At 30.0% G+C, this 121,896-nt stretch overlaps 5 protein-coding genes and 1 long non-coding RNA gene across 8 annotated transcripts; 5 read left to right on the forward strand and 1 right to left on the reverse strand.

Annotated features, from left to right (window-relative positions):
- Positions 1 to 19,419: 19,419 nt before the first annotated feature.
- LOC132941102 (myotubularin-related protein 9) lies at positions 19,420 to 22,977 on the forward strand. Of its 3 annotated transcripts, none has more exons than XM_061008985.1 (8): positions 19,420 to 19,625; positions 19,745 to 19,908; positions 20,190 to 20,337; positions 20,419 to 20,558; positions 20,965 to 21,090; positions 21,466 to 21,956; positions 22,027 to 22,444; positions 22,614 to 22,977. In XM_061008985.1, exons 2-8 carry the CDS (start codon positions 19,762 to 19,764, stop codon positions 22,773 to 22,775), a joined length of 1,632 nt encoding a protein of 543 aa, XP_060864968.1. In that variant the 5' UTR covers positions 19,420 to 19,625; positions 19,745 to 19,761; the 3' UTR covers positions 22,776 to 22,977. The 3 variants fall into 3 exon arrangements, with proteins under 3 accessions (XP_060864968.1, XP_060864967.1, XP_060864969.1); XM_061008984.1 differs by having other exon boundaries at positions 19,748 to 19,908; XM_061008986.1 differs by lacking the exon at positions 19,420 to 19,625 and having other exon boundaries at positions 19,784 to 19,921.
- Positions 22,978 to 24,097: 1,120 nt separating this feature from the next.
- Positions 24,098 to 28,533, reverse strand: LOC132941103 (very-long-chain (3R)-3-hydroxyacyl-CoA dehydratase hpo-8-like). Its single transcript, XM_061008987.1, has 5 exons — positions 28,079 to 28,533; positions 27,878 to 27,995; positions 26,172 to 26,398; positions 25,922 to 26,100; positions 24,098 to 24,347 (listed from the first exon to the last, which is right to left on the reverse strand). Exons 1-5 carry the CDS (start codon positions 28,165 to 28,167, stop codon positions 24,256 to 24,258), a joined length of 705 nt encoding a protein of 234 aa, XP_060864970.1. The 5' UTR covers positions 28,168 to 28,533; the 3' UTR covers positions 24,098 to 24,255.
- An 11,786-nt stretch (positions 28,534 to 40,319) lies between these two features.
- LOC132940770 (uncharacterized) lies at positions 40,320 to 53,832 on the forward strand. Its single transcript, XM_061008509.1, has 6 exons — positions 40,320 to 40,634; positions 44,006 to 44,137; positions 48,316 to 48,523; positions 48,597 to 49,339; positions 49,414 to 49,744; positions 49,809 to 53,832. The coding sequence occupies exons 4-6, from the start codon at positions 48,616 to 48,618 to the stop codon at positions 49,888 to 49,890; spliced, it is 1,137 nt and encodes a 378-aa protein (XP_060864492.1). The 5' UTR covers positions 40,320 to 40,634; positions 44,006 to 44,137; positions 48,316 to 48,523; positions 48,597 to 48,615; the 3' UTR covers positions 49,891 to 53,832.
- Positions 53,833 to 62,119: 8,287 nt separating this feature from the next.
- LOC132941778 (leucine zipper putative tumor suppressor 2 homolog) lies at positions 62,120 to 108,435 on the forward strand. The gene is made up of 8 exons (XM_061009946.1): positions 62,120 to 62,403; positions 90,447 to 90,614; positions 103,693 to 103,813; positions 105,918 to 106,113; positions 106,178 to 106,499; positions 106,599 to 106,772; positions 107,323 to 107,538; positions 107,746 to 108,435. The coding sequence occupies exons 2-8, from the start codon at positions 90,474 to 90,476 to the stop codon at positions 108,154 to 108,156; spliced, it is 1,581 nt and encodes a 526-aa protein (XP_060865929.1). The 5' UTR covers positions 62,120 to 62,403; positions 90,447 to 90,473; the 3' UTR covers positions 108,157 to 108,435.
- Positions 108,436 to 109,618: 1,183 nt separating this feature from the next.
- On the forward strand, positions 109,619 to 110,612 carry LOC132942083 (uncharacterized). Its single transcript, XR_009664225.1, has 2 exons — positions 109,619 to 109,940; positions 110,051 to 110,612. It is a non-coding gene; the product is annotated as an uncharacterized LOC132942083 (long non-coding RNA).
- Positions 110,613 to 117,418: 6,806 nt separating this feature from the next.
- LOC132940765 (probable tyrosyl-DNA phosphodiesterase) lies at positions 117,419 to 121,654 on the forward strand. The gene is made up of 9 exons (XM_061008503.1): positions 117,419 to 118,249; positions 118,561 to 118,663; positions 119,513 to 119,641; positions 119,714 to 119,809; positions 119,862 to 120,029; positions 120,091 to 120,352; positions 120,410 to 120,525; positions 120,608 to 120,821; positions 120,891 to 121,654. Exons 1-9 carry the CDS (start codon positions 117,628 to 117,630, stop codon positions 121,017 to 121,019), a joined length of 1,839 nt encoding a protein of 612 aa, XP_060864486.1. The 5' UTR covers positions 117,419 to 117,627; the 3' UTR covers positions 121,020 to 121,654.
- The last annotated feature ends 242 nt before the right edge of the window (positions 121,655 to 121,896 follow it).

A 121,896-nucleotide genomic window follows, 5' to 3' on the forward strand; every position in this document is an offset into this window, starting at 1 on the left:
ATAAAAAAGATACAACACCATTTTAACATTGACAATAGCTGCTGATAAAATAATGATGGATTTTTTTAATGATTTGGCATTGCCATTACACAAGCACAATTTATCCTTGTTTATATAACGTAAAACAAACAACAATAATATAATCATCCCGCGATTCATCTTTCATGATATTTAGTATCGTAGAATTATTCAACAGAATAAACTAAAATCAACCTATAAAATTATGTGTTTTACTTTTTTTTTTTACTTTATAGATATAGCTGATATAATATAGGCTATGCTATTCATTTATATCGAAGTTTCCCCCTAGGTAACAATCTAAATCTATATTATGCTTTTAACGTTAATATTTTTGTAATACGCTTTGAACCCGTAGTATATAAACTATAAGGTGTAATTAAGTCCCCGCCCAAACGAAGGTGAAACCCAACAACATAATGGGGCTTTGGAATTTTTTTTTTGTCTTAAAGCTTTCCATCAACGACACGCAAACCACATACATCGTTATGTTGCATCGACAATGCTTATTGTTTTACTGTTTCTAAAAGCACTGCACACATACATACTATATATTATATTACACGTAACAAACATTCTAAGGTTATTGGTATTGTGTTAGATTTTTTTCTAGAAAAATTCTCATTTGGAATCTCGTTTACCCCGCACCGAACAAAAACTGTGAAGTTCTATACATTTTATAGAAAAATCATTGTGTTTGTGTGTGTCTTGGTGCAGAATAACAGGTCCATATAGACAACAGGTCTAAAGCGCATAAGTTCGTATTCTTTTTGCAATTATATAATTAATAAATAAGTAATTAACACACAAAACATAACGATCGGACAACTAGCCGCTATTCGCTAATATATATATCGCTATAATATTTTGTCATTTCTTTTACACGTATATTGACAATCATGTTTACAATGATATAACCTCTGGTATAAGCCGTCACTGTAAACGTCAGAACACTGTACATGCAGACACGCAGTCGTTCGAGTTTACGCTAGTACGGTATACGGTACCTATACGATATATTTAATATATGCCGCGGTAGTCACTGTGTCCAACACGTTCTTCCGTAATATTATATTATATATTTATATCTGCACTATAATAAACGTAATATATTTCATACAATATATTACATGTTTATAATACTCATATAGACATATAGTGATCGAACAAACTAAATAATGTTGAAATATTCTGCGCAGTTGTTTGTTTATGTTTAGTTTTGATTTTTCTTGTTCGCCTGCATCGATCGCGTTTAATGTGGTACAAATTATTGTACACTTAATATAATATAATATAAATATACAATAATACAATATTATACACATAATAATATAATATAAATATACAATATTATAATATTATATATTATATAATAAACAACAGCTACCGAATTTAATAGGAGTGGGACGGGAGTTGGAGAGATTGACTCTCCGCGAACCATTTAGAGTCCCCTAGTCTATAAGTTGATCGTTTCAATTTGTATTTTTGTTTTCAATATTGTGATTGTCGTAACATTAATAAAATGGTGTGTACGGTTGATCCACGTCACACAGTGAGAGGGGGGAAGGGGAGCGACTGAGTGAGGGAGAAGCATCCCGCTTTCTAGTGATTTATGTAATTATGTATTTATGTACAAGATAATATAATAACATAATGTCATAATGTATACACGATAAATACAAATAAATAATAACATAACATAAAATATTAAAGTAATACAAAGTTTAGGTACTACAAATGCTATAGTAAATCAGCAAGACATAATTTTGAACTTTGGGATGTTCAAAAACTTCGTTGTTGTCTTTTTTCCGTCTTAGATTCAAATATAAGTAATATATATACGTACTACTTATACCTATGTATATCGACATCGTGACTGACACACAATCTGCGTGTAATATAAATTCGTCTCTGCGTGTATTACATCTGTATAATATATTATACACAGTGCGGAGCAACGTAACAGACGTAAGACCGACCACCGGGTACCGGAATGACCCACTTTTCGCGGTCAGAGCGAGAGCAAAATGTCCGTCGTGACCGGGTTTTATGTGTTTTGCAAACGGGTCAAAAGAGCCACGGCGAACAAAATGCCAATGATAATATTATATTATAATATAATATATTATAGTAACACTAATAATTATACGGTAAGCCGGGGTGAATCGTGTATAGTATATTACTAGCGGAACGGACGAAACGTACCTAAGTGTAGGTAGCCATTTATATGCCTATTTTATAAAAATGACACTTTTTTACTGTAAATCTATATAAGGGAGCACGTATAACTCTACGCGGAATTGCGGAAAATCATTCACGGGGAAGCGTGAAAAGTGAAAATGTGGATTTCACTCCACCATAAAAAGCTTCTTCAGGTATAGGTTGCAGCGGCGTATAATAGAACTAATAATAGTATTTGTATTATTATGAGTGTGTGTGAGCGGTGCGTACTTTAACAACAATTATTTTACGACGACGAAAAATATGTTGTTGCGCCGGTCGGCCGTGTGTGCGGTTTTATTTGTCCCTATATAAATGATGCGCGCATCGCCGGCCGGCCGGCCGGCGATGGCCGCTCAGCTGACACGCGTAAACACAACTTTCAGCACGTTCGGAGGCGGTGGTGGTGAACGGCCGGGCGCGAGGGGAGTCTGCGGTGACCTCGGTACCGTGTTTACATTGGTTGACCCACTTTGGCATCGACTCGGCGCGCGCACAACGCACACACCGACTCGCGCGCACGCGCTTTCCGCAGGTACGCCAGCCCGCGCGCTAACACGCCACCCAGCCCATCAGCCGGCCGGTCGCCGTGCCGCTAGCGAAAAACAGTGGCTGCGACGGCGATTCGCACGGTGAAAACATTTTGCGGCGCGTGCGTCGGCGACACGATAATTATCGTATATTATTGTGGTACGCTGCCGCTTAAAGTGCCGTGACGTAACCGACTTGAACGACGACGACCACGACGACGCTCGGTACCACCAGCGAAAGTTTTTTTCCATCATTTCGCTTACTGCGTAATATTTTTAGCGTCCCTACACCGCCGCCCCGTGACCCTTTCGCCGCCGCAGCCGCTTGTTCAGCGCACGGCTGCCATCGCGTTTCGCCAACGTCCGCACGCGCTAGCTCACGAACGCACTCGAGTTGGATCAACGTTGTCGCATACGTTTCACACGAATGGGCCACACCGCGCCGCGTACAAACAAACGCGTATTTTTGTTGTTTGTTTACGCGGATCGCGACGCCCTACGTTCCGACCAGTATTAATAATAACTCAGTAGCTCACACGACAATAATAATATTATTGCTGTTGATATTACTTGTTGTTATTATTTATAATATTATAATATTGTATTCGTATGTAACTTCACGCCGTGAACGTATGAAATAATATTCTGATACAATGTATACTTTTCGACCAACTTGGTCACATCCTTTAATATAATATGTATGTATATATTATAATTTGTAATATTATTTAAGCACCGTGTTATTATTTATTTAATAATAACACGTGTCCGACCTATGTATAGGTATAGTAGGTTCAATATGCAATTATATTGTAATAGGTACCCAATACAAGCAATAGGTGCATAATTATAGTACCACCTATGGTTTTATACGATGCATATTATGTGTTGAACGGCACCTATAATTATAATTTGCGTTCGATGTTTAATTTGTTTTTTGACCGGATTTATTGCAAGTAGGTACTTGCTATTTACCTACATACACGCTCCGTTTACGTTTAATGTTTATATGCAGTAGCGGCACACACCCCTAAGACCAAATTAATCTGCAACTAATTTTCAACATGTTATATTTCGTCATTAGTCAAATGTAGGTACCTTATAACAGTACATAATAGCTTATAACTTAAAAGTATTGACGTTGTACTTTTATAACGAAATAACCACCTTATTCGGCAATTTCGTTGTAGGTGTGCCCGATGGCTAGCGTATATAGATGTAAAAGTATAGGTACCTAATATAGTATATATACTCAACAATTTCGGATGATGTAAATATCAAACAATTTATTTTACTCAAAACTTAGAAGAAATTATTTTCACTCATCAAGTATCATGTAAACTTACGTTCAGAGTCCGGAATTGTAAACATTTCGTTTCAAACACGTTTATGTTATGTTCATTCTAATTCATTTTCATACATTTTTCCACATTAAAAAAGAATTAAACATTTATAAAAGGACCTAATTATATTAAATATTATAATGAATATATTGTTTTCAAACAAAATTTAAATTCACTTTTAAATATTAATAGGTCATAATATTATATTATTATATATTGTGTTAACAAAAAAACAAGAGGTATTTTTTTTACTTAGTATTTTAAGCCCGTTTAAGGTATTAATATAAAAAAAATGCATAAAACTATATGACGTTTATTGTGGCAAATATTATATAAAAACCATAACCATTATATGCACTCTTAAAACAATAAATTAATCTAAAGTATCACAACATCCCATTTAATTGTTACAGGTATTTTGTACTTTTGGATCCTTTTCAATTCCCTAATCTGAAAATAGCTGGGAGTTCGTAAGTCGAAGAAGTAAAAAATAAGTAAAAACAACTTAAAATTATACATGCGAGAAACTTCGTCACTCTCGTGGCCGATGAGGAAGTATTGAAATTTAAAAGTGCAGGGAATGTGCAAGATATTTTATAAAATCAGATTTAAAAAAAAAGGTGGGTAAGTGGATGTCACTCTGCTGTACAGTAGGTTACAAGTGGGTCACTGTAATGGATGGTGTTAAATTTGAATTCAATGATATAATATCATTGTATAAGAAAACGATTCTGAGCGAAAACGGTCAATCAGCCTATGATATTACCAAGTATATTTGATGATATTATTGTGAATTTTCTCAAAAACAGATTTTGCGTAAAAATTCCCGTTTTTCCTTAATTTTTCTTTTGTTTTTCATGTCGCTTTTGAAAACTACTGGGAAATTTATCTTAAAAGGTGATGACAAACACAAAAATAAAATAAAAAAAAAACACACACCATTGTAAAATCAATACATTCATCGCTTCGCTCAGAATCTAAAATGTTTATATGTAAAAAGATAGGTACTTTTTTAAATTAATAATAATTTAAATATTTAATATAATATTAGTTTTTAATCTCAAAAAGTAATTTTCAAATTTCCACATAAAAAAAATACTCGTTGGCGTGCATATATTTATACATTATACTGTCTTAGTGAAAATGTCAAGTTCAATAATGTTATGACAAATGTCGATATACGATATTTACCAGTTATTGGAATTGTATAATATATGTATCAATACGTTATTACGTTAATACGTTAATATATACCTTACTCGTTCAGTCATTCGCCATTGAACGTTTTCACACAAATCAAGCACATTTTAATACAAAAGCAATTAATAAATAATAATATTATTACTTAGTAGGTACCTATTTTCTCCCGGTCATATAATAATAATTATAATCTTTAACATAGTTTTGACTCGTTGTGCAATTACATAATAATATAATAGTATAATACAGTAGGAACCTACACCTATACATTATATAATAATTACTTTTAAAATAATTCGATTGTTCAAGATCAATCCCACTGGGGTTGTTGTTACAGGTATTTTTATTGAGTAGGTATTGTTCTTTTAGCTGATTGCAGTATTGCACTGTAAATGTAAAAACTATTATAATTACTTTATTTGTACACAGTCAATAGTTAAAATGTACATTACACATTTATACATGTAAACTGATTATATATTACCCAACACAATTTTGTACTTTTGTACCTACTTGGCTACTTATGCTATAAGACTATATTGGCTATTAGATCGTTATTACTTATTATAGGTATTCACTTAATGTATATATTCTACATTTCTACATATACGATTTAAGTACATTTAATTGTTATCATATATTATAATATTATAATAATATATTAATATCTAGGCAATTTAATGTATATCATCTAAATTAATAAAAATAACAAACTATATGTAGATAGGTATGTAATGATATGTCGTTAAAGGCAATAAGGTATTGCTAATGGTATAGTATTGAGTAGATAATATGTAACTGTTCATTATATTTAAAGGTACATTATATTGACGGGTCAATGAAGACGCTGTATTTTCGTTAGTCGTTTTTGCATTATAGTTCACTATATAATATATAAGTAGGTATAGTAGGTATGTATTAGATATTACAAACAATATTAAATTTACTTATTTTAATTCTTATAAGAGGATATTGTACCCACCATTGTTGTATATGCGTCTACGATAATAACATAACAAATGTCACGTGAAGAATCCATGTAACTATGTCTTTTTAAATGTATTACAGTAATAAATAGTGATTGACCTATTATCAAATTTAAAATTACCTAGGAATATTATCTAGGGCATATCGTAGGCTTTTAATTTTAAAGTGAGTGTTATAATAACGTAAAATATTACAGTTTTTAAATGCTCAAAACTCGCTTAAAAATTTAAATATCAATGACAATTAACAGTTTACGATATATCAACTTTTTAGACTACGAGACGTCCACTTATCATGTCTTAAATTTTTAAATAAGCAATTTTAACAAATGTTTCTATTGCATTAAAAATTTAACAATTACGTATAATTTTATATTATTTAAATACAAAGAATTATGTTCAGTTGGTACTATATATTGTGTTTATATCTGTAATCTACCTATAAGTCATCGGAATAATGTTTCAAATATTTCATACACTTCATCTTTTTAATTATATTTTATTACTTAAATTTTAAGTTTTTAACTTTCTTAATGTAAATATTTATTTTTTAATTTATAAGATATTTACAAAAATTAATTGAATCAATTGAAATTATATTTTTATATAAATACCAGAGTTTGGGACCCCTGGCTTTTTATCGGGCGTCTTTTTACCGAGATTTATATTCTAATTACCAAGAATTCATCAACTACTTTCTGTTTACCGCATGAAGGACTCAAAAACAAAATTTATTGAAAAAAAGGGGGAAAATCATCATATCTGATGTACAGCGTGTGCGACTCATCATTGATAAGCCACTGAAATGTGTGTGTTAAATTTTAATTCAATAATGCCTCATCCCATGTACGAAAAAGACTATGGGTCTGTCAGCCTATATTGATAAGTAGGTAAATTACATGATATATTTTAGATTCCGAGCGAAGCAATAATATACTTGATTATAGAATGAGAATACATTTTTTTTGTATGTATCTTAACTGTCAACCTATATGACCAGTAAAAATGCTCTAATTTTTAACTTCACTATCCTTTCTGTTTGGAATCTGAATCTATAAAGGTAGTTGGGGGGGGGGGGGGGGGGGGGTGAATAGTGAAAATTTCCTGTAATATTAATAATTTAAAATTTAAAATAAATATTAAAGAAAAATTGAGATTTGTATGCAAACCCAAGCTTTGAAAAAAAATATTTTTTTATATTATTGTATAGGTAACTAAAAAATGAATAACCATATATAATTGAAATTTTTATCAATTATTTATAATAGCATTTTCTATACACTTTTTAGCTATTTATAGACATACCTATAGACATTTTATTTTTCAGTTTCTTCTATAAAATACAAATAAAAAAAACTTGAGCCTATGTACATCTTTAATACTTTTAAATGACTATAATAACAACTTAAGAGGAACCACTTATATTAAATTTTCAGATCTTATATCCGGTCCACAAAGGACAAAACCAAACATATAATCTCAACTTTTCCTAACACATGCATGGACAAAATCTAAATTATTTTTAAAAACAGAAGCAAATCAAAAACTATACTCTGTATTGACCCGGCATTAGGAACCTTTGTATGCATTTTTAACTACAAAATAATTTGCAAAATTTCGCGATCTCGATAAAATTCGTGATTTTTTATTTCAGGAGTTGTATTATAAATATTTAATTTATCAATGCTAAGAACTAAGAATCTAAGAACTCAAAATCATCAGATCATCAGATAAATCATTGAGGTGCGTTACCTAAGCATGGTAGTGCACCATAAAGTGATCATTTTCTCCAAAACTGGGTTTAGTATAACCGATTCATATAACTTACATGATATAACCGATCGTAATCACATACTTGAAATTCGTAACCAAATTCAGTTCACGGGAATACCGCTTTTCTAATGCGGGTGTCATGGTAACGTATTAAAGAAGCTGTAGGGTATATAGTGTCGTTGCGGGGTGTATATTGATTCCACCGATTTAGTAATTATTAGTATATCGACTCCGCGCAGCAACTGTTTATAATATCTACAAATTATCGATTCCACCGGATACTCATCATATAATGTACTTATATTGATCCCATTGAGTCTAAATAGGTTTAAATATACAAAAACTTTTAAAAATAAAACAAAAAAAACTAAAAATAGAAATTTTATTTTTATTAGTTTGTAACTATGTAGAAAATTATTTTCAAAAACGTTAATAGTATTTGAAATAATGAGTCATTACTCATTGATCATTCATAATAAAAAAAAATCACTCTGTTAACTTATTAATATTAATCGTCGAAAAGTTTTTAATTTACTGTATGTTTAAAAAAAATTAAGACTTAGTATAAAATTAATAGCCAGTGGAACAAATATCGATATGTATAGATGTTATAAACAGTAGCTTGGGACTAGGGTAATCACAATAGACAGCGAAATCAATATAAACCTTTTTCAAAAGCAGGTAGTTTTGGCGGATCAATCTAAATATTTTTCCAGTGCAAGTAGTTTCGGCGGAATTAATAAAAAAACCCCCCATATAGTGGTACGCACCTCAAACATTTTGTTTATTATTTTATGCTATTGGTGACGTTTTAAAGTCGCATAAATCTAATATGTATTCGCTATATACTACTCGTATATTGTAATAACCTCTCCACAGATTCACTATAATATAGTGCCTACTATCAGTGGCGGATTTTCAAAATTTTTCTGGGGATACTAATCAAATTATTTATAAAAATATGTTGCCAATGTATAGTCGTTATAGGTACCACTTTAAAATGTTTAGTGCAATGTACAACTTATATTCGAGTATTCAACGTACCTAACTGTTATTGAGCAGAAACTTATAAGGTAATTCACGAAAGGTACATACATTTATAAACATTACTTATAGTCGTTTATATATTATATTGCAGCAAAGCAGCCACTGGCCATGATAAAACAAATTTTGGTAAATTCAAGGATTTTTAAATTCACATTCGAATGTAAATTACAAAATGCATTTATTGTACATTTGTACGTGTATGACTAGGCCAAATAACTTTTAACTGGGTCATTACCGCCTTATTATCAGCGGTGTTAAGCTCTCGTGAGTCGTGGAGACAGTCAGAACTTGACAGCGGTGCACCTAAAACAATATTCTTTATTCAAGAAATTTTTTGTCTGCGAGCGTTTTACCAAATTATCTGTATATTATTCATAATTCATAAACAATACCTAGTAGCAGTAATAACCTTTAATTATAGTATAAAACATGATTGTATCTACGTGTTATAATGGAGTAATGGAGTGAGAGCCTATTATATACCTACCTATATATTACAGTTTTAAAAACTGTGAACCATAATGGTTTATTGACTTGAAAAAGTTAAGTGCGATTTCAGTAGAAAATTAGTGTATAATTTTATTGAAAAATAATATGCATTATATATTTATGTGCCGTATTATACCTACCGATGTTACTATTTTATAATTGAGCTAGATTATAATAATAAATAATTATAAATTATAATTGATATATTATAGCAAAACGTGTATTATGCTTTATGCAATTCAAATACCAAGTATAATAATTATTATATTTTGTATTATATCTTAAAAAATTGAACTATTTTGTCTCTGCAACTATCCACCTACCTGGCAAGCTTAATTTTTAATAGTTGCGAATAAAATAAACGTTTATTAATATATTATACATAAGGAGGTGATGAGAGGTATAAAGACAAATTAAAATAATAATAACATTATTATATTATATTAATAGATAATTGTTTATAATTTATAACATTATCTGAAAATCAAATTTTAATGATAGTCATAAAAATTTTAAATTATTTTGTATACTAATTACTTACTTATAGTTAAAAATGCATAACATTTAAATATTTTAATACCAAAGACTTGAAAATGTAATACAAGATTCCTCATAACTTCATAAGTTTTTCTTATTGGGAAAAAGAAACCATTTGAGCATATAAAGCCACAAGTTTATTATGAGAGATTTTTATGAAGTTAATAAATTTCGACGAAATTGTATATTATTTACACGTAAATTAACGATTTTACATCAAACGATTATTTTAAAAGACATTAATCGTTGAAACTTTAAACTTTTTGCAATAACGTATATTATTATATTTTCTAGACACAATGCAATCTTCAAAATATTTAAACTTATTTAAAGTTATTTTTACCATGAATCCATTTCTACACCATTCTACAGTATGTCAGTTATTGAGTTATATATGCAGTGCAGTTGCAGATCTAGGATTTTTTTATGGTGGGTGCAATGTTGATAATAAAGTTCCTAGGTACTTATCAAAAACAACTTAGGGATAAAAACAAATTCAACCTATTTTTTGGTAATAGTCTACAATTAATACGTTTAGGTAGTTCTATTTGATATCTGAAAAAACGTTCAATATTTAGAACGATGTGTGCTTCAGAGTTCAGCTCTCAAGTATCCCCCTAAATCCACTATTGTATTGAGTGTATATCATGAACCTACATAACAATAATATATATATGATATAATAATATAACTTTTTACTGTAGTACTAATAAAGAAATAATTCATTGTAGTATAAATAAATTATATATATAGATACTTACCATGGAATAGATATATACTTAGTTGCATATATATTATATAGACTATATATTTTGACACTCTTACCATTCAAAACCATACATAATGATTCATTATTATATTACAATTCAACCCATCCATTATAGTGGCCTACTCATTGATGAGGTATAGCTATAATTATAACTTGCTATACTGTAACAGAGTGAGTCCTCGGTTTTTAAAAATTATTATTTAATAAACATTGAATAATAACTCGGAACCTGCCGCGGCTGTTGGGCGTTGGCTCAGGGTACATAATTGAGAATTTAGATCTAATTATCGTTGAAGTTATTATTACTATTAAATTGTTAAACGGGAAACACTGATAACGTGAAAAATTTCATTTGACGACGCTCTTCAAACTTCAACAATGTAATAAAACAATTTTTCAATGTACACTCAAACTTTTTTATATTTTAGCAACCCTTCTTGTTGCAAACTGCAAGTAGTAATGTCCTATTTCAGCATTTCAAAAGATTAAAAGCATATTTGCTAAACACTACGATTTACGATTTCATGAATGAAAATAAATTGAATGGTTTGGCAATGATTTATGATATGAATATATACACAGACCCCGATGGCATCTTAAATAAATTAGTGAACAAAACAAGAAAATTGCAATTAATATAATTTAAATTATTTTTTAATTTTTAATATAATTAATAAAGTTCACCATAATTAAAAATTAGCTTTAACTCGTACACTTAAAGTTAAAAACCCGTTGATAAATCCTCGCTACGCCATCGATTGTATATTGCAGTCATTGTTTTACTTATTATATACACACCACAAGTACTGCACAACGTACACATTTTTGTTATAAAAACGAGTGTACAATAATAATTATTATTGTAAATGACATATTAGGTTTCCAAAAACAAATAGGTCAATGTCTCGGCTCGTATTCCATTTTTACGGTTAAATGGTGTTTCGTTTCCACACACGTAGCGCGTGTGCCTATATATGCCTCTCACGCTGTGGCGTCCGTAGGCGTGAACTTGCCGAGCAATAATAATAATTGTTGGTTTCGTCTTCATCGTCGTATTGGAATTTCGCCTGTAAATGTATTCAATTAGATTTGTGTTTTATTCAATTTTTCCCTTAGGTATTTCCACACGAGTAAATGTAATATATATTTAAAAGAAATAATATTTTGTACTTTTGAACTACGTACGCATCACGTTTGCGCATGCTTCTTACATAATATAGTAAGTCTGAAAATGTTATTGGAACCGTATTATAATTTATAAATACAATGTATAATATTATTATATTATAATGCAATTTCAAACTTGGTGGGAGACGCATTGTATAGTTCATGTAGGTATATTTTATTATTATATAATATATGTATAGTATATAGGAACCTATATACTAGCAACTACCTACACGAAAAGTGAAAAATGTCACCAACTAGGTATTACGACCACTTATCACTGATCAGTGATCACCAAATCGGGCGGCCCCCTTTTCGGCCAAAATGTACCCTTCTCTTTTCGGCCAAAACTTACCGTTCTCTTTTCGGCCAGCACCTACAGTTTTCTTTAAAATTTACAATTATAACAACTGAACTTAACAATTTTTATATTTAATTAAATACGATAGAATCCAAAAAAGTGATTTTTTTTAACATTATTACCTACAACTGTAAAAAAACTGAAAAAAATAAAAAAATAAAACAATTGGCAATAAACTGTTATAACATATTATTATTACAATTGATTATATTATATATTTATATTAGTATTTATAATCAATGTTATTACTTACATTAATCGAATAGAAATTAATATAGTCATATAATACATATAGGTAATAAGAATAAGTATATATAATAATAATTATAATAGTAAAATATAACCAACTATGAACGAAATTAAACTTACATTGAAGAGTAAATGTAATAAAAATAGTAACATTTTTTGAACAAAAATTAATTGTTAGTTTATTTGACTAAGTTAATAATATGTTAAACCATTTTATTGCCAATTGTTTTATTTTATTATTTTTTCACTCAACTGTAGGTAAGAATGTTTATCAAAAAATCACATTTTTGGATTCAATCATATTTAATTAAATATAAAAATTGTTAAGTTTAGTTGGTATAATTGTAAAAGGAACTTTATGTTTTGGCCGAAAAGGGAATGGTAAGTTTTGGCCGAAAAGTTACACTGGCCGAAAAGGGAAGGGTACATTTTGGCCGAAAACGGTGACACCCACCAAATCTAACCGTAATATATAAATCAAATCCTCATTCCTCACCCATCTCTGTAATTTAGCATATTGTTTGTACAGTACTACAGTAGTATGATTTCCGATTACTTATTATATTATATATGAATGAGTGTAAAATATTGGTACCTATGTGTTATTCTTACTTTAATTTTTTACTGTCTTGAACCAATAATCTATATAGATAATATTATGAGAATAATCATAGTCAAATCCTAAATCCTAATGTCGATGTCGTATTTACATAAGTACAAAGTACCTACCTACGATTTTGTGTTGTCTACCTATATATACCCGCAACAATATAATGTGACAGCAACATATATGGGCAAATTATGTAGAGATCAGTGTGTCAAACCGACGCAAAAGTCATATACATATAATATATCGCGGGCGTTCTATTTTAAAAGGCACCGCCAACTGCCAAGTCACTTTTTCTGAAATGTACAGTAGAGCAAAATCAAAGTTAAATTTTAAATTGAATTTTTAATTGGCTACAGAGTAGATATAACTGTTTATTTAATCAATGTTAAGTTACACAAATAACGAAATTAAAAATATTTTATACATTGTATAATACATTATTTAAATTATTTATTATTATTTTTTTTATCTAAATGCTTTGCCTTATAGCTGCATTTAATATTATATTTTCTTGTTATCCTTTCATCGACTCAAAGTTTGGCAGAGATAATTTCTTTTTCAGGTTTCTGGTAAGATTGTATGTGTCGGTCGTCCTATTTCTTTTTTAGCATTTATTTTCCCTTCCATTATGTTTAAAATAAATAATTGGAACACAAATAGTTTGTTAAATAAGTGTTGTTGTTCTTGTTCCTATCATTTTAATGATCAATCTTCGCTCTTGTACTCTTGCAGTCTTGCACTATGTTTAACATTTGCACTTCTTGATTTGATTTCCTTTCTGTCCTGCTTATCTGATTTTTGAACCTAGGGTTAGATTCAAAGACTCACTTCCGTACAGTGTTATGCTCCAAAAGAAAGTTTTAATAAATAATTGCCTGGTTCTAAACTTCTAAATTATAAGTGTTTGCTCGTTAAGTAGGTTTTGTTTCTTGAAAAAGTCTTGCTTATAGCCAAAGTTATTATTCTTTTTATTTCTGTATAGTATATAATTTACATATTTATGTTGTATAGCGTTATATAATTATTATCTAGTTAGCATTATAGACAAATTACCCTCTATATAATGATGATAACTCTTCACAAATAGGCTACACAGTACATTTTGTCACGAAATATGGTAAAAAAGAGGTCCGACACGGTGGATTCTCTTACAAGGGTTATAAACAGGGGACTCGAGTTCAAACCACGGTTTCGATGTACAGATTTTTTGCATTGTTTTTTTTTTCTTAATTTACTTTTATATTTTTCTTCTTTATCTATACATACGTATGTTTGGTTTTTTTAGTAATCGGATTTTACTACCTACGGTTAGGTTAGGTTAGGATTTTATATTAATTGATTGTATAACTTTGATACTTTAGAGTTAAACTATACACTTACGTGCGCACGACGGTGGGCCCGAGATCTACCGAAGGTAAATTACATATTTGATAATTTACTACTCGCATAATCACAAAAACCTAGCAATAGCAACGTATTGCCGTGTCATCTAGTTTATCTATAAAATAAGTGTTTCTTTAAGGTATAATCCCTGCACGGTAACGATACTTGATACAGTGAGCTGCGATTATAGTGAGCCGTGTGGTTTAAAATTTAAAATACTATATATTAATTTGTTCAGAACATTTAGGTGGATCGCGTTCGATGAAAAATATTTTGGACTGTTTGTTTATATACATGGGTTTATGAGATTTTGATTTTGAACGCGTGTAGGTACTTAGGTACTAAACTAACTGAACCATTTCTTGACGTATATTATCTATATTGTCTATTGCTGAAATGTCATCTTCCCGTTAAACCTCGTAAAGATTTACACGCATTGCCGACGCTTTCGAGTTTCGAGCTTTAGTTCTATAGTAAAAAAATTATAATAATGAATATAAACCGGTATATATTCCGAAATAGGTCAATCAGTAAACGCGCTTGCGCTATAGTTCGTAGTAACTACTAACCGACAATCGCACAAAAGTAATGTCATGGCTTTTTCATTTTCGTTAGTCGTATTATATTGAATTTCGCGTGTAATATACATTTTATACATACACACAAGCTCGTGCAAGGTACTCTCGTTATACCTACAAAATATATTATTATTATCATTATTATAATGAGTTTGACCGGAAACGTTTTGCGAGTGCAGGCTCAGTACGTAGTTAAGTTAAGTAGTCATATGGTGTATAATATATATAGTGTACCTATATTATATAGGTAGGTCGTGTTATAGGTAATAGGTACCTTATAAGTTATAACTAACTATACCTAATCGAAACATTGGAATCGTGCTGCAGCAGCGTTTAATATATATACCTACAGGATTCATCATCATCTATAATCACGATGTTTGCAATATCGTCATCCCATCGATAACTCTTGCATTTCTCTTAATCGATATTTTTTAACTATTCGATTATGCGCAGTGGCATATGTACTATGTATACAGTTACCATTACAATTTGAGTGGCCTTAGGTAATTTATAAATTGCAAGGCACTGAAAATTAATCAAAAATAACCAATCTAATTTCCCGACATCGCAAATACACATAATACATATCATCACAAAACGTAACGGTGCGTCGATGCAAATAGCATTTGAGACTTGGTGAGCTTAGGTCCTGCCACCCTGGTGAATAATTGTTGTAAGCCCAGTCCCCAAATAACGGGTCACTAATGTTTTGAGGGAGAGAGAGTTATGCCACGAAGTCCAAGCCCCACTTTGTGTAGATATGTATGGCCAAAAGTAAATCTATATAGATAATATAGGTATCTACTATATAATTGTATTTTGCATTATCTTATTTTTGTAGAATTAAGTCCAATAAGCACGTATTTTAGAGAAATGTAAATAATTTAATTATTTATATAATTATAATTAGTACCTACTTCATAAGTTTAAACTATAAACTTTCACTATTTTTCTATCTTAATCTGTTCCATTTTAAAATTAACGGCTTTTAATATTATAAAATTACTTATTTTTACTTTTTTATCATTAATTAATTTTTAAATATCACAATTCACAACATATTTAATATGTATTAGTTAAAAATATCAAATAACACTTTAGTTTTAAATATTCAAATAATATAAATTTATCATCTTAAAATAAACAAATAAATTCCTAGACCATAAAAATGTTGAACTTATTTATTGTCTGATAGTAATGGAATAATATTTCTGAATATATAATATTATATTATTCATGATTTTGCTTGCTCATTTTTCCAGACCTTGGAAAATTTATTTAACTGGAATAAAAGTTAATACAGATATCATTACTATTTGTATACCTATGCGGCTATGCCCTCTCATAAAAATTCCTGTGATGGTGGAGAATGATGAGTTTATAAAACCAACTTTTATTGTATTCGCCAACGTGTCCCGTCCGGACGATAACGGCAGCGTCATCTATATTCTACTGCCACGTTTTGAACTATTTAACACTCTAAGATATACTTACGATTTTTTTTAAATATTCAAATTTCTGATTCCATGAAAACGACTATAGGTTTACGCAGATATTAGTTAGGTTAGGTCATTTCAATAATTTTACAATAATTTTTAAATCAATATATTTTACACATTTTTTCAGATTGTCTTCAAGTACCCATTGCTTATTGTTTAACGCAAATACGCGACATTTCACATTTAATAAGTTTAATTTTTATATCTTTGGTCATAGAACGTACAGTTTAACAATAAAATAATCTTCATAATTACCTACTCAAAAAATAAACAATTTATATAGTTTCCCCTAATTTTTTCAAACTTTTATGTCCGAAATTTATTTTTTTACAAACTTAACTTTTCCTTTTTCGTTTCATTTCGCTTAAAAATTGACAATATATTATGCCATTTTTAAAAACTTCAAACAATTTCTGGGGAGTAAATATAGTACGGTCCATACTATTTTTCTAATTTGTTTTATAAAATAATTAAAATTATCATCTACATTTAATTATATATATTACGATGAATTGTCATCAATAGTTATACTGCTTAAAGTCTGGTAACAAAAGTATTACCTATATAAATATTTTTGTTATGCGTGGAGAACGTATATTCGCTATCTGGTAACTTTGGTAAGCAAACTTCGGTAACGATTGACCCGCTTTAATTATTATACCATTAATTTTAAATGCTAATATCTAGGTATTTAAAATAAATGATAATACTAATTAAAATACCAGACAGTGAAAAAACAGTTTAGGTATATCAACATAACTGGCCTAATAATAGCCATAACATTACCTAACTGGGTAAAAAACTATACATAGGAGCAAAAACATTTGTTCACCAAAATCGAAACCATTAACCTAACCTAACCATTTAATTGTTCGTTTTTACACACAAGTCTTTTACTCGTTGTATGGCATAGAAACAAAATAATTGTTATGTAATATTATGTTCATAAAAAAATGCTACACTGCTACCTATGACTGGTTTGAAAAAAAAAAATTATGATAATTCCTGTTCCTGTAAACATACCTAATTTAAGAAATAATATTATATGCAAGGTGGATTAATAAAAATCCATCTTCATTATTGCCTATTGGGTTATTTTTGTAACCTGGAAAATGCGAAAGTGTGGACAATACATCAACTTTAGATCATATATATCGTATATGCTCGAAGACTTCAGCATATTATAAAACAAGAGAAACGAGCAATAAATGTACTATAATTGTACTCCGTGCAATGATTCGAGGAAAAAATGTTATCTAATAAATATATATTAATTGCATTTTTTCCTTATCGTAGAAGATTTAAAGTATTAAATATAACAATATAATAATATAATATTTAAACTTTGAAGTATAATAAATCCATTGATTTTTTATTGCTTACAAACGTGGAGATAGTAAATAATTTTTGAGTATCAACGTATAGGCATAACACGGTGTAAAACATAGGTAAACTACGGCTATTGAGGGGGGTGCAAATTTCCCCTTTGCACCCCTGGATCCGCCACTGTAAATATATATCTTAATACCACAACCGCAAAATTTGTTAACTATTTACTGGTAATTAACGGATGGACGGACAGACTCGACGATATTAATATTATGTTCTGGTACTCTGGGCGTAGATCCGTTATCTACTGTGGAAAACATAATAATATGAATAATAAATCGTTGTTCAAACTTTGGAAAGTAATTTCTTAAAAACGTTCGCTAAATTATACAGATTAGATAACTAATGAATACTTAAATTAAAATACAAATTTTTGGAGGGGCTAATTCCCTTCAAGCTCCCCGCCCCAAATGCACTTTGGTCAAGGTTAATAAATAAATAATGAATCGATTGTCCTTTACCTACTACCTACGTAACTAACGAAGATTTGCTATTTACAAAAAGTAACCTAACCTTTTGTAGTGGCACATTGGCACATGCCGCACACATAGACCTATTAACTAGTTTATAGGTCTATGGCCGCACATATCCTCGTGAGCAGACGGGACTTGCCCCCTCAAAATAATTTGGAGGTAGTTTGGTGTGTTTATGGTGGACTGGTTTACTGGTATAAGTTATGTTAATGTTATATACTTATATAATTAATTCATAAAGTAATAAAGAAACATGTTGGGAATTTAAGATGAATAGATGATTAATGATGGATGGTGCTTATGGTGGGTGGGTGGGTCGTGGATGCCAGTGGGTAAATTAAAAATAATATTTGGCTTCACTTTTCATAACATGTGTGAAATATAGATATTATTATAAAATATAATGTACCTAATTTTTGTTACGTTAAAATAATTTTTGAATAATTGAATTGATTCAGAGAATCGGTTCAATTTAATGAACTTAATAGTGAATAGTGATCACATGAATTAATTCACTTAGATACAAAACTGAATTGAAACTTGAAGTTTAAAGTACAAATACTTCTAAACTTCTATTGTTCTATGATAAGAGAGTAGAGAACGGGCACTGGCAATCAATGTCTATATAGCCGTCCAGACCGTCCAGTTGAGGAATTAAAAATACAGTGCCCGGTAACCAGACCACAGAATTTGACCAGACCCTGGTTGCTGATATCATAGATAATAGACATTATTTGGTTGATAATCTATGGCTGATATCGCCAATGTCTGGTGATAAAACGGATTGGATGTTCAATATCGATGATAACAGTTATGCCTGGTGCCTGTGGAAAAAAGGGCGAAATCAAATCATTAAAAACACTTGTAGAGCTTGTAGAATTTCGAACAATATGCATTAGAACAAAAAATATTAACGTTACCCACCTACACCAATAGTTTTAATGGCTTTTATGTGATCGTTTACAATAAAAGTCTGCCTCAGATAGCATTACGGAAAGCAGGTAACAACAACAATCATAATAATGCTAAAAAACCAAAAAAAAAAAGAAGTCATTCAACAATTTATTTGATAGTGATTTTGTGAAAAGCACACGGTTATTTAAAATCTTTGTTTGATCAGCAGGAAATGATCTTAAAATGGAGTTTGCTGACAAAATTAGAATACCGAAGTTGAACGGCGTGACTATGAGAGGTCCACACTTATCCAACACTAGTACTGGAACACTAGTCATTACTGGTCATCATTTAATATTTTCATCAAGATCTGAGGACGTTGAACTATGGGTAAATAATCAAAGTTGGTTCAATATTTTAATTTCAATTAGTAAAAATAAGTATGTTAGAAAATTTATAATTTCCAATATTTCCTAATTTTACATTTTCAGTTCTTATAGTTGTATTAGTTGTAATTGTTTACTTTACATTAAGTGAGTGTTAACAATTTTTTATAAATATTATTGAAAATAAAAAAACATCATATTATAATAAGTAATAACTATTTTTGATTTAATGACAACTAGTGTTTTAGTTGAAAAAATTACAATATTTATTCTAATATTTTTTAGATTTTGAACCGTAATATTGACATTGTGGAGAAAAAACTAAATACAATTACTTTAAAGTGTAAGGACTTTAGAATTATTGTTTTTGATATGCCGTATATTGAACAAGCTACCTCTGTTGCTGCTTCTATTGAATCACTCATAATGACAGGTTGATAAAATAACAAAATATGATCCTACAACATTAATACAAATTGGTAATTTTTTTTTAAATGTTTTGTGCAATTGTTAGATGAAGCAGATTACCTACACCATATGTTTTCAAATAAAAGTAATGAATATCGTTCACTGTTTGATGTGCAATCTCAATGTGAAAAACTAGTTGCTGGTGATTCGATGTGGAGAATATCTCAAGTCAATAAATCTTATAGGGTATGTTTTTTTATTATAAATACTGTTTTATTTGTCATAAAAATACAATTTATTAACTGACATGGTCATGTAATATGAGTAAAAGATAAGATTTTATCTTAATAAGCTTGTTGACTGTGGTTGTTCATGGGTTCATTATTAATCATTAGTATGATGAGGATTGGCCATGTAATCACAGAATTTTATATTTTGCACATGCCATTTTAGTGTAAAATTTATATAAACAATTTCAAAACTGATGGTAAAATAGGTACTTAATAATTAAGTTTCTTACCATTAATATTATATAAAAACTATTTAATGTAGAATTTAAAATATTTTTAAAAATTAAATTCATGTACTGCATTTAAATCCTAGCCCTACTCATAAGTAATACATTTTTAAACACAAATTGATAATTTTTTAGGTTTGTGGTACCTACCCAGAATTGACTGTTGTTCCATCTAATGTTGATGATACGATGTTGATTGCTTCTGCTAAGTTTAGGCAAAATGGACGATTTCCAGTTTTGAGCTATCGTCATGAAAAAGGCGTAAGTTTTTTATGCTATATATTTTATATCAAAAACTTCAAAGTTTAGAATCCAATCATACTCTAACTACAACATATCATCTCTATCCACATTTTTCTAACCTTTGTTCTCTCCCCTAAAATACTTGACGGATCATGGTCAGTAGATAATACAAAAAAACCGAACTCTTTCAAAATTATCTAACCAGTTTTCAAACCCCACAATTGCTAGCGCGTTGTAAAACAATTTAACAACATCAGATTATTTAGATAACTTTTTGCTGCCTCCATACCAAATGACTACCTACAAAAACAATTTCACCAACAAAAAAATATTTTTAATATAATATTAATGTTAACTGTCTAAAAAAACTAAACAAATTTATATAATTTATAGAGTGTGTTAATGAGAAGCAGTCAGCCTTTAGTTGGTTCAAGTTCTAAACGTTGTAAACAAGATGAACGTGTTATAAACTCTGTACTTGGTCCTGGAAAGAGAGGGTATATTATTGATACCCGCAGTGTTGCTAATGCTACAAATGCTAAAGCTCGTGGAGGTGGATTTGAAATGGAAGCTCACTATCCTCAGTGGAGACGAGTAAATTCAGCTCTTGAACGCCATAATGTTTTATTGGACAGCTTGTCAAAAATAGTTGAAGCTTGTAATGATACAACATGTACTATAGAGCGATGGCTTAACAAATTAAATGGTAGTGAATGGTTGTCCCACGTCAAAGATACATTAAATGCAGCTTGTTTAGTTGCACAATGTTTAAATAAAGAGCGAGCTTCAGTATTGGTACATGGATCAGAGAGCACAGATGCGACATTGGTTTTAATATCATTAACTCAATTGATATTAAATCCAGAATGTCGAACAATTGTAGGGTAAGAATTTGTAATATTATTTTAATACAAATTATTTGTATTGTATAATAATTTTGAAAAACATTTTTAGATTTGAATCACTAATTGAGAGAGAATGGCTTCAAGCTGGACACCCATTCGAAACTCGCCATAAAAGTGGTTGTTATAATGCAGCTCGTTCAAAAGTATCTTCGTCATCTTCATCAAAAGTTTTCCATCATGGATCAGGCGCCACTTTTTTATTATTTCTAGACTGTACATGGCAAATACACAATCAATTTCCATGCTGTTTTGAGTTTTCAACAAATTTTTTATCATTACTAGTTGATCATTCATACTGTTCAGATTTTAGTACATTTTATGGTAATTGTGAATCTGATCGAAAAAATAATCAATATGGAAAACCAAATTTATGGTCGCACTTTGATCAAAAAATTGATGAAATTATTAATCCTCTATACCTACATACAAATAATGTGATTTGGCCTTCTGTTGCTCCATTTAGTATAGTAAGTATATTTTTATTTAATGCCATATTATTGTTGATCATAATTTGCAAAATATTACTTTTGATAATTACTTCTTTTAATTTATAGTTTACTTTTGTTACAATAAGTATTTTAGATTAAAACTATGTTAAAATTGTATTGTAACTGTGCATTCAAACCAAATTTTTAGGAATTGTGGCGAGATATGTACTTAAGATGGTCTATTGATCAAACACATCAAAAGAAGTATAAAAAATCAATTGATGATTTAATAAAGCGGAACAAGGAATTAAAAGTCTTAGCTACAAAATTACGCAACGAGACTCAAGATTCTGGTAACAAATCTACATAATTAATTAAATATATTGTCTATATTATTCATACAGGTATCAAACGATTATTTAATGATATGTTATTCTTTTTTTATGCCATTTAATTTGTAAATCAACTGTAGAAACTATATAATATATCCATAACTATGTATATTATTATTTATTTCCATTGAAACTATATTGTACCAATTTGCCTGAAAATAAATAACTTGATAACCTACATTAGTGTTAAAGAACAAAGGTCACAATTTTTATATTTACAGTCAAATAATAGATTGGTAACATTAATTTCTATTTTAAAATATTTTTTTTTTTTGTATTTAGTACAAATTGCTTACGATTACTTATAACAACAAAAAATGTTTGTCTACGTTTATCACAATTATCTTTCTATTTTAGGTATTCAAATTATAATTTACTTTTTCTTTGATTTTGCTATAACTAAATTTTAAGCTTTTTTGATATATTAATTACAGATAGCTAGACGACTAATTCGTAATAATTGTTATATATTTAATAAAGGTGCATATTATAAAAATGTAATTAAAAAAATTGTATACCTTTATTAATTAAAACATTATAATTATCAGTAATAAAATATAATACTTACGTTCAATCATTAGTTATACAGGATAAAAAATACAGATCTAAGTGGCCTAGTGTTGGACGAGTATTGATTTTTAATTTCGAGTCGAGTTTTAAATATGGATACTCGACAAATGTCAAATGTTAAAAAAATTTAAACTTAACAAATGCTGAGTATGAGACAAATTTGAGTACTCAACAAATGCCAAGTATTCAAAAAAAGGGTCGAGTACTTTGAATTGCTTGAGTAGGTATTTTAAATTGTACTAGAAATAGATTTCCCAAAAATTTCCTTTCACACAAACCTTCCCTTGACAATTACTAACGTAAACCAAATTTAAACTATCAAGTATCACCTTCCTGGTATTCTTATCGGAAATATTTGTATACATAATACTCTTACTTCTAATAGGGTTAATTCACTCTTATATTAAACATACCAGAGTTAAATTAGATTATTCAGAGGGTACAATTTGCTGTTATGAATTTGTAAGATGTGGGTGTAACTTCCTTTTAAACATTTGTACTAATTAATGTAGCCAACATATTTTAAAAATAACTTAACATTATAATTATTTTATTTGTTGAACTACATTACAGTTGCATTCTTTTAAGAAAGTAATGCAATATTGTTTATAGTTATTATAATATAATTCATGTATATTTTATAATAAGTAATTATTAAAATTGTATATTTTATATTCTTCTTAAAAAGAATTAAATATTATAGGAACACAAAAAATAATGTCATCACACCTAAATAATGAATAATGTTTTATTATTTGTAATAATTAAATTATATAATATTATATAATTTATAACACAGTCTATAAAAAAATTGGCAAAGACACGGCAACAATTTACAAAAAATAACATAATACCCAGAACCCAGTTGTATAATATACAAATAATTAATCATTGAACTTTTTTTTGTATTTTTTTTGTTTCTGGGCTTCCAAGTGTTTTCTTCCTTTGGTATACCATATGCATGTACATTTGAGGGAACACTAAAAAAAATTTTTTAAATCACTCATAAATTATTAATTTTAAATTACTGGATGTTAACATAATATAAATTATTTTTAAACCGTGTTTATTAAATACTGGTCATTGGTGCCAAATAAAATTAAAACTGTGGCAGTTCAAATAGTTTGATTGACCCACCCCTTCAAATATCTGAGAAATGGGCTTTACTAATTAATAATTATGTATAAGTAACTGAGAAACTACTTAAAGCAATCAAGTCAGTGGGATTATGTATAAACGAAAATAAAACTAAGTATATGATGATGTCGAGGAACATCAGAAAGCAAACAATCATTTTTGTTAGCAATATGAAATTTGAAGTGGTGTATAACTCCTCTTAATACTTAGGAGTAAATGTCATTAATAAGAATAATATGTACCAAGAAGCGTATGATAGAATTACGAGTGGGAACAGGTGTTATTATATAATATATATATTTTTGATGTCCATAAGAGTAGTTTTGATTTTAGAAGTTTCATTTCCGTATGCATAGTCAATTTATGTGACGATCAAAACTATACTCCTTTACAAAAGAGAATAAACCGGTCAACGACCAATTTACATCTGGCGGTCATCCCACCAATTTCCCATTGTTAGCGTGATCACATGGTTCTCGACATGCGCGAAAGCAGTATATTCTCTTTTTAAAAGGATTATACTCTCATGTACATTAAAAACATGCCTTTATCATAGCTACTTGGCGCCCAATAATAATATAAGCATGCGAGAAGTGGTCTTTGACAAAAGGAGATGAGAGAAAGCCAATGATATTTGAGAGAATAATACTCCGGAAAATCTATGGGCTACGATTCAACCAAGTAACAAAGACATATGAAAGAAAAAGAAACGAGGAATTACAGAAATTGTACTACAGACAAAATATCTTAGCATTTATTAGGAATAAACATCTAGTGGTTCTGACACACTTAGAGATTAGATGAGCAACTAATAAATAAAAGTACTTGTTGGAAATATAAACAAAACAAGACCTCTAGGAAGACCCAGAACATAGTGGATCGATGTAAAAACCAGCAGTTTGAAAGAGTTAGACCAGAATCTGACCTTTGTGTTGACTTACAACAAGAGATATAGATGGCGAGACCTATCAAAGACAGAAATGTTCCGGTAAGCTGATAAGATGAAGAATTTAATGAAATTCCTGTGTTTAATAAAATTATTGCAGAAATATAAGGTAGTTTAATCCATTATTTTACCATCTGGCACCGTCCGCCAAATTTTTAAGGCAATTCTATTTAAGCTACCAGAGGTACAGATTCGGCGCTTCTTATATGGAAACAATATGTAGACGGCTTAACCCACCAGGATACCTAATAATTCCTGGTGACCTGACCTATTATCATAATCACTTTCCCTTTCAAAATGTCATAAAAGGTAACTTTCAAGTTACTCGGGGAAAAAATATAGCCTGGACAAACATTTTCTGGCTTGAAATTTTTACTTGGCCATCCTTGTCAATTTTTATTTACTAAGATTAATTTGTTTGGATAGGAAATAACATTTTAATGAAGATTCTTTATAGAGTAATGAACTTACATGGTATATAAATCAGCATAACCATTGCAATTGCAGACCATAGACTAAATGAAATATTTAATTTATTAGGCATTTCGATACTCCACATTTTGGTTCTTCCAACATATCCTAATGACGTCCAGTATACTAATAATTCTCCAGTAACACCAACTGGATACAGAACATAGAAGAAAGTATACCTGAAAAATTACATTATCAATGTACAATTCTTTAATAAACCCATTAATAAGACCAACATAATAAATACTACCTTGCCCAAATGATTAGGTAAGGTATATAACCAATAATATTGAAACCATAGTATGAGTATCTGGTGATTTCTGCAAAGCACCAAGCAGTTAAAGCCAATGGTAAACCTGGTGAGTCTGATGTCTCTGGTATAAATGCAATAGCAGCAACAATGGCTACACGAGACAGAACTTGTTGAATAGTAACTGCCAAATTAGATTTCACCAAACCAGTAGCTACATTGAATATCTATATTAATATAATATCCATATTAATAATAATTAAAATACAATTAAACAAACAAAACTTAAAGAAAACCTATAAAATAGTTAATCTTTTAACTTTTACACTAGAATTTTTGATTGAAAATATTATCAAATAGATAACAAGTATTTGGTTAGTAAAAGTGTGATTAATCAGTTTCCTTGTCAAGAGTAAAATATTTAATTTTGTTAGTTACTACTTACTACTTACAAGTAAGATATTCAAATTGATCAATAAATTACTATTTTAGGAACTACAGAACTACAATATTCTCGACTAAAAATATTTGATAGTAAGTGTTACTTAAGAAAAATTATATACCTATTATATGAATATGAATATTTATACCTATAAACAAAACAAAACCACTAGATGAAGGATTGCATATTTTGATATTGTACATTTATACTATTGCTAGAGAGTATTTCTATCTCCAATAATATCAGTGATTTATGATTAATATAATTAAATATTAAAATATATTTCTTAAAATAATATTTGGCTTGAGTACTACTGAATACAACAACAAAAACCTGTTGTTAAATAGTTTTTACATTTTACATGCAATATCAGCAGAGTATCTATCTATGTATAAATGATTTAGTATATGAAAATTAAAACTTGTTATAGACCAACAAGGAACTGTTGACCTTGTATGTGACCTAAAATAGTGAATATTATGAATAATAACTTACAAACCCAATGTCGCTCACTTAATATCAAACAATTTTACACTTACTACATTTATTAATATTTATTCATCACTTCATCAGCAAAATATATATTTAACAACTTAAAATTAATATCTAATCCTTGTATTTGATAATTTTAAATGTAATAATAAATCAAGTTAAGAATATTTATTTTCTACTCATACCTAGACAAAAGCAAAGTATATTAATTTAAAAATAATATTATATGCTGATTAACAATAATATGACATTATACCTGCATGTGTTGTATCCGTCATACAAATGCACAACATAGCAAAAACTGTTTTTGCGCAGGACAACTATGCTCTCTCTAAATTTATAGTACAATTAGAAAAATTCCACAACGCATAAGGGAGAACTTGATCTGTGTCGTAGCGTTGTTATTATTTGGTATATTAATACAATTAAAGTTATCAGTTTGAGAACATTAGGTTTTTTTCGTTTTTTTCGTTTCATTATTAGAAATTATTGGTAAGTGTTACCAAAAAAAAAAAAAACGCTACGACACAGATAAAGTTCTTCCTTATTTGTTGAGGAATTAAGGTAATTCTACTATAAATACAGAGTGAGACAAGTTGTCCCACGCAAAACCGTTATCGCTATTTTGTACATTTGTAAGACGGATACAAAGCGTACGAGTGTAGCGTCCTCTTAAAACAAAAAAAACTTCTTATAAAAATTACCTCATTATTTTTCTTAAACTAAAATTACAATTTATTTTTCATTTCAGTTAAAAAATGTATGTACCAACCTCAATGAACGCAGCGTTTTGGAAAATTCCAACTGTATACTTTACAACATCCCACAATGATTGAGATTTGGGTGGGTTCACATAGAAATTAACGATTTGAAATAACAAATAACTCCATCTGAAAAAAAAAGTAAAAACCATTAAACTATAGTATTCTGTTGCTCAAGCAAGAAAAATATTTGTTTGACAGTAATATATTACCCCAAAATTTGAATGAAATTATATGTGAACAAATACGAATTTACTACCAGACTAGGTTTTTTGTTCGTTTTTCCTTTGGTCACCGCCATTATGTAACACGGTATTATGTTTTAAGAAAATAACAATTTTTTTGTAAATAAAAATAACAAGACTAGGTAGTAATTAAGTAAATTTTAAAACTAGTCAAATTTGACAACCACGTTACGTATGAGATCAACGCAGTGTCGATTGATTTGTCATTACAACGTAGACGGACAAAAATTGACAACTGTACAAAACTACGAGCGTGGAGCCGGAGCGTAGAGCAAATAAGGAATTAAGGCATTAAGCGCACTGTCGAACTAAACGATTATCGCTACGCTACTATCACTGAGTACATTTCAGTGGAAAATCAAGTCATAATAATATTATCTTTCCCAAGGTGGATAAGTATATTTAATCTATTCTGTATTTCTGTGGTATATCTACCTTGATCAATCCCAAATACCTGATATACGATTTACGAACATCCGAGACACGAGTCAGACGAGTTGGCATCGACGTGTTTGAGTGTTACCCCCCCTGAGTCAACTTTAACGCGGTACAAGACCTAAGGTACGTCCGCAAACAGATGAGCGACCTCATGTGGTGACATCACGCAACAAGTTCGGTAAGTAATGTCGTGAACATAGACCTATAAACGGTAGCGTATCCAGGATTATGTCGGCGGGGGGTTAACACCTGTTTATTTAGCTGCCTACTGCCTACTGCCACTGCCTATTTAGCTATTAATAACTATAATAAATTATGTTTTATAACCATACGTCTCATAAAGTTCTAACTATGTTTTTATAGCTTTATAGGTAGGTACCTAGTTTATATGTAGGTATGGTATGTATCAGGTATCTACTATCTACCTGGACTTCCTTAGATCATATGAGTGGTATCTACAGACTACAGGCAGTCTACACTCTACAGCTAGGTATCTTCTATCTAGTACCTAAAACTAATTTTTTTTAAGGAGGAAACTGGAAATTGGAAATAATGTTTTTTTATTGAACACCTGTGAATTACAATTTACGACTTCTTAGGAGATACGTGGGGACAGGGGAGAACAATATGATGAAACTTTGGCTTTTATTCAATATAGGTATTACGGACTACAGTACCATGCGGTTGTCGGGCAAAATGCCACAATCTGCATAGAACAATAATACAACTGCTGTATGCCTGTAGCCTGTATCGCTGTATGTTTGTTCAGAAATTATTCTCAGTAATAATATAATAGTAAAACAGTTTTATTTTGAGGTTTCATTGAAATTGCCTGTACTAGACTCGCGGAGAAACGAATATGCACTGTCTAAAAAAAAAAAACTGTAACAGTAAAAAAAAATAATTAAAAATATTTTAGTACGTCATTCTTGACGTAGAGAACCTAGGTACTAAAATCTTATGTGTGTAAGAATGAAATGAATAGCAAACAATATACAACTGGTTTATAAGTTATAACTTACAACCACGATTTAAGATATATAGTATATCTTAAATCATGCTTACAACTATAATAATATAATAACCGAATACTTAATCTATGTTTTTTTAATCAAGGCTGACTACTGACTGGTATTATTACTCTACATTTTTTTTTATTATGCAAGACTGGCTGGTAAATGTTATGTGGTAAACCTGAAGTTATATAATTATATCAATTTGTATTTTTGATTCTTAGCGGGGCAATGAATGTTTTAACATCACAGTGATGTGTGTTTTTTAATTTTGTCATCTCCTTTTAAAGAAGTAAAACTACTTTAATCTTCAACTTCAATATATTTTTTGTCATGCCTGTGCCGAAAGTTTGGTTTTCGATAGCGGTTGAAGCGTTGGAAAGCGTCCTTTTTCCGTCCAGCGGGTGTTAAAATGGAAATCCCCAAAAGTGCTGGGCGTACATATCACGCACGTATCCCCTGCACAACCGTCAACCAGACACTGATATGTATACCACGGTCCTTACAAAACATAAACTTTTGATTAGGTACATCTTATATTCATATTATAACCTCGTGACGTTAAAAATAAATAAAACCAAATCATTTCTCTCATGAAATATTGTTGTCGTATAATTATATTATAGTCTAGTTGTTACATAGATCCCTGTATTACCTTGATCGTGATCGATGAATGCTGCAGAGGCGTGACAAAAAATAATATGTGGGGCTCGTGCGAGAAGGCAATATCAGTCTTGGGCGAAATGCGGCCCGAGCCGCACACGTCGCCTGCAACTGAAATAGCTCACTTTCCGCCCTTGCCACACAATATACTTTAATGCATTAATGTAACAATGTATAAAGCTAATACCCATGTCACCAAAGCTACAAAATGATCAATAAAAAAAAAAAAAATAATATATTTTTTTTAAAAATATTTTTTAAGCTCTTCCTTATTAGGAACATTTTTTAAATTGTACAACTAAAATATTTGACATTGCTTATTATTAAAATAATATATGTATCAACAATACATTAATATAAAAATTGTAAAAAAAAAATGTTAAACGCCTAATTTAAAAAAAAAACAGGAAACTCCACTGATAACGAAATCTCTATGAAGATACCAAACTACTATAATAGTATTATATAGCATTATAGGCGTATAGCTCGTTATTATAAGAGATCTGTGGTTGGGTAAAACAATAAGCACAATTACCTTGTATGGTTGTATGTTTTTACAAAAATAACGATAGTTTATTTTTGTAATATAAAATAATATGTAAAAATGTATAAAAAAAAATCCATGCAAATTGTCTAGTTAAAACCCCTTTAAAGCGGGTGAATGATAATCTGATTACCAGGAGTATAAGCTAAATTGCCTAAGCATAATCCCTTAAAAATGTGCAAATTTCGGAACACCTCAAAAAAATCTATGGATTTCTTTTACCAGTCTAACCCATTAACCACAATTCCTTCGTTTCAATCAGAGTAACTAAAAATCAAAAACTTTAGGTATAAGTGTGTTATGAATTGGTATTATTAAACATAGGAAATAAGGAAGGATGTAATAGTTAGTAAACACTAAACAATTAAGAAATGTAGTATTTATAAAATAAGTAGAATTACGAAACTAGTTGATTATTGTAAATTAATATAAACAGGTACAATACCGAAACTGCAAGTAAGCACTTTTTATATAGGAGGGATTGTCCTAGGTAAATTTAGATATAAGGGACATGAAGATGGTAAGATAAGGAGTGGAGAATGGACAGTGCGATTGTCTGTATAATATGAAAACTCAATAAACTTTATAATTGAAAAGACGTGTGTTTGTTACTTTATTTAATAAATGTATATATAAACTCTACAAGTACGAGGCTACGGTCAACCGACTTGTAACAAGTGTATTACGAGTAGTTTAGTAATGGCCATTATTATACAATGACTAAATTATGAAATTATTGTCCGCTCTCTCCAAATCATTACAAGCACATATTATTATAATTACAACCTAATACAAATTAAGTTCATAGGTAATACACTGTTAAAAAATGGTTCTGTAACCTAAAAAAAATAAATTCAATAAAATCAGTTAGGTACATGTAATAATTATAAATGCAAGGAACTTCATGATTATTACTAATGGTATACACTTACATACTAATTTATTAGTCTTATCCATCATAATATGACGCATCGACCATAGTATATATTATTATAGTTACTATAGTAAATATTATTAATTGTTGAGTATTTATATTTATTGTTATCAGTGAAACCATTAAAACACATATTTGTAAATTATTTTATTATACTTTTATAATAATGTTAGTCCGAACTCGGAGTGGTATTTATAATAATGCTATTAAATGGAATATATTAAGTATATTAAAAATTATTTAAAATGTCTACTATAGGTATTATATTATTATTTGAATAAAAAGTTCATATATATGAAATTTGAGTTGAGAAAAGATAAATTATGGGTCATCATTAACACTTACATACTTTAATTTTTAAAATGTATTTTATATACCTACTAGCTGATCCCGTGCACTTCGTTGCCCGTTAAATGTATCAACTCTATATGACTCAATCTTTGTTCAATTCGTTATTTAATATTCGGTGTATGGTGTTCAAAATGTATCTTAACTTTTCCGTTGCCCGGAATAAAAATTCTGATTCGCAGCAGTACATTATCAGGTAAGAAATCTACCTGCGGTAGATCGAGGACCCCGCTGTGCTGTTTACGCTTACTGTTTGCTTGTACGTAAGTGTATGATTTAACTCTAAAGTATCAAAGTTATACCAAGTTAGTCGTTTTTACTTAATTTCATCTATGATGGATTAATATAATCAATTTATACAAAATCCTATCCTAACCTAACCGTACTAAAATCCGATGAATAAAAAAAACAAAATTAACCCTTTGTAAATTAACCTATCTTCTTCCCAGAGGTCTAATCTACCCACAAACATTAATTTATATACATATCTAACTATATAAATACAGAGACTATAACTATACAGACTAAACTCTAGAACTACTTATCAGATCTCCTTGTATATTATATTATATATATGTATATATTGACAAAAAATAATAATACAAATCAACAAACATGCCCGATTAACCAATAGCAACCTAAAATTTTCTTTCATATAAACCTTCTCGGTGAAATACTCTTTCATTTAAAAAAAAATCAAGAAGATCTGATAAGTAGTTCTAGAGTTCAGCCTGTACAGAGATTTTAATTTCACGTTTTTATAGTTTGATATTATATTATATTGTAATTTATATTTAAAAAGTAAAGCAAATAGTTTTTATTTTTAAAATTATTATTATTATTATTTAAAACCCATGGCAACCATTTATAAACAAAAATTTCCATCGGAAATCTCAAAAAGGAATAACCGTAAGGACTTGAAATGCATACATATATATTTAATCGAAATTATATAATTTTCAAAGATTTTCGTTCTTTTTGAGTTATTATATTAAATTATGGTAATTTGAAATGTTCTATTTTTTTTAGATTTTATCGACTACGTTGATAAAATTGTTTATTTTTAAATTCAAATAGCTTATTAAATATTTCATATTATTATCTTTAATTTGCATAACGTTTCTAAAATTAAAATGTAAACTAGAATTGGTAATCAAATAAATATAATTAGTAGGTAGGTTGTAAGTATTAAAATTTAAAATTACGTTTTTGAGGAATATCCAAATATAACTTATCTCCTTGATTTTTTTTTAAATTGGCCCATACCAAAAACCATACATTTCTATACAAGCTTTAGAGCATTTGATTTTTTACTGATTTTTCCTCAAAAAATATCAGTTATTTTGTAATAAGTTTATAACCCAACAACTTAATATTGTAGACTTTAGTTTGAAGCTTATTGCTAATAAAATTTATATTTATCATTATTAGGTATATTATAATATTAAAAATACATTTTATTGTGGATAGGTAGGTAATAATGATAATTATATAAATTGTATTAGCGATACCTAAGCTTCAAAGTCTCTACTATAATACGTTATACACTTATATACGTTTATGGATTATAATCTTATATTATTATAAGTTTATAACAAATACACAATACAACTTTTCAAAATCCTTAAACTAATTTTAAGGTATTTATACCACGAATTGACGAACCTATTCACACTATTCTATAGTACGTCGCCACGACGAATTGTTTTGACTTAAAACGAATGGGAAAAACAGACATAATATTATCCTACCACTCTGACCTCGGCGATACTGATACGTACAAAATTCTACACCAAAGAGCACCACTTGCCGAAGTGACGTCTCTACGTATGTCACTTTAGTCACTACGTCGTTCCGTCAGATTCTGATATCTGTGACGACGCCAGAACAACAGAGATGTCGTCACGTGGGGAGATAAAAATAATATCGTCCACAAGTAGGTTAATCAAACGGGACAAGCACAAATCGAGTGCAACTGCGTACTGTACATTATAATTGTATAATAATAAAATAATTATTTATGCTTAAATGCAGTTAATAATAATCCTGTGATATGCGAAAATAAATTACTTACTATACTCACGCGCAGTAGTAAGATCCTATATTATATAAGTATACTAACGTACTACGTCATCCATCAGCATCACGGCGTAATAATAAAATAATAGAATACGTCGACGTTTTGGATTATTATTGTTATTTGTTATTACTATTAGATATTTTACAGTTATATACTTATTACTTATATATCTAGTGATTACTGATTAGTGATTACCATTGATAACAAATACTGGAATACTATAATAAGTAGTATTTATTATCAAAGTTTTATTTTTATTACTTTTTGATTAGCAACGTTTGTTGATAATTATTATTGTCATTAATCGTAACCACGATAGTATATAGATCATTATTTTGTCATGATTAGGTACCAGCTATACAATATTTTCATTTAGGTCATTTTTAGTTTTTATACTCCCGGATTTTAAAAATAGCAGTATTAGCCATTAGGTAGACATTGTAAATACCTAGCCAGTCACATATGAATATGCTGGCATGCTGGCCGGAATCATTTAACAATTTAACGTACCTACTTATCTATTTAATATTATTGTTCAGAAAGAATTTGTTTACGATGTTTTAAATAACAATTATGGTGGCGGTGGCGGTGAATTGCTGCAGGGCATATTTCACCGCTCACCGCAGTGGTAAAGCCAAGACAATCTGACAATAGAATTTAACGCCACCGCCACCGCTGCAGCGTGTGGGGTCCTTTGTCCTTAAGGTGTGAATTATTATAATTTATACTATTTTTTTGATTATTAGGGAAGGTGAGCGCTTACAAAATGTTTTTATATTTATTATTTTTTTTTTTTTTACTAGGTTTTAGTCGGTGACTATGTTTCCATGTTATAATGTTATTTATTGTATATTATAGAATCTGATGTATGTAGGATATAAGGTACACGATGACAGTAGTATACAATTAATGCTATAATTTTTAAACATTACTGTATTACACTATTGTATCCAATGTTGATTATCAAACTGATGTTTTCCCTGTAGCAGTGCCACATTTAAGGAGAGGCACTTGCTACAACTGCCCTGGGCACCAACATTTTGTCGTCGGAAACTTTTTCCCTTATGAATTATTAAAACTTTTAACATTTAAACTATTGCAAATGTACTAATTTTTAACTACAAATGTACATGTACAGACAATTTTTGTTTTTTCCGACGCTTTTTAAAAGGTAATTTTTGATTTTTATCCATCAAAACTCAAAAGTACCTACCTTCTAGATCCAATTTGTTATCAAAGTTGGAAATCAAAAAATTATTTCGACTAATTATTGTGTTTATTATGTAAATATGTAATGGTATTAAATATTAAATTTGAATTCAATGATAAAATATCATTGTATACGAAAAACGATTCTGAGCGGGGACAGCTTGTCGGTCTAGGATATTTTATATTATAATTATATTGTTATTACTTATTATTAATACAGTATCCGGTAAGTTGAATTAATATTATAAAATTACGACAAAATAACTAAAATTGTTATTCTTGATTATTTAATATATGATTTTGTCCTACTACTTACTTTCAACCTTGTTTTAAATTTTCAATCATTAGCTAATAGCTTTAAAAGTTGAACATTTTATACATTTTTAACAACAAAATAATTTGTAAATTTTCAATTTGATAAATTGTGTCAAAATTTGAACTTTAAATGCTTAAAACAATTGTTACTTCCTATGTATTTTTAATATTTTTCAACTGCCATTATAACAATATATTAAGAGACTTGTATTTTCGAGCTTTTTGACTCGACAAATACATTTTTTTTGACATTTAAAAAAAAAACTAAAAAAATTGAAAACTGAAAATAACCGTAAACAGGTCAAAACAAGTCAACATATTTTTAAAACTGTATGGTATATATAAAATGCTGATATAAACATTCAGTGAAAATTTCATGTATCTACGGTCATTTTTTTTAAAGTTACACCAAAACCGATTTTGTCGAAAATTCCCGTTTTTCCTTAACTTGTTTTCTGTTTTCCCGGTGCTTTTGAAAACTACTAGGAAATTTAGATTCTGAGCGGAGCGATGAATGTATGGTTTTTACAATGATGTGTGTTACTTTTTTTGTGTATATGTACACCACAGGGTCTCAAACTTATTTAATCCACCGGCCACTTTAATAGGAACTATAATTTTTTAAAGCCCCCCAACATTTTTTAAGCTTACCATTTGTTATCTATAGTGCATCTACAAACAGTACCTATAGTTTTTGTAATTATTGTTGCATTTAAATACGCCATACCCATATCATATATCTGAGTTCAAACTTCCATATTTAATGAGAATAATACAAATATACCTAATTTTATATTAATTACTAATATAGATATTGATACTTATTAATCAGAAAAAATTTACTAGTATATCATGGCATCAAGAACGAGACAAATGCAATTACCTGTAGGTATAGGGAATATAATATAATGTAGGTACTCGATGCTGGCTGGTTTTGTATTTTCTGGCGAAAAATTAGATAGCTCCAAGAGAATATTATAATGAATAAAATTAAAAGGACGCTACACGGACACACGGTCATTTGTTGTCTTCATCTTACAAGTGCATAACATAGTAAATTTACGCTCAGGAGAATGCGTTTAGCTCCGTTAGTTTAAAAATAAGAATGAATCGACCTATTATGAAACTTGATGGTAAGTATATTATCTGTGTTTGTATGTGGTTGTTCTACGATTGTTCAATTTTGTAGCAAGTTATGCGTTTATAATATAGCGTAAATTAAAAATGCTCATAACTCACTTAAAACTGAATGATCGTAAAAAACCTACATAGTTTCATTGTAGGTCGATTCACTCAATTTTTTAAACTAACATGATCTGTTGAGCATAAATTTACTAGCGCATTTGTAAGAAGGAGACAACAAATATCTGTGTATACCGTACTAGTGTCCAGGCGTCCTCTTAACAGAAGGTTATAATAATAATTAAAATATATAATGATATTATACATTTATTTATTTATTTATTCTTTGATACAATTAACGCCTTAATACCCAATAGGTAATAATATTTCAATATAAATTAGTCACCCCCTAAATGTTCCAGAAAATTGGCCAAGGGTATACTTGCCCCCTTCCTAAATACGTGCCTGGGGAAGCCATTAAGCCAAGACAAGTGACAATCACTGCGTCGCACGAAAAATATCTCCTGGTTCCTATATTTACAGTGATTGCCTACATACAGGCTACAATAACAAGAAACATCTACCTACCTAATCTATTTTTGGCCCTACACGGCTACACGTGTATATATTCATTATTCATACAACGAACGTGGCTGCCGGCTGCTATAATTACTATAATTACTACGTCTTAGTTAAAGCTTGTCTATTGTTTAAGTAGTAAGTGTTATAGTGTTAAGGTCAACTGTTTAGTATCTTACTGACTTCAGACTTACTCTCATGAGTCATGAGTCTCTAGTCATGATAATCAGGGACGGCCTGGGAGAAAAATTCAGGTCGGGAAAATATACTACCTAGGCCACATTTGACCTATCTAAACCTACGTCACAATTAGGTGGGTTGTTGTGAGGGGGCATTTATCATTTCTTATATTATCTATAACCTTTTAGTTTGCCTATATTATAATATGTAAGAGGATCATAAAAAAAAAAAACATTAATCAGTATCGACATTTTAGTGTGGCTCTACCTCCTATTAATTTCAAATGCCAGGATACGCCTATCTTTATTAATTCTTTTAAAAACATTTTAAAAAAAATTCAATTAACAATTTATCAAATGCAATACTATGCTTGAAGCTTTTATAACAGTTCATAATTTATATTCTTAAGTGGACACCATATACCCAAATTTGTCGTCAACGAAATTTAAAGGTAGGAATATTATCTGTGTTCGTATGTTGGGTTTTTTTACGATAATTCAATTTTTTAAGCGAGTTATGAATATTTTAAATTTGAGCTATTTTATATACCCAATATTATCTAGATAATCTAGAAAATTGAATCATCGTAAGAATCCAACATACGAACAAAAGATAATGTGCTTACCATTAAGTTTCATAAAACCTATATCGATTGACTCTAAATTTTAAAGTTTAAAATGTAGCTGCTGAGCATACATTTGCTGATAATTGTTACGCGCTTGTAAGACGGAGGCAACAAATGCGGGGGTAGTGACCAACTCTTAATACAAACCAAAAAGAATATACATTATTAAGCTTATACTAACCTGTATAAAGTTGTATCGGACTAAAAATGCGCGAAGTAGTCACAGAATTGATGTCTCTCGGATGAAGCAAACGCAATATTAATAATGCGGTTATGCGTCCCTATTTTAAACCAATCTTATCTTACCAATCTTAAATGAGCAATTGTAGTTATTATACTTATTAATTATTAGCAAAGCCTTACTTAGGAATTTTGGGGCCCGAGGCTTATTTTTTGATGGGGTCCCTTAACTTAAAATATAAATTCAACATTTTTTTTGTTGCTATTTTGTTTTTTTATATTCAATTTATAATTTAAGATTATAAATAAATTATACCGTCATTTTATTATTCATTGTTGACTGATATAAATAAATCGCGTACCTATAACTATATTACAGTAATATATAGGCCCTAATTGTGTCGGGGCACGGGGCTGCCCTAAGTAGGGCTCTGGTTATTAGTAATACATTTTTGTAATACGCGCGTTTGTATAAACTATAAATAAATACTAATTATTTCAAATAATAATTTAATACAGACGTCATGCCAATGGCAAGGCCCAATAGGCCAGGCAACCGGGAACTTCCCGATATTCCGGTGGGCTTGAATGCTTGATGACAATTGACAAATAAAATTTTATTTATCATGCTTACTATCTTGTACAAACGTATTGGTACAGTTGGTCTGTGGGTCAGTAGTTGATGTAGCAGGGGCGTATATAGGATTTTCTTGAGGAGGGGGATATCAAAATTTTTTAGTGTTGATGCAACCTTTTGTTAGTTACTCCATGTAAGGCTAACAATAAAAACAATAATGGGGGGACGAGGTGGCCGAGTGGTCTAACGCGACGGATTCAGCACAGCCGGTCCGAGTTCGATCCTCGACCACTGGGCGGCATTTTTCTCCGTGCAAGTCACGGTGTCCGGAGAACAAGTGCCACCATCCCCCCACCCCGGGGCACGGCAGAAACCTACGGGTGCCCCATTAGAAATTCTGCCAAAACACAACACACACGTGTACCAACCTACCCAATATAAAACCTACCAAACCTACCCAATATAAAACCTACAGTGCCCTCCCCACACCCAATGGCCTATGTTGCCGCGGGTTACCCAATAAAAAAAAAAAAAAAAAAAACAATAATATTGATTTTAATTTTACTCTGTTTTATTAATTTATAAAATAAACTCTAGTTTTCTGTTTTTTAAGCACAACTCATCAATTACTTCATCTGTTGTAATTTCGACCTCTCTGTGTCAAGAAAGCATAGCCAACCCATTAAGTCTAGTCTATAATCACAAAACACATACATTTTTTAATATTTATTTTAAAATTTACGAATTCCTTATCGTTTTCTGTCCGCTGTCGCAATTAGTTTCGTGTTCTACGTATATAACAGTATAATAGGTTAGGTACTAGCGGGTTTTACCCGACTTCTCTCGAATATAGTCCTATTTTAATTTTGTTGTTATTGTTGGGTAATATCACTCGCAGCCCACAGGATAACAAAATTATAAAATATAAATAGCAACAGTACTGCAGCTTAAACTTTATACCTAAACTAAAAAAAAAAGGTCAAGGGAGGGGATCTATCCCCCATATCCCCCCCCATAAATACGTCACTGTGATGTAGACTTGTTACTTATAGTCATAGTCACTCTCTGACTCTCAAATTTTAATGCTCATAAATTAAAGAATATGGTTGTAGTGTAGTTGTACACGGTAGTACGGTACTACGGTAGTACGGTACACCTAAATCTGTATATTATTATCATGTTATAGTGTTATTATACATTTATACATCATATTACATAGGTACTGCGCAGTAGACGTATTCGCGTTTTTTTCCTATTCGATTTCGCGCGCGTGCATCGCTGACGACACGGATTTCCCTTCGATGTTTGGACGGTTGGCTGCATTGTCGTATTGGTCGGCGGGGGCCGAGGACCGAACCTCCGTTCGCCCCCCTGTCCATCCAAATCGTTGCGCGCATTCACCGCGCACGCCGACAACAACACTGCGGCCTCGTCCTTCAGTGGGCCCGTCCGTAACATTCTGGGTCGTCGTTTCGACTGGAAATTTTTTTTTTAAACGCGTTTTTTTTTCCCCATTAACTTTTTTCCGGTCGTCAATCGTCGGCGCTGGACTTTTACACATTTCCGTCGTCCGTCGCGCTTCGCGTTCCCCGGACAGACAGGCGTGCGTGACCAGCCCCACGGCGGCAGCAAATCTCGTCTCGGGGGCCGGACAAATACACGGAAGGACCTGCAGCTGTACTACGTCGTCGTCACCGTCGCACCGTCACGTTCTAGGTGAGTTTCCCGACGACCGATTGTTATTATAACGATAGGTATATTGATAATCGCTCAAACGGACAACGGTGATCCGCGATAGGGGCTGCCGCCGTAAAATGTTCATGAGGAATGTCGAAGGCGTGCATTATCGACGGTGTCGTGATAGCGGCGTCCGACGGTCGAGCGCGCGCATCTCGATGCCGCCGCGGGCTCAATATGGCCACCACCTGCATTGCGCGCGATGGGTTCGCGCCATTTTAACAGCCCCGCTGTCGCTGCCTTCGTTAATCGGTTTTGGGAACCTCTCGACTTTCAAACGCATTTGATCTAAGGTTGGGGTCTGTAGCAAAACTCACTAGTCGACTCTGACCAAACGAACCGAGCTAATAACTCTCAAACAAACATAGATAAGATTTTTGAGACCCACTCGACTGTCGACTTTTTTAAGTCTACAAACCCGTATTTAGGCGTTTGCTTTCTGTGCTCTCGCCAATAGGACTAAATCTTAAGAAAAGTCTTATTTAATTGTTTTCTTTATTTACTATACCTATTGAAAATTATAAATATGAAAACTGTATTTTAAATATTTTCTTTTTAAAAATTGATTTCTACCTAAACTAATAATCATAAATAGTGATAAATCCCATTTTAAGACTTTAGGCTATGTCTAACTATTAATCAGATGTGTATTATCTAGATTTCATTCAATTTTTTTTGTATTTAAGTAGAAAGTATTATTAGTGTCCTATCTGCAAATAATTTAGCTTTCTGGTGTTTTACCTTCAAATATTTAGATTGTATTTTGTTGATACATTTTTTTGTGATTTTTCTTAGTTGTTTGTCAACTTTTAAAGGGATCTACTGACAACAAACTTAATTTTTCATTTATGGTACCTACTGTTTCTTGTGTAAAACTCAATTCAAATATAATTATAGACCTTGAATTATCTCTTAATATTGAATTTAAAAAAAATTAATTTTATATCAATTACCTACCTACCTAGTAAATATTATTTTATTTATTTTTATACGCCAACCCGCTTTTACTAAAGAGTGAAAAGATAGATAATATAATACCCGATATAATATAATATTAACAATAATATACAATATAACTAAGTAATAATTTAAGTATAACAGTGATACTACTAATACCTTATCATTCAAGTATGGAATATTAATCGCTATTTGTTTCTATTAAATCAAACAGATACAATTATTCAAAATTGTAATGAATTTTTATTTAACATTTTTCTATAATAATGGTTTGAAGTAACTAGTTATAAAACCCTGTAAAAACTCCAACAAAAAACCCAACAAACAAAAAATTAACAAACTTTAAACTGCATATTTATTTTTATTACTTTTTAGTAACATTAAAAAACAAAAATATGTAAGCTAAAACATTAAATATTATAATTTTACATTTCTTAATTATAATTAATTTTAAACTCATAACAATAAACAATACAAATTAAGTAATATTAATAAAACAACTTATAAGCATTTTTTAATGTTTACTGGTCAATCCTAATAAACAAATTAACTGTATAATATTATATATGTAGGCACATCAAAACTTTTTATATTTCTTTATAAGTTTCTTAAATTTAATATTTACCTATAACTTATAGGTAATAAGTTACCTATATTTAATTTGAAATAAGCGATAAGTTTTAGGTATATGTTTAAAGTTTTAATGTTTATGGAACTGCCCTAATAAAAAAGTGTCAGGAATCTACGTTTTTTGAACCCTGTATAAATAACAAGCAACTGATGATAAGTTAATGTACCTATTATATAATAAGGTACCTACTTGATGTAATGTACCTAATTACTTAATTAAATATTAATAACAAGTTCACATTTTTTAAAGTACTCAATTAATATTTTATTGTACTGTGTGTAATTAAAATTAAATTACACTAATAATATAGGACACATTTTGGCATCTGTTATTTTATTATTCCAAAGTCTCAAATAGTTTTGTTATCTAATCTTAATATTACTGACATTGTGTTAAAAATATGGTATGTCTAGTGTTGGTTATGATTATAGTAATTATATAAAGTTCTTTTATGAGTTCTAAATGTTCTTGTTTTTGAATAATACTGAATACATTGTCTAAAAAGTTAAATTAAAATGTCAAACTGATCAAATGTTAACTGATAATACATAATATTAGGTACCTAATTATTAAATTACATAAATTATACAAAACAAGATTATTGCTTAGAGTTGCACTTTATTTGTTATTGTTTAGTTTCTTAGGTACCTATAATTAATTTGAATATTATCTGAATTGTATCCAGAAATTTATTAACAATATTGCTCATTTTAAAATAGTTGACATATTTGTTATTAAGTACCTAGGTACCTACAATTAAACAAATTATTTTTATGAGTAGAAAATTGGAATGGGTTAGGTATATTATTTTATTTATTCTATAGTTGTTAATTTATTTTTTAGTGAGTATAGTAATTTAATGAATATCTACTTTTATTTATTGAGGGGTTTTTAGTGTAGGTACTTACTATTACAGTATTACCTATAAACGGGATTATATCCTTAGTAATTATATTCTTAGTAAAGGCCATAAAATTGTTAAAAATAGGTAGTTATATTAATATATTAATATTGGTTTACTTTTAACGTGTGTAGATTTCAGCTTATACCTATTTTAAAAAACTCATATAAATAGTATTCGTGTCTACTGGTTTCGGCAAACAGAATAATTTAAAATTTAAATAATAAGATGGTATATACAGTGTTGATCTGACTCCTGATTAACCCTCTTACAAAACTATTTTAAATTTGACATTGTATTTTATATTGACGATTTGTTCAATTTATTTAATATTGTAGTACTTACAGGCTCAGTGAGCTAGAATGCTTAAATAGGTACCACATTACTGTTGTTACTTTTTGGAATTTTCTTTACTATTATTTCTTTTTAAAATTCAATTGTATTGTTTAAATATTATATTTGAATATAAGAGATCAAACAAATTATAAATTTTAGTGCTTAATTATTTTTTTTTTCTAATCACCTACCTAATATTTGTTGAAAACTTAACTTCATACTATTATTTATACATTTATAATTAATAATCGATTATTTCAATATTAGATTAATTGATAAATGCATAGGTCTATTTATAATCTGAGTTTAATATTAAAGCTTAAGTCTAACATTGCCATTTTAAGATTTAAAGATAACTGCATATTAACAAATTACAAAACAGAAAGTAGCTCTTTAATAACTAAACAAAACAACAAATTAAACCTAGGTTTAAATATATTTCTTATATCTATATTTTCTTACTGGTATATATTATATATGTGTTAATTTATCTTGTTAGTAAAACTGTTTTATTATTATTTTTAGTATTCATAACAAGCCTCCTGAATGTTAATTCAATAGGGAAACACAGAAGCGATTGAGAAAAAATGAATTCCAATATACTTTACTATTAAACGCTGTTCGCTGCATGCAGCGACAACAACAGAATTGTAAAACGTAAGTACCTTAAACCTATTAATCTGTCTAGTACCCGGTCTAGTCTATTATTATCTATGTAAAATCAACTTTCAACATGGATGCCAAAAAAAATGTTCAATTCTTATGAACTAAACAGATAAAATTATTGATTTAGGTAGGTAATGTGTGTAGTATTTAAATATTTTACACATCAAAAAATATCAGTTGTTAATATAAAAAATATCAGGTATCATTTTAAAGAATATATGTACTTATATATGTGGACATTTATATTTGCAACCAGCTTTAAAGAGTTCTAAAAACACACTTGCGCAAATACGTTTTGTGGTATGGTTTTGGCATGCGTGTATGCTATCTGGCATTAATTTTGATTGCACTAAGTTTAAACATATACTTGGTATTAATGTTTTCATTAAATTAAGCATTGTCCTTATTAATATAGCATTAAAATTTGAACTCTGTATTTAAATTAAACTATTATGGTTACTATCTTATTTCTGATATTTTTCATTGTTGTACTAAATTTAGATCAATAATATTATTATTTTTTTTAAATATAACTCAAATTTAAAATGTATGAAGAGTTAATATTTACTAGGTAGTTACTATTTTATTACAAGTAAAAAAAAAATCATCCCAAATTATGACATTATGTCTTGTTCTTATGAATAAATTACCTATAAACATCAAGGTTGTATTTAGGTTTGTTCACCCTTCTAGAAAATCATAGAAGTTGCATACCCTATTTAGATTACATTTGTTAACATTATGTTTTTCTTTACTTTTTAAAGCAAATGCTCATTTTTAGTCCATCTATTGAAAATGTAACCAGCTAAAATACAGTTTGGACAACAATACATTTATAGGAATATAACTTAAGTTGTAGACCTACTAGACCTTACTTACTTAACTTTAAGCTAAATATTATTACAACAGAAACATAAAAAATTTCTTCTTACAATAGTGGATAAATACATTTGAGTTTAAGAAGTAATGATTTAGCCAAGAGTCACTAATGGATGGCTACTTTAATCATACCTTTCATGTTATATACTACTCTTATCATATAAAGTTATTGTGCTAATTTGTACAGATTGTTTATGTCAAATAAAAATGTTAAAAAAGAAGTACCCATCTTAGAGTAGCTAATGAGCAATTGTATATGTTTTGTCATGTTCATAGGTGTGAATGGGACTAGCATATGCTGCCCCTGTACCTGTTCTCTGGCTGACATGGCTGCCAATTATTTATTTATGGGCCTCTCTATAGTTATATTTTCACTAACTAATGATAACATTTTGTTAGTGCATTGTTATGCTTAGGCTCGTGCTTAGGTAATTGAATCAATTATGAGTAAATATGTAACAAAAATCAAGTAGTATTTATTTTTAGGATCTGTTCATCGTATTCAATGAAACTTTTTTCATACAAATAACCAATATAATTTTAGTTTTGATGGCTAAAATAAAATAAGTGGGAATATAGACCTGGTTTTGATAAAGAAATTGGCCAGATTAATCTCCTACTGTTCCTGAAACCGGAGTTTGCCCATACTATAGTCATATTATTAGTTCAGAAATGTGCACTCCTGTTAGAATTATCCTTTTGCCCAACTGGGTAAATATTTATGACAAATATTTATAGGGTGTTTCATTTTTACTACTACATACATTTTTTATTTAGGTGGTTTTAAAAATAAAATCAGTGGCGTAACTAGAATATTTTCAAGAAGGTAGGGGTAGAACTACAAATCTATTATTATCGTAGTATATATAAAAAAAAATATTTATAATAGTGCAAAACCCAATGACATTGAATCCAAAATCTGAGAAATCCCACCAATCGTTGTTATACAATTACTGTTTTAAAAATTTGTTTGAAAAAATTGTTTTTATTATTTTTTAATTAATTTGATTTGGATGCGCCACTGAAAAATATCATATGTAACACAGAATTAAATAACTGGTCAGATCTTGTTTATTATAAAAAAAAAAGTTGTGTGGATCACAGGACCCCCGGCAGAAGCTTCTTCTAAAGAGAAATAACATTTTTTTTCTACTATATAATCTACAATCTACTATAAAATATCATAACATTTTCACTTAGGGGAGAGTGGGTCAGATTTGAATGAAAATAAAATATTTTTTTTTAAGTTAATTTGAACTGTAGTTCTGTTAGATTCTCATATTATTTTAACATCATACTGTACTTATTTAAACCGTATATTATCAAATCATAATTATTACATAACAAAATCTACTAAAAATAAAATATAAAATAACAGTATTTCTGGTAAAAGTATAGGTACTGGTAAAGTTACTTATCTTCCTGCTTGTAAATAATGAAAATAACAAATTAAATTAATAAGTCTTTAAATCAGTCCATAATGAGTCTTTTAAATGTAACAATGTAACCCCCCCACTATGGGATATACTATTGTACCCCACAGTGCAGGTTTTAATATATTTATCAATAACTGTACAATATACATAAACATTACATTCAATAGTATTTCATTTGAAAGAATACAATATTTTATATTTAGTATGTATTGGATACTTACTGAATGTAATCTTTATTTTTTTTTTAAATCTCTAAATAAATGGTTAGTAAAATAATAAATAAAAGTTCAAATACAGATTTTTATTTTTTGTTTTAAATATTGATACAGATAGCTGATAAACATATTACTTATTGGGTACAGTATGACAAACCGTCTGTATTTTACTTGAACCTAATTGTTCACTAAAACGAGTACGAAAGAACCATTTTAAATGAACAAAATAGGAAATATAATAACTAATAATATATTTGTGACAGTACTTTTAATCAAATGAGTTGAAATTACAAAACACAGAAACTAAAGAATAAAGATGCAAAATAAATAACAAATTATTCTTATCAACAATTGTTTGTCAAAATATTGAAGGAGTTTATTAAACCATTTTTATTTCACGTCTTTGGTATTCCCTAGTTAGCTCTGTGTCTCTATTTTTTTTTCGTTGACCCCCAGCGCCCAGGTGGCCCATAAGAAGCGTACCTTTAAAAATTTCAAGCTATAGATACCTAAATCTATGTTTACTTATTGAGATCATTTAAATAAAAATATCTAAATCAACAATAAATAAAAAGTAGGTCAGCGCATTTCGGTGGTGGAAGTTTGTCCATCGTCCCTTCGGGCCTCAGACAGGATAGTATAATTTTACTGTATTCGATAAAAAACGATTCTGAGCGGACGAGGAAATCATTTTTATTTAATTTTATTCGTTTCTATGGTGATAAACAAAGCGTTTTAAGAACAGCTTAAGAATGGTTTATATAAATAGGTAATTTATATAACTATAATTATAATTTATAGTTAGGAAATATCATAAAAATAAAAAAAAATATAAAATAAAAGTAAAGGCTCATAAGTTGCTCAAATGTTTTGAAAATTTTACCATGTCTAGGTATAGATAATATAAATAAACAACCCAAATTTCAAGTTTTTACGAATGTTTTTAACCGAATTACAACAAAAAAAACTCCCAAATTTAAAATGTCTATAAATAGCTCAAAAATGGCAAACATTTTCCAAACTTTAAACCGTAAGGAACAAAATCCAAAATACAACAAAAAATATCTCTTGTCATTTTTTATTTGAAGCAATATTTCTGGTAGAAAACGTCGTCTGCATTTATTTAATATTATAAAATCGTGAAATCTTACGTTTTTTCTCCTTTAACCGCTTTTATTTCGAGTAGCGTTTTGAAAATCGAAAAATGACCTCTTTAAAGTATCAGCTCAAAAACATCACCTTTCAGAAAAGATGCTATACTTGATACTTTTGAGCAAGTTTAGAGGGAGAAAAAGTGTTTACAGAATAAAAAAGAAATAAACTTCATTGTTATATTTTAATTTTTATGAAATAAATTGTTATTGATTTAAAATTTAGTATTAGATATAAGTAAATAGAATCTAACTGTATATGATAAAATTTATTTTATTGACATTTCCTAGAAGATTTCCACATAACAGAATTAAAGAATTGTTAAATATTAATATAAATGTTCAGCAATACTATTTGTTTAAGAATAGTAACTATTTTATTTTTTTAACTACTATTCTTGTACCTATATTTTATTACTTAACTTATTATTATTATAAATTATGTAAGATACATAACACATTCATTACTGATTTTGTTTTTTTTTCAGCCAAAGAAAACCAAAAATGCTCCACTAAGCATCTATCCCCTCTTAAAGAAGATGGGATATTCAACTACATACTCATCAGCTCAATAAATAACCTTTTTGGCTGTTTTGTACTTTTTTTTTATTTAGTTAACTTGCAACTTAAATTTTTTAATTCATACTCAATACATTTTAAATTAAAATCATTTTATTTGAAATCTGAAATTACAAGGTAAATTAATTTAAATATAATTTTTGATAAATTGTCATTAGTTTTTTAATAATACATGATTTTGTTTTTTCAGTCATAAAAACATCAAAAGTATGTCCCACAGTCATTTTTTAACCAAAGAAAACTTTCCCAGCTTTTGTAAGAAGTTGTCCGAACTGGAGTGGACAATGGATTCAACATGTACGGAAAAACCTGAATCTTCATCTCCTGCCTATTCTTTTTTGCCAACGGCCCGAAATGTACCCAAAAGTGATTATCATCCTAAAGAATCTTACCAACGTTTTTTAATTGATTCTAATGAAGACAACACTTTAATTGAAAAATATCTGAAACAAGAATGTGACACTTATAAGTTGTTTGGCGGTCCACCAATTAATCCGTTATTTACTGATGAAGGACGTGGTTCTAGTATTGAAGATTCTCCAAAATCATTTTCATATTTTTCAAAAACGAATTGCTCTTACATGGATAAAAGTATTTGGGCACAAGATTCTGGTAACGATAGCTGGCCTGATGCTTTTTTGCCATTGGATATTAAAGAAGAAACCACATGGAAAGAATTGAATACTGAAATAAAAAAGGAGCCAATGTCATGGGCAGTTATACAGCGTCCAGCCAAAGAAGATAAATTCAAACCCATTAATCAATTGGTTGATGCTGGTGCAGCAATTTTTCCAGATGGCTCACAATTTGAAATTGATCTATCATATGAAGCATTTGACGCTGTTGAAGTTGAAGGGAAATTATACATTGGTAAAGATGAATTTAGGCGTACAGATGATGGATTGTTGTATAAAGTCTGTAATCAAGATAAAGGTAAACTATTGTTTTATTCTTAGTAAGTAGTAAATACAAATATTCTTTATTATAAAATATTTTTTTGAATTTAGGTACTCAAACGGACAGTTGGGATGATGATGAAAATGTTTTAGTAACACGTACTGCTAGACGACATTACCATTTTCCGATATTCCAGAATTGGCACACATCTCAATCAGGCGATAACCAAGATCTGCTTAGTGATTTTTTTAATCCACAGCGTGCACGTGAAGTCAGAGGTGACATGGATGATAGACCTCAAATGGTAGATATGCTTCGCAACATTATGGGTATGCAACATATATGGGATAAGCCAACTATGTGCAATGAAATTGATGCTTATCCAGAACAAAACTTGTACATACCAACAACATGCAACGAATTGGCTGCTACCTACACAATGTAAGGTTTAATAATTATATTCCAAATGTCCAAATTATCTAAAAAATATTGGTTTTATTATTAGATTGCAGTCAGATAGTGGTTCAGAAAGTTCAGATGATATAGACAATAACTGTGGTACACTATTCCGTAATTCGCGAACTTAAAAAAGGCATAATTAATTTTGGAACTTGCAAGATTAAATCAACACTGTAATATTTTGTTTTGCCGTGCACCGTTTGTGTTTTTTGTCAAGACATGTTAGACTCATTAAGGTTAGGTTATACATATTTTTTCTTTGGGACAAAAAACTATAATATTTTACATTTGTATGATCTATAACATATAGTTTTGGTCGATAAGTTATTTGTTTAAAATTGTATTTAAAAACAAAATAAAAAAAAGAACAAAACGTCAAAAACCCTTAAAAAAAAAAAAATATTTATATATTAAAAATAAACATACAATAATATATATTTATATCTTATGGATAGACCTAAGGCTCTAAAATATTACCATATGGGTTATTTTCTTAGGTTAAAGAAATTATCCCATTTAAATAATTTGCTTTGATTAATGATGTATTTCTTTTTAATGTGTTCAAAACTGTCAAGACATTTTAAGAATTTATCATTTTACTAGCCCAATGGTAGCAATATTTTGTAATTAATCAATTTTATTTTGAAGTAAAACGATAATAAAAAATATTAAAATGGAGAACTACCCGAAAGTTGAATCTAACAAGATATCAAGAGTTAGGTTAGGTGTCTATGAGCAAAGTACATACTCTATTCAAAAGTGAGGAACTGGACAAATTTCTCTGGATTTTTTTTATGTGAGAATATTTTGATGAATTCAAGTATTTTAAAATTACTTGACCTTTAAAGTTTTATATCTTTGGTCTAAAGGATACCTAAAATTTTAAATTTATAAATATTGTGGGTCACATTAAACTTTAAAAAAATTTATTTATTCTTGGAATTCATAACTAATCACCATTCATATAAAAATAATTTTTATTTTGAATCTGTAAATCCTAGTCATAAGTTTGTCCAGTTCAGTTAGAAGATATCAAAAAGACGGGTCCTAATTTTTTTTAAATATGGCACCCGAAAATTATTTGACATTCGTATATATATATACACACACACTTATATATACATATGTATATATATGTATTTTTTTTAGTTTAAAGGGAAGTAAAAGTTATTTTTTCTAATAAAACAGTCCGAAAACCGTTTTCGGCCCTGATTTTTAATAAAAAAGCGCCTAGAGTTTTATGTTAACACTAACCATTTTTTTTAAATTATTATTTTTGTTTATTACACACAGTTAACCAAAGTGCCTTTTAGAAACATGTATAAAATTTGAATTTTTCATTTTGTGGAGGGGGTTAATGACTGAATCAATCGCTCTTTTGTTTATCGGTTATTATAAAACTGAATTAAAGCCGATAAATACACGAATAAAATATTTATCAAAAGATGCGCACCCCTTTTTAATTATTATTTATGTATGTGTTAAAATTCATATACACTAAGACCCACATAATATACATAAATACATTTTTTTATTGCTTTTATATGTGTGTATATGTATATATACACATATATATATGTATAATTTTTTTTTACAAGGCCGAAGGAATATTGTTTTTGTGCATTTGTTTTGTTAAAGTTGTTATTTATTTAAAAATGTTTGTAATACATTTCGCAAGGGATGGAGCACAAAATTATAAGAAAATTTGCTTATGTTATTTTATATTCTACCTTGATTGTCTTGACAGTTTAGAACAAATACTATGTTAATCAAGTTTGAAAGAATCTATATAATATTTAAAAAAAGTACTTAAGAGGTCGTAAGATCTTTTTAGGTAATTAGTATTTACTAACTTATATATATATATATATAAATATAATATATATTATTATATATACACACAAAATGTAGGTTCATATTTTAGTATGTGAATTTACAGTTTTTATTTCAAAAAGAATTAAGTGAAATTTTGTTAGGGCATTAAAAAGAAATAGCATAGTTTTTTTTTTAAATTTTACTTTTAAACTGCAAGTATCTATTGAATTATTTCACTTGAATGGCACAGTTCAAGTATTCAACAGTTAGGAGCTACATAAATTATAATTTAAAAACTAACATTTATACTTTTTTTTTTCAAATAATGATGTACTCCCCTCCCACCAGTATCTCAAAAGCCTGGGTTCTTTTAGGCAGTTCAGGTGAAAACACCGTTATTATGTTAATATATTATTAACGTCTTATACTGCATTGTAAAATGTAATTAAAAGATTTAACTTTGCTGTCCAAATTGAAAATAATAACATTTTCATTATTTATATTCTTATTTTAATTTGTAAAAAATTTGAATTTTATAAATAAATGGTATTTGATTCATATGAGGAATACTATTCTATGCAATTTTCAGTTCAACATTTTTTTACTCATCAGTGAATATAACTATTTTAACATTGTTCCAAAGTTGGATGTAACATTTTATATCAATACGAAATTTAAAAATGCATTATATCCAACAAAAAAATAAATAGTTATTCAGGTGTTTCAATAAACAATATTAAAATATGTACTCATAATTTAAAAATCCATAGGTTTGACATTTTTATTTAATATCTAAAATTTATGTTTTATATAATTATAACAATATTTAATTTTTAGAAGGTTAAAAAAATGTAGAGAAAAAAATATATCCTTTTATTTGAATATTTTGCGTTAATTTTTTTTTAATTTAAGTTTTTTTTTTTTTAAAAAAAACAATTATTGTAATTACTAATAAGTATACAATCGATATTATTCTAGTAGATAAAATCTTAAATTCATTTATTAAAATAATTTGTTTTTATTTTTAGTTGTTGTTTAATAATAAATGTTATCATATTGTAGAATATTTATCACTTGACAAATCTTGTCAAAAAAAGCTTTCATACCAGTTCTTATGATAAAAATATAAAATACATTTTTATTCCAATAAAATAATTTTTAAATATCTAGAATACTGCAAAGAAAAATAACTTTCCAAAAAATGTAATCTTGTTTGGTCCCTCTACAATTTACTACCTTTTACAATTACCATAACTAAACTATAACTTAAAAATATTTTCTATAAAGAATAAAACAAATATTATAGTTTTAATTGACATCATATTTTATTATAACTGAAATATTATACTATGATAATGAATATTATATAATCGTTATAATATAAATTTGATATATTATCCTCTATAAATTATCTAGTCCAAAACATAAAATTATAATTGTATGTTTTAATTTAATTTCATAAAAAAAAAAAAATAATTGTAACTAATTTAATATAATCTCCCCAATTTTAATATTATGATATCATGATGTACAGTTAAATTACAAAACTTGAAAGAGGTTTTAATATTTAAATCAAACAATTTATTTTTAATTTTAGAATATAAAATTGTATTGTATCTAACAACCTAATTCTTGAATAAAGTATAGTTTATATACATAATATATTCATACATAATCAAGTGTAATCGTTCCTTGTGCACTTGAATTGATTTGTAATCTACTATGTCTTTGCCTGTTTATTTGATTTTCATCCAGGATTTTTTTCATGATAAAGTAATATTTCCTTTTCATTATATAAAATTTGCTACCAATTTAAAGTAAGAATATTATATTATATTATAAAAATCATATTTTTGGTGAATTAGATACATTTTTGTTTTCAAGTGTGTATTTGATAGGCATAAATATGGTTTTTTTTTTTTTATCGATCATGGAATATTAATATTTAAAAAAAAATTGATTATTACAATTTTGATTTTTAGATAATATGAGTAAATAATGATATAATTGGTTTTTAGTAATCTAAGAAATTTTAATTTTACACTCGATATTTAATATTTATTTTTAATTGTTCAAAGAAAATATTATTAATATAACTATTGCATGTATAAAACATTTAATATAATATATTGTACTCTATATTATGTATAATGTTAGTTGGTTGGACAATGGATATGAGACAAATGAAAATGTTCGTCAAAATATTTATGCGGTGTAAACAGAAAATTGATTTAATAAAGTAACTATGAACGGAGTATTATTATTTATGTTAATATTACATCAGTAGACCCTCTAACCCCTGAGTTCAGTTTGTGAGCCAACAAGGTTTTATGGATAAAAAGTGGATATGATTAATATCATTATGATATGTACAACATGTTATTTCTTCAATGGGGGTCTATTATTTTGTTGTTCAAGCGAGCACTTCAAATGTAATAAAGTGTAAACGGATCTGCTTGAAATCTTTCTTTTGTGTCTTGATACCTATAAAATTAAAGATTTGTATACATCTCAGGTGGGTAAGTAGGTAACATAATATGCTAAGTTAATGAAAGCAGTAGACTGTAACACCTCTACCTCGTTATTTTGAATAAAACGGCTGGTAATATTTATTCTTAAGACAGCGCTTACACCCTCATGCGTTCCCTTTATCTTACAAACGCATAACAGCAAATTGTACGCTCAGCAGATCACATTTAGCTCTGTTAGTTTAAAAATTAGAGTGAATTGACTTATAAAATTAAAGGTAAGGTTATTATCTAGCGAATCTCGGGTTAGGTACAAATTTTAATTTTAAAGCAAGTTATGAGTATTTAAAATGCTCAAACAATTTACAATTTTAAAATACTTATAACTTGCTTTAAAATTAAAATTTGTAGACGACATATGCACATTCACACATTGGGGGGGGGGGGGGCAATCCGGGGCCCATGCCCCGAGCGCTAATCATACAGGGGCGCAAATTTTAAATTTTACTCATAAAGCATATAGCATATTAATCAATAATCATAGGTGCAACTAGACATTTGAACAAGGGGGTGCTTATCTCTAGGTACTTTGTGACTCAATGGGACCTAACAGCATTATTTGCATATATTTTAACAAGTAAACAACCACTAAAACAAAACAAAAACCGTAATTCCGGGCCCACACAGGACAATCTAAATTATATTTAAAAAAACAGAAACAACAAAAATCATACTTGGTGTTACTACAATGTTATATAATAATAATTGTAATTCGATAAATGATCAACTTTTCATTTCAAATTTTTAAACGATTTTTTATGGGGTCGTAAGACCCAAGCACCCCCTTAGTTGCGCCCATGGCGTTAATATTATGTTGTGCCCCGTGTTACATAATTTGTAGATCTGGTACTGCACATTCTACTCCTTATCCTTCGGAGAATACGAAGCTCGTCCAACAATAGTCTATATTTATATTATAATTATTATATTATTATCACTATAGGTAAGTTCGGTTAGTTTTATTTTTTTCGATACAGAATAGGCTAAGAATCCATTGGCTATTGCGATATCCATGTGGATGTAGAAGAAGTGTTGGTCGTTGGATGAAATGGCTCTAAATAATATAAAAATGAAATATAAGAGAATTTAAAAATTTAAAACTGTTCGACAAGTACCAAATGCCATGTGAAAAACCATGACAATTTAAGTAAAATTATAGCCTATATAAGTGCACAATTGCATAAATGTAATATAACGAATAACGTTTCCCGGGGGCTAGGGAGACTGCTGGACTGTTCTTTGATGTGTCGATTTCAGATTCTGAGCGGAGCGATGAATGTATTGATTTTACAAAGTGTTTTTTTTTTAAATTTTTTAATTTTTGTGTGTCATCACGGTTTGGGGCAGTAAAACTGCTTCAATTTTCTTCAACAGTATCTTGTTCGATTGGGAAAGTGAATCAAGTTGGTGCATTCGGGAAGTCAAATTTTAAAATTCTCAATAGTTTTCAAAAGCGCCGGGAAAAACAACATGACAATTAAGGAAAAACGGGAATTTTTACGCAAAATCGGTTATTGACAAAATCGATTTGGGTTTTTGGTGTAACATTAAAATAAATGAACGTATACCTAATCATGAAATTTTCAATGGTTGTTTATATTTGCACTTTTTATACACGATAAAATTTTAATAATATTTTGTATTGTTTAGGAACATTTTCAGTTTCCAATTTTATTATTCTTTTTTTCTATGGATGTCAATAAAACTATTTGTTTGGTAAAAAAGCTTGAAAATTTAATACAAGGCTCCTACTATATTGTTACAATGATATTTGAAAATTATTTAAAATCATAAGTCATAGTTTTTTTTTTTTAATAAGCATTTAAAGTTCAAATTTTGACAAAACACGGAAAAATCATGAAAATTAGCAAATTATTTTAAGTTGAAAATTCATAAAAAATTTTCTTTTCAAATCTAAGGTTTGAAAAAAACCTTGTAATACTAGATTATTCATAAGTTTATCTACCTATATCAAAAAGAAAAATGTTATTTGTTGAGTAAAAAAGCGTGAAAATGTAATGCAAGGCTCCTGATATATTGTTACAATAGCAGTTGAAAAATATTTAAAATACATAGGCACAATTTTTTTTATAAGCATTTAAAGTTCGAATTTTGACAAATTTTAATAATTATTTTGTAGTTAAAAATGTATAAAATGTTCAACTTTTATAGCTAAGGATTGAACATTTAAAACAAGGTTCCACGTAAATAGGTAAATATATAAATTACTTTATTCACAATAATGGTTGTACTGAGAGAGGTTTATGATAAAAAACCTATCTTTTTTTAGTTGGATGGCGGTGGGGTAGGGATAAATGTTTCAATCACTCGCCATAAACCTGATCAAATCACGCCACTGACGTAGATTTCAAATGTTACGTGGGCGTAATATCCTACGTTAAATACAATTATAGTGTTAAGTTCACGTATAGGTATGTCTTGTATGAATTGTTGCTGTTCGATTTGGAAAAAATAAATGAATGATTATATAATATACCCACCTTCTTATATTTTTGCTATCAGTGGCGGATTTAGGTTTTTATTTCAGTGATTTCTATATTATGCTATACAGTAACGCTCCTTAGGTACTTATTATGAACGACTGTGGGGTAAAAACAATTTTTACCTATTCTGTGGTACTGTGGTAATACAATCTACAAATTAATACGTTTACTTATACGTGATAGCTAATAGGTATAGGTAATTGATATCTAAGCAATTTATCATAAAAAAAGTTCAATATGCAGGGTGGATTTACAGGGGGGGGGTCCAGGCCCCTCCCTAAACATTGATATATACATATATAATTGATTAATTTTATAAAAATAAAAATAAGCCAGTGGGTGCTTCAGATCCCAAACATCACTCCCCTCTAAATCCGCCACTTTTTGCTCCTAGGAATGGAAGTGTGAAACGTACGTACTACATACCTATATTGTATAAATATATATTATACAACATAGATATCTATACTAAATGCTAGTACAGACTTACACTGTACAGTAATTACTAATTAGTAGTAAATTAATAACTAATGGGGAATGGCTAATAAATAATAATTATTTAATATTTACTATTTAGTCAATAATAATTATCATAAGCAAATAATCGTATTTTATGCTTTGTTCTCGTGTAGTGTCCAAAGAATCGTCGCATATAGGTACCAACTTTTAAATCCTAAATCATGCGTCTCACGTCTTTAGTGCCGCGATCTCTTGTTCCATCGATTGTAAGTAAAACGTGTCTCTTTAAAGACCCGTATAAAACATACGATTATGTTAATTTAATATAAGAAAAAAAAACCTAATATATCCTGTTTCCTTTTCACGATTCCTGAGTAGGAGTGCTACCGTGGTAATTATACCGGATGCAATAAAATGAGCTTATTATTCCCGTATAACAATAGATCTCTAATTTTCTTATAGGTTGTCCGGGTTTCCTAATCGATTTGCCACGATTTAGCCACCTGCAGCACGGGTCGTTGATCTAAATGATGACAACATAATATATTATATTATATTCAAACTATATCCATCGTTTAACGTGTATAGTTATCAGGAAACAGAAAGGAAACGAATTAATGAATAGCACTTTAAATTAGTGTAACGTACGTGGCCGGTGATAGAGGGGTGCATTGTGGGGGGAGGGTGACACCAACCCCTTAAAATCGGTAACTAGATTGTCAAGTTGGCAATTTAAAGATTTTATTCCAAGTCAGCAACCATAATAATTTCTACGTTTTTTTTAAAATTGTTTTATTATTATTGCTGTATAGGTATGGTATATGATTCTCGTAGTATTACTAAATCTATTATCATTAGTTATAAATATTATAATATTATAATATGTATTAATATATTATGTACTATCATAATTGTGTAAACGAAGTAAAACATAACAAGGAACATAACAAGGAATATAAATCAGCATTCGGCGTATAGAGAATTTTATTACACAATGCTTTGGCCAAGTTCGGTCGGCATGCGCCATTCTCCCGTGATTGAGCATTTTGCATTTTATGTTTATATATTTGGCATTTTCTATACAATATAAAATTTTCAAAATATTTTGTCTCACGTTGAGCTATTTATAGGCATATGCAATTTTCGCTCGGTTAAAAAACTTGAAAATGAAATAATAGTATTGTACTATAGAGAACAATCAACCATAAAATTGTTGCTAAAAAACGAAAATCCTATTAGATACTGATACCAGTTTTAGGGGAAATCTTCGATCAAAACAGTTATTTATATATGTTAATACATCCAAGAAACGCATCTATTATACATTAATTGTAATTTATATTTACATTAATAACTATTAACCTAAGAATAACGATGATCTTGGTTTTTAGAACAAAGCTCACCGAATTAAAATATACCGCCAAATGTCAATCAAAGTATTATAGGCGGTTTGTATACTTTGTATTCAACACTTCAACAGAATGCGTTGTTATACGGCGTAACGCATAGGCAATATAGGTACATCGCTGTAGGGTTTTCATGAATTAATGCTGCATTTATAGTTTTGTGTTATAATATGTACTATTATAATCAGTAGAAATATGGTTTATACATTTTTTTACAAATATATTTAAAAAAAAAAAAAACAATTTAGAATATAAGATCAAATACTTATGAATACAATTAAAATGATTACTTGTATGATTTCGAATCATGATTTACTTTCTTAATTCTGGAATTATTTTTGATGTAGGTAAACACTGGTACTAATCTTATCGATGTTTGATTTAGTTGTCTTTCAAGCATTCGTAGTTTCTGTCTCTAGTTTTTGTGTTTACATGAAAATTATTTCTCGAATTAAGGGGATTCGATACCATGATTTTCTGTTTTTGTCTAACACACGCGCGACATAGTATTTTAGACGTGTTTTTTACCAAACATTCCAATTGATCTATTGAAGCGATAAGAAATCTGAAAATAGATTTGAATTTGTCGTCAAGTCTACTTGAAATCAATTTTTCCACATGTTTGATATTATCCCCCAAATTCCTAATAATGTCATATTAAAAATAAGTATTTAAAAATTGTCGTATTTTAATTTTTGGAGAAGTTAAAATCAAAAATTCAAAAATGTGGTAAAGTCGATTTCAAGTAGACTTGACAACAAATTCAAACCTGTTTTTAGAATTCTTATCGCTTCATTAGATAAATTGGTATGTATGGCAGGAACCAGTCTAAACCCCTATGCCACATGTGTGTTAGACAAAAATAGAAAATCACTGTATCAAATCCCCTTAAGAAGTGAAAAAATATCAACTGAAGCAAAACGGATTGCGATTGAATTATAGATTAATTTTAACCCGTGTGAAGACGGGTATCACAGCTACCTAGTTTATTATAATTTATAACAAATAGTCACTACTCACTTGTAATAACCATAAGAGCTGCTAATATATTAAATTAAAATAAAATAAAAGGTTGGCAAGGGGTGTCGCTCTACTGTACACTCTAGGTTACAAGTGGGTCACTGTAATGTCCGTAAACAGCTCAATACAAGTAACAATGTTTTCAAAATGTTAATATAAACATTCAGTCAACATTTCATGCATCTACGCCGTATTCTACGGTTATTTGTTTTAGAGTTACACAAAAACCAAAATCAATTTTGTCAAAAACCGATTTTGCGTAAAAATTCTCGTTTTTCCTAAATTTTTTTTTAGTTTTTCCCGGCGCTTTTCAAAACTACTGGAACATTTTTACTTTTGACATTAAAATTTAAAATTAAGGAGAAACTGTATTTTTTATACAAAACCAGCATTTGATATTTTGACAATATCAATGTTGTTTTGGGTGTTACTCTTAGAGCTTAAGCTTAAACATTTTATTCAATATATCTATCGGTTATAATATGGAAGTGTCAAGTGACATTGTTACAACTAACAACCACTTTTCGCGCCTATAGTAGTGAGCAGTGCGACGACATTCCAGCCAAACGAGTCATGTACGACGCGTAAACTTGAGAGTTTATTATGTACATAAGTACATTTCTCCAACCCCACTCATTTTAAATATTTAGTACTTGATTCAAATGAATTTGAATGATCGTTTTCGAAATTTGTTCAGCATCGGTTTACCAGGAAAATTCAATTTTCTAAATGAGAGAAGGCAAATTTTTTGCTTGCGAGTATTTAGCGTAAAATTTGCATTCATTTGCATAGAAAAGTTGGCAAAAAAGTTGTTTTTTGCGTGGGTGTGGCTGGACAAGCGTTCCCCCAAAGAAATGAGACTATATTGTTCAATAAGTATAAAAACTATAAAGTTATTGTATTTTATACTAGGAGTTTGTTTTTTTGCATTTGAAATTCATCCATGTAAGTGGCGGTGAACATATAGCCATATAGAACACATGCGTACCAAAGATGTTGGTCAATAATTTAACGGCACGCAAAAATATTTCTTTTTAATGTTTACATTTTGCGTTTTATGAAAAATATTAGTTAAAAAAAACTATATTACTTATTAATAATACGTGGTTATTCAAAATTAATCATCCGATGCTTTTAATTTGGCTCCATAGGTCACCTGATCTTATGCCATATGACTACTTCTTTTGAGGATATGTTATAGATACTGAGTACTGTGTACGTTGTACCGTGTACCACCATTACCATCGAACCCAGACGAGTTAAACAATTAGCGGAGTTAATTACAACGGATATGCATAGAATGAATTTGGGATCCAACTAGATTTTTTTCATGTGACCAATGGAAGCCACATAGTAGGTACACCATTAAATAAATTTGAAATATTGTACTTTTGTTTAATGTATCATATATATATTACTCTAAATCTAAAAACTAAAAAAATACAAGCATTTTATAATGGATGAATCATTTTGAATAACCTATTGTACGCATAAAGTATACACATTAGTATAGTTACTAATTAAAAATTGTTCAAAAATTGAAACTCACTTACTCACGTAATAAACACTATAAATAATAAGTACAGATTGTATAGGATTTTATAATTATTGTAAAATCTTCAAATAAATTTGTTTTCAATTTTTTAGCAAAGTTTCTGAAATGAAATAAACCAAAAATGTACCCTACCCTTTTCAGCCAAAACAAAAAGTTTAATAATAATTAATTCTATAAACTTTAGGTTTTTATATTATACTTATAAAAAAATATTAAAAAAATATTATAGTTGTATAAAAAATATATTTAAATAAATAATATTAATAATAATAATTATAATAATATAAAATTGATCTCAATAATTATTAAATACTAGACCGGAGGGCTTTATTTTTTTTATTAATTAACCCGTGGCAATTTAGGCCTTTGGGTAGTTTTTAACTGTGTGGAAGGGTACTGTAGGTTTGAACACGTTTACACAGTTTGGCAGATTTTTTTAGTGGGTACCCTCTCCAGACACCGTGACTTGCCCGAAGAAAAATGTCGCCCGTGGCCAAGGTTTTGAACAGGCGTCGGTGCGCGTCACAACCGACGCCTCAGTCCGCCTGGCCACTCCGTCTCTTGGAGGGCTTTATTAAATATAATAGAAATTTGTTTAATGTGTATAATATGTTCAATAATAAAATAATATATAGTTTTGAAAATTAATTACATGTATACATAATACATTACATTAAATACCTATGTAAAATATATAAATAAATAATAATAACAATAATTATAATATTATATGTATATAACTGTTGGCAAATTCTAACTTTTAATAATTTAAATATAATTTTATTTTTTAATATATTATATCTTTATAACCGAGTTTCCTATCCCATGATTGTAAATATAATAGGATAGGATATCATATTGATATTATGGTAGTGTAATAATAATATTATGAATACGATACGGTTTGTGAGTTGTTTTGTTTATGTCGAGGACAATAATTTGCGGCGGCAGTGACCCACACGAGAAAAACAGCTGTTGACTGGGAGGAACGCACGCGCCAGCGCGCGTGCGCATCAGTCGAACCGGTCACCCCGCGCAAAGTGCCGTCACCAAAGATCACCTCGGGCGCACGGACCGCAGTAGTGGCGCAGTTAGTCGAGTACGGGGTACTCAAATAGTCGACGGTTGGCCGCCACCAGCGACGTTATCGAATCGGTTTTTCGCGCGTGTACTCTCGATTCCGCCACCCCCGCAATTGGCTCGCATACTATAGTACGGTCATTTTATTCGATTTCCTAATCGTAAATTTTCTTCCGCTGTTTGTCTTTTCAACTTACGAAACCACGAGTGACGAGTACGAGAATCGTAGTCGTACACTTATCGGCAGGGATTAGTAGTTAATAATATTATTCAAGTAAGTAAAATTATGTATACGTTTGGTATTATTATTGTTGTGAATTATATTTTTCGATGTTGAACATTACAAGCTCTACATATCAGAGGAAATCTAATCGATCCCTCAAAAATCTCTATTTTTGGTTTTCTAACGGTTTTCTTTTAGCTCTGTTCATTATCATATCGATTGACCAATCTACTATAATACTTCTACAGTATAATACAGTATGTTAAAATGTTATGTATATCTTCTAGTAGATCTTATGTACCTACTTAATACTTATTCTAGTATAAATGTATAATATTATGGGTTACCCGAGAGAGCCACTTTTGGAAGACTAGCACGCGTGTGGTACAAGCTGGTTTCATATATTTTTACGGGGAACTGACTTGTGTTATCGAGGAAAAACGGGCACCCGCTTAAGATCCGGGTAAACGATTGTAAGCATGCCAAGACACCGGGATTTATGTGCGATTAACATTTTCTCCAATGGCAATAAAAATAATTTAAACACGTGCATTAAATATATATATATTATTTTTAATGTACGACTACTTGAGCCTATAATAAATATTATATTTCCCTACGATCGATTATTCGAATTTAAAAGGATTTCGGTGTGTAGTACCTACGCCTGTTTTAAAATCAAATTCAATTCGGATTTATGCGTTTCTCACAAATAATTTATATTATTTTCGTTTATTAAATATTTTAGACATATTTATCATGTTTAAAACGTTCCCTTTAACCTCCACTAAACACCCTAAAAAATAATAATCTTATATCCGACTGTTTTTAATAGTAACTTAAAATCAATGATGAAATTATTTTTAATTTCAATATTCAATAATATAGTCAATGTCTTACTAACTTAAAATATAACATTAAGTTGAAAATTATATGATACAAATGGTCATTAATATTGACAGTCAATATTTAAATATACTTTATCCATATAAATATAAATATATAACAATATATTTCTGTAGTTAAAACAAATATTCATTAAATTTACAAAACCTCGGAAATATCAATAAATTCTTAAGTTCATTTAAATATTTCAAAAATTCTAATTTATTATAGGTATCTATATTATATCAATCAATTTACAAATAATTTACTTTCATCATCATAAATCCATCATATTATACATCAATAGATCATGATTTATATTTTATAATTTACATTAATATGTATTGGCAATTAGAGTTGAATTATTTGTATATGAAAGATACACACAATATTGAAACATTTTAAATGTTCTATTTAAAAATTCTCAATATTTGCTTGTTTATACATAATATACCTATGTAATTTATATATTAATAATTTACTGTATAGTTCTACCGTATATATTATTTTTTTTCTTCCACTTCAGTAGTTACTAGTTACGTATAGGTACAGAAATGTGGATCTAACCGAAATTCCGGAATCTAATTTACCAAATTGGAAACGAGTCGATTATAATTTCAAGATTTATGTAAAAATGAAACAATTTGAACCTTCTCGTTATTGTCATTGATTCGAATAACTGGTTTCGAAATTTAAAACTATTAACGGTGATCGATTATGGTTAATATTCGCGGTCGGGTATAAATTGTCCAATTCTGAATTCAGAAATACGAGATGATATAGCTTGTTATAACTTACAAGTACTATTATGTAATATATTGATCTCGGCGTGTTAAATAAATAATTGTTCCGGTATTCCATCAACAGTCATCACTATGTCCGTGTTAAGCGTTGTCAGGTGATTATTTTTATTACTGTCGGACACTAATAATCGTGTATACGGCCTTAGATTAGTGATTGGTTTGGCCGATTCGGCTAGTGGATGGTTTGTGATTCGATTTTTAATAAGATGTAGAGCGGAAACTCTATGGGTATATTAATCCATTTGCGGAGAACCCACCGCTGGGTGGGTCATTGATAATGTTCTTAAGGCATGTCTAGAAACTCAATAAGATATAATTTTATTATAATAAAATCTGGCGCGTGCGCGTGTGTGCGTGTGTATGTGTGTGTGTGTGTACGTGTGTGTGTGTATAGTTATAAAGGATTATCCCCTTGTAGATGTCCTATCAAGTGGGGGAAAGCGCGCGTGTACTGGGTCATACTTGTACTTTTGGGTGACCGGTTTTGCCGGCAACATTAACATAATGGAGAAATGAAATGAACGGAATTGTGCAGTCCCGATGGAATGACATTTGGCTGCTGAAAATACTGGTTTGCAAACGAGGCACCGGTCCTCCCCGTTTTGGAAGTCCGGCGGACACATTAACGTGTATATAACACATATAAAACGGCCGCATAAAAAAATATGTATTTTTTTTATAAATTTGTATATTCCAGTAGGACGTCCAGTAGAAACAAACACATAAACATATACTTACAGTTTGACCTTTCGAGGTCACCGTCTTCTAATCACATAAGACACGCATCGGAGATTCGAGGGTAGTCAAGATATAGTTATTTAAAAATGTGTATTTCCGCAAAGGCTCTTATTTCTCGCTACTGTTGACATCGCAACCAATAACTTATATATGCGCCACTGTGTAAAAAACTAAAATATGACAAATATATTATTATGTCAGCTGTCAATTGTATTATAATATTATTACGTGTTGATTGTTAAGATGGGGTTTGTAATCTGTAGTAGGTAGTAGGTACATTGACACATTGTACAATTGTCTATGTACAGGAAGAATGTTACTTGGTTTTTGGAACAGTAAACTGATTATTGTCGACCAAATATCCGTGATATATCTTGATTATTAAAATATTCTAGATTAAAACATTCGTATTATTATAATTTGAAAACCAACAATTTAACTTTAATTGCCAATATGGTATTAGGTATTCGTTCGTTTTTTAGTTTTCTGTATAGCATTGTGGTGTTTATGTGTGGATGGAATATTGTGTGGGGTGTGATGATATGTAGCCGCTGTATAGGATGTTTCCAGTGAACCTCGTCATTGAGTAAGTCACTGTAATGGATGTGTTAAATTTGAATTCAATGATAAATCATTCAATCATTGTATACGAAAAATAATTCTGAGCGGAGACGGTTAGCTTATATTAATATTTCTAAAAATAATTTATTGTATATTTATATTGTTATTACTACGTCTTATTATCAATTTAATTTTCTGTTAGTCTTAGTAACAGAAGGTAGGTGGAACTAGTTTTTACCAAAAACGAATTTCACATATCCCATTTACTACTATTATTGTTTTAGTTATTATCACTAGTTACAATTCAGTTCCGTAGAACGGTGTGGATAGGTTATAGGTTCATGGTACAAATAACTTAAAATTAACCTTACATTTTTAAAAATTAAATTATGCATATAATATGGTAAATAATAATATACGTTATGGCAAAGAGTTTCAATTTCTTACAGATATTATTTTTTAAATTACAATAAAATATCTAAAAATTCACAGATTGGTAAGATTGTGTAAAAAAAATTGTGCATACCAGTGTATTTCAGATATTATCAACTAGTAAATTACAAAATTATATTAATACCTGACTTTCTAATACTTTTTTTGGTTGATTATACCTATTTACGTTCTTATATAGTAATTTATTCGATTAATTTCTGTGGATACCTAGGTACCTAACCTATGTCCTATATTCAAAAATATTAAATTGTTATTGAAAATGTTCTAATTGCTGTACACGTTTTTCATATCAATGATGAAAAATTATGTAGAACACCTCCGTCTCATTGATTACGTTTTTTTTGGATTTACATTATCCCCAGAAGGCCAAGCAGCCCACCAGTGTCGTGACTAGCCCGCGCGTTTTTAATTATTCCTGAACTTGATCAAACACACCGACATACACGGCATCTTTGACGGGTCTAACAGCCGTTGTTGCAAAAGTAAAACTCGTTTGACGTATCTACTGTATTATAATTCAACACGTATAGAATACTCGACATGAATAATTTTCACTCTGATAACAACATCGCGAGATATAGATAACAATACCCGTTATTATTGTCTATTTACATGACGGTTCTTCGATCTACAGACCACAGCGCATAAAATATTATCATCATCTTATATTATTCTTTATTATAATTTATAACAGTTACACTAAACATTGATGTTGAAATATGATTTGTTTATGAAAGAAATGTTTATGGGCTATTACATCACGACTCACGAGCTTTTATTCTCAATTTATAGTGTATATAACCTATAGGTATATAACTCAGCATGCTGCTATTGCTATATAATATGGTTTAAATATCTTAATATGTTTTTTTTGTATTTAAAATATCCTGTTAATACCTAGTACAATTGTATAATATATTGACCACTATATTTAACGGACACTCGTGTGTCATTTACATTATAAAGTGTGCATTCGTCCACCACAAATTATATAGACTATACAGATATTATGCCCGATAGTTAATAAAAAACAACGTAAACATATTTATCAGGTTAGATATTTTGAAATTGTCTCCATAGAGAGGTCTAGTCTATTGGGAGGTGTCTATAAATAAATGTCACGATGCTGATTTAATTTCAGTAGTTCAGCCGATTAAATAATATAAAACATATTTTAGATTTTAACACGTTTTTATTCTATACTTGAAAATGAGTTTGACTTTGCGTAAAAAAATTGGTTATTTTCTGCACGCGCTTTACATATGACTCCTATAGGAGTATATATATATATGTCCACGGGACCGTATCTTTTATGACCGCGTCCATCACACTTTGATGGTGCCGTTCAAGGACTCCGGGGAACAAGTTGATTCACACACCTTATACAGGGTGTTTCACCATGTTTATCCTTGCAAATAACTAATTTCGTTATCTTTTGTGTATTTAAAACAATTAAGGTATCCATAGATGTTTTTGTATACAAATTATTAATTTGCTTTCTAATTTATTTATTATCGTTATGCTCAAGAATTTACTATTCATTTATAACTCTAAAATAGTTTATAATAGATTAATACTTAATAGAAATTATAAATTTTAGTTATTTCAGGAAAACAAAGCTTGAAATTGAATATCTATTACAATATTTTAAACTAAACAAAAATGTATTAATTTTTTTAGTTTTTCTAATAACTTTAATGACCTTAGTCGAAAAACGTATTTTTCGTAGACTAACATTGGGACTGGTGAGACATACATGGGTATAGCGATTTCTACATTGGTACCACCTCGAATTGTCCGGTCCGTTGCGGTTTGTCGGTTTGCTGGCATCGAACCTTGACTATAATACCCCCTAGAAAACGTGTGAAATATCCACGCTGTGTCGCTGTGCCACTTAGTTAAATGACGAATACAAATGTCGTCAGGCGTCAGGCGTGACAACCCTAACTATACACTCTACAGCTGTGGTGAACCAAATTTATCTTTTTCGACAAGTCGTATATCTGTAATCTATAGAAGTCTGTATATATGAATATTTTATCAAGTTTTCATTTTCCCCGCACGGCCGTATGAGAGTGAGTTGGGTGATTATATAATAATATAATACATTTAATATATATATATATTTATCCTGACAGATTTATACAAGTAAATATTAAAACATAAAAATTATTATCTGAACATAATTATTGTAATTTACATACGGGGGATAAAATATTCGAGCACGAAGATCCTATATATAATGTCGGGTCCTGCATCGTATATGTTTTAATTATAGTATTACGGTGAACACAACAGCCACGCATTCACGCGTATAAATTTGGTTCGTATTCGAATTTTCGGACGATCGGTCACTACCCCAATATATTTGCTGCAATATGTTTATCGTGTAGTCTTGCTTGGCACCTAGACTCATCCAATGCATATATATTATACAAGTAAAATAATTCTTACGGTATACCTACCTGACCAATAAAATAACTTTTGTTCTAGTCTAAATTTTTTTACTTGTAACCTACTGTACAGAAGAGCGACATCCACTTACCCGCTTTTTATTTTTAATACTGAAGATAAAAATTTTTAATTATATTATTTAAAAAATATATATAGGTAATATCATTAGTAAATTTGTAAATCTAGTTTTAAAAAAAATTTTGATTGTAAAAACTTTTATTTAAGTCATCATCATGTCCTTAGTACCTACCTATTAGTTTATTTTTTACCATTTTTTGAAATCTCATTATTTTTGTTAAGTAAATTTGATTCAATCGCAAAAAACACTTCGAACTCAAAAAGTATAAACATTTTTTTAAAAATATTTTAGGAGAATTTTTAAATAAATATCTATACCAGTTAAAATCCAAATATTATTTTAAATGTTATTACTTTTAAATTTAATGAATTTACTTCTAAAATTTGACAATTTGATTTAAATTTGTTGATTTCTAGTATTAAAAACAAAAATAAAAAATGTTATATTATACGTGTAGGGTATGAGTAAATAAATTATATAAAAAAAAAATTATAAAATATTGATTTAACAAAAGTTATTTAATTTTAAGGTCTTCCTGTTACACCCTGTATACCTATACAATTTATATACATAAATATTTTAATACATAATAGTTTTGATATTTTCTAGTGACTGTGTTATACTGTTATTATTACGTCTTGTCACATAACTTATCTATAGAGTGAACACGCGTGGTTTTTGCAGATTAAATCCAGCGCGGCGCGGCGTTGCGCAAAAGCGCGCAAAGCAATATAGTAATTGCGACACGACCAGAGAAAGTGCACGTGTGCTCTGTTGGCAGGCTGATTTATTATAATTGATATATCTGTTGCGATACAATATGTGTCGCACACAATGTGTCCCGTTATAAATGGACTAAATTACAATATAAAAAATTTTAGGACAACGTGAAATGTCTTCGTGTATAATGTATGTATCTATAGGTAGGTACGCGGTCGTATCGTGTAATTTATTTAGAATAAATTGGACGCTCTAAACAAAAGACAACGACCGTGAAGCGCGCGGATGTTAAAGTGTTATTGGCGTATTGCATTGACTATTCGAGTAATAGCAACTGTTTTCGAACATACTGTCCATCACTATAATATTGATAGATAATATATTAGCAGACGACAGTATCTAAAATAAATATAATAATACTAATAGTATAATGATATTTTGGACGCGACCTATGTACAGTCTATACTCTATAATATGATGCGTTATTACTTGTTAGGTCATGTTCATAAATAACAAGCGCCTTCAGAAGACGTATTTTAAGGTCAATGGACGACGACGAGGCGTCCTATTCAATGTCAAGTGCATATATTTAATATGCATATTATATGTGTGTCTCTGTTGATAAGTGAACAAAAACAAAAAATGAAAGTGTAGTTTAAATCATTGAATTTTTTTTATTCTTAATACTCAAAAGTTCTAGTGCAAAATTTTAAATTTGGACGAGTTTTTTTTTAAATCATTGCTTTTGTAGCGATATTTAAACTTGCAATTTAATACACCCGTTATATACAGAAATTTAGTGGTTGCGCGTAAACGTCAATATGGTTCTATATTGTTTTTAATTAATATAAAATGTGTATAAAATTATTAATTAATATACAATTTATAAAGAGTTACTTTTGTAATTATTTCTCGTTATTGTTTTATTAAAATGTTTTATCTCTAAAACATATCAGGCTGACCAATGGTTTGTGAATATTGCAGACTGCAGTAGATTCTTAACTATTAACGATATTTCCTTAATATAATAACATATAATATAGGTACAACCCACCTACCTATTTGGTACTTGTTTTTAAGGTTCCATACGGTAAAACGGGACCTATTACTAAGGGTCCGTCTGTCACCAGGCTGTATCTCATGAACAATGAAAGTCAAAAAGTTGAAATTTTCACAGATTATGTATTTCTGTTGCCGCTATAACAACAAATACTAAAAATCCTAGAATATATAATATAAGCAGTGTTGCCAACATATTTATAGCTAATGATGGTACGGAACCCTTCGTGCGCGAGTCCAACTCGCACTTGGCCGATTTTTTTTTGTTATTTTTGAGGAATAATTTCAGAAAAAAGTATGAGCTGCAGTCTGTAGAGTTATTTGGTACTTATAGAGTTCAACAAAAATATCGAATTAATCACCTTGTAATAAAATCGTAGTTTGCATTATCTCATCTGTTTTACTATTGTACATAAGTAGATACCTCATAAAACGTGTACAATGGTGTAACTTTTTTTGTATTTGTTTTATTGGATAAATTGTACATATTATACGAGTACATTGACGGTATTATAAATAAATGATGTATAGGTACATAATAAATAGTAATATAAAACATTTTACGAAAAGAAAATTGGCTAAGAAAAAATTCAGGCACCATTATTCGTTTGTTTGAAGCACAAACATGTTTACTGCGTTGATCTATATACAGATGGAAAACATTTGCGCGCTATCGCTGTGTGTTCAGAGATTTCAAAAATGCTTTATTATAGAATATTATATGCTCCGCTTGAAAATCCCGCGCGGGCCACCTATATAATTTGAATAATAAATTTACAAGGCAGTCCCACGGCCACATAATATGGCTCGCGGGACCATGGTGTTGTAGGTTTTTTCTTTTTTAAAACTAATTTAACGACTTCGTTATTCGCTTTCTAGACCCATTTTTGAGTATTCCTAGTTAATAGTTAATCTATACAAATATACATACTTTATTATATTATATATTATACAATATCATAGTAAATATTAATTGTCGTCGTCCATGTGTATTTGTAGTCACAGAATAATAGCGTGGTGTACGGTGTACTTTTATCATAAGTCATTTACTATAAATATAATATAATATATAATATTATGTATATATAGTACACACGTACTCTATTATTTTAATTTTTTATCCCACACACACTGCACACACACGATGTCGATAGCAGCTGAGGTCGTCGATACTATACATATTCTCAGCGGGAGATACTGCGATAGCATTATACAAGTAAACCTGCGCGTACAAACATCCCTTACGTCACACACAACGCAGTACGACACACCAAATATTCGTCGTGTATGCTATGTATACTGTATAGTGTATACTAAACACACTACGTTTGGTGCCCTCCCGTCGAGTGTCGAGCATATAGACCGTCTCTCGACGATAAAAATTAATTACGACACACACGATCCGAATAGGCTAATGCAGCCACCAGGACAAGAGAGCATAATAATAATATATGTTTGCCTCGAAGAGGTCATGATACCACGCGTGTGTGTGTATAATGTCGAGGCAACAGTTATTTTTTCATTTTTTTCCGTTTCCATCTCTCTCGGCAACGACGACGCTAGGCGGTGTCCACAGACACACACACAGATACATGCACAAGAAGAGTATGTAGGATTTGTGTGCGAGATAAGGATAGGTACTTGCGGATTACTCAACTGCGCGGGGTCCAGTCACGATTTTTAAGTATTAAAAACAGCACGTAGCACGAACGTGAGAGAGAAAGCAACTTTGGTTGTATTATAATATACATCAGTATATCTATAATAGAGGTGCATGAGGCGGCGTCGGTGGCGTATATACGAAAAACTACAGCCGACGATATATATGGGTCAAATGCGCCCCGCAGGATAATAACCCAGATCACAACGCATCGAGGATGTCACTTTGAGTCTATCGTACATAATATATAATTATATTATTGTAGGTAATACATAATCGGAGTCCGGAGATTGATATATATGTCACTATTGTCACACTGTTGTTAGTTTCTATATAATAAGAATTTAGTCGATGCAGGTTGCACGGCTTTAGAAGCACTAAACTATGCTTAGTTCGAATTTGTTTAAAATAAATACATAAAAATTGATAAAAAATATAATACACTGGAATATGTTATCGACCTATTATGAAACTTAATGGTAAGAATATTATCTGTGTTTTGTTGGAAGTTTTTTTACGATAATTCAGTATAAGTTTTGCGTGTATAATAAATGTAAATTAAAAATGCTCATAACTCACTTAAAAACTGAATTATCGTAAAAAACTTCTAACAAAACACAGGTAATGTTCTTGCCGTCAAGTTTCATAATAGGTCGATTCACTCTAATTTTTAAGCTAACGGCATAAAACTTGAATTTTTGAGCGTAAATTTGTTATGTTTCTTGTTTTTAAGACGGAGACAACACATGCGGGTGTGGCGTCCTCTTAATTATGCACGGATTATTGTTATTGTTCTTTCTGAATATCTATCCATGGGCATTGCAAAGTTCAAACACCGAACACAAAATTAAAAATCTTCAATCGAACTTTTCGTATTGATCTCGATCTTTTTTTGTTGTTGTTGAGTTTGAGTACCTATGCCCTATAATACTCTCATATTCACATATACTTCATTGTTAATGGTGTGCACATACCATAATTGTTACTACTCAGCGACCGGTAAGATTTTGCGAGGGAAAGAGACTAAAACCAACTATGCATATATTATAAATATTGTACATGTCATATAATATTATTGATAATAATAATATATTCCCCATGGCGAAGGACCGATTTTCACTTTTCATCATTTGTAACGTATAAATAATGATACGATTTTTATTTCATTCAATTTTAAAAACATTATTTGCTGGTAGTGGCTATTTTTTAATTTAAAATTATATAGTGCTATAATTTTTGATAATCGCTCTGTGGTTGACCAATGATGTGGTGCTGACCCAGCTTTCACCGATAATGTCCGACTAAAAACGACCACAAACTGTGTGGTTTTTGTCTTTTTTTTCTGTCTCGACACTTTCGTAACTTCCATAAAAATATTAATCCAACATATTGCACCGATATTCGGTCTGTTTCATCGTCTTCACTCCAACTTTGTAGCAGCTTAATAGTGACGATTGAAAAAACACCAAAACAGTACCTATATATAAATTTAGTCGACTGTAGCCTGTAGGTAGTTTTATCATGATATATATATGCATATGTATCGTCAACAGTAACTATTTTTCGTAAAGTATTTGAATTTTTCATTAGCTCGGAATAGTATAATTTGACGATACCTCTTATCGGAACTCTATATAATATAACCACACACTATATAATATACTATGTACAATATACGTACACATACGCGTATATAATATTTTATATACATAAATAAATACACCTGTATACGGTCGCGTGTCACCGGGAGTCATACGATACTGAACTACGGAGAAAGCGGAAAACGCATAATATATAACGCCCGAGTTTATGTGTGATAGGCGCCAAAGTGTTATTCATTATCTCCGCCGATATCTGATTTTGCAGAGAAAAAAAAACTCGTATCCGGTACATAAAATAACCTCGGCGCGGGATAAAACGCGTGCAGTTGAATATTATATTCCTCTCACCCGCGCGATTGTTAGATAACTTTTTAATATCGGTACCATTGGTATATACACGCATAGTATAATATAAAAGTTACATGCCGTCCCCCTGACTATTTTACATTATATACAATTTAATATGTATATTCACTGAAGCATTTATAAATATTTTTATAGTTTATTTTGTGGAATCGATGAAATTTTGCAACTACCTTATCGCGGATATCGTGACTACCGAAGTCGCAGTTAGCCCCGGGCAGTGCACCACACATAATATAATAATAATAATATAATATACACACTACTATCGTATACAATAAAAATTATACGCATTTATAAAGTATAAACACGAATATACGCGTAATGTGTATATGTAATTATTATATTACATTATTACCTATATGGCTATATAAACATACATATTAAACGTACCTATCGAATGTTATTATTTCTACAATAACCCTCCCGCAAAACGTGCGATAAATTCCCAAACGTGTAATTTTATTTAAGCCGACGATAAACGGCTTCTCGTCGATAACATAAGAGTTTTTTTTTAGTACCTAATAAAGATGTCGAAATTATACACAGTACAGGTTAAGCAGTCCGAAAAATGATTTTATCAAAATGAGTGAATACCAGTTACCACTCACTCTACTTATATGCGTACAGTGACTTCTACTATATGGATTATCCTTTTTTACCGAGTACAGGTAGGTACAATTAAGTATTCGTTTTTGTGTTATTGTTTATAACATTTTAGCATACTTGGAGGATTTGTCGGTCATAAATCAACGTAGGTAGACTATAAAGTATATTTATATTTATATAATATATATGGCATGTTAGGTTTTTTAAAACCAACCCGTTTCTGTTGAATATATCATCAAAAATAGTCAGAAACGATTTTCGTCTGAGCGATTTTTTATCCGTTTTTATTTCTAATGAAATCCGTTGCTTTATGGTGTTTAGTACATCGAATTGGCAGACACAACAAACGAGCGGAAGGTAATTTCTGGGACTATTTAGGAGTTTACGACGTTCATTATACATTTATACGTACCTATATAAATCCGTATTTGGGGTCTGTATGACTATACGAAAGAAGATTAATTTTTAACCATTGAATTCTATAATGGCTTCGTTGTAATGATTATAGTATAGGCGGAGTACGCGTACCTATATATCTAAATATAATACACATATTATTATATTATAATATGACGTATATAATGTATAACAATTGAAAACCGTATATTATATGAGTACCTAATGCGTTTGTTGGAAGTATCCACAATCTATTTAACTATATGTTGTAATAATATAAATAAAAAATTTCTCGACGAATTCCGACGTTTACGTTTAAATTATATTTACCCGCTATATAAATTATATTATGCTTGTAAATAGGATTTTTAGATATTGGCATCATAAATACAAAAAAATTTTGTAGCGAATTTGACTAATATTCTGATTACCTATTGATAATATTCCATATTCAAGTACCCACCTATATTACAATATCTATACATGTTATTTATTATTTAATAATTATTTGAATCGAGGAGTTATTTTTTTTTTCAAATTATCCATATTCACTTGTTTTTTAGTGTGGTAAGTAATTCTAAGTATCGTATTTCAGTATACTGAACGGTGCCAAAAGGAAAACAAGGCCACACCTACAGAATTCAACATAAATATTTAATATATATATAAATAATATAACCAATATACATATTATATAGGTTTTAATTTCGGATAACTGTAAAACTTAAAAATTCAGTTTATATCAAGTTTTTATTTAACCATCATGATGTATCCCATTAATAAATGTGTTGGAAATCGCTCACACTTAATTTATTATCGTTTCCTTAGGTAGGAATATGATTATAGTAGGTCGGTATACCCACAATGCCTGAGCATAATATTTTAATGGCATTAGTTAAGTTAGTGATGCCGCCTTAGATCCTATCATCATAGCCAGATATTAAAAATCCATCTCCCTATATTATAGAAACGTATACATTATACCATATCAGCTACATTCGTACATTAACGTTCACTTAACTTTTTAAGCAACGTATTTAAACGTTGATAAGTTTTGTTTGTTTTTCAATTTACTTAAATTAACTGTAGCGTAGTTTAAACAAAATCTTCACACCAAAAAACGTCGTTTAAAAAAAAAACCGGGTTGTCGCTTCACTGTATAGTTATTATAATGGAGGTGTCGAGTGCATCTAATCATCATTGAGTAGGCCACTATAATGGATGTGTTAAAAACTTAAAGTATACATATCTTTATATAATATTATTGTTAACAATTTATTTTTCTATTATAGTAATACTGTATGTTGAACTAGTTTTAGTCAAAAACAATTCACATAGCTTATATCATAGAACTGACTTAGGGTTCTTATTGATGTTATAAAGTATACGGCAAACATGCATAAAAAAAAATCATCATTGTAAAACTAATACATCCATTGCTCGGTATCTAAAAATACAATACTAATACGATTTTCTCTTTTTGCACGACTGTATATTGTATACATCAACGCGCTGCTTATATTCCGACAATCCGACACTTATATATATCTCACCTAACCAACTATATAAGAATTCTCACTGTTTTTCGTCTCGTACAGCATATACTTTGTATCGGCGTTATTACTTATTATTATATTATTTAACCGTATCGTATGCCCACACAGCTATACACATTATAATGTGTTTGTGCAGTGGTTGAACTTCCGTCATCGTGGTCGACGCATGTTTCCGTCGACACGACGACGACAATATATATTATAATCTTTGCCGTACATACGCTACAACCATTGTGTATAATATATACGCTTGTGTTTTTTAATTGACCGAACGTGACTTCCTCGACGTTTCGGACACGGGTCGTGCGTGCCACCGTCGTTGGGCAGCCCATGACAGCAAAAAAAAAATATATATATATGTATAATGTATATTTATAGCAATAGCAGCTGCTGCTATTGCTGTTGCTATGTTGTAGCTGCTCCTGCGCGGAGAGAAAAACGTGCGTAGATGTTTGTTTGTTTTTTAGCGCAGCGACCGCGATGTCGGTAAGTTGATTTTAAATCGTATTTAGCTGTATACGCATTGCTAAATACTTAAGCACATACATATAACAGGTACAGGGTGATCCGTGAAAAACGGCCTGTGCGTTATTAAAAAATGTATATAGGTAACCTACATAATATAACATTATATTGAATATGGCCCCCATATAAGTATATAAAGGCGTGTGTGTGTGTGAGCGCGCGCGTGCCCACATAAAGTCATATTATTCAAGAAACGAATGTCTTTGTTTTTTTTTTTTTTTTTGTTAAAAAATAATTAATTTCAAAAGTCAAAACCAGTCACACCTAGTACTATACGAACTGCAGCCGGAATAAAGTAAATAGTATATCCATTATCCAGTGACCAGTTTAATTAAACATTTTGACTTAGATACTTTTAAATCAAATTGATAGGCCATTTGACCGGTTTTGAAATTCAATTTATTCGATTGCATAATTTACCTACAAATAGATGCGTATTGATAAAATAATCCATATTCTGCTTGGTAGGAACTCCGAAATGACCTATTATTGTATATTAACATTGGTTTGTAATATTGATGTATAACTTAGGCTTATTCTTGATTGGAAAAGGTTTTCGGAACCATCATATGTTTCAAGAAATATTATGGTTATATCATATATTATACGTTTAAAAATAGACTATATTGTACGGATATTTATTATGTTAGCAGATAAGCTATAAAAAAGTAGAAGTATAAAATAAGAATTATCAATGAATAATTTAAATTGTCAAAAGTGTTAAGAGTTTCAAAAGGTTTTGAACGACTTTTGTCTGTTTGCGCACGCATTTTATTACTCGATGAAAAATCAAGTCATTGAATTTTTTATATGAACCAACTCGCTTGGGCGTGCAATGACAACACAACAATTAAAATCGGTTTTGATCGGTTGATTGTATATATACCTATTAATAACAATGAAACGCGGCCAAGTGATAATGTCAATTTATCACTGTTAATTTTTTTACGTTTTCTCTAACGGGAGATATCTTTACGATGGAACGCATCATTATCAAAAATAACAGTCATCTTGTAAATATATTTTAATTGACAATATTTTTTGGATCATTACCGGCTGTTTAGTACTGGATGAGGTTTGGTATGTATTGGTCTAAAGTCTAAACTGTGGTCAGTTAAATTATTTGAAAGAAAAAACATTATGATATTATATAGGTACCTATTTAATATTCAGAATATTTTATCGCTGAATAACCCAATATATATATATTATATTCCATACCGAGAGGCAAGAATCATACAAAAAGCAAAGTTTAATTTTTTTGTATTTAGCATTCATAATATATTTTAGTACCTAGGTTTATTCGATAATGTAGGAATTGTGACATCAATATATTTGGTATAAATAAACAATAAACAATAAACTATAGAAATTATAAATAATAAATTATTATACTGACTTTATTCACTACTGCAGGGTACTGTGTATTATACATTTATACGAAGGTGTTGGTGCGTATATAAATCAATAAAATTGCCATAATTATACCTTACAGGATTTCACTTATCATGATTTGTCAAAAATAGAAATAAATCTAAAAATCTCTTTTTTAAATTATATTTTTTATCGCGCTTCGATGAATACTTTTTGTATTTGTATTTTATTTTTGCTTGTCGTGGTGCAAATAAATAATTATAATTTAATAGATTTACAACTGGTTTATATTTCCACGTTCGGAATATTATAATACATATTATATGTATAGGTATTGGGTCTGGGTGTACCATGTTTATACACATTTTATATATTAAGTATACTGTATACGCATGGTCAGACAGTATTGTTGTGTAAATATGACTTTATTCGATCGCTCTGGATAATTGATCTTACGTATATATAATTAATTCGAGCAATTACGAGAATTTATTGTTAATTTAAACGCCGAGACCTATAGCGCCTTAAAATTCAGTACAGGCGTTTGAGTTGTATCTAATTACACGTCATAGAGTTTTATAAATCAATCTTAATCTTAATTGAATAAAAATAAATCGTCGAAAGTCATCTTATATGATAATCAGATAATATATATCAATCAAATGTCGTAAGTGTAAGTCATAGTTATGACCATAATAGGTAAATATATAATATATAAATCGGCTCAGGTACCAGATATGAAGTCCCGTATTATTAATTCAAATAAATAATAATTTCGTTAGTTTTGGGTGCAATGTATGATGTAGGTACCTACCAAGTATTAACCAGCTCGTACGTGTATCAACGTAAAGCTATCTGTGGAGGTGCGGTGGCGGCGGGAGAACAGCTTCCGTTATCGGCGGAAAACGGGGTCGGCCGGTAAATCTCTCACGCGGCGGCGCACACCAAAGGAGAAATGCGCTTATACGACTCGATAATAATAATAATAATAATAATAATAATAATAATAATATAATATTATGTGAATAATATACACACGTATACTTGACCGAATGATGACCCTCATCCATCTCACTTAGCCGCGTATTATTATTATTATCATTATTATTGTAATCGCCACTTATGCCGCAGTGGTCCGCGCAGTACCTTATACCTACATATATAGACCCGTCTACGTATATATTATAAATATAATATGTGTGTGTATTATTGGCCACCGCGTACCGGCAGCCGCGTATCGCAAACACTCGTGGCGAATAGGTATAGGCACTGAATTATCTCCTGTTCATATATTATAATAATACAATATGTGTGTATGCGAATGTGATTATAATACGATCGGTCGCCGTACAAGTTCATATTATATTGTATTATATATTAATATATTACTATATATGCATTTCTGCGGCCTGGTGCTAAAACCGGTCGGTCACTCGGGATGCGCGATCATCTCTCCTGCTGCGAACACATATATACACTCTCATATCTTTGCCTATATACGTATATCTTGTGTTACTCGCACTTTGCCGAGTCCACTCGACCGTCCGAGAATGTATTATATAGATATAAATGTATAATATTATATATTATGTCGGGTCCACACAGAGTCTGGTTTTTGTTGTGTTTCTGTTTTAAAAAAAACAATTTAGATAGTCCCGTCCATGTTGGAAAAAGTCGAGTTTATGTTTTGTTTTGTTTTCTTGTCCAGCGTGGTAGTGTATACCCGGCATTATATCGTAAGTACTTATATGTTATAATATGTGTACCAGGTACCTACTAAAAATCCGTTTGAGCGCTGCTGCTGTTCGTTTAATATATTTTACTATACTGTTGTAATAGCGATATTTAACTTTAAGTTTGATGATAGATCAATGTATTCTAATTTAACAACACAAGATGGGATCTGCTGGACGCAAATATCTTATGTTGCACGTGGATCAAAAAGAGGGAATACAAAAAATGTGCCGACATCCTCTACCCACTACCCTCTATCTATTACCATTTACCAAGATGGTATACAAAAATTCAACGAATTATAAAATAGCTTAATCGACTCCGCTGCGCAGCGACGAACTTTGTAACATATTAGAAGGCATGAACCAAGTGAAACAGGAAGAGGAAGACTGAGAACAAGTTATGTAAGACAGATAATGAATGATGCAGATTGCATGTGCTTACATATCTTGACAATTTTCAAGAATCCTGCAAACAATACTGGAGTACATTATGGAGAATTTATTTTGTTGTTCGACAAAACCTGTGGTATATAACAAAAATAAACAGTTCTATACTCTGTACGACTGTACTCGTGTGTATACATTATTATAACACAGTATACATTACATAGTTATTATACGGACGGATGAGATATTCTGCATCGTACTAAATAATAATAATAATAATAATATATATTATGCAATCCATAGGTACGAATGCTGCAGGACTTATTATTAAAAGTTAATCTGATTCCCACAAATTCGTTTGTTTTCAAATTACCGTTCAAGGTTATAATAACGTAGGACAATCTCAAGCATGACGTTATAGGTACGCGTATTAAATAATTTATGTATGCCTACTGCAGGTAAATTATATTATATCGGTGAGAAAATGAATTCGCTCTATGATGTCAAGACGTGCATTTTTCGTACGTTATCGACATGGCTTAAGTCACAGGTTATGCAGATTGTGCAGCAATTATACATGAATAATTATTTATATAGGTAAAAATAAACGCTCACAGTCCACACGGCAGTAATGTCTTGTCCCATCGGGGGATCCCCTAAACGTTAAGTTTATTGAAAAGAATTTCTAAATATGCGGTTAGCCACAACGTAGTACGTATGCGGTACCGCATCCATATCAACATTGATCTTGTATAGTGGGTATTAGACGGGTTTCTAGAACCAACTATATCATAATAAATACATTTAGTGTACTAAAGTAATAAAATAACGTAATAATGTAAAGGTATGAGCGCGTGTGTTGCCACGTTGGTATATAATATAATATAATAATCCAGGACGCCCGGACAAGTAAGTGTAACGATCGAAAGATATTTCATTGTACAAAAATAAAGATGTGCGCACGGCAGAGAACACACCTTCCAATTCCGAACCGGTGTCGTCAATATATTATAAAAACAAGATTATAATGCATAATATAATATAATCAATCAATTAATAATTTCTCGTTCACGCGTTTACTGCCATATATTATTATTACTTATTAATGGCTATTATAACAATATCATGATCGTACCTACGATGTTATTACTATTATTATTATTTATAAATTATAACGTTATTATGTAGGCAAGTGGAACTGTTACGTGGCGGTATTCTCTTTATTGTGTGTATTTTTTTTTAAATGTACCTACGTTTTAATTTTCGGGTTTGTATTTTTTTCTTGTAAATCGTACGAGGGGCAACCGCCGTGTAGATTTGATGACCGGGAAGGGTTCTCCCTCGTTGGTGTACAGTTTAACGACGTCCAAATACGGAAGGTTGGAATATTATATTATAATATACGTACCACGACGGAATCGTATGTAAAGGACTGCCGCCGAGTGTTGTTCTCTTGAGGTTTTATATGGACGACGACCGACGACGGTCGTATTATTATTAATACGACCCTCGAACCCATAACATTTCTTCTACATAATACAGCGTTGGAAATGTTAAGAGCAGACCGAACGGATTTTATTATATTTTTTAGTTTCGTTTATACCCCCCAGGCCCCACCCATCCCATCAATAACCCGAACAATGGTTCATGTCGTAATAATACTTATATATGTTATGTTCAGCAGATTAAAAGCAATAAATCGGTGGTGAAATTATTATAATAATAAATAATAATATATATATAATATATTGGTCACGGTCACGAAGTGCAGTTCGAGCTATTACGGTGCGATTTAATTTAAATCGTGTCAGGGGTTAAAAAATACGTTACAATGTTACATTGTAAAGCGCTCCGCATAGTATAGATAAGTAATATTTTCATTGTAAATATGCATAGGTAAACCCTTTCACTCACATTGATATTGTCGTAAGAGTCTTAATTAATACAACTTTTTACGATGATTATTATATAATATAAAGTATAATGTTATGTTCCAGCGTTACAACAACAGGAATAATTAATTTATAAGCCTATAGCCTATAGCCTATATAGTTTTATACCCAACATAATATTTTATAAACACTTATTTTTTCGATATACGTTTAAGTATTATATTGTAATCTATATTATACTGTATTAATGTACAGGTTAGGTTAGGTACCTGTAAAAAAAAAGGGTAGGTATAAACATTTAACATAATAAATTACGTTACGTCGTTACTAGTTTATTGCCTAAATAAATCCTTATAAATTCGTGTTACGACGTCGAATAGAGATCGTGTATGAAATATTTGTAAGCTTGAGTGCGGATGGGATATACCTACGTGCTGGCTACGTATTTTTTTTTTAATCAAGGGCCTACACAATAATAATTACCATTTAATTTACCTTGAGGTTAGAGTTCCCATATTCAAAATTAAATTATAGCTACGACTGTGTAATTCATAATATGTATGTTTTTGTGAACAGCGTACGCGTAGGTACCGCACGTATTATCGTGTTTTCTTATTTAATTACAGCGTGTAATTTTATACGTAAACACGCACCATACGTAAAAATAGCCAAACAATATTCGATTGGAGAATAATGTAAAATTCGCGATTTACAACTATCCATTATTTCTACTGAAAATAATCAATGATATTATGTAGTTTATAACGATTAAATTGAATTAGTTTTGTGCTATAATCATAATTTTTATAAACATAATTCATAGAAAATAAGTAAACTATAACTTTTGTAGCATCGACGTTTACCATGTGAACTAATTAATGAACACAGTTTATATTAAACGATATAGCATTCCTTTTCTTAGCATTCATACTAATAATCATATACTATAGCCTATAGGTACCATAATGTCGTATAATATGCGCTCTATTGACCTCCTTTATCAGTCCCTGCTCTTGCGGCATGAGCGACCTTCGGTAAGCGCAGTCATCCGGTATTGTAGACATGTACTCACACACAAACACATACCCTTGCACATACACAGAGATACACATAGCATTAAAATGATTAAATACAAAGGATATACTTCCCGTTTAGGTAGTTTATTGTGCGTTCCGGGGAAATATGAGACGATGGGAAAATAATGGTCGTTGCTATGTATTTAAGTGTTTTTCTCATCGTTTTTACATGAAAGGGATTTTGGGTACATGGAAGATGGAGGATGTCACGCCACCCTCTTCGGCTGGAACGGATTTTCACACGACCATTACGACGTGTACTACAACTGCAGCGTATATGTAGGCACACCGCGAAGATAATATTTGTGCGAGTTTCGGATTTCCACACCCTGCTGATGGATGTGGACACGCCCGCGCGTGTGTCAATTTGTAACGGTAAAAATACTTAGACACCTGTATATACGTCAATGTACCTATATAATATTATATACGATATAATAGAATATTATATTGGTATTTGATAGTCGTATCTATCTGTGTGAAAACAATATTATGAATAAGAAAAACGCCTCTGGTCAGTGGTCGGTATATCATATATTATAATAGGCTATTAATTGGCCGCACGTTCGCTGTGCCGAATTTATATATGTAGTTTTGTTATTATTTTCGGATTTTTTTTTACCAGTCCGCGATGTGGGCCGCCCGATTTATTACGACAATTCGGATTTGTTGTTTTCGGTCGGCGGCAGCTGCAGCCTAAATTAATAATTATATTTATTATGCGTGCGCGCGCGGTCCGCAGGGTTGCTGCCATGTGTGCGGTCTCGACGGGCGAGAGCGCGGAAAAACTGGTTTGTGTGTGGAAACAGAATCTGTGGTGGACCTATTGGAAACGGAATCGGTGAGTGAGTGCGTGTGTGTGTGTGAGTAGAGGAACGAGACCCGATTGGTATACGCGATATATATATATATATATATATACATATTACATATATAATACTCGTGGAATATATCGTATATAATATAATGTATAAACGACGCTTCGAACGAAAACACATAAATCCTTTCGGACGACGACGGCGACGCGTTTTTTATTTTAGTTTTGTATATAATATAATATAATACGCATCCTCGAGACGCGGGACGACCGAGGACGTTCGAGACCCTCGCACAGACAGATTCTCTTTTTCACACACACGCAGATTTGCCGGTTATGTGTGAGTATAATAACACGGATGAGGGTATCAATCGTTCTCATTGCACTGAGGTTGTGTATTGTTGAATCATATATTCATAAAATATGAGCAGCTGGCAGCTGCAGGTCACGGGGCGAGTATATATTTATAATGTCTTATTGATTTTCGATTTTTCGCACGCTCAAGAAAAATACCTATATGTTTTATACAATATACTCGATAATGCTCTATTTTAATATTTTTTACAAATGTCGTGTATGCAGGAAAAATAATGATACTAGTAACGACTAGCAACACATCATCATATTTATGTACCTACTACAATCGGCATTTCAGTACTCGGTCAAAATAAAATAACGATTAAATAGTATATGAATGGTGAATACAGTGAATATGTTGCATACTCTGTAGCATTCATTGGTAAACATAATATAGTCATAATAGTAGATCGAAAATGTTTTACAGTTTACTGTAGTGATTTGGCGAAGGACTCGTCTGACCGTATATAACATGTATATATTTTTAACACATTTCTGTGTGCGACGACTACTGTGGCAAACGTGTGTAGCAAGCCTGTGTACTATATACACGTGTATATTATACATAATACGTTTCGATAGCACACGTTGGCGATGGCTCAGTCGATTATGATATTTGTGATCTGAGTTGAACGGTAAATCGTCTTCTATACGTGTGCGGTACGGAGGAGTCATCACGGACGCCAAAGTTTTACGACATTATATATAAATATATAAAACATATTATTATTATGCCAAGACGACCGGTTAATGAAAAACGGGAAATTTATGTACGACAGAATTATGTATGTATAATAATTATTAATAACATCGTTATTCGTTGTCACCTATATCATTAATTTCTATCATATCTATTTATGTTTATATATTAATTTCCTATCATTAATCCACGATACTGCTGGTAAATATATTCGTATATTTCCTCGTCGTAATTTTACGGTTTTAATGATCGCTTTCGACTGATTTCAATATATAGGTAAACATAAACCACGGGTTTGCGTGCCTGCTCTGAAGATTACGACGTACCATGGTCAGCTGCAGGTTTATTATTGTGTTTATTATACACGCAACGGTTGTGGCTTTTGTTTTCTTTCATCCGATCAGTTTTCTACTTTCAGTAGATACGGTAAATATTTGGAAAGTTTTTCCTTTTAATATTGTGTATAATAATAGGTGCTCACTAAAATAAACGCATGCGTATAATGGCAAATCTGAACGACTGAACGAGTATTTTGGTAACCTTGACACTGGTAACCGCACGCCATATAGTGGTAGTGGAGACTTTAACATCAAAAAAAAAAAACGATTTAAATGACGTCACATCAAATTAGCCGTGAAATTAGCGTAGAGGTTATACCCACTCAAGAGACCGGTTATATTATATATGTGTAATTGTGTACAAACGCGCCGTCTATTAGTCTGGAAAGTCGTTAAAACCGACTACACTTTACTCTATACCTACATCTTTAACTAGGGATGTGTTACAGAAGCGTCGTATGTGTATAATATATTATGTGCACACGCACTAATCGATGTAGACGTGTGGCTGTGTGAGTGTCGAAACTCTTGCGGTCTAATTTTGGCCCTAAACTTGTCCCCTTCAAATTTTGAAATAATTTGGTGAGCACTGAGCACTATACTATATATACCGTATAACCACATGTTTAACGAACCTGTTATTATAGTATGTATTATAGAAGTATACATAGCATATATGCGGCATGTGCGAGACTAACACATTTTCTAACATTAACGTGACAGCAATGTACCAACTCATCGTGTCATATGTGTTTTATGGTCAAAAATCCCCAAAACATTATTTTTAAATATTGTTTTCTCCAAATATAAGTCGATGACAACTATACTTGACAACGTAATCATCATTGTTCTACACTTAAAAATTAAGCGCGTAATTATAGTAGAGGGAATACAATAAAAAGTATATTATACCTATTACCTACTTATACTTTTTCTTGTTTACGATGATATTCTAATGGTGTATATAATACTCACCGTGTATTGTACAACTACGTAGTATACGTTAAAGACCCGGTACTCAATAGTACTTAATATACATTACTACTAATACTACACCATGAAATATGATATGCTTAGATAATTATAGATGTATAATATAATACAGCGTAGTTATACTTATTACTATGCTGTGTTTAAGATGGTAATTTTAAAATAGAACATTTTTACAAGTATATTAATAAGGTTATTCATTGGTAACATAATATACGGGGTATAAAATAGTGGGCCTCTATTCATTTGAACAAGTGGATACGTTTTAAATACCCAGGAGTCAAAATAAATATAGGCACAAAAAAACACCCGCTATGGAAATTCAGTTAAGAATAAGTACTGAAAACAAATCATATTTGACCATGAACACGATATACAGCTGAGTCAGTTCATCTAGGCTACTTTCCAAAGCTAAAAAAGAAAAACTGTATAGGTACTTGCTATTTGCCACTGATAGTAATGTATGCAATATGCATGTAAGACATGGGTCACAACACAGGAAGAAGAATTGAAATTACTTACCTTCGAAAGAGAAGTTTTGCAGAAAATGCACGGACCTGTTCAAAATCAAATTAGGAGAGACGAATGGTGACGACGACGATGATCTAGAAAGGTTGTACAGCAATCCAAATATTAGACTGTTCGTAAAAGAAAATGGTTAGAGTGTGCTGAGCCACTGGTGGCTACGTTTGGCAGGCTGAGGAAAATCTTATATGAAACTTCCTGATCAGAAACCGAACAAGAGAAAGACCTTGCTAGCGGTGCAGGTTAGACAGAGTGAAGAATAGGATATCTCAAATATCGACGAGTCAATACAAATTAATCATGCAATGGACCGGGATATAGATGGTTAATTTTTATGGAAGTGCGCAAAAGGCTTCAATGGTCTGTATGGCAATAAAATAATAATAATATGAAGCATGTATTTTATATAATACGCATGTATATAGAGGAACACATCACACATGTACTGTTTTGTATTTTGTATACCATTAAGACACATGACGTGTCTTATTAAATAATAATACTTATTTTAGTTATTGGAACTTCTATTTTTTCCCTGTCGTCAGTGGCGGCTGATGGAACAACTAGAATTTAATGTACATAGCATATTATGCTTAAACGTATTATATAACCGAATATAATTTATATTTTAATAATATATAATTTCTGTCTCGGTGCTCGGAAGTTCGAATCATATTTCGTTGGCAATCTTCTATTTATTTTCTATTTTACACGTGGCTCCGAATCTCCGATGATGATGGAGGTTAGGTAATGACTGTGACAGTGTGACTTCCAGTGATGAATGGACAAACATGCATGGTATATTATATAGATGACTTATTGTAGAAAAGTTATGATGGCTAAATAAATATATGGCAGTAAAAGTGTATATTAGGTTTACGCAGCGTACAATAAAATCATACACGGACCGCAAGCGTGTTCGGCCCGTTATAGAAAAAAAATATAGAAAAAAAACTGTTATCTATTTGTACGAAAAATAAATATATCAAATCTATGTGTATAATACATGCTTTTACCTATAGTTATTGTCACTAATGAAAACGTCATTTCTGCGTGCCCAGTGGTAATATAATGGGACGGGAAACAAATAAATAAAGAAAGAAAACGATTATTGACGTCGTAGAATTCTTTTCGCCTACCTACCCATTTAAATCATTATTATACACAATATATATATATATATATATATACTTGGACCGCTGCGAGCGTAATATGCGCGCACAATACATAGTTGCAGTATATATTATATGTATAGGTCGTACCCATATTATTATAACAGTACGTGGTTACCTCGCGTGTGGTACTGTGGTATATTATATTATAGTATATTTATTATATATTACAGACTATACAGTCTATGGGTCTATAAAACAACGACGACGGTCCGCTTTCTCGGCAAAATATATGCGCAAACAAAAAACACATGGTGTAGTGCTACAGTGTATCGTGTATTCGCGTATGCGTGTGTTTGTATACATGGTATATACTATAATATACTGTATATAGTGCACCTATATAATATGCGCGTTGTTATTATTATTAAATATACCTCAAACGAAACAACGTGGATTTTAACTCGTTGAACGATATAACCGAAAAAAATAATTTAATAATTCTAACGGTTCCAGAGCGATATTATATATATACGTCCATCAACTTGCGCGCGCGCCTTATACGTACAATGGCGCGAAATCGAATTAATCATAATTTAATATCTCCTCTCACCTTATCGGCCTCGGGGAAAATGCGTTCCAATCGATCCACATAATGTCCATCTCAACATGTGTGTGCACCTAACCACCGATCTTTTTACCGTATTCATATAAATATAATAATATAATATATTAGTATAGGTACTGCAGTAACCACTGCCTACTGCTATTACATTTAGGTATATAGGTATGTAATGTATTTTATATTATTTAATATTTACATCAATATATTATATATAATACTCTTGTGGCTTAGCGCGACGCATTGGCTGAAATCAATCACGCAACGTGATTGAGAGTAAGTAACGGCCGCTGCTACTAGTTCCCGGATGGGTGACCACCCGGGTCCATAGTGGAAAAAACCTTGCCACACATTCACGTGTTGCCAACCAACCGTACCAACCATACAATTCCAACCCTTCCAACCGTAACTCTTACAGTATAGCTAATGGCCATAGTTGTCGGGCTCCGTAGGTATACCGTGTCCATACTCTTATATTTTAAACCACTATTTATTGACATCAAATATTGAAATTTTTGTTCATTATTTTACACTCAAGTCTAGATTCTATATCACTTTTTTCTAGCTGATATCGCGAAGACACATTATAATTTAGTTGGGAAATAAAGTGTACCTATAATTTGTTTCAATTAGCAAAATTGTGCGTATAGTAATATTGTTTTATGATTAGATTGCAGCTAACAATTTTAATAATAGATTCGTGCTATCTTCGATGACTCTACCGACGCCTGACTGTGTGCAATAGTTCTTATATATATATATATATACAAACAAAGCAAAATTTAAATAGAAATATTATAATTTATAATATAAACTACAGGTACCTATTAATTTATACTTATGAAAAATCGATACAGAAATTACTAATTTATCATTTTTAACTTAAAAAACTCAATAATTGCAATTTCTTATAAATAATTAATTTGCTTAATTATTCAACAACTGATTTTTGTTGATTTTTCATCGATTTTTTTTATCGGATGGTGCGTTGAAGTCTCTATACGATTTGTATCTACATAAAAAGTCCGAATAAGAGGATATAATATAATATTAATATATGTCACTCCATTGGTAACGTATATCCCACGACATTCCACGCCATATAGACTATAGTACTATACCTACTTAACTACTATATTATCAACTATAATATAGTAGGTATGTGGTATGTCTTATACGAATACGAGGAATTCTCGCGGCAACGGACAATAACACACTTTTGGTAAAAAATGCATCACGGCGACGACCGCGGCGGTAGGCAATCGGAGGATAGGCGGCATAATAGTGTTTTAAGGCGAACGTGAATTCTCCATAAACGAAAATATTCAAATTTTCCACGTGTACCCATCAATTATTGTACGCATTTAGTCATTACGCTGCCGGTTTTTTTTTATTCCATAGCCACTGTAGCCAACGCGACGTGTCGTAAATACCTATCTACATCGTTCCTATATTATATATGCTATAATCATTATCATAATATATATATATATGTGTATACTAAACATACGAGTATAATGGGCATATATATATATATTATTATATCAAGCTCATACAATAATTTTATACAAAAAAGAAACGCTAGAACGCGGCATATAAAATATTTTATATTGTACCTACAGCGGGACCACATTGTATACCTAAACTACACGTGCCTATAACTTAAAACGAATTAAAAAAAAATTTCTGTTTTCGTAACATTCCAGAACCGCTGCAGGTTATGAGTATTGAACATGGATAGCGGCAACGAGACCCTTTTCTCGGAGGACTCATCGCCCGACTCGGCGCCACCACCGTCGCCTAGCAGTGGTCGAGGGAGCCAACAGCCCACGCCAGCGCCCACCCCGCCGCACATCACTTCTTCCTTATCCAAGGTAAACACACATTTTATATTATTATAATGTTTTTTCTGTCTGCATCGGTCTTCTGATACTGCAGACAGTGTCTTACATACCGCATATTTATAAAAAGGTTTATACGGTTTTGTATCGTCGGAACCCTTTTCTCCCTTTAAAATATTACGTTGGGTTGAAACGACAAGACGACGTCAAGATGTCATGTCGTGTTAGAAAAGACCTGAAACGAAAACGACACCGCAGTATATAATATATTTTCGTGTCTGGGATTTGATAAACGTAAACAATATAAAAGTAAACATAATATTTCACAGTCAATTTGACTGTCATCAATGACCCTTTATTGTAAACCGAAAATCGAAATAATTTAGTAAATACGTTGAAAAAATATTTTAACAACTATTCAAAAATACATAAAATCAAACTAAAACACGCAGTTGTTTACAGTGGTCAGTGGTCGTTCAGTGGCCGTGTTAGTTCAAATTATTATTATTGGACAAAATATTACTGTAAGCAAATATATTTAAAGGCCCGCTTCCCAACAAATAATATGTATAATTTACCTAACTCAATACATTATTAATTAATTTTAAAAAAAGATTGGAAATAATTTTTCTCTTTATATTGAATGTGTTAATTATTAACATCGTGTTTAATGGCTCGACATCTATCCTTACAAACAAAATGTCATCTTTTGTTGACTATAATACTATAAGTACCTATACTTCAAGAATTCTGAATCAAATTGTCGTTGCAGTTTATCAAGTGTCTTTGCATTGACTTGATTTAGATTTTAGATTTAAAATTTAAATGTACTCAATCGATATAATATCTAGATAAAATATAGAAACCAAGAAAACAATTTTATTTAATTATTTTGATCACCGAGGAAATATGGAATATATAAATTTAATTGGTCTGGACTTGGGGGGTTACTATCTGTGTACCTATTCTGCGTGTTCTAATGGATCGAAAAATATCAGATGATTGCGTATTTTTGTACCATAGGTAGATACCGCATGGTTCCAAACAATTAATATATAATTACGTGTGCCTGCGCACGCGTATTTTGTACCATAACTATCTCCGGATAAGTTTGCCAAAATGATATGTCGTCATTCTTAATTATACATACTAAAAATGAAATGTATGTACTTAGTACAAATATATTGTTAATGATGGAAAAACATGTCTGTCGGTAATTATCGCCATTCGCCGTCCATTATAGAAACATAAAATACTCGTTTTCCATTTAAAAATATGTAGGTATTGTCTGGGAATATTTCGATTTATAGAGTTTCGAAGTTCGATTTATTAATGGCATGTAACGCACATAAACGTATAAGACTTGTGTCCATATAGTAGGATTTTAATCGATTTCACCTTGTAAATTCATCTTATTATTAAATGTGACCACCATTTTTAGCAACGACGACAGTGTGTAATGTGTACAATATATACTGGGTGGTTATTTTAACAGTAAACACCCATTAACTCAAAACGTATTTTTTGTGTACTTTAAATTCATTACAAAACAACATTTTTGCATAAAAATGATTTATTAAATATTTTCATCGTTACCATTGTTAAAGTTTTTACTTTTTGAATGATAACATATTGTTATTTCATACTATTTCGAAGCTGAATATTTTTCTGAAAGTAATAACATTTATATAAATAAACAATTAAGTAGAGCATGACACCTCCGAAAAATTATGGTCCACTACACTGCTCGTCAAAACTTTAAAGGTGAAAAAATATTTTCAAAAAAGTTAATATTTTTCGAGATGTTAACAGTTATTACTTATTACTATAGTTAAAGTAATCATCCTGTATGATGTACAATATTTATAATGATGTCAAGTACTTAAGTTTGGCAATAAGAAAATGCATCATCTTCAGATTAAAATAATATCTCGTGTAAAAGATAATAATAGCAGTAGCAGCTATAATATGATATTTGGCATTAGATACATTCAGCGTACAATATTTTGTATTTTTAAGGCTGCAGATTATTAAAACAGTTAAATGTTTGGACGAAAAAAAAATGTTTTGAAATCTTTAATGTCTGTATTCAAAGACTAAGCGTTTTTTGCACGTATGTTTTTTTTATATTATACCTTCACTTTCTAATCCTTTTTTTAATGGCGCATTCAAAAAATTGTTTGTATAGATACATGAACATTACACAGATAGGTTACCTACCTACACGTACAGAGTGATTTTTTAACGTAAGGATGACACTCATTATTATTTTAAAAAATATTATCTATTTTTCAAATTTATAACTTTTTGGAATGAAATCATACATTTTTAATTTCATATTCTTGAGCAAAATGTTTTCCTGATTATTTTGATTATAGAAATCAAATTTTTAGTGTAGTTAATTAGTTATAACTTACAAGTAATTCAAGTTTTGATGATTGGAGTGGACAGTGGAGTGACAGGATTACCAGAACATTTTTAATTAACTTTGCTCATCTAAACTTTAATTACTTAAAACTTAATGATTTTAAAAAGTACTAAATATTCATGTATTTATCATTTACGTGCTTAAAAATTACAAATAATATGCTTTAAAAAAATGAACGTATTTTTTTATAAACAAATATTTCATAAGACTTTAAACAATTAAATTAATTTAATGTGCCTTTATTGTTAAACTCTTCAAAGTACGTAGACGTCATAATAAATACATTTTTTTTAAAAATATATAAAACATAATTTCTAAAACAACTAGGTAGGTACCTAGTTGTTTTAGTAGGTACCTATAACAAATAATAATAAATAGCTTTAAACATTTTTTCTTGAATGAACATTTTCTTGTTATTATAATAATATCATTATTATTATTTCTAATTTTTACAATCTGTTACATGTCTGCAAAGCAAATACATTACGGACAAATTATTATGCCCTTATTAGCCCTTAAAACTACAAAAATCACAAAATATGCACTATACACTTTTAATATGTTTTCGTAGTGTCTTGAAATGTATTTCAATCTTACTTGACAATAAATCTAATAGCCCACAAAAAACATCCCAATGCAACTTCCTAACCATATACTTAGAAGTTATACCTAACTAATTAACTATACTAGTTCGAAATTTTGATTTTTATGTATCAAAATTATCCGTAAAATATTCTTCTTTGGAATGAGAAATTAAAAATGTTTGCTGCGTTTAATAAAGTAAATAACTTAAAAATAATGATGACATAAATAGTAAAAAGTATAATTTTTTTTGAAAAATTTTAATAGTTCGAAATATTAAATGTCATTTTTTAAAAAATTATCCTGTAAGTATATTGTAATGAGATTGAACATTATATTTCATGCATAGGTTATAGCCTATAGGTAAGTAGGTACAATGCGTTAAGTATATTTTTTAATTTTTAATCATAAAATGTATGCGATTCTACTACTTATTTTTGCATCTATATTCTCTATATATAAATTATATTGATTGTGCTTATAATAATACAACGCAACATGACTTGAGGTTATATTTTTGGAAAGTAATAATAACAAAAAATTAAAATATTGGTCGATGGACAATAAACGAATCATTAAGCTATATACACACAATATTTTGTATATTTACCGTAGGTACCTACCTATACAGCTATTGCTATACATATTACATATAGTTTACTGGTGTAACATTTTTGCCATGCAACTGTAATATAAATGGTATTATATTATTATATGTATTTAGTGTGGGGTACTAGAAATACAATTAAAAATTATTCTTATGTTTTACCTGGTTTTTTTTACTTGTATAATTCTCGATTCTTCTATCATAAGAATTATTGGGATTTCAACAATACAGTATTTAAAGGTTTAACATTAGTTCGTTTAAATCGTACACTTTTATAGCTACTGAAAATTATTATTTTTTAAAAGTTAATTAAATAGAATGTAAAAATTATGTTCATTCATTTATGAATATGGCATGTTTTATCGGTTATTTTACCGCATAAATTGCTGAAATCTCAGTATTTTTTATTCGAAGGTTACATTTTCTGCTAAATGTCAAAACAAATTTAATACGTCAATAAAACATGGCAATACGTATATTGTGTTGTATTTCTTAACGAGTATAAAAGTAAATTGTTATTTCATTGACAAACACACATAACGTAATGTCGTTTTAAAATCGTTCAAAAAATATTATTTATTACGGAGTACGGTCATACGGATTGCATTTTATTATAAGCCGACCTATCCGATATACCACGTATATAATACCTATACCAAACTACCTATACCAAATAATACCACCAAAACAATAATTAATTAACTATATATTAAATTAATAAACCCAAACGTTCACGTCATACTCGAATTGTCATGTTTTTTTTTTTAATTGTAAAACTAGAATCGCATATTTTTATAAATGTTGTACTTATACAATTATTTTTCTTATATTAATAATGGTCGGTGTTCTTTTTTGATCCATGCAAAATATAATTTTAAATATATTTTTTTCTCATATAAACATATATATATACATATGACATGTATACTATTGTAAATATTGTAAGATTATACACTATAATTATACACTGCTATACACCTATACAGTATACACATTACACATATGACATATTATATTATATTGTTCGTATTTCGTAAGCCACACTAATATACTCTAATACAGTAATACTTACATACGTATTATAAATTGGTGCATGCACATACCTATTATAAATTTATAACATATAACAATATAATAATGATAAAATAATATAATATAATGACACTACACTACTACAGTACTACACTGCAGTTGATATAATAATAACCGACCATTATGACCTTAATAAGAAGTGAGATAAAAAAATCTAATAAAAAAGCAAGTCCTTTCCATTGTGTCTTATGTCCTATAATAATATGAGCTATTCGGCTAGTCGCGTAATCGCGTCGGCATATAATAATGTATTATTATAATATATTATTGATATTATTATTTATATTTTAGTCACTGATACGACTCGTCGTTTTCCTTCCTATTATTATTCTTATTTCTACTCTATACGCCGCGGTAAGTCAACACAATCCGTGCGTGTCCTTATAATATATAGGCGTATTATATCATGTATGCACTCTTGGCGTAAAAGGAGAGAGGGAGACGAGACTGGTTTAGCACGTGTGTTTAACATATATATATATGCTCACATTATTATTATTGTATATTTTATACGCGAGTTTATGATAATATATAATATTATATATTATGTGCATTCATTATATATTGTACATAAAATGTAGGTTACGCGGGTGACGTATATAATTTTATAATAATAATAATAATATAATATACCTTCCAGACGTGCTCTGCAGTGCAGCTGCAACAAGAACCCGACTAATTGCGTCAGTCGTCAGATTTATTTGTTTACCTTTTCGTTCAGTCCGTTTTTTCGTTCCGCGTGTTGTTTATTTATTTTTTATATATTCTATTCGATTTTTTTCCGAGTTCGTATAATGGACAGCAGTAGTTATTATTACTATACTGCACGACGTACTGCAGTGTAGGTACTACACACACAGCCAAACTAAAGTCGTAGCGGGATTGTCAGGATTGATGATCAAGCTAATTCACGCCGTCGACGATCATGCAGAGATTCATTCAGAATTGTATACGTTTTTTAATGTACCCACAGACATGGTAAACACTTTAACCGTTAAATGTGAATTGACAATCGTATATATACGATGATGCATTACTAAAAAAGTGCCTATATTGTGCGTGGTACGTGTACGCTGTGTCTTTGTTAGTTTGTTACTACCACTACTACTACTATTGCTGAAACTACTATCGTCCGTGGGTATACTATAATGCATAATACTATTCACAACCAGGGTTACACTACTTACACTACATTATTGATTATTGACTGTGAATATAGAAAAAATCGTTCCGGTTGTTCCACCATTTCTCCGTGATCACCGCAATTATAGTTTAAAAAACTTACTGTGAAATTTCACAATACCGATCGCATTGAGAAAAATGATTAGGTTGTATACATCTACCTTGAAGATTAAGAAGTAACAACAATAATGGCATTGCAGTTTTTCATCAAACGAGTTGTGTTGTAGCAATAATTATTAAGAATTTATAAATTTATAAAATAGTAACATAATATATTACCTAATCACTTGCAGGGTTTGTGATATATTATGACTGGACTGCAACTTTATTATGTCGTTAAATTACTCCCCGTCTCTCTCACATCATTCAAAATCGGAATAATGCATAATTTATATTGGTATAATAATGTATAATATTGTATATTAGTCAATACATAAAAGCATGCATTTATGAATGTTTTTTAGATTTTTTAGATTTATTAATTAATCATTCTATAAATTACTTAATTTTATAGTAATTACTCGAGTGACTTATTTTTAGGACTGTTATTTATTTACATTGAAATGATTCGTGGAAAGTACAATTTAAGTTAAAAAGTTGTAGTGCAATTTTTCAATTTTTCAGTACATATATGATAAGTTTATACTGGATACTAGTAGCTAGAACAATCTACCAAAGGGTCTTTTCCATTCGGTTTTTCCTCCATAACACCCTTATTGGGCAGTCGCCTTTGCACACCCCTGTATCCCACGTTACCTACCCATTCTAATATTTTACTACTTAGGAATTAACGGATGATATTTGGTTTTTTGTATGCAGGTTTTATATGTCATCGTTTTTTCTGTTTCAAAAATTTTATTTACTATTTTATCTAAATTTTACATTTAAATGAATGGAGTTTCATAAATCTCAAATAATGTGAATAAATATTTTCAAAAACACAAACATTTAAAAGATAAAACTACTATGTATCTATAATTTTAAAGAAATTATTTAATTTTCGTCTTTCGATACTAATTATACCCGTCTTATATGTCTTATTTTAACATATTTGGACAAGGGTTTAAACACAAGAGTGTTAAACATGTGTAGGATAGGTATATCACAATATTCAGTGAGTAGTAAATATAGATGCATATAGATATTAAATTTAATACATTCCACACGCTCGAACTCAATCGCCGCCTCACTCCGAGATGCCATTTTTTTCCCTTTCGTTTTTGCCGTTGCCGGAGGAATGAAGTAATGGCACGACTAAATGTAGTATAATACCTATGTATTATACGCGCAGTCGCATCAGACAAGATTTAGGTATACATATGGGGCAGGGGTGTGTCGGAAATGAAGTATAATTCGAGATTTTTTTCTTAAGCTGAAAACCAGTTGCAATATTGGTATTTTGGAAAATCAAAAATGACGAAAATATAATTAAATAATAATTATTTGCGAATACAAAACACACATATACGAAATATCAGCGTACAACAACAACTGTACGGGCGCGGGCTTGTGTGTGGTGGCACATATACATATATAATAATATATACATTATATACGTGTGCATAACAAGGTCCGAGAGCGGAGACGAAAATTATTTACAATCCTCAGCGGCAGTGGCGGGCGGCATTATCTCTCCTCTCGGGGACGGACCGTGAGAATGCGTTAACCGAACGCCCACAGTCGTAGAGTATATTATATACTGACACAGACTGGTTTTTTCTTTTATTATTTCCTTCTCTTCTTTACGTCTGTTGGCCTCTCCTTATCTTCGCGGTCACCACTGATTTCGTCGTCATTTCCCAGTCCACAGTGTCGAATCCCTGTAGCTCATTAAAATAATTATATATGTAATATGTATATTGTATATACCTACTACCTACCTAGGGAAGTTGAAATTCTTTGGCAAACTAAAAAGTATTCTACGGTGCGAAATATTTGAATATTTTGGAAAATCAAAACGATCTACATATATACAGGTCGTCATAGTCAATATATATTACAGAGGTGTGCAAGTATAAATTACCTGCGGAGGTTGCTTGTTTTCAAAACTTTCAAGTCCGGTAAAAGAAAATGCAGACCACGAGTTGCATAACCTATAATGATATATAAGATACGTACGTATAATTTTATGATGTCCAACGACGATTTACATAATTGTATTATGATTATTACTGTATTAGTCCAGTGTTATTGTTTGAAAAAACTTCTTCTCTAAATTAAAATCTATGCATAATAATATGTATTGAAATACGTGGTTACATATCAAGATTTGTACATAAACATAGAGACTATAGACTGTAATTTAGTTTCGTAGCGTATAGATATTATTATACTGATAGTAGTACCTATATAGTACCTATAATAAATTACAACTACGCTAACGGTATATATAATAGTTGAATTTCCTTATATACCAGTGATGAGACTGATCATTTTTAACTATTGAAATTTGAAATGATATGTTACCTACTCATTTTTCTATTATTGAAATATGACTTTTTTTTATTATGGTAACTTAAATAAGTAATAACGTATACACAGGTACCTGCACATATTAAATAAATTTATATAATTTATATTCAGATTAAAATTTCAAAACCAAGTTATATATTTCTGTTTTTAGCATATTATTTAAAATCAAAACAACACTAGGAAATAATTGTTTTTAATATCCCTAGGAAATATCGAAAATTGACTATTTACTTATAACATTTCTCAAACTTGAAGCATTTATAAGCAATTATATTATATTTATAAGCATTTTAAGCAATAATAAAGTATATATTACCTATGTTTTTTTTGTGGTTCGCACCACTTTACTTGAGAAATTACTTCAAATGTCATTATTTATGGTAGTTTAAAGTAGAAAATGTTGTGTTGTTTTAAAGTTGTACTTTGGGACTTGGGTGGTGATAACTCATATAAGTGGGCTGCGTGCAAGATTTTGCAAAATTCCAAGTAATTATTTTAATGGGTAATTGAGAGAAACCCAATTCATCTGGCAACATGAAATTTTTCCCCAAAAAGTATTTTAAACTAAATCGATTTTGTTTTAGATTCTGAGCGGAGCGATTTACAATGATGTGTTTTTTTTATTTTTATGAATTTTTTAATTTTTTGTGTGTGTACACGATAAGTAGTTGAAATAATGCTTCGATTTTCGACTTCAGTGTCTTTTTCGATGGGAAAGTGAATCTAGTTAATGGATTAAGGAGGGCAAAATTTAAAATTCCCAGTAATTTTTAAAAGCGCTGAGAAAAACAAAAAAAAAATTAAGGAAAACCAGGAATTTTTACGCAAAATCGGTTTTTGACAAACCGATTTTGGTTTTTGGTGTAACTCTAAAACAAATGACCGTAAATACATGCATTTTCAAAATATTTTAATTTGTATTGAACTGTTTATGGACATTTTCAGTTTCCAAATTTTTTAGTCTTTTTCTATGAATGTCAGTAAAATTTTATTTGTTGGGTAAAAAAAATTGAAAATTGAATACCCTGTTACTATAACAAAATATTAAAATCCATAGTCACAATTTTTTTTATAAGCATACCTATACCTAAATCACGAAAATGTGCAAATTATTTTGTTTTAGAAATTCATAAAAACTTTTATGTAATACAAGAATCCTCTTAAGTTTTTCTACCTTAATTTAAAAAAAAAAGTCTACAAGAATGTAAAATTTAACTTTTTTGAGCGTTTGAAGTTCATATTTTTACAACATTTGATATTCATTTGATTTCTCATATGTAGCCATTTTCCTCTTTTATTGTAATTCAAAAACAAATAACTGTATAGATACATGGACATTTACAGAATATTTATATTCTCATTTTTTATCCACCATAAAATTTAAAAAATATTTTGACTCGTTTTAAGCTTCACGGACAATTTCAAATTTCAATTTTTTTTAGTTTTTTTATGGTAATTCAAAAAAAATATTAACTGTAAACACTTAAATATATTAATCATACTGCAGTTTTTTCTTAGTTTTCCCTGTGATTTACTTATGACTGTTATGACAACACGTTCGGGGAAAATAAGTCAACGTGCGAATGAGACTTAAATAATTTGATACTTAAGATTGACTTACAAAATATTTAAAAAAAAAATCTATGAGTTATTTCATTTGGCGGTGCATTGCGTTCTTCCTTCTATATAAGATAATATGGCAAGATTAATAAGTAGGTAATCATTTTTTGGTGCGATCGAGAATTGCTCACGATAACTATCTAAAAAAAAATGAAAGTGAAAATTGTGACATGATATTTTCTATTTTATGTACTTCCGTCTTCCAAGAACGAACATAGACAATCGAAATAAGTACATAACTCGGACAGGTGACATATATGTTCTTCACAAATTGACAACAAAGGTTTATTATGCAATGTAAATTTATTTTCATTTTTTAGAAGGGTAATTACAAATATATACAATGTATAACTACGAATGCAATGAAATAATACACTAATTATGTCACGTGTTTGTATGTGTGCGGCTTTTACTTTAATATTAAATGGGTATTACAATACAAGTCATAAACTCATTGTTCTGTTACATTCTTAGACGTTTGTCGTAATGGATTGTTATAATATTATATAGTGGCATTGGTGCAGCCCTGGTCGTCACAACTCGGACAAGATAATAAATTCATCGATGAGCGAAAAACGTTTTACGCAACGCAATTACACGACTTGACTTCAACAAATCGCTTAATAAAATTTATTTTATTGCGATATACATATGCGTATTACACTGATGTATAATCATGGTTGAAACCGTCGTCACGCCGTGATTTATCTATATAGACTATATAATATAATTATAAGGCTCGAATGTCGATGACTCGGAGAAATCGACAAAATGACTATTTTTTAACTGCACTCAGACAATTTTTAACAAATTTACAAATCAACTGGTGTAACGTGCAAAAGGTTCTCGGGCTGGACCCCCCCCCCCCCCCCACGCACTATATAAGTAAAATTTGAGTATTCATAAAACCATATCAAGTAATACTTTTATTTGTTATTATTGTTAATTAGTCAGTCAGTAATAAGTATTTATTTTGCTTGTTCGTATGGCTTAACAATAAACTATTGACAATATAGCCAATAAAAACATAATATTAGCCTTAGCTACGTATAGTAGATGCTTTAGAGTTTAGAGTTAAACAGTAAAGACAATATTATTACTATGTTAAAGTACAGGTAACACATAGTACACAATAATGATAGATTCAGTACCCATTCGATAGCGTTTGCAAGGACTTTAAAGATACGTTTACAAAGTCCTCGTAATAATATTATATGCATGATATAATATGTATATTGTATAGGTATTATACGATAACCGTTCTAGCATGACGTAGTTCTACACTTCTCTGCACGGTATCGTGAAGTAGATATATAAACTGGTATAATATATAACTAATGCACGTGGTATACTATCTGCCCAAGTGGCAAGTACTAAAGTACCACTACCTACCTATATACGCATAACATATATTATAAATATATCAACACAATAAATAGTTATTGCTGTGCGGGCCTGCGTGGATCACAATAATTACTGCAGGGAAAGAACCCATATACGTCATCATGTTAAATCAGCTGTACCTTTATTATATGGGTGTCTATAAAATATCATAATTAATGTATAAACTTATGATAAAGCGTCAAAGCGTGTACAGCGTTACTTAATTTATTTTTCTTAATCTTTGATCTACATTTATCCCTAGAATAATATACGAACGTTTTCAATGCTCTCCTGCAGCGTTCGTATAGTTCTGAGTTTCTGACCTGTATCTAAATCTTGCACAAGACCGGCACCATATCAATCGCTTTAAAGACACTTTAGACGCGCGTGGCCTCCGGCGTGACGGCTGTGTGTGTGCGTTTTTTTTTTTAAATTTTGTTTTTCCACTTTAATAAAACGTCCATCGGTCGAAATTACAACCTTGCCATACGAGCCTCGGGGTGCCGGTCGCACGACGATGGCGCATATTATTCATAATATATATATTTATATGAGTATAATAATACTAATAATATGTATCTATACAATTTTTTTTTTATTTGAGTTCAATTATTAATATTAAAAGAGAAAAAAATTAAGAAAAACCGGAACTTGATTTGGAGGCGGTGTTCCGCACGCGCCCGAAGTTGAAAAATAAAAACACATGCTCAGAAAGAATATAATGATATATATGTTATATACTTATATGTATAGGATTATACGTCGTACGGAGACTGCAACAAACGAAAAACGGGAACGTTATGCGAAACCGGAAGAACAACATTTAAAAGATTAGATATATCATATCGGCTGATATAAGTATACCTATACCTATTACCTGCGACTATTTATGTCGAAAAGAATATTCATATACTGATATACTAATACTGTTATACTATTATATATACATATATACTTAATGAGTATATACGTAATAAAAGTATTTTCGAGTTAATCAACTAAAGGTATCAAAAAAAAAATACACAAGTATACCTACAATATTTTGATCTATTTTTAGTGGCCGCGTGTATTGTTTTTTGTATTAGATGCGTTTTGAGTATATACGTAATGTTTTTTTTTTTTTATAGAATTATTTGAGTTATTTTAAACAATTACACGGTTTAAAAGTTTCATATGAAAAATTGCGATCGCAAGTAAACGTCAAATGTGCATGAAAAATATTTGTCGTTACACTATAATTATATCGTATACTGTGCACTTATGATTATTTTAAGTACAGGTACTAATATAGCCTTTATATAGGTATTAGGTACGTCTGTACTTCATATATTATGCAATTAACTTGCAATCAATTAACTACGAACTATTTTACTAAACAATATGCGCGTGAACCAACCGTTGACCTTTTCCCGCGTAAAACTATGCTATTGTCATTTGTCACAATGTCACTGCGGATAATTAAAATATAATATTACATCAAATTTTCTCCCGCGACGTCATAATAGGTACGTCAATTTATGTGTATATTTAATAGTATTGTATTATGTGCACGACGTTGTAGTATGTACCCATTTGATAATAAATAATAATTCATCCACATAACTACTACCAAACCGACGAATTATTCAAATCGTATAGTATATAGGTACCTATACGATAATAATAAATTGAAATATTATTTACCGTGTGTCTACCTACCTATATTATAATATATATCTATACTCATCGTGGACGTTTTATTGCAGGGAAACAGTGTTATTCGTCCAGTGGCCTTCAAGCCGGGTTCAATGAGATTCACCGACAACGGCGAAAGATATGGCTCCACGCCTATCCTGGCCAGATCCTCGCACAGACATCTATACGGCAGTAAGTACATTTATATAATAGTATATATATATTTATATATATATAATGAGATTTTTCTGCGCACATAGCCGTTTGCAAGCTCATATAATATAATAACAGACACTCGAAAGACCGACGCGATATGAACGAACGCCTATGTGCATTAAATACATATTAAATTTATATACCTAACTACCTAGCAGGTATTCTTACAAAAAAGAACTTCAACGATTGTTTAAGCGGAACGATGAATGTATTGATTTTACAATGATTGTGTTGTTGTTTTTATTTTGTATCCGTTATCACTTTTTGCAGCCGTTAAAATGCTTAATTTTTTAGTGTGGTTTCTAGTAGAAAATTAGATCTATTTGGTACTTTGGTGGGGGGTTGAAGGGGGGAGGTGACCGGGGGTTAAATATTTCTCGTACTTTTCATAATAATAGGGAAAAGCAACAGAAAAATTATGAAAAAACGGGAATATTTAGTTTTTGAAAAAATCTATTTGGGTTCAATGTTCTAATTCAAAAATCAATAAGCATGGATTTAAAATGTCCTACAAATATTTATAATAGCATTTTTTTAGACATGATATATTGAGTCAAAATGTTTATAAAAATATTATGGTTGTTTTTGTGCTTTTTATAGACATTAGTATCATCCATCGGGCGAAATTGGAAAAACATTTGTAAAATCAATACGCTTTAAGATATTGCATTTTTTATCGCACACTGTGCACAGATCAGTATCCGCGCCTGTGCTTCTTCTCCTTTAATTCGTAACGTCTTATAGCAAAAATATGTATTTTATCGTATTTTAGTTGAATCTCATTTATCTTATATAAGCTACAAACATACGGACATAGCTTTTTGATGGACATTTGAATAGGTAACAAATATCCCAGACAGCATTTTGAAATGATAATATTATAATAACATTATAATAATATTATAATCACGAGTAATATCATTATAATATGTCATTTTCTCACTACTATGTAGATTGTATAGGTATATTGGTGGAATTATAGATTCGACAAAACGAGTGCTTGCGTAATTGCGTATTAATATATAAAGATTTCAAAAGTTCTACTTATTTACTTTTTAAAGGTTTTTTTGAATAATTAATAGTTCACAATATTTTTGTCAAATATTAGTTCAACATACCTCACTATAATACTCGTACTATACTAATAGAAAAATTCATTACTAACAAATTATAATAATGTAAATAAATTAATAATATCCTTAGAAATAGAGACTAACTACACACCATCTCGGCTTGCAGAATCGTTTTTCGGTTGTAATGATTTATCATTGAATTCAAATTTAACACATATTCTATTACAGTGACCTACCATCTCAGTGACGAAGTACCCAATGGTACACTAAAAACATACTATACAACAGAGTGACTTCTCCGTTTTTTTTTTTTAATTTATTATTTATTTATATTATATATATCTTATGCCTAGGTAGTAGGTAGTATCCGTTACTGTGTATAATAATATGTCGTTATTTCCACACGTTTTTTGTCTATACGCGACTATTCCACGCAGAACCACTCCAGCTGCAGATGTTTCTGAGGCCACTTTTCGGGATTCAAAGATGTTATTTATTTTTTATCCGACTCGCCTACATATCTAAAATCTAACAGCAGTTTGACACAGACTTGAATTTTATAAAACGGCGAATTAAATTCCCAACGCCCGGAATCAAATTGAGTGCCTCTCGTCTTTCTACCTGAACATATTTTAGCAACCGGTCCAATCGGCCACAGGCGAGCTCGATACGCGCACCATAAAATATAATTAATTTACATTGATACTATTAATTTAGAATTTATTCGTTATTTTTAAAACATTTGGTTGTACTTCCATAATATATTAAACTAGAGTAATATTTATAAACGGATGTCGTTATAGTTTACCAGAAATGTTTAACATACGTCTCACTTCACAGCATTATGTAAGACCATGAGTGATAAAATACATGGTTTTTATTATGTATACATTTAAATGTGTAACTATTTAAACTAAGAATAGTAACAGTACCTATACATTTTGAATCAAATCTAAACTATTTTGTTACTTTTTCGGTTTTTCATCAATATTTTAAATATACTATAGGTACCAATGAACTGCACCATCAATCTAAGAAACCAAATATGATATCTTCTGGCACGTTGGATCGAAAACTTCGTTCAGCATCTCCAATGGTGATGTCGTCGTTACCGGCTCAAACCAGCTGTAAATTTCGGCTGGGGCAGCAAGACGATTTCAAATCATCCTCTTCATACAGTTCCTATAGAGATTATCGCCCTAGGTATAGAACACTAAGGTCCTAATATTGTATACGCATCGACATGAAATATTTTATTTTTTTTTAGTTCGAAGTCATTTTCAAGGCTCAGTAAACGGTGTTCGGCATCCGAAGGGTCAGCTAGTCTGTTAGACTTGACCCCTTCGCCATCCGAATCTACAATGTTGTCCGAAATGGAAACAGTGTTGAGAGACAGGGACCGTGAATTGAGGCACCTACGGCAAACGATGGAGCACAACGAGCAAGTGATCTTCAGAGTTTACCAGGAGAAGGAAAATGCGTGGGACAGAGAAATGCGGAGGATCAAAGCAATGGGTGAAAATCGGCTTAAGACAGCCGCGCAAAAGTCACTGAAGCTGGAACAGATGCTCATGATGCAGACGTATAAGGTAAATATATATCAAGGTGTTTAATAAATTTGTGTGCAAAATAATAATACTATTGTACCGTTTGATGTATAATATATATCTAAACATCTTGTACATCAGTTGCAGGATGAAAAAAAGAAATTACAAGAAGAAAACGAGCGTTTGGAATCCGAAACGATGGATTTGAAAAAAGAAGTAGACGAATTGAAGGTTAGACTCGAGGAAACTGAATGGGGACTGTGTCAAAAGTCCGGAGAACTAGCTCACGTAAAATCACAACTGAAAGATACTCAAGTAAGTTATTAAATATAAATAATTTAGAAGCTACAAAAACCCATTAGAATATACTTATGTCCATGGGTATGAAGTACCTAACTTAATTCAGGGGTGAGGGAGTTGATTTTTTAACATTTGAAAGTATTTATAATCTATATAATCTAATTTACAAAATAGTTTGTAATAATAATTCGCAACAATCATAGGTAAATCACTAAATTACTTAAATACAAGTATCATTATTTTTCCAAAATTATTAAATTTTACATATTTAATTTTTAGTTACTTATTGTTTCATAAAAATTAAAATAAACTGTTTATATAACTACCATATACAGTCACTGTATCATAATAAAATAACAAAAAAAGAAACAAGCTAATATCTTAAAATGTACTTCAATACAACCAAAATAGTTTATATACAAATTAAAAAAAAACAAGACTAAGAGGTAGCGATCGGCACTTCAGTCCCCGAAAGACTCTCTTTCATAAATATATATATATAAAGAGTTATACATTAGGCATACGACATGTCACTATTATTATATTCGTCGGCATTCATTTTCAGAACGAACTTACAACAAAAGGCCATGAAGTGATCGCGTTGAAATCGGAAATCCGAGATCTGTTGCAAAAGCTTGAATCAAAAGAACGTCGTATTGACGAAATTGAGGGTAGACGTCCAGAAAGGCGTGACAGCGACAATGTCGGTGACGGCAATTGCTGCGATGACCAATTGGCGGCAGACAAGCTGTGTTCACTCGTCGGACGACTCAACGAACAAGTAAGTTGTTAGATCATAAACGTTGGCTTTTACAACTCAAACAGAGCGCCGTGCGCTTTGAAGTTCACGACAATATTATTATTATTTATAATACCGACATTTTTACTACCTATATATAGTAACGTACGCCATGACGTATAGACAGTACTAATATCACCTAAATGAATATGTATAGTAATGTAATCGATTCGTTTTACGTATGTGCAGGTGGAAAACGAGTTGAGCAAATCGAACAAATTATTGTCCGGATGCTACAGTACCGAAGACCTGCATTCGCTGTTTCCGAAGAAGGACACGGAGGCGGATTCACCACTGGAGAGATTTAGAGAACTGGAACGGCACACGGCCAAATTGATCAGGGTGCTGAACGAGGAACGGAAGAACTGGGACCAGGAGAGGCTGAAGTGGTTCCAGGAGAAGGAGAAAGTGTTGTGTTACCAAAGGCAGCTTCAGATGAACTACGTGCAAATGTTCAGGAGGACGCAGGCGTTTGAGGCACAGATCGAGAACCTCACCGTCCAAATGAACGTGTGCTCGGACCACTGCACTAGTGGCAAAAACGCCGCTAGAAAAACGGGTGCCACCTCAGTGAAGACCATAAACGCCATTAAACTATAGGAAGATTTAGAAGGACTTGTTTTTATTAAAAGCCCATCACGTGGGAAGTTATATTATATTGTTGTGTGGAGTTTTTACCATTTATTATTAATATTATTATTATTATTATGATTTCTTATTATGTTTATATTTTTTTATTGTCTTTTATTTTCGACATTATATTATATCATATTGGTAAGTATGCTTTTCTGTATAGTAGCAACATATATTGTGAATACTTATTCGATAAGATACATCAATCATTTTGTGTTATTAAAAGTACAAGCTTTAACATGATTAGTACATTTTACAATTTACCTTTTTACAAGTATCATCAAAAATATTTTATTGTTATTCGTTTGTTATTTTAAACGTTCACGATTTGTTTTAATCATTCTGAAATTCGAGAAAAATTGAGTGTAATTTGAACTAGACACTAGCAATTAGGTATAAGTACCTAATTCTACTTATTGATTATTGATTAACAAAGGTTCTCAACGGAAAAAGTGTTCACAATGATTACAGTACGTTATGAATTCAATTAAATGGCACATAAGCATAACAATAGATGCTGTATAAATAATATCGTATCGAGAAAGAAACAGTGTTTGGAATTTAATTCGTTCCGTGCGAAAAAAAACGAACACGTTCAAGTACATCTTCTTAAAAAAAATGAAGACATTAATTTGATCCTTAATTTTCCTTTTAATTATTGTTTAATAAATATTTAAATAAAACTTTGAGAAGGCTTAAATAATTTTAAATAAGCTTTTTTGTGTATCATCTAAAGATTAAATAAATATATATTAAATAATATACAGAATTAGATAATCTATTCTAAAATACCTTAAGCTAAATCCAATATAATCACTGAGGCACCAGATTTAATAAAATCAAGCGGTTATGATGTGAAATATATTTTTAAAAAATTCTGATTGATATGGTTCGAGGGAAAATAAGCGAGAGTAGTTTCGCTCGTATTTAATGATACCGCAGAAAAATAAGGTTAATATAGCTTAAAATTTTAATTTTACTAGTAATCTATGCTACTAACTAGTAAGTATAATATTATGTAAGAAGGATATTTGTATTGAGATAAAAATACAATTGTAATGTAATTGTTAGCGAGCTGTTTTATTATGAGCAGGTCAAAAATTATGTTGCCTCCCCTCCCCTATCTGAAGTGACGCCCCTGAATTTAAATAGAATATTTGTTTTATTTATCTTATGATTTATTTAAAATACAATTAGGTGTATAAACATACTGAAATTTATATGAACCAAATATGAAAATTGTCCATCTTACACTAATGAACGAAATCAAAGATCATTCTAAACCAAGCAAGTTGATAGTTTTATTAGTTAAACTTAATATTATTTAATCTTAGGTACATAGGTACTTACAAGTTACATCATAACAAAAATAGAAATGGCCAATGGGTAATATAATTATAAAAAACAATGGTGTAGTAACTCATGTACATGCAAAATAGCATTAAAAAAATAATAAAATTATTATTCTATTCAAAATGTATCAATCATAATACCGGCAAAATTAATCAACCTTAGAAAATAGGTAGGTAATATTTAAAATAAATTATTGTGATTTATACCTAATTATTAAATTATTTTATAAATTTAACAATTTAAGGTAAAGTAGATATAACAGCTACATTTAAACTGTTTGTGGAGTTGTTAAACGCAGTAAACATATGCTGTAAAGGTTCAATTGACAATACATTCGAAAAAAGATCTGGCGTCCATCAAAATTGGAAATTCAACAAGGGTTTATCAACTACAAAAATGTAAGAAAAATTAAGTTTATGAAAGTTAATGGACATATTATAAAATGTGTATTTTCATAAAATTAAATAACTCAACTCATTTTTATAAGTAGGTGCCTATCATTTTTCAGGATGTTTCATAACTACGTGAAGTAGATGATGCAAAGCGAGAAAAAAAAAGTCAATTAACCAGACAGTGCATTGTGTTATGTTGGCCCAGGACTAATTATTCAAGACTGATTGCCGATTGCGAGTATTGTTGATTGTGTTGTGATAAACCATTATTTTTAAAATTAGAGAGTGCTCTAAAAGCAGTAGACGTATATTATAAATCATTTTTTGCCCTACACCTTGATTACTCTACTGAAAGTGGTCAATTTCAGCAATTACAACAAATACAACAATATTTTTTTGGTACTTATGGGTTATCGCCATTAGGCATAAGCCTTAGTTGTCGAAGAAAAAATGAATAATTTCAAGACCAATAAAAAAAAGGTGGATAAGTGGATGTCGCTCTGCTGTACAGTAGGTTACAAGTGGTTCACTGTAATGGATGGTGTTAAATTTGAATTCAATGATATAATATCATTGAATAAGAAAAACGATTCTGAGCGAAAACGGTCAGTCAGCCTATGATATTACCAATTATATTTGATGATATTATTGTGAATAAAGTAATTTATATATAACCTATTTACGTGGAGCCTTATTTTAAATTTTCAATCCTTAGCCATAAAAGTTAAACATTTTATACATTTTTAACTACAAAATAATTAATAAATTATAAATTTGATAAATGTTGTCAACATTTGAACTTTAAATGCTTATAAAAAAAAATTGTGCCTATGTATTTTTAATATTTTTCAACTGCTATTAGAACGATATATGAGGAGCCTTATATTAAATTTTCACGCTTTTTTACCCAACAAATAAAATTTTATTGATATTTATAGAAAAAAAAACTAAAAAAAATGAAAACTGACAATGTCCGTAAACAGCTCAAAAAGAGTCAAAATATTTTCAACATTTTATGGTGTATAGAAAATGCTAATATAAACATTCAGTGAAATTTTCAAGTATTTACAGTCATTCGTTTTTTAATTACAATAAAATAAGAAAATTGTTACATGAGAAATCGAGTGAATATCAAATGTTGTAAAAATATAAATTTCAGACGTTCATAAAAATTTAATTTAAGTTTCTTGTAGACATTTTTTTTTTGATAAAGGTAGACAAACTTATGAGTAATCTTATATTACATTTTCAAATCTTAGATTTAAAAAGAAAAGTTTTTATGAATTCTCAACTCAAAATAATTCGTTATTTTTCGTGATTTTTCCGTATTATGTCAAAATTTAAACTTTAAATGCTTATGAATAAAAACTGTGACTAAGGATTTTTAATTTTTTTCACCTGCCTTTGAAACAATAACCTAGGAGCCTTCTATTAAATTTTCAAGCTTTTTTACTCAACAGATAAAATTTTATTGATATTTATAGAAAAAAAAACTAAAAAAATTTTATGGTGTATAGAAAATGCTAATATAAACATTCAGTCAAAATGTCATGTCCCTACGGTCATTTGTTTTAGAGTTACACCAAAAACCAAAACCGATTTTCTCAAAAACAGATTTTGCGCAAAAATTCCCGTTTTTCCTTAATATTTCTTTTGTTTTTCACGTCGCTTTTGAAAACTACTGGGATTTTTACTTTTGACCCCCTAAAGTACCAACTAGATTCACTTTCCTATCAGAAAAGTTACTGTTGAAGAAAATCCAAGCACTTTTACTGTCCTAAAAGGTGATGACAGACACAAAATTTAAAAAAAATAAAAGAAAATAAAAAAAAAACACACATCATTGTAAAATCGCTTCGCTCAGAATCTAAAAAACAACTGTAAATACTTAATAAATATCTATTATAGTAGTTGTATAATTTAATTTATATTCTTGTGTATTTCTATATAAGCATATATATTTTTTGTACTTAATACAATTATTACTGAATTCAAGCAATATATAAATTATAATTCAACATAATATATATAACAACATGACATGCTTTATTTGTTTGGATGAACTCTCTACATTTTTAGATTTTATAAAAGGTTTAAGATTTTTCATTCTTTTGATAATGTAACAGATTCATATGTGTGATGTGTCGAACCATTATGTGTTAGGAGATTTAGTACTATGAATTCATATGGGAAACATATGAAAAGTCACTTCAATTTTTTTACACATACCAAAGTTGAAGAAGATAATGTAAATGTCCCCCCAGAAATGAATGAGTTTAATAATGTACACTTAAATAACATAAGTGAAAAGGATTAGGGTACTGAAAGATCTGAAAATGTTTTGGATGAATATAAAAAAAATGTATCTTTTAAACAAATACATTTTCATAAAAATGGTAAATTCGTTAATAGGTAATACCAAGAAATAAGGTTCAATCTTTAATAAATTACATCAATTTAATGAATATTTTAAAAAATTAAGTTCTTTTAAATCTGAAAAAGTCTAGTTGTATGTCAAATACATCATCAATGTAAGATGCTGTAATAATCAAATTAATAATTAAAGTCTGAACTCATGCATTTTAATATATTAGAAGAACTGGGTGTTTTCATTTGACCTAAAAAAAATCCAATTGGAAATATAATTGTAAATGAGGTAAAAGACAATAGCAAAATCTTAAAATCTGTAGAAGTTAATACTTATTCTATACCGCTAAATTATTTTTTAAAATTTTTTAAAAAACGTATACCAAATAGTTACTTTATACTAATAAAAAATATATAATAAGTAATTTTCCTCAAAGTTGGGCAAAAAAAAATAATAAATCAACCTACTAAAAGTGTATCATATTTTTCGTATTTTGATTACTATGAGATTATTCCCTTTAGGGACACATTCCGGTCTAAGAGAGTTAAGACCTATATAATTATATAAATATCTTTTATCTCATGTTTACCACCAGAATTTAGTTCTTCATTAAACAATATTTTTCTTGCACTATTATTTAATTCATTAGAACGTAAAAAGTTTGGAAATAATATGACATTTAGGAAATTTATTTCAGATATTAATTCTTTAAAAAATCAAGGTGTATATTTCTTGGTAGACATTAAAAGACAAATTGTTTATTTTAGTTTGGCTTTAATTTTAATTTCAAATTTGGAAGGAATTAGATTTATCAACAGAGAAAAGGTCACACGTGGCCATTCTGCCTCTGCCTACCCATCATCTAGGACCTAGGTTATAGACTACACTAAAAATGGTCCTACGTACTTACGAGGTGTATATAAATATTATACACCTGACAAATTAAATAACTCTTGTTCTATTCAATATTTTAAATTATATATAGGTAACTTATAGATGATTGCGTTACAAGTACAATAGATATAAGATTTTTATTTTTTATTTTTAATATTGAAAGTAAAAATTTAAAATAGTCAATTTGTAAAACTAATTTTTAGAAAAATGTAGATTGTTAAAACGAAATAAATGTAATAATTTTTTTCAAAATATTCTTTTAAAGGTTTTCAGACATACCCAGGTACATCTTAAATTATTTATTATCAATATAATTTACATCATTTTTATCATATGTTTAACTAGTATCAATCTTTCATTAATCATTTGTCAGGTCAGGTCAGGTCTTACACCTTATGTATACATTTTTTTACATACTTCACACAAACCTAATGTGTTGCCCGGCGTATTGTATAGGCAAAATAGGTACATTACTGCAGTGTTCAATAATTTAGTTCACAGTCTCGGTTATTTAAACGGTAAGTCGCATGTTTGTAACTATATTGGTTATGGATCATCGTGAGTCCATGATCCAATTCAGTCCACATTATACTCGCACCAGGGTATTGCCCGCGTATGCAGCAGAATCTCTAGCTATCTCATACGCCTTATCGCAGCTGACTGCAGGTAAGTCTATCGTCATTCGTCGACGTATAATACAAATACAGTGTTATACACTACATAACGATACACGTACATTGTTATTTGTAATTATAACATTTTATCGTGTATAGAAAATGCTAATATAAACAAGCAGTGAAAAAGTATCTACAGTCATTTGTTTTAGAGTTACACCAAAAACCAAAACCGATTAAGCGTAAAAATTCCCAGGTTTCCTTAATTTTAGATTCTGAGTGGAACGATGAATGTATAGATTTTACAATCATGTGTGTTTTTTTTTTTATTTTTATTTTTGTGTCTGTCATCACTTTTAGGGCAGTAAAAATGCTTAGATTTTCTTCAACAGTATCTTTTCTGATAGGAAAGTGAATCTAGTTGGTACTTTGGGGGGTCAAAAGTAAAAATTTCCTAGTAGTTTTCAAAAGCGCCGTGAAAAACAAAAGAAAAGTAAAAGAAAAACGGGAATTTTTACGGAAAATCTGTTTTTAAGAAAATTGATTTTGGTTTTTGATGCAACTCTTAAACAAATGACCGTAGGTACATGCAATTTTGACTGAATGTTTATATTAGCATTTTCTATAAACCAGTTTCTATTCTATCTACAGTTTTTAAAATAATTTGACTCTTTTTGAGTTGTTTACGGATATTGTCAGTTTTCAATTTTTTTTAGTTTTTTTCTATAAATTTCAATAAAATTTTATTGGTAGGTTAAAAAAATTAAAAAATTTAATAGAAGGCTCCTAGTATATTGTTTTTAAGGCAGACGAAAAAAATTAAAAATCCATAGTCACAAAAAATGACGAAAATTTAGAAATTATTTTGAGTTAGAAATTCATAAAAAATTTTATTTTAAAATATAATACAAGATTCTTCATAAGTTTGTCTACCTTTACCAAAAAAAAAAAAGTCAAATTAAATTTTTATGAGCGTTTGAAATTCATATTTTTACAACATTTGATATTCACTTAATTTCTCATGTAACGATTTTCTTATTTTATTGTAATTAAAAAACGAATGACTGTAGGTACTTGAAAATTTCACTGAATGTTTATATTAGCATTACACCATACAATTTTTAAAATAATTTGACTCTTTTTGAGCTGTTTACGGACATTGTCAGTTTTCTATTTTTTTAGTTTTTTTTTTCTATAAATATCTATAAATTCTATGTATGCACAATTTTCTTTTATTAGCATTTAAAGTTCAAATTTTGACAAAATTTATCAAATTTAAAATTTAATAATTATTTTGTATTTAAAAAATTCATGACAATGAAGAATGACCCACCTAGATGCGTACTGTACAGCAGAGCGGTGCTCACCTACCCACTTTTTAATTTTAATTATTTTAGTGTTTTATTATTTTTATGTTTTATAGGGCATATTATTAAGCATATTTTAACATTTTATAGGACATATACTTCAGGTTTCTAGTGGATTAAAGTCTACCCTTTAGTAATTAGTAAATAGTAATTAATAAACATAAATAATATATTGTGTAGAATAGATTTTCAATAAAAATATTATTATCTTCACCAAATTTAAACAAAATACTCGGTTGATATCTAGAAAATCGGTTCTCAAACTTTTCATATCCGTGTACCCACCACTTGCACAGTTTGAAAATATTCATGTAGGTACCAACATGTATCGATATTCGATTTATATTGTATTATATAGTATGTAGTATAGAGATTAAAAGATTATTATATTATCTTAAATATGGCTACGATTACAAAATATGATCTCCACGCAATCGATATATTTAAAACTTGATAATATCAAATAAATTAAATGGCAAATAACATCTAATATAAATAAAGATTAATTCAATTTGTTTTTATAAAGAGGAATTTTTTCGCGTATCACAGTTTGAGAAACGCTGATCTAAAATTGTATTCTTTTTTTTTATTCTCTGAGCATTTGAATTTACAAGAGTTGCCAAGATATTCACTTTCGTTAAAAATGTGTGGAAAATAATCCAATGAATAATTGATAAAAACATTTTAATGCCATTATAGTTAAAATTACTAAAAAGAATAAGAACATACCTACTAAATATATTTATATAATATGTACATAATTAATTTTTGCAGTGGCGTGCCCAGGGAGGAAGTTAGGGGTTATATCCTCCCCATTGACCCATAAATTCCATTATTTGTGTCTTTGGTACTACCCCCACAAGGCATTTAAATGTATTATTACGTATGACCTCCCCCGGCACGCCACTGTTGTTTTGATTGTTTATTTGTTTTTTTGGCTGCATGTTACTTGCGTCCCAAAAAAAGATATATTTTTCAGGTATTAAATTTTACCGGTAACTTGCGTCCCGTTTGTGGGACGCAAGTCGGCTATATAATTATTATCGATATTATCTAATAAAATCACTAAAATCGATAATATCGTGTCATTAAAATCGATAGTTCATAAACCTTAATAATTAGGTACCTACCTAATAAATAAATAACTATTATATTAATAACTTATGTGGGTATTAATTTATGTGAAGAAGTCAAAAGGTATGGGAACATGTATACATAGGTAATACAACTTATTGGTTGTTACTTGTTAGATTCGATAAGATATAGCAATTACGTCGATAATCTTTTGTATTTTACTCGTACAAATTATATTTTCACATATTACATTTATTCAGTACAATTCGTCTTGTTAGACCAATAGTTGCTTCTGCAAAAATACCACTCATCAATAAAAAAAAAAAAAAGTTAATTTAATAGTTAAATAGTTAAATTTTTTTAAGCTATGGAAAAAATGTGTATTTCTAAATTGGTTTTTATATAATTGATGGTTATAAGTTTGGATATCATGACAAAATGTAAAACATGAATTTTTTTTATTTAAATTTTGATATCGATAAATCGATATTTTCGGGACGCAATTAGGTTATAAAAAAAGGTACACCGGGACGCAAATAGACTATGACCTTTTTTCGAACCTTTTTTTGCGGGACGCAACTCACCTACTGATAATAATTTCGGACGCAAGTAGTATGCTCCCGTTTTTTTTGTGGAGTGAGGAGATACTGGGTAAAATACTGAATGGCATTGTATGAATGAGCTTGAGATCCCCTAACCATAAGCACAATATACCATCTTAATACCACCTTAAACAGTTATACCTTAATAGATTAATATTACTACAAGTTATAAGTTTAGTTCAAGGTTTATGCATAAATAAAAAATGCAATTCAAATGGTTTTCCGCGCATTTATTTTCTGATAATTTTATTCTTTATTCCAAGACCATTATGTGCGAATGAACATTTGAATTTAGCCATGGAATGGACAACCTCAAGTCGGTCACCGGGTAGAAATTCGCTAGCCCAGTATGAAAAATGCACCGGGATGACGTTTGGACCATATCATTTACATGGTTCATTATCCCGGTGCGGTAAATGTAACCACACTGTCAAAACGTTGTTATTGTTATTATGTGGTCAAAAGTTGAATATAATATTCAACTATGCGGTATCGTTTGGTAACTGTGGTAACCGTGATTATTTTACACGACACGGTGTAGTGTGAACCCGGCTTAACTACTCTTATCACTCCGGGAGAACTGGCCCTGTATTACTCCTATTTTTCTATCCGTTTTCTTGTGATTCGTTGTTTTGAAATTTTGAATGTTTTGATACTCATTACTCAATACTCATGGTTCTTTCGACTGTTTTTACTTTATTAAACCTAATACGATTTTTGACTTCTGTGTTATAATTTTTGGCTCCGTCTAAATCCCGCTGCTTACTCCTAACAATGGCATCTGGGTCTGAGTCTCTGAAGCAAAATCCCACAGATCCTGAGTCTGAGTCTCTGAAGCAAAAGCCCACAGGTTCTGGGTCTGAGTCTCCGAAGCAAAAGCCCATAGGTTCTGGGTCTGAGTCTCCGAAACAAAAGCCCACAGATCCTGAGTCTGAGTCTCTGAAGCAAAAGCCCACAGGTTCTGGGTCTGAGTCTCCGAAGCAAAAGCCCACAAGTTCTGGGTCTGAGTCTCCAAAGCAAAAGCCCACAGGTTCTAAGTCTGAGTATCTGAAGCGAAAGCCCATAGGTCTTGTGGCTGAGTCTCTGAAGCGAAAGCTCACCGGTCCTGGATCAGAGTCTCTGAAGCGAATGCCCTCAGGTTCTGGTTCTGAGTCTTGGAACCGAAAGCCCACAGGTCCTGGCTCTGAGTTTCGGAAGCGAAAGCCCACAGGTCCTGGATCTGAGTCTCGGAAGCGACAGCCCACAGGTCCGCAGGGTTATAACGACGCTGTGTGGAAATTCACAAAAGGAACGGTGGACAAAAAGTTGGAGAAGTCTGAACCTTACAGAATATTTATGACTCCGATATCTTGTGATCCAGGAACACACACTGAAGAATCAACACTGTCGTTTGCAGGTGTGTATACAGTATATACTAGGTAGGTACTGCATATTGCAGAAGACAACTTAGGGCCAGTATTACCATCTCTGGCTAAATTTAATGGATACAAAGGGCCAATATAGTAAATTTTAATCTCCGGTTAAATTTAATGAACTCCTAACCAGCGGAATCCAGCTGGCAATAAAATTTGTTATGTAAATAATTGTAATACTAGCCCTTAGATACTATCACTTAATACAATAATAGAATTTAAGCTGTTAATAATGTTGGTTGTCAACCGCAATACACAAAATCAAATATTTAACTTTTATTATTATTTGTTTCAGAGCTCTTAGACAAAAGTCTCGGTGATTTGACCGAATCACTTCACTTAAACTTCATGGTCGAGCTCGGCTGGCTCTTTGCTCAATATTTTATAACTGATCAAAGGTAATATGATAATAAGTTTAAATAATTATAATAAAAAGAAAATAGAAAAAATAAGCCTTAATGTCAATTTTTATAGAGAAGTAATAGTATTTGCTAATAGATTTTTAATGCTATTTTCTCATTGATATGCTGTAAATTTGATTGAATTTCTATTTTTAAAAAATCTTGTACTTTGAATGAATAAAAAAAAATGTTAATGAATAGATAAGAAATTAAGAAATATACCCTTATTCAGTTATTCATTGCATTCAATAATTTGTCTTCGTACAAGTTTATTTTATATTTTTATTAATTTATTAAAGGTTCCAAACAAATTTAAATTTATTAAATCCTATTAATAACTAATGTGTTACATATTTTAGCTTAGGTTGCTAATGATCTATATTTTAGAGTTTAGGATATTGAATCAAAATGTATTTTATGACCTTAAAATTCATAAATGCATCTCAATGGCTTTGGAATGAAAATTTAAAAAAAAATTATTACAGATAGGTACGTTCTATTTTTTACATGAAATTTCCAAAAATTGATTAATTATAATTGAACTTTATAGATAGCAGCACATAATTTATAATAGGTATTTTAGTGTTTCATAGTAATTTTATCACATTAGACACAAATAAAAATTAATTAGTAGGAAAAACTACTTGCTCTTTTTGGCAGTGCTTTTAGAAAACATATAATATTATATAATCCTACAAACTAAGGGTTATGGAATAATTCCATGCTTATATTACTTAAAATAATACATTTTCAAAATAAAAAATGTTTGTACAGTATAGTTCTAATTAAAGGTAATTCTTTTTTTTTAATAATCAGATTGTACATTAACATATTTATGTTTTTCAGAGGGAAAAATATGACACTTTTATATGAACGTTGTAATGAAGATATAGATGAGTTACATAAAAAGAAGAAATTACTAAATGTTAGACATAAAAAAATTATTAATAAAAATGCTTTTGGTCATCAACATAGGTCAGTTACAACAATTGTTATCTCGTATAAAACCATTGAATACTTTTAATTTTGTTGTATTGAACATTTTAGTAAAGTATCAATGTTTGCTTATGCCGATGGTAGTTTACGAGTAGTAGTTATGTCGGCAAATTTGTGTGAAGATGATTGGACCAAATATGCTCAAGGGTAAGAATAATTACTGTTGTTTTGTTTTTGATTGAATCATTTTATATTTTAGGATTTGGGTGAGCCCAAAATTTCCATTGAAAGAGGAGGATAATAAGTCAGATGGTAATTCTAAAACTGATTTTAAAATAGATATTTTGCGATATTTAAATTCTTTTAGGGAACCATCATTAGTTCCTTGGATAAAAAAAATTGAAAAAGTCGATTTCAGTCAAGCAAAGTAAGAGCATATTAAAAATCATAGTTAGAACCAAAAATACTAAAATCTTTTTGTTGTGTAGTGTGTTTTTCATACCTAGTGTTCCAGGGAAGCACACAGAACCACTGTGGGGTCATTTATATTTAAAAAATATTTTGAAAAAACATGCTTGTCTACCATTTTGTGTACCATCAGAATGGCCTATAATAGCTCAATGTTCTTCTTTGGGGTCTTTGGGTACCACAGACGAAGAATGGTTGAAATCAGAGTTTGTCGAAAGTCTATCCGCTTCTACCTATTGTGATGATACTAATACAGACAATGATCCTATTCCCTTCAACTTGGTTAGAGGAACAATAATTTTAGCATTTAACCTCTAAATAATGAATTGTACTTTCTAGATCTTCCCATCCGTGAACAATGTTTTGAATAGTTGGGATGGAGCTTTAGGTGGTATCTGTTTGCCTTACAATAAGATTTTACATGAAAAACAATTGTGGCTTAAAAAATACATGTGGTAAATATTTTTTAATATCTTGAAAAATGTAAGCATTCTTACACATAGTTTCTATGTTGATTGTTGATACATTTTTTTACAGCTTGTGGATGTGTCATTCACGAAAGCGAACAAAGGCCATGCCTCATATAAAAACCTATTGCAGAATTTCACCATGTTTGACAGAAATGTCTTGGTTTTTGATGGGTAGCGCTAATTTATCAAAAGCTGCTTGGGGCAGAAAACTTAAGTCTGATGAACAGAGTAACTTCATAATGGCACACGAGGCTGGAGTTTTGTTCTTACCTCAATTTTTGGTAGTTATATATTTGTAATCTGTTAAATTTTCTTTTGTTCTAAACATTGTTTTTTTATTTTTTTCGCAGATTGGATCAGATACATTTCCTATAGATGAAACCGAACCAAATAAATTCCCATATTTTAGTTTACCTTTTGACTTGCCATTAGCTGGATACTCGGACACTGACCAACCTTGGACTATAAGTACTAAGTAGGTAGATTAGGAATTAAATTTAACATTTGTATGTAATAAAATAATATAGGTATACTTTTTTTATGTTTTAATTTACCTTGTAATGTTAAAATAATTTTTAATTTATATTCACTTAAGAACAGGTTTTCAATATAATATTATTATTTATAGATATTTTAATTTAATTGTATGTAATTTTAAAATACAACAGTTTCCTAAATACTGTATACTTTTGTTTGATTTTATTTAATTCATTAACAATATTATTGTAATGCTATTTATTATTTCAATATTTGTTAATAATAGCTAATTATTAATTAATATCAAAAATATAATGTTTTACTCAAATGCAATAAATTGATGGTGGCAATCAATTCATTTGGTGGAAAATTAAAAAATGTTATATGTATATGAAAAAGGAGCACAAGTTTGTGATAAAAAATAATAATGTGGTTTAAACATAGAACTACATACAATTTCACCAAACCTCAAAAATAAGTCCATAATAGTTTTAATATTTAATTTTAGTTTTGACATTTTGTTATGGTTGTAACAATTTTTTATTAAATGTAATTATAATAAAAAATGTATTTTCTGTACAACAAGCAACTAATAAGTAAATAAATAGTTATGTAGATACCCAACAATACAAATTAAGTCAAGTGTAAGTCATGAATAAATCACTTATTTAGTCATAGTGTAAGCCAGGTGCGTACACAAAAAAAATCAGGGGAGGGGTTTATAGTAGTATTTAGGGTGGGGGGTTCGTTCATAGTCTATATTATATATAAATAAATTATACAACTATTAATTTTCGGAAGGAGGGGGTTTGAACCCTTAAAACCCCCTGCATACGCACCTGGTGTAAGCTATACTTGGTTTAACTATTAAAAAAAAAA

The sequence above is a fragment of the Metopolophium dirhodum genome, chromosome 3 (genome assembly GCF_019925205.1).
Source record: "Metopolophium dirhodum isolate CAU chromosome 3, ASM1992520v1, whole genome shotgun sequence".
Lineage (NCBI taxonomy): Eukaryota > Metazoa > Arthropoda > Insecta > Hemiptera > Aphididae > Metopolophium > Metopolophium dirhodum.

What these genes read in the sequence shown, in the direction of transcription:
- LOC132941102 (XM_061008985.1), top strand. Translation starts at nt 19,762, where the DNA reads ATGGAGTTTGCTGACAAAATTAGAATACCGAAGTTGAACGGCGTGACT. An exon ending in GAATGTCGAACAATTGTAGG is followed by an intron (nt 21,957 to 22,026) that starts GTAAGAATTTGT and finishes AAACATTTTTAG; the next exon opens with ATTTGAATCACTAATTGAGA. An exon ending in CTGTTGCTCCATTTAGTATA is followed by an intron (nt 22,445 to 22,613) that starts GTAAGTATATTT and finishes CCAAATTTTTAG; the next exon opens with GAATTGTGGCGAGATATGTA.
- LOC132941103 (XM_061008987.1), bottom strand. Translation starts at nt 28,167, where the DNA reads ATGGCGGTGACCAAAGGAAAAACGAACAAAAAACCTAGTCTGGTAGTA. An exon ending in AATTTCATTCAAATTTTGGG is followed by an intron (nt 27,996 to 28,078) that starts GTAATATATTAC and finishes TTTTTTTTTCAG; the next exon opens with ATGGAGTTATTTGTTATTTC. An exon ending in TACCTAATCATTTGGGCAAG is followed by an intron (nt 26,101 to 26,171) that starts GTAGTATTTATT and finishes GTAATTTTTCAG; the next exon opens with GTATACTTTCTTCTATGTTC.
- LOC132940770 (XM_061008509.1), top strand. Translation starts at nt 48,616, where the DNA reads ATGTCCCACAGTCATTTTTTAACCAAAGAAAACTTTCCCAGCTTTTGT. An exon ending in AGTCTGTAATCAAGATAAAG is followed by an intron (nt 49,340 to 49,413) that starts GTAAACTATTGT and finishes TTTTGAATTTAG; the next exon opens with GTACTCAAACGGACAGTTGG. An exon ending in TTGGCTGCTACCTACACAAT is followed by an intron (nt 49,745 to 49,808) that starts GTAAGGTTTAAT and finishes TTTTATTATTAG; the next exon opens with ATTGCAGTCAGATAGTGGTT.
- LOC132941778 (XM_061009946.1), top strand. Translation starts at nt 90,474, where the DNA reads ATGGATAGCGGCAACGAGACCCTTTTCTCGGAGGACTCATCGCCCGAC. An exon ending in GCACAGACATCTATACGGCA is followed by an intron (nt 103,814 to 105,917) that starts GTAAGTACATTT and finishes AATATACTATAG; the next exon opens with GTACCAATGAACTGCACCAT. An exon ending in TCGGACGACTCAACGAACAA is followed by an intron (nt 107,539 to 107,745) that starts GTAAGTTGTTAG and finishes ACGTATGTGCAG; the next exon opens with GTGGAAAACGAGTTGAGCAA.
- LOC132940765 (XM_061008503.1), top strand. Translation starts at nt 117,628, where the DNA reads ATGGCATCTGGGTCTGAGTCTCTGAAGCAAAATCCCACAGATCCTGAG. An exon ending in ATCAACACTGTCGTTTGCAG is followed by an intron (nt 118,250 to 118,560) that starts GTGTGTATACAG and finishes TATTTGTTTCAG; the next exon opens with AGCTCTTAGACAAAAGTCTC. An exon ending in TGGCTTAAAAAATACATGTG is followed by an intron (nt 120,526 to 120,607) that starts GTAAATATTTTT and finishes ATTTTTTTACAG; the next exon opens with CTTGTGGATGTGTCATTCAC.